The 144,179-nt window shown below is 37.8% G+C and overlaps 6 protein-coding genes and 2 long non-coding RNA genes across 9 annotated transcripts; 4 read left to right on the forward strand and 4 right to left on the reverse strand.

Annotated features, from left to right (window-relative positions):
* Nucleotides 1-9,570: 9,570 nt before the first annotated feature.
* Nucleotides 9,571-12,303, forward strand: igfals (insulin-like growth factor binding protein, acid labile subunit). Its single transcript, XM_084408921.1, has 2 exons — nucleotides 9,571-9,679; nucleotides 9,912-12,303. The coding sequence occupies exon 2, from the start codon at nucleotides 9,917-9,919 to the stop codon at nucleotides 11,768-11,770; it is 1,854 nt and encodes a 617-aa protein (XP_084265047.1). The 5' UTR covers nucleotides 9,571-9,679; nucleotides 9,912-9,916; the 3' UTR covers nucleotides 11,771-12,303.
* A 1,766-nt stretch (nucleotides 12,304-14,069) lies between these two features.
* Nucleotides 14,070-17,769, forward strand: LOC311290451. The gene is made up of 3 exons (XR_014627385.1): nucleotides 14,070-15,493; nucleotides 16,233-16,334; nucleotides 16,928-17,769. It is a non-coding gene; the product is annotated as an uncharacterized lncRNA (long non-coding RNA).
* Nucleotides 17,770-19,310: 1,541 nt separating this feature from the next.
* LOC311289170 lies at nucleotides 19,311-22,628 on the reverse strand. The gene is made up of 5 exons (XR_014627070.1): nucleotides 22,512-22,628; nucleotides 21,703-21,772; nucleotides 20,926-21,048; nucleotides 20,656-20,771; nucleotides 19,311-19,732 (listed from the first exon to the last, which is right to left on the reverse strand). It is a non-coding gene; the product is annotated as an uncharacterized lncRNA (long non-coding RNA).
* A 1,927-nt stretch (nucleotides 22,629-24,555) lies between these two features.
* LOC311289154 (dynein axonemal assembly factor 8) lies at nucleotides 24,556-38,904 on the forward strand (the record flags this gene model as incomplete). Its single annotated transcript, XM_084406923.1, has 28 exons — nucleotides 24,556-24,789; nucleotides 24,942-25,130; nucleotides 25,203-25,293; nucleotides 25,365-25,500; nucleotides 26,080-26,286; nucleotides 26,401-26,667; nucleotides 26,751-26,862; nucleotides 26,944-27,135; nucleotides 27,215-27,367; nucleotides 27,569-27,763; nucleotides 27,844-27,957; nucleotides 28,039-28,183; nucleotides 28,259-28,517; nucleotides 29,680-29,765; nucleotides 29,863-30,017; nucleotides 30,138-30,264; nucleotides 30,368-30,493; nucleotides 30,574-30,741; nucleotides 31,050-31,343; nucleotides 31,437-31,493; nucleotides 31,581-31,619; nucleotides 31,706-31,875; nucleotides 32,290-32,476; nucleotides 32,555-32,649; nucleotides 32,723-32,825; nucleotides 32,983-33,271; nucleotides 33,374-33,443; nucleotides 36,108-38,904. 28 exons carry the CDS (start codon nucleotides 24,556-24,558, stop codon nucleotides 36,168-36,170), a joined length of 4,323 nt encoding a protein of 1,440 aa, XP_084263049.1. The 3' UTR covers nucleotides 36,171-38,904.
* unkl (unk like zinc finger) lies at nucleotides 36,495-61,565 on the reverse strand. Of its 2 annotated transcripts, XM_084406936.1 has the most exons (16): nucleotides 61,415-61,565; nucleotides 60,302-60,511; nucleotides 54,909-55,085; nucleotides 52,569-52,702; nucleotides 52,291-52,426; nucleotides 50,111-50,228; nucleotides 49,914-49,998; nucleotides 48,780-48,946; nucleotides 48,233-48,421; nucleotides 47,574-47,636; nucleotides 46,354-46,531; nucleotides 45,732-45,824; nucleotides 45,409-45,642; nucleotides 43,155-43,351; nucleotides 41,809-42,066; nucleotides 36,495-41,585 (listed from the first exon to the last, which is right to left on the reverse strand). In XM_084406936.1, exons 1-16 carry the CDS (start codon nucleotides 61,477-61,479, stop codon nucleotides 41,430-41,432), a joined length of 2,460 nt encoding a protein of 819 aa, XP_084263062.1. In that variant the 5' UTR covers nucleotides 61,480-61,565; the 3' UTR covers nucleotides 36,495-41,429. The 2 variants fall into 2 exon arrangements, with proteins under 2 accessions (XP_084263062.1, XP_084263063.1); XM_084406937.1 differs by lacking the exon at nucleotides 48,233-48,421.
* Nucleotides 61,566-62,188: 623 nt separating this feature from the next.
* On the forward strand, nucleotides 62,189-64,004 carry h3f3a (H3 histone, family 3A). The gene is made up of 4 exons (XM_084435614.1): nucleotides 62,189-62,239; nucleotides 63,114-63,254; nucleotides 63,374-63,527; nucleotides 63,611-64,004. Exons 2-4 carry the CDS (start codon nucleotides 63,127-63,129, stop codon nucleotides 63,737-63,739), a joined length of 411 nt encoding a protein of 136 aa, XP_084291740.1. The 5' UTR covers nucleotides 62,189-62,239; nucleotides 63,114-63,126; the 3' UTR covers nucleotides 63,740-64,004.
* A 4,758-nt stretch (nucleotides 64,005-68,762) lies between these two features.
* Nucleotides 68,763-74,101, reverse strand: gper1 (G protein-coupled estrogen receptor 1). Its single transcript, XM_084407874.1, has 2 exons — nucleotides 73,936-74,101; nucleotides 68,763-70,532 (listed from the first exon to the last, which is right to left on the reverse strand). The coding sequence occupies exon 2, from the start codon at nucleotides 70,124-70,126 to the stop codon at nucleotides 69,065-69,067; it is 1,062 nt and encodes a 353-aa protein (XP_084264000.1). The 5' UTR covers nucleotides 70,127-70,532; nucleotides 73,936-74,101; the 3' UTR covers nucleotides 68,763-69,064.
* A 16,564-nt stretch (nucleotides 74,102-90,665) lies between these two features.
* On the reverse strand, nucleotides 90,666-101,878 carry gpr146 (G protein-coupled receptor 146). Its single transcript, XM_084424394.1, has 2 exons — nucleotides 101,647-101,878; nucleotides 90,666-93,410 (listed from the first exon to the last, which is right to left on the reverse strand). The coding sequence occupies exon 2, from the start codon at nucleotides 93,365-93,367 to the stop codon at nucleotides 92,366-92,368; it is 1,002 nt and encodes a 333-aa protein (XP_084280520.1). The 5' UTR covers nucleotides 93,368-93,410; nucleotides 101,647-101,878; the 3' UTR covers nucleotides 90,666-92,365.
* Between the last annotated feature and the right edge of the window lie 42,301 nt (nucleotides 101,879-144,179).

Consider the following 144,179-nt stretch of genomic DNA (forward strand, 5'->3'; position numbering starts at 1 on the left):
CATTCATGAACTTCCTTTCTGCCCTGAGATGACCGCAAAGGTCAACCTGGAACATCTCTGTGCTCTGTATTCCAGTTCCGCCAGACCTGCCCTGGGGATCTTCTGCTCCGCTGTGGTGGTCTTCGGCCCCGCCAACTCTGTTGTGGTGGTCACCAGCTCCACCTGCTCCACCGTGGTGGTCTCCAGCTATGCAGTGGGGATCTTCAGTCCTGTCTGTTCGGCTGTGGTGGTCATTTGATCCGCTGTTGGGGTCTTCAGTCCCATCCACGCTGCTTTGTTGGTCATCTGCTCCACCATTGGGATCTACAGCCCCGTCTGCTATGGTGTGGTGGTCTTCTGCTCTGCCGCGGGGATCGTCCGTTTTCAGGCCTTCCCGATTAGGTCTCTCCAGCGCTGGAAAGCTTTTCTAATATTAACGCGAGTCCTAAAGCTCTTGCCTGATCATAACCCTTCTTTTTCCAGTCATTTTCCTCTGATCTTTTTTCTTTTGTAATGTCTCTCTCAGTCTCAGTTCACGTGTAGTATAGCTTTATTTTACAGTGTTACTGTTACATATGTTATATATAGTTACTATAGTAATAACTATAAATTATGCATAATTACATGCAACTAACCCTAAACCAAACCAATAGTAAGTACATGTAGTTACTTAAAAAGTACTTAAATGCAGAATTACAGTGTAGCAAAGACACCTTTAATTAAAGTGTAACTGTAAAGTGTCCATCGAATGCACACTTCATAATTTCGCCGGATGTAGTAGGTCATCCAGGTACTTTTTGCATACCCTTTTATGAGAACTGTGAATTCGGACATACTTCTGTTGTCACATACTGTTTTTCGCCTAATACTGTATATAGTAGGGGAGAATGCGATTTCAAATGCAGTCACTGTGAGTGTTTCTCATTTCTAATCTGTGCATCATTGTTTCCTTTCTTCTCGTCTCAGCAATGAGGAGGCATCCATTTGAGTATTGAGAAGCACTCTATGTGCCATATTTTCAATAGCCATTGACTTTCAGTAAAAAGTATTTCTTCATAAGACTTGGAAAATAGTGTGTGTGTGTGTGTGTGTGTCATTTTCTATGCTTGACACTACAAACTGTCAGCGTGGAAAACAGCTGTGTGAAGATTCTTGTTGCATAAGAAAAAAGCTTGACATGAGGTAATTAAAGATTTACGTAATTAATGTTATGTTATGTTGAAAAAAATTATTGAGAAAACTATCCACCCAAACTAATTTAAAGAGCAGCATAACTGTTTTTTTTTTTCCTCCTCCAAAAGCAACATCACAGGCTTGTTTTCTTCTTTGACAACTGTGATCTCGAATTCATGATGCAAAGTACAGGGACCTTTTTTTTTCCTTTAAGAAACAACTGCCAAACAGTCTTATTTACAAGACAGCTGCTTGAGCTTGAGTTAAATGGTCAGCACTTTTCTTCAGTCAGCAAAACACATTCAAAAATAAATTCACATCAAATATGGAGTGCTGATAAAAGTCAACTCCTATAATTGGAAACACGAGGCCAAATTGTTCTAACAAGTACAAGGCGATAATAGTGATAATGAACCACTCTAAACTTTCCATATTTGAGAGCAATATAACTGATCATTCTTGAAGCAGTTTTCCTTTGGATAAAGTGTTATTTTAGCACTGTTTCTATTTTCATCTAAATGAAAGGTCTTTAAAAAGTTAGCGGATCTCTATAGACAGCACCTTCTGAAAGTATCTGAACAGAATCATCTGAGAAGTATCCAGAGGGAAGAAGATGGTGAGGTGTATTAATAGGACCTGTGCTGTGCTGTAGGACTGTCAGAAGGACTGAGCTGATCATCAACAGATCATCTTTCTAAACCTCCCTGTGGAATGAAGCAGGCAGCTCCATGAACGCCCAAAGTTTCGCTCAGAAAATGGACTGTTTTCCTCAGAATTGTATTTCTCTTTCCATTTGTGGAAAGAATTACCTTGAGAACTGAGCATACAATGAAAATGAGATTTTTATGATGCACATAAACTTCTGAAAATGTAAAAATTGTTCAAAGATGAAATGCAAAATGAGGAAACCAGAGGGGGACTCAGCTGCTGCTGCTCTTTAAACATTGGAATTGAAAGGACCTCTGGACTACCCCGAAGTCTCAGAGTTTATCAAAAAGTTTTACTGAGGGGATTGCTTTCCCAGATCTGTCTAAGCTGATTTAACATCAGCATCTATTTAGGTGCATTTTGGTGGTGCAAACAATAGCAAACCAAAATTTGCTTGAGGATGAAGCAGGATTCCCAATGGCTGAGTTGTCCATGCTATTCAATGATTTTGTTTTAGTGAAACCAATCTAGCTGTATGTCTTTACTTCCCTCAACACCAGTGTACTGTTTATCTTTGCATGTAAAGCAGGCTATAAAACAGACTCAGTATTAAGATATTGCCTTACATTAGGGAATACGGCCTTATTAGTAGTCAAGAGAAACAGTGCATGTCATTGCTGACAATATTATTGAGCAAGAGAACAGACACATCAGAGGTTTGTTCCATAAAATATGCTAAGCAAAGCGGGGATTAAACTCCAAATCCCGACTTAAATAAACCTAAGAAATAAGTTGGGGCTAAAGCGGTTTCATAAAAGGTCATTCATGCAATCCCACTAATTTGATCCAGGTTTATCTAATCTAGATAACTGTGTGTGCATGCGTTTCTTAAGCAGCCCTGGAGGTCGATCATAGATCAAATCGATCCACCCGTCAAACAGCGTATATTTTGTGCTATTTTATTCGTTTGAGACATGGTGTTTGCAAAACTTACATTTCACAGGAATATTCTCCATCTGTAAATCTTAGAAAGGCATGCAAATATTTCCATTTTGCTGCTAAACTTCACGTTGAACGAGCGCAATAATTCTGACCAATATACATTTTGCTTGGAAAATTAATAGGCTATGCGATATTTTATAACACCAGAAATATCTTCTAATTATAATAATTTATCTTTAGGATGTTGGATAAGTTGCAGTGAACTTATAGCTCATTACACTCATATATTTTATACTTAAAATAATAAAAAAATAATGATTTTTTTAAGAAACCAAATATAATAAAGATACAAAATATAGTTTTGGGTTTAGGACCTAAGCTACTTAGCAAAGATGATTTATGCTTATTTAGAATGCTGAGAATTACAGCTTTTAAAGCAATACTTTTTTTTTTGGAGAAAGCAAGAATGTTTGGTTAGATTTTAGATAACGTGAAATTAAGAGCAGAAGTATACATTCTGAAAAGATATGTGCAACTCTAAAATGAAAGAATATTCCATAAAATAAAGGAATAGCCTACATATTAGCCTACATTAACTAAATTGAAAGACATAATAAAGTACATTATTTATATATAATAAAGAAATGTATTCATAAATCTTTAAAACTATCTAATTAAATCTTGGCCACAAAACAAAAATAAAACCTGGATACTATATATACATACATACATATATATATATATATATATTATTCCATGTGTCCAGAGGGTTGTTCCATAAAACAAGATTAGAATACAAGCCAGGCTTATTTTGGTTAGTCAGACTTATTGTCAGTTGATTCTGTTTCATAAAGCAAACTTAAAATAGTTCGAACTCAGTTACTCTGGCAACTTATGCTGAGAAACTAGCCTGGTCCAGGGCAGGCTAACTGTCAGGCTAAGCCTCAGTTGTTACACAGATCCTCTAACACTGACCAATAGGAACACAATGACTGACACTCTCTCATACCATTATTTGACTTTATTAACCATTATCAGTCCAAAAATAAATATACAGAAAGAAAATCAACTTAAATAAGGCTACAATGAGACAATATAGACCTACAAAAGTGTTACATTGTATGTGAAATGTTTGTTAATGTTGTTATATATATTATTTTTATTTTTTTACATAAACAATTGATAGTATACAATATAATTTAACACGTTTGTAGGTCTAGTGTCTCACTTATCATTGTAGCCTATATATATATATATATATATACTGTATATATATATTTAGAGCCAGAGAACATTCCATTCCATAACATTTAATGTACTTTTTTTTTTTTTATGTATCCAAAGCAGTTTATGGCACAGTAAGTCACCCTCAGGTGCCATGGTGACTGAGCATCTCATTAATTGTCCAGTTTGTGGATAACCTCTTTAAGTCCAAAACTTCCGAAATAGATTTTGGACAGGCTTCTGAGGCAGAATAACAATCTAATAATTCCATTAGGCAGAAATCGCGATCCCTTTCACCTGGAAACGCATTCTCGCGATCCCGTCCGGTGAGGGCTGATGCCAGGCAGCAAATCCCCATATTGTCACAAACACAGGAGGAGACAGACAGGTTTAGGTTCACACAGTGTTTATTAAAAGCATAGTGAACCAGATGATGGTGACTTGTAGAATGATGATGGTGACTTAGCTGGCGATGACTGAAGTGGATTCTCTGTGCAGGTGAAAAGTGAACACGAAGACAGGCGATCTGGATCAGGATGACGAACAGGAGACTGGATACAGGACGAGACGATCTCAGGTGAGTAAGATAGGTAAGGAGTCTGACATGAAGCAGTGTATACTTCAACGAGACAAGACAAGGAGTGAAAAGTGAACGGGGCATGAAAAGGGTGTGTTGATGAGGGAGTGCTGATGCAGCGAGTCCAACGCTATCTCACGACCAATTAGTACGAATTCATACGAGTAAGTAAAACGTGACTGATTCGAATGAATTCGTACGACCTCGCTCGTACGATTTGTCTAAACCCCGTACGAATCATTCGTCATTCGTATGAATTCATACAAATTGGGCAACTAGTAAAATATGTACGATTTAGCAAAAATCGTTCAAATTCGTACGAGTGTGGTCGAATTTGTACGAATTAGCCACCTCGTAAAATTCGAATTGGCGTGAGATCGGGCTGGCGAGTCAGTACTCTGGTGATTGTGAACGAGTGGGCGGGTCCTAGTGATTGAGTGATGATTGGGGCTGTGACGGTGTGACTGACCCACATATCATTATCGCACAATGTTTATGTTTCAGCAGAAATTCCTGATGCATGATTCTACATTGCATGTAAAACTTGAATCCAATATGCAGTGGTTTGACTTACTCAAAGAACAACAGTCCGGGCCAGCTTAATTGAAATTCCTTACAGTTATTTTTAGTTTGCAAATAGGGTAACAGCACATGGCAGTTTTTCCTCCTGACTTCCTACGTTTGGAATGACCCAGTCATGAGACTTAAGCCCCTTTCACACAGAGATTCCGGAAAATACACGGATAAAGTGACCCGGGATTTGACCCGGGTTCATTTGATTTTGGTTCATTCACACTGCCGGTGATTTTCCGGTATCAGAGAGCGCGTTCACACACAACCCGTGTATGTCCCGGAAAGACACGTGACATCGATGTGACTTGTAATGTCTCAGCGTCTTCAGTTTGCTTATGAGCTGCGATTTCTCTCTCGAGAAACCACGCTTGTGCATTTATTTCTCTGATTCGATCATAAAATTGCGCATTTCGTACCGTTTCACAGCTGGCGAACGATCCCGGCTTCAGCGTCATCACTGCGACACGGCATTATTACGGCTTTTGTTCACACAGCGCGCGTCCCGGGACTGAACACGGCAATGTTACTAGGTCCCCAACCCGGCATCGATCCCGGCATTAAACCCGGGTCGTGTTTGCGTTCACACAGAAGGCGTTCCGGCAATTTGCCGGCAATTTCCCGGGTTCAATGCGCTGTGTGAAAGGGGCTTTACAGATCCTATCTGTTTTGTTCCCTGCACACTACTCAACATTTTAATCAGTGCAGGCTTATTAAAATTATTCACCTCAAGTCTCTCGTGTTTCACATGGACATCAGCATAAACAGGGATTTCTTTTTCCAGAGGTGTACAGACAGACTTATCAATCAGAGTCAGGCTTGACATGCTGTATAACAGACATTAACCATCAGTGTTGGATGGGAAAACCTAAACATGACAACTGAGAACAGTCCCGAAAAGTCAATTTGACTCATTTTCTAAAGACACTTCCCATTGCTTGTGCCTAAAAATAAGATGTGATATTAAAAATCATCACCCTGTGAAGTCTAAATCCCTTGACTATTAGGCCTACGTGTGCTGTGGTGTGAGGGCAAAATCGCTATTCTTCTCACTGCAGAATAAATCACACTGCTTTTATTAGCAGCTCCACCACACTGCTTTCAAATAGGCACAGTTTTTATGAACATTAGGCTATTACTAGGAGATCATGTGGGGCTTCACAGTACAAAGAAAGAGCTGCCTGAAATTAAACACATTTCAACCAGAAAGCAGGTCCATTGGTTCACCAGCCATGTAATTAATGAAAAGGGAAAACAAACAGAAGAGAAATTCTTATAAGGCTGACTTACTATGATGCAGAATAACCACCATTGTTGTTGGATATACAGAGGCACCATATAACGTTTAAGGCACCAAGAGAAAAAGACTTGCAGATAAACTATTCATGTAAATAGCACTGATTGAAGTAATTACTCTGTCCCCTTGTGAAGGTCTAAGAAGTGGTCACAGGTCAGAACAGTTATAAATGGTTAAACACTATTGAAAATAGCCTTAGATGCTGACATGACATTAAATCTATCTATCTATCTATCTATCTATCTATCTATCTATCTATCTATCTAAACAGTATTCATAGAGATAATGAAGGGAACAATTTGAATGTATCATCGAGTAGGTTTGCAACAAAGCTGCTGTTATGTGCAGAGGAACAAACTGTTTGTTCCACAGCATGTAATGTTTAAGCATACAATGAAAAAACAGGCAGGTAATACAACATATATATTTTGTTTCATGTTCATCTGTCAATGTTTACAATAAATTATTTAATTTTATTTAACTCAAGTTTCTTTTGACTGACAAGTAAAAAATTGGCTTACACTTTATGTTGAGTCCACTAAGTAACTTTGCAACAACATGTCAATTAACTCTCATTAGACTGTTAGTAGACTGGTAGGGTTCAGGTTAGTAGAATAATGTAGTTGCAGAGTTACTTATAGTCAGAATGTCTGTTGAGGAGCATACCGTGTTAAGAGATATTAAGCAGACAGTCTACTAATATTCTAATGAGAGTTAGTTGACATGTTGTTGCAAAGTTACTGATAGTTAGTAGAATGTCTGAAGTGGACTACCGAAATGAAGTGTTTCCAAAAATGATGTGGACTTTAAATCAACTTCTATGTACATAATGTTCAGTGTAAAGTTTTAGAGCGCATGTCCTCTAAAGATTAAGAGCTCTTTACCTCATTTTGCCTCACAACTCATCTAACATGTCTTTTGAATTGTATTCTATCTTGCTCTGCACTTTTTCATCAAACGCTTAGCAAAGTCTTGTAACACATAATCCCATTACAGCCTTGTACATTTACTAAAGTATCATTTCAATGTCTGGGCAGAGGATTTTGCTCTTGCTCAAAGCTAGTATCCTTGTATATTTCAATAGTTATGCAACAGTTTTTTTTGTCTCAATTTTATACATGTTATCTCTCAACACAGGAATTTCAATCCAGAGAGTACAGCATGGTAAAGATTACCACATATTGAAAAAGGCAGCTAGCATTCTTGTTAATGCTTTAATTCTAGCTGTGTATCATGTGTGCAATTCATAAGAAGAGAAAAGCAATGCAATGCAAAGAATCTTCCTGAGGGGAAGTGGATTCCCTGACGGAGATAGAGGGAAGACCACAGAAAGAACTGAACTTCAGCATCACACGTATTTCCCCTCTAACTCAATCTGACACCATGTCCTTTAGGCCTTCTTACCTCACCTCCGCAGTGCTGAAGAAGCACTATAACGGCCAGTGCTAGTTTGCTCAGCCGTTTGACGTGAGAGGCCGTTTGTGAAGCGTGCTGGCAGCACAGCTCTGAACAGGCTGAGTGTGTTTGAGCAGCTGGCACTGTCATTCATCCTGACACCGCTTGTGCTCATTGTGAGCCACAGCCAAATGACAAAGCTCCAAACCTTTGTATATCATTGACTGTAAGAGAATGAGTCAATTAGAGCTGTTTGTCAGTGCAGAAGTAATCAATAAAAGCCAGTGGCAGATTACCCTCTAGTACTGACTGCCTTCCATACCTGAGCTGTTCCTTTGCATATTCTTCATGAATATGTAAGCACTCTCTGTTTTTGAGAAGGAACTTTTTTTTGTTTTTTGCTGTCGGGTAGGCCTACCTTACTTTGTCCTCAGTAGATGCACTATCTCACATATAGAAAGAACATCACAACAGACAGTGGAAAGTGGTGGAAAACAGACCTGAGGCAAGGTGAACTTGATGAGGAGGCTTTCAACATGGAAGTAAACAGTCAAAATAGTCATTTTCAAAAAGAAAAAGAAAATTTTATGTTATTTTAAAATGTTAATTTTGTGTGTGTGTCATTTAGATGACTATAATTGATAATACAGCAGAAAATATAGAATTCTTGGAGGTACTTAATCTGACTTAGAAAAGACTTAGCAAAAGACTGTACTTCCCTCTACTGGTGATTTTGTGTCTTAAAATACCAATCTTTTTCCCTCAACACTGTAACATCGAGCCTAAACATTAACATATGTGGTCACACGTGTTGCTTCTGTGAATATTTGACTACAGAAAATCTGTTGAACATTTCCACCAGGATTGCCCTGGGGGAAAAAAAGAGAAAGTTTATTGAACATCTATTCATCTTTTGTGAACCCTTGAGACGACCAGTCACAGTCTGTTTGAGCATATCTCTGGGTCAACAAGTTCAATAACCCTATGACAGACAAGAACCTGCATTTAAAAATTACACTATGTGAATGAGATGCCTGAATTGATTTGTGTATGAGGGCAGGGAACTGCAGTGTTTGCCAGAGCAGGGGTCCTATCTCTGTTTGCCTTTACAATAGTTACCACTTCCTAACATTCTTTGAATGCCACTGAGTATTGACTCACATGATGTCTAGTTCTTCAAAGAAATACTAACATTTAACAGAAAACTTCTTTCTTTAACAGTGTTATCATTGCTCTCTTTGCAACTTATGTTTCAGTCTAAAATCGGAAAACAGACAATATGATTTTCAGTCAGGCCTTGTTATAGATTGTTTAACCCGGATTCACTTTTTAGAGTTGGATGTCTTCCAACAGATAACCACAAGTGGAGCAAGTACCATCTGTTAAATGTCACTGATGGCTCAGTAGATTTACATGAACTTTGGAACACCGTTCAGAGAAATTCAAAGGATTTTCATCTAAAATGTGTGGGAGTATTAGACAGAAAATTCTGTGGAAATGCATTGACAATTAAAATTAGAGTACTAATTTTGTACAAAATATATAAAAAGGAGTTACATTAACATAATGGCAATATTTTAACATCTCCGCTTACTCACTTTTCTACAATAAAAATATATTGAAATCGTCAAGGACAGTAAATATTTATTATAAAATAGTGACTATAACAAGTTTTGCTAGGCTTAATTTAATATTCAACCGGTAAAACAGTAGCAACCGCAGAAAATGAAACCAGCAGAAATGAAGAGGTTAATTCTGTCTAGAACACTGTGTGGGTTTGTCTAGGTGATATATGGGGCAGAGGTGGTTCAGATCTGTCATACACATGCCCCTCTTCTAGTGATCGCCTGCTGGACTGCTGTCACAATAAAACGGTAGAGCCAAAACTCTAAATTTCTCAAATCTATTGTTTTTTAAATGTATTCTTTTTTTTTTTTTTCATTGATGTTCAGTGAATGCTTGAGAATATAATCATGTGATGGTGTAAATGTATTGCAGCTGAACTAATTTCCTAAATCTGACAGATGTTGAAAAAGTATATAGATAGGCAGGTGCTTTGTTACCTTGCAAGTTTTTGATGTTGGCATTTCGATAATTGTCTCTTAGTTGGGATGAACCCCTTTGTACTGCTATTGTTGTACACACTGGGGACATCAGTGGTGCTGGCAGACCCCAACAAAGACGAATCAAGACCCTCAGAGGATCCGGGGCCCTCGGTAGATCCAAAGCCCTCAGAGGAACCCACTGCCCAAAAAAGTGAGCCCTGCTCAAAGAAATGTACCTGTCTTCAAGATGACTACAGTTTAGAGCTCAACGTCTACTGCAGCACACGCAACCTCACACAGGTTCCCTCCGACATCCCTCTGTCTACACGCTCGCTATGGCTGGATGGAAACCTGTTTGCTAACTTACCAGCGGCTGCTTTCGAAAAGCTGTCCAATCTGGAGTTCCTAAACTTACAGAGCAGCCTGCTGGTATCCCTCGATGCCCATGTCTTTAAAGGTCTGAATTCCCTTGCTCATCTGCACCTTGAGAGGAACAATATTCGTTCATTACCTGGCATAGTCTTTCAGGGCACACCCAACCTTGCGTCCCTCAGTCTCAACAATAATCAGCTGTCTCGAATAGATGACAAGTTGTTTGCTGGACTCAGCCACATGTGGCTGTTGAACCTAGGATGGAATTCACTGTCTGTCCTGCCTGAGACGGGGTTTCAAGACCTACATGGATTACGAGAGTTAGTTCTTACTGGGAATCGTCTGGCGTATCTCCAACCGCAGCTATTTCAGGGTCTTACTGAGCTCAAAGAATTGGACCTAACTGGAAACAATCTAAAAGTTATCAAGGCAACTGTGTTTGTGAAACTGCCAAAACTGCAGAAGCTTTATCTGGCCCAAAACCAGATCGTGACCGTGGCACCTAGGGCATTTGTGAGCATGAAATCTTTGAGATGGTTGGATCTCAGCAGGAATCGTCTATCTGTACTTCACGATGAAACTTTCCTCGGTCTACACAGCATGCACGTGCTTCGCCTGTCAAATAACTCGATTAGTAGTCTAAGACCTGGGACTTTCCGTGATTTGCAGTATCTTGAGGAACTCTGCCTTTGTCACAACCAGATACGAGCCTTGGGAGTGAAAGTTTTTGAAGGGCTGGGCCATCTAGAGGTGCTGAACTTGGAGAACAACCGGCTACAAGAGGCACGCATGGGCACATTTATGGGCCTGAATCACCTTGCTGTGATAAAACTTACAGGCAGTTGTTTCCACAGCCTACCAGATCAAGTTTTCAAGGGTTTGTCAAAGCTCCACAGTATTCACCTTGATAGAAGCTGTTTGGCAAAAGTCTCAGCCCAAAGTTTTGCTGGTCTTACAGGTCTTCGTCGCCTTTTCCTACAACACAACAACATCTCTACAGTGGAGCGTCAGAGTTTTGTGGAACTACAAGGTCTGCAACAGCTTGATCTAAGATTCAACCAGTTAACATCCATCACCTCCCACACATTTTATGGCCTGAAGAATCTTGAGTACCTTCTACTGTCAGGCAACTTACTTCGCAATCTTCCTGCTGAGGCCTTACTGCCACTGCAACACCTGTCTTGGCTGGATCTCTCTGGAAACAGGTTGGAGCTCATACGTAATGCGACTATATACATGCTGCCACGCTTGCGTTACTTGAACCTGAAAGACAATGTACTGGTCAACCTTCCAGCTTCTATACCTGATCGCCTGGATCAGCTCTGGCTCTCAGGTAACAACTGGAAATGTGACTGTAGTGCCAAACCCTTTCGAGATTTCGTTCTAAAGAAGCCACAGGTAGTTCCACTGCAGGTTGAAATGCTTGGGGAAGGTGAGGAGCCCCATACACTTGTCACAATATACAATAACATCACATGTGCCAGCCCATTAAGTGCTTCTGGACTTGACCTGCGGAACATCGGCAGTGAACATTTCAGGAACTGTTAAATTTAACAATAATATTAATTCTACAAAACACAGATTACGTTTTCTATTCAGACATTATAATTCAGAGCTTCCAATCATGACTTTTATTTATCTCAAAAATATCTTCTTTTGTGAAAAGATCTTAAGAAGATCCTTAATTTTGTTTGTTTGTGGTCTCTATATAAGCACGGAAAAGGACATTGCGCAAAAGCTTGTTCTGATAAATCAAACCCAAATATGGTGATATGTACACAATATTGATCCATGCTCTAAGTCCAAAGGCCTGCCTTCAGGTTTAAACATGGTCAATTCCCCATTTGTCTTCTTCAGCAACATTCTAAAACAATCGATTAAAATAACAATTACAATAATAAAAAAAAATTAATGTAACTTTATTAATACCCCTAGTAGAGTTTGCTAATAAAGCAGTTAATATGGGCAACTCAGAATACATATGGTTTCCAGTTGCATGACAGGTCAGTTTTTTCAGACCACAAGTTTTACATTCATATGTTTACTATGGGACTTTTATAAAATAAAAGAGTTTCACTAGATTCTGACTGGTTTATTGAATTTGTCCACAAACAAAGACATGGATTTTTTACACAAAAATTAACACAATAACAGCGTGAAATGGCACAATACAAAAAGACCATTATTTTCACAAGTAATATTTATTTAGTTTTTGTCACATCATTTTCAGCTCAATCTCACATTTTTCATATTTTGTCTCATATTTCAGCTCAGTCTCCTCACTGACACTGCTGTTTTCATAGTTTTGAAAATGTTGGATCTTCATAACAAAAAACAAACAAAAACAATAGGCTATTTGTTCAATTTTAATAAACCCAACACGTGAGACATAAACCTATATCCTCCTTTTTTCATGTCATTACATTGTTTAGAGTATTAGAAAAAAAAAAAAGGAAAACATTTGGAACAAATTATATTTTATTCAAATGTTATGCTAGGCTATATGTCCTCTGTAGTGGACACCAGGACACAAAATGATATAACAATGGGATTTTTTTTTTTTTTTCATCAATTTTTAGGTTTCAGGATTGTTTTAACCACACATTGTTTAAAGATGACTAATGAAAGATATAGCAACAGAATGAATTGATAATATAATTTTACTTAATGCAATATGTGGGTAAAATTGCCATAAATGGGTAGTCTCATTCAATACAAATGTATTTATACACTGTATCTAATTTGCATATTAATGTATTTCTGGGGCAAAGTCATGAAACAGAAGTGTAATAATGGGAGTAATAATTGGCAACATTTTCATAATAATATCTAATATTTCGTAGGAATATTGATATATAATTCATTTCCCTATTTTCACTTGTTTTGTCTCCCAAAATGCCTGACAAACAAGGATGTCCTCTACAGTGGACATGTAGGCCTATGAAATCATGCCCTGTTTTGTAACAGAACGTTTTATTTTTTTTATGAGAAACCCCATAACATTTTGAAAATTAATCCGATTTAAATTATTACAAAATAAATATGATCATTTTCCACAAGAGTGCTAAATTGGATCACTAAATTAATGTCAGTCATTTTTAAAGCATCCAGCGTAAAACGGTGACATGTATGATGTCAGAGACATTTATTAAATATAATGTTCACTACAGTGGACAAAGAAAACCGTTACAGCTGTTCCTAAGAGCTGGATTAGCAAGTTTCGCGCCAAAACATCTACGTGACAGTGAAGACATGCAAATAGCACTGTCAACAAAACTATGTCTACAGCAGGGACCAGGCCAGAAATGTTCATGGGGGTGGGCGTGAAAACTGCACGCCAAATTGCCAAGAAAAATATAACGCAACAGTTTCAAGTTCAAAGTCTTAAAACAGCAAACAACAACAACCTATATAAAATAAAATAAAATAACCTATAAAAAGGTCACTTATTCAACTTAAAACTTACGTTCTGTTGCTGCTTTGCATACTCGAATTGGCTGTAGCTACAAGTCATTTAAACATATTAAAATTGTATATTTAAAATTGACTTAAAAAATTAAGTTGAATCTCGAGTAACTTGCTGAAATTGCTTAAATATATATATCTTTTTTTAAGTAATCTAAAAACATTGACTTGAATGACCGATCATAATCATTTGTGCCTGACAAACATAATAAAATGGCTCATGCAGCCTATATGATTTAATGTTTATAATTTATAAACATTGAGCAAATGTTTGTACTTACCTTTGCACGTCCTCCTCCTGCAATATTAATCTGAAACGACGGAAGTTCTGGTTAAAAGTGGAGATGAACCAAAACATTCATAAGTGTCTCTGTCAGTTAGCGTTAAAGCAACCTGGTCTCACAGGATTCCGTGAAATGTCCACGGGCCCTTAACTCAAAATCCGTGGAGCCATCACGGAATCGCCCCAAATTCCGTGATGCTGCCACGGATATTACTCCAATGCAAGTCAATGACACTGACCTTCCGTGGTCCACACACGGATACCCGTTTCAATGACGGAGTACAGATCTCACTCAACGGACGTGCTTTCTCATTTGGAAACGCAACATTTGAAGTATTTGTTTCTTTTCCAACATTAAATGCCATAATGACGTTAACCTGACTGTTATTGTAGCTATTGCATTGTCCTGTCATCATAAAATTTCGGTTTGTTTCAGTTAGCCTAATCAAAGTCCCGTGATGACACAACGGACCTCAACAACCTGACCTCACTCATGGACGTTGTAATGTTGCTGGCTTGTTTAGGAATTTATAAGCTTTAGGTCGACTGTGTTGCAATGGCATATAATTAACTTGACATATTGTCTCGTCCTGTCATCATAAAATCCAGTTTGATGGCGTTTTACACCTATTGCTCGCTTGGCTATAGTCAGATCTAAAATCTGTGACAGGAGCACGGAGTGAGTCTGTGGTGAGACCACGGATAACTCCAACGCGCAAGTCAATGACACTCATCTTCCGTGGTCCACACACGGATACCCGTTTCAATGACAGAGAACCTCACTCAACGGACGTGCTTTCTCATTTGGAAACACAACATTTTAAGTATTTATTTCTTTTCCAACACCAAATACCATAAAGACTTTAACCTCTCTGTTATTGTAGCTATATTGCATTGTCCTGCCATCATACAAATTCAGTCTGATTTTGTTAGCCTAACTGAAGTCCCGTGATGGCACCACGGACCTCAACAACCTGACCTCACTCACTGGATGTTGTAATGTTGCTCACTTGTTTAGACACTTGAAAGCTTTATGTCGACTGTGTTGCAATTTTGTCTTGTCCTGTCATCATAAAATCCAGTTTGATGGCGTTTTACACCTATTGCTTGCTTGGCTATAGTCAGATCTAAAATCTGTGATAGGAGCACGGATTGAGTCTGTGGTGAGACCACGGATAACTCCAACGTTCGTGATATGGTCACGTAATTTAATCTATTGATTCGTGCCACGGACACGTTTATTTCGTTATTTTTCGTCTTTCGTGATCACAGCTCGATTCTTTCTGCCTGTCGGCTGCAGGAGAGAAGCTGTTTAATCAACATTTATTCACGAGATCTTATCGTGGTTTATTTTTTTATTTTTTCATGTTATTATTTCGGTCTTATTGCCAGGGAAGCTGGATTGCTTTGCTGTTTATTTTTATTTTTTAAAATGATATTTTATCAGTAGGAAATCGCGCTGAAGAAGTCTCGTTCCGAACACATCGCGATATTTGGCATCAGTTCACGTGTGTCAGCTGTTGGTAAGTAGCCTAGTAAATACATACCTAAATACGCTGTCCTAATAATGTGTGATATAATGTCTTTTCTGTTTGTCGATATTAATCTGCCATTATATCTGCCATTTCCACGGAGACTTTGCTTCATTGCTTTCTAATTCAAAATAGGGTGATTAAACACTGCCTGTCACGTGACGTGCTATAGGCCTAGAATATCAGATTAAAAATAGTACAATTAGTTCCAAAGTTGTATTTGTAGTAGAAGCACAGTAAAAACAACACTTACCATGCTTTTACCACAGTAACATTAGTTTTGCTGTGATAAGTGTAGTAAAAAGACAGTAATCACAAAACTTACCATGCTTTTACCACACTATTGGTAGTTTTAATGTGATACTTATTGTAAATGCACAGTAACTACAACACTTACCATGCTTTTACCACAGTAACCCTAGTTTTACTGTGATAGGGTGTGGTAAAAGGACAGTAACCACAAAACTTACCATGCTTTAAACCTCAGTAACCTTAGTTTTACTGTGATTGGTGTAGTAAAGGACAGTAATCACAAAATTTACCATGCTTTTACCTCTGTATTGATAGTTTTAAAGTGATATTTGTTGTAAATGCATATTAACCACAACACTTGCCATGCTTTTAATGCTTTATAATGTAACATCCAATATGTGTAAGGTAAATCAGTACTTTTTCCTTTAAATAATCCTATATATTATACATAATGATATTTTCTTTTCTCTTTTTACAGCTGAAAAGACCAAAAGGGCCTTTCGGACTCAGTCAGCCCATTATTGTTTGAGGAGAAGTAAACGGAGGAGACGGAAAGCTGCAAAGGCAAATATTCACAATGGTATACGTGTTGGTTTTAACCCTAAATCAAACATTTTATCAAGCATTTGTTGTTTCTTAAAACTTTTCTCACAAAACCCATAGCCCAACCAGTACAAACATAGTCTGCAAGTTTTAATAATTTACGAGATTTAACAAGTTGTCAAATTCGTATGATACTCGATTGTACGAGTATACAAATATGTATATTTGTATACTCGTACAATCCTGCAGCTTTTACTCCTAGTGCTGTCATTGGCTACTGCCTCAATTCCTGTACATATTTATCGCGATATTTGTAAATCAGTTGCCCCACTTCTTGGAAAGTTGTCGGATGTCCCACAGTCCCACACACTGTCAGAAAGTTTATATTAATTGCAAATTGGTCCCCGTCTGTTTATGTTCCAGTGATACATGATACTTCAGATACTAGATTATTTTGTCATAATCAGATCAGTTACACTGCTGATAACTGTCCCGTTTGCATGTAAATCATGTTCATATGATTATTGCTTGCTATTAAAGACATACTTTTATTCATAGAAATGCCCACATATCAGTGAACTTATAACATAAAAATGCTTTTGACATTTAATTATGCAACACTCTTTACAGAAAACATATCCCACAGTTATGGATAAACTCACAACGTCATCATCAAGTCCTGTGCTGGGCACATTGGGCAACAAGTGTCCTCCGGCTCCAACGTATTCGATCCGTGGCCAAGTTCTTCACATCTTCCCATGGGACTCTGACATTCTTCAGATCTTCGTGAAACATCTGTCTCCGTGTCGTCCTTGGTCTTCCCTGTCTCCTGCATCCTCCTGGTGGTGTCCACTTCATCACTGTGTTTGGGTGTTGTTGTTTGGGCATGTGTAGGATGTGTCCAGCGAGGTGCACCCTTTGCTCTGTCACAGTTTCTGAAAGTCCTCATGTGGAGTCCCACTCCTCCTCAGGATCTCTTTGATATATGCAGAACCAATATTGAATATAGTGATTTATCTTTTTCCATATTGTTAAAGCATTTTGTTTTCTCTTTTCAGCTTCATAAACTGTACTTGATTTCTGCCTAATGCCTTTATAAAAAAGGGTCAGTGCACATCAGGTGTTTTGCTAAAGGACATATTCATTGCATAGTTACAATAAAAGTGACCAATAATCACAAGGATATAGAATGAAAGTTGAGAATGTAAAATGTTGCGCTTATGTTTTTGCCTATTTGTTCTTTAAAGCGACGAAACAAATGTATTTTCACATAACAAAGTTGAATCTCATCTTTTGGTTTGTAAATATATAACTTCATCATAGCAATTTTTTTAACGTTAATGTATGTGTCACTATAATAGATTGCCCCTGTATCTGGATATTTTTAATTAACTGATTTTTATACTGTTGTGCAGTAGTTTTGGCACTACATTTGTCTTTAAACAGTTTGACATTAAATATTGGAATAAGCTTTCAAAATTGTGTCCATTCATTGTGCTTTTGTTAAATTTATTTGAATATAATTTATATATCTTTGACTATACATACACTGTAAATGTTAGAAGCACTTTAGTAGGCCTACATGCAATTATCTTTAATTAAAATACTGCAAAACTACCCTGCTGTAGGACATTGCTTAGAAAAAAGTTTATCTTTCAAATGTTTTTATGCATCAGTCTAATCAAATGAGCAAATTTGTGTCATTGATCATGTGACCTCGTTTTTGGATGGTTACCACACAAAGGAGTCTTTTGTTTTTAAATATGAGCTTTATAATTTAATTAGAAATAATACATGTTTAACAGCCTAAATATTACATATTTATCTATCCCTGCAGCCAGAACCAGAAGAGATCTGTCATCATTTGCCATAAATGGGCATGTAAGTGTGACGCATCTGTTCAGCTGGGTTGTTATTGGCTGTGACTTTATCGCAGAACTCGCTGTGATTGGACAATCGTTTAACCCATATAAACTGGCGCTTCATTTTACAAAGTATGGTTTGGTGTTATTATTACATTAGTTATACATTAAGCTAACTATAAAGTGTCTCTATAATGTGAGAAATTACTCCTTTACCGAGATCCTAACCCTAACCCTAAGCATGTCTGCACATTTCAATGAACTACAGGACAGTTTTTCCTGTTCCATTGATAGAATGACAGAGATATGTGGGTAATGTAGTATAAAACGTTTAGTAATAAAACAATAAATGTTAAATAAATAATATATTTAATGGACAACTGGATATCTTCATTGTGCAAACCTTTATGACATATATGAGGGACAGGCTAAAATTTGATATTTTACTGTGAGCACTTTAAAAATAACCTTTATGCCAGCTTTCCATATATATCTGAAAACTGTGGCCAACATTATTTATTATACATAGCATAAGCAGTCGTCCTGCCGATTTTCTCTTTGATACACTAACCGGACTTTGAGTTACAGCCATTTGAAATGTGCATTTGTTTGCTCTTCTGGGGGCCATTGCTGGGCCATACAATCTACACAGATCTACACACACTATTACTATTACACAAGGGTAATGCACCATTCAGTAAAACAACAAAAAAACAGTGCCAACATTTCCTTTTCACCCCCTCTGATTGCTGCTTATATGCCTGACATCAGTGATATATGCTTTCATTCGAAAAGCAGTAGATGTACTAGAATGATCAACATGGATCATCTTCAATTAAGCGTTAAGTATTTATAGCAAGATAGCCACTGTAGCCTCTTGTTATTCACATAGCTTCCTTTTATTTCACTGCAAACTGGCATACATGCAAGTATGTGCAACTTTTGTTGCATTGTTGTCCCAGATATCATTAACCAGATCTAAAAAAAATTATGTCCCAAGTAAAAGAATCATGGTCATTAATTATATGTAGTAATTTATAAGTTATTAATTATATGTAGGCCTAGTTATTTTTTAATTAATTAAACTAAAGAAATAAGAAATTACAATTTCTCAAATAAAAATGTCTATTTACTGTACCAAACACCACTTTCAATACACAATAGTCACCATACTTTATTAAACAACACTTTATTGGAGGACAAAGCATAAAGTTAATAAAGTAGCATAAAGGCAAATGAGATTCAAGATAAATAAAAATGTGTCTTCAAAAAAACATTAACATCATAATAGTCCATTCACAGCTACTGAAGCCATAAAATTAATGCCAGAGAATCATATTTAGTCACCTACAGAAAACAGATTTGATATTGTGTTGGAAAATAATGATTCATTATCACAGCTAAACTGGTTTCTTGTTCTTCCCTGTACATGCCTCTATCGTGTTCGTGTTCGTGTTCTAAACAGTTTGTTCAGTTGAAGAACAGAAGATGTGATCACTGATGTGGTGTAGCTTTTTCTCAGCCAGAGGAAGAAGTCTCAACATCCCATTGCCAGGCGTTCTCCAGTCCTGGTCTGAAAGTAAAACAGAAAACAGAAACCATTCAAATGAAGTTGTTTAATGGATAGTCAGATCAGCTTATGTTCTGCATGATTTAAAGCAGTGATGGTTTACTCTGGCCCTCAGCGTCCACTGTCCTGCAGATTTAGCTCCGACCACAAACCCTCCTGCCTATTGTCTAGAAATAAACCTGAAGACTTTGGTTAAAATTTTCAGATGTGCTCGATTAGGGTTGGAGGTTAACTCTTAATTAACCTCAAAAAGTAGAATGCAAAGGGCCAGAGTTGCCTGTTCCTTACATAAATTTACAAAGCAGCAGTCAGTACATTATATAATATACACATTGAAGTATTATATATATATATATATATATATATATATATAATGTAGCGACTGAAAAATGCTGTGCAGCTGTCAATCAGCTGTGTGTAACCCCGGGCGCGCTGTTGGTTGGCAGCCTGGAGAGAGGGGCGGACGCCCGGGGGGTTATAGTTTTTGAGGGGAGGGAGTTCTTGTCTTTCTGTTCTGGGCGATTCACGCCTGCTGTGTTCTAATGCCGGCACGTTGTGCTTTTGGTGAATAAACAAGTGAACTGAACTCTGGCTTCTTTGAGAGATGTTACAATATATATATATATATATATATATATATATAAAATATAATATTGGAGCACATAATATAAGCTAAGTACTGAACAAAAACAGTTTTACCCATATCAACAGCAACATATTTTAAAAGATTTTTAAGAAAGGCATGGTCTCTTTTGAGCCTTTGCCAGTGATGCTTGATTTCTTTCCAGACAACATACTCTACTGTCAATTGTTTCAAGAGCTTCACTTGGTCAAAAACCTTTGGTAGTGATAACCTGTACAATGTAAAATTGTCAACATCAAATTATGTACTATATATTACAGCATTGTTTCAATACAAGACATACCAATGGACTCGCGCAGCTTTCTGTCTTCTTTGGGCGCCAGCTGTTCCTTCCTCACCCGAAACAAAGGACTTATTCGATTAGCTTGCGTTGATATAAGGACTGGTCTTCCTTCTCGGCTGTAAAACAAGAAAGTCTCGACTTACTCTATGTGCAATTACTATTGTTCCTGAAACATAAATTAAGACAGTATTAAATAAGTTAATTTACCATATGATTCAGGAGAGAACATTTGATGAGTAAATACTGATTGCAATATTCTAGAAACTTCACCTGGGAAGGGCTGATCACGGCAAGATTCGCTGCGACTCACTAGTAGCTCTTGTAATGGTTGGCTCTTAAAAGAGCTGTTGAGTTTGATATTGGTAGAGCTTTTTTAAAAAGGACTAAGTAATCCTGCAAAACAGAAAGGAAGGTCATTTTAATACATTACTTGGAAATAGTCAGTTTATAACTGTAGGATATGTTTTCTGTAAAGAGTGTTGCATAATTAAATGTTAAAAGCATTTTTATGTTATAAGTTCACTGATATGTGGGCATTTCTATGAATAAAAGCATGTCTTTAATAGCAAGCAATAATCATATGAAAATGATTTACATGCAAACGGGACAGTTATCAGCAGTGTAACTGATCTGATTATGACAAAATAACCGAGTATCTGATGTCATGTGACAAGTCAGATAAGCTTTTCCACTCTTGCAAACAGAGGTACAGTAGGTTATGAGGTGTGGAGAGACATCATGTATCACTGGAACATAAACAGACGGGGAAACTTTCCAAGAAGGGGCGCAACTGATTTACAAATATCGCGATAAATATGTACAGGAATTGAGGCAGTAGCCAATGACAGCACTAGGAGTAAAAGCTGCAGGATTGTGTACGAGTATACAAATATGTACGAGTATCATACGAATTTGACAACTTGTTAAATCTTGTGAATTATTAAGACTTTCAGACTATGTTTGTACTGACTGGGCTATGGGTTTTTTAAGAAACAACAAATGCTTGATAAAATGTTTGATTTAGGGTTAAAACCAACACATACATACCATTGTGAATATTTGCCTTTGCAGCTTTCCGTCTCCTCCGTTTACTTCCAGGTCCTTTTGGTCTTTTCAGCTGAAAAAAGAGAAAATAAAATATCATTATGTATAATATATAGGATTATTTAAAGGAAAAAGTACTGATTTACCTTACAAATATTGGATGTTACATTATAAAGCATTAAAAGCATGGCAAGTGTTGTGGTTAATATGCATTTACAACAAATATCACTTTAAAACTATCAATACAGAGATAAAAGCATGGTAAATTTTGTTATTACTGTCCTTTACTACACCAATCACAGTAAAACTAAGGTTACTGAGGTTTAAAGCATGGTAAGTTTTGTGGTTACTGTCCTTTTACCACACCCTATCACAGTAAAACTAGGGTTACTGTGGTAAAAGCATGGTAAGTGTTGTGGTTACTGTGCATTTACAATAAGTATCACATTAAAACTACCAATAGTGTGGTAAAAGCATGGTAAGTTTTGTGATTACTGTCTTTTTACTACACTTATCACAGCAAAACTAATGTTACTGTGGTAAAAGCATGGTAAGTGTTGTTTTTACTGTGCTTCTACTACAAATACAACTTTGGAACTAATTGTACTATTTTTAATCTGATATTCTAGGCCTATAGCACGTCACGTGACAGGCAGTGTTTAATCACCCTATTTTGAATTAGAAAGCAATGAAGCAAAGTCTCCGTGGAAATGGCAGATATAATGGCAGATTAATATCGACAAACAGAAAAGACATTATATCACACATTATTAGGACAGCGTATTTAGGTATGTATTTACTAGGCTACTTACCAACAGCTGACACACGTGAACTGATGCCAAATATCGCGATGTGTTCGGAACGAGACTTCTTCAGCGCGATTTCCTACTGATAAAATATCATTTTAAAAAATAAAAATAAACAGCAAAGCAATCCAGCTTCCCTGGCAATAAGACCGAAATAATAACATGAAAAAATAAAAAAATAAACCACGATAAGATCTCGTGAATAAATGTTGATTAAACAGCTTCTCTCCTGCAGCCGACAGGCAGAAAGAATCGAGCTGTGATCACGAAAGACGAAAAATAACGAAATAAACGTGTCCGTGGCACGAATCAATAGATTAAATTACGTGACCATATCACGAACGTTGGAGTTATCCGTGGTCTCACCACAGACTCAATCCGTGCTCCTATCACAGATTTTAGATCTGACTATAGCCAAGCAAGCAATAGGTGTAAAACGCCATCAAACTGGATTTTATGATGACAGGACAAGACAAAATTGCAACACAGTCGACATAAAGCTTTCAAGTGTCTAAACAAGTGAGCAACATTACAACATCCAGTGAGTGAGGTCAGGTTGTTGAGGTCCGTGGTGCCATCACGGGACTTCAGTTAGGCTAACAAAATCAGACTGAATTTGTATGATGGCAGGACAATGCAATATAGCTACAATAACAGAGAGGTTAAAGTCTTTATGGTATTTGGTGTTGGAAAAGAAATAAATACTTAAAATGTTGTGTTTCCAAATGAGAAAGCACGTCCGTTGAGTGAGGTTCTCTGTCATTGAAACGGGTATCCGTGTGTGGACCACGGAAGATGAGTGTCATTGACTTGCGCGTTGGAGTTATCCGTGGTCTCACCACAGACTCACTCCGTGCTCCTGTCACAGATTTTAGATCTGACTATAGCCAAGCGAGCAATAGGTGTAAAACGCCATCAAACTGGATTTTATGATGACAGGACGAGACAAAATGTCAAGTTAATTATATGCCATTGCAACACAGTCGACCTAAAGCTTATAAATTCCTAAACAAGCCAGCAACATTACAACGTCCATGAGTGAGGTCAGGTTGTTGAGGTCCGTTGTGTCATCACGGGACTTTGATTAGGCTAACTGAAACAAACCGAAATTTTATGATGACAGGACAATGCAATAGCTACAATAACAGTCAGGTTAACGTCATTATGGCATTTAATGTTGGAAAAGAAACAAATACTTCAAATGTTGCGTTTCCAAATGAGAAAGCACGTCCGTTGAGTGAGATCTGTACTCCGTCATTGAAACGGGTATCCGTGTGTGGACCACGGAAGGTCAGTGTCATTGACTTGCATTGGAGTAATATCCGTGGCAGCATCACGGAATTTGGGGCGATTCCGTGATGGCTCCACGGATTTTGAGTTAAGGGCCCGTGGACATTTCACGGAATCCTGTTAAAGGATTCGCCCGGATTCATTGCTAGATTGGTTTCTTGCAGCAGTACAATTGGACATCCAGTTTAGGCTTTTTTTAAAGGATCTTGATATTCACCATTTGCAAATTCAACCCCACAAACGCGCAAAATAATGGTTTGAAATTTAATGTCTAACGTTAAGCCAACTTTACCGCCGTTACTATTACAACAACCTTGTGTCATAAAGATAACTTTGTGGACGACACTAACAGAAACTGACGAATCACATTCAACGTTTCTTTTTGACAAGCATATGTGATATGCATCTCATAAACCAGGCCAACTCGTAGCTTCGCCACTGGTCTGCAGCGCGTGCGTTCACCATGACAACTAATAACGTTACAGTTTAGTTCGTTGGCGTCTGGATGTCAGACCGCATTCAGAGTCAACAGCAGCTGCTGTTTACTACAGTATTTTGAATGAAAAACTACGCACCTGCCCAGCCAAATACAAGAAATGCAGAGGAATTCGCATTTAGACGACCTTATATCCAAGCTACCATCCCTTGACTCTGACCTGTCATCAGTAAGTTCAAGCTAACGTTATGTGTTCTCTGATGATATTTTTTCACATGTGACTTTTTTTTTTAATCGTTATATTACCAGTGTTTATGATTTGTAATGATTATTTCTGACCAAGTCAATGAGGTCCAGATGAATTGTGATCCTAAATCTCACAAGCTTTACAATCAAGGTAGACTATCTGAAATAAACACAAACACAACTGAACATTTCACACTGCAGTCGGACGATGAAGAAGAGATATCTGTCCTTCAGAGACCACCAGGGATTCACTTGCTGAAAGGGACCAGGATGAACCTGGAGTGTGCTTCACCGAAAGAGCCAGAAGTCGAGGTGTGTGTGTGTCTGTGTGAGTGAGTGAGTGTGTGTGAGAGAGAGAGAGAGAGAGAGAGAGAGAGAGAGAGAGAGAGAGAACCATCTCTAATAATTTCTCAGATCATTTTGTCTTACATAAAGCATGCATCTAAACAAATCTGTAATCACAGCTATTCACTTCCGGGACTGATGATGACCAGAAAGGTGACTCTAATCCTCAGCTTCCTGTGGGTCACAAAACAGAAGGATCACTGAATGAAAGAGTGGCACATAAAACAGAAAACAATGTGCCATTGCAACAGAAAGCAAACAAGACTGGATGGATAGAGACCCCGTTCTGCCCTGTTTTATCATTGACAGTAAGTTGCATATAATCAGATTATTAGACCAGAGCTAACTACAAAGTATGTAACACATTATTATCTCAACAGCCTCCTGATACCTGGGATCTCGACCAAGTCCTTCAGACAATAAAACAACACAAACCTCTTATCGAACCAATTCAACCCAATACACACAAAGGTTGGATTGCAGACTGTTTTTATCCATTTAGACTAAGATGAACAAGAGAAAAACATAATTTTTTGTTGCAGGCGACGACAGTGAAACGCATGAAAATGATTTAATGAAACAGCTGGTTGCTTTTTGTGAGAAGAAAGTAAATGAGATGGAAATAAAGACACATGTTTCATCTTCGAAAACCCATAATATGCAAGAATCATCCCTCAGGTAGAGTCATGTCATCTCTATTGCTATTATGACATTACACTACTGTTCAAAAGTTTGTGCTCAGTATGTTTTAACAAAATATATAAATTTGATTCAGCAATGATGTATTAAATCGATCAAAAGCGACAGTAAAGATATTTATAATGTTACAAAAGATTTCAAATAAATGCTGTTCCTTACTAAATCCCAAGAAAATGTATCAAGTTTCCACACCGTTTTCAACATTGATAATAATCATAAATGTTTCTTGAGCATCAAATCAGCATATTAGAATTATTTCTTAAGGATCATGTGACCCTGAAGACTGGAGTAATGATGTTGAAAATTCAGCTTAATCATCACTGGAATACATTAAATTTCAGTACATCGAAATAGAAAACAGTTATTTTAAAGTGTAATATTTCACAATATAACCATTTTCACTGTATTTTTGATCACATAAATGCAGCCCTGGTGAGCTTCTTTCAAAAACATTAAACCGACCATAAACATTTGAACAATAGTGTATATTCATGTTCCAAGATCTGAATTTCTGTACTGCAGGTTAAATGTGTCTGTGACTTTTCCCTGATGAACTAGGCGACCGATGAAGGACTTCAAAGAGACCTCAAAATTACAACTCAATCAAGACTCTCCCACCATATATATTGACTTGCACAACAACAAATTTCAAACAGAGCAATCAGCTATTTGCCAGAGTAACAGTGGCATAAGTCCTGTAAACATGAACAAGAAAATAAGCTCCATTAAGACTAACACAAATGCAAAAGCAAATGGGCAGAAAAAGTAAGAGATCACATAAACCTTATAATTCATTATATTTCAGGTAATGAATGACTGTAGAGTTAAAGATACTCCCACTACGTCTTATTACAATGCATGTTTATTTTTCATTTCTAGAGAATTTGCTGGGAAGAGTTTATTACTCCAAAACACCAGACAGTCAAAACAAAGTGTGGTAGAGATATCTGGGAGAGATTTTGCTGAGGCTAGGCAGAAAACCCCCTCAGGGAAAATCATAAAGGAAAACCAGCTTTGTGATTTTGAAACTAGCTGCAGTGAACCTGGTATTCAGCAGGTCAATGTCTGCTGTTCTACTGCAAAATGTGACCAACATAAACAACATTCTCAATCTTCTCACGTTCCAGCTGCTCAAAACAAACAAAGGTACGAAGTATTCTTACGTTTTCTTCACTCTCGGGAATATGCATAACTTAATGTAATAACTGTATGACCATGCACTAACACAGCCATAAAGTCAGATGGCAGAAGGATCTGAAGTTCTTGCAAACATTCAGACCTCAACGTTCTGTTAACAACACGGAGGAAGCCGCTGAGAGGACTGATATTCTTTATGACCCTGTGAGTTATTGGCAGTTTTTCTATCAAATAATAATTGATAATTGATGATAAAAATAACACTGCTGTACTCACTTCATTTAGGAAGCATCCTACCTTCCCACTGTGAATACCCTGCCTGCAGATCTAGAGATGAGGGAGTGTTTGCTGTTGACTGTGTCCTTATCCAGTCTTGGGGTGGTGGCTGGAAGAATGCAGAGAAAAGCACAGACAGTGGATTCAGTCTTCATCAAATCACATGTTTACAATGCACTCATAGCATGGTTCTTGTCTTTGGTATGTCTTATTTACAAAAAATAATAACAATAATTTGGCAGTGAAAAAACATTTCATCTGTTACCTGTTCTTGTGATAGACTGATCCCAAAAACTGCAATAGAAAAGGTAACAAGCTCGATGCCCCTTTCTGGGTGGCTGGGCTGCAGCAGTTTTATAAGGAAGATGGCTTGGCCATGTACATCTGTGCCATGTCTCTTGAGGATGGTCAAACCGGCTGTAGGAAATCCACGGTGAGTTCTAAACATAATCCTCAGCATATTTGTTTATTAAATATTTGGCTCATTTTACAATGCTTTCTGCAATTTCCCACTTACGTACACAAACACTACAACAGATTCTGTGTGGGGGGCCAAACATTATTTAAAAATAATGTCTTTATTGACTATTATTCAAGTTTATATTGGAATCTGATTTTTTTTTCTCTCTCATAGATAAAGGAGGTCAAAAAGAACGAGAGCATGTTTTACAAGCGAGTTTGCAAGTTTTTTGCTCAGACGTCATTGAAGACTGTTGCATTCTGGGTACCTCAGCTTAATAATTTGCTGGAGGAACAGGCTTATCCTACACATGTCCACATGCCCCCATCTTACCTGGACTGCTTCATCTCTGTCAACCCAAATATAGAGGTTGTCTATAATTTATGTTTCCATTTTCTTTTCTGTTATTTAGACATTATTTTCTAAATCCTTACTGCGCTTTGTTTCAGGCCGTTGAAAAGGCCTTTAGTGTGATCCCAGGATTCTACTGGCAAACTCTGGAAACCGAAGATCAAAAATGTCAAAGGGCAGAAGCCACAAATTCTCAAGAGTGTCATACTGAGGTGAAGGAGTCTTTAGAAAATGCCATTTTGTCTTTCAGCGGACATAATATAGTATCTTATTGTATGTTTTTTTACTTTTAGACGGCACTTGTTCTGATAGGCAGGGCACTGTTGCTTAACCCACTGGCAATGCATCACACACTTGAGCTTATTTGCAGATCAAGTCTAGATGTATGTGGTATCCGTTTCCTCTACCCACCCCTAGAGCTACTGAAAAACTTTGCAGGTACAAATCATCTCCCACCATAATTACGCGAAATGTACACAAATTGCATGAGTTAATGCATATCCTGTCTTCTAGTCAGCAAGTCACTTATGCATAGCGAGGGACAGCCAGTACTTATCATGGCTTTCCGGGGTCCTCACGCTAACTCAGTGTGGCAGGAGATCACAGGGCCATCAGACCCCCAGCTGGCAAGGCGGACAGATCCAGCATCCATCAACGCTCTTTACCATCATAGTCAAGACCAGCCCCTGCTCTACTCACCCCGTCTTGCCAATCGTGTGCATCTGGGGCTCTGCTTGTGGTTTGGTGGTAGAATAGCAAAAAACACCCCAATGTTAGTATCTTACAGTGTTAGATTTACTAACAGCTTGCGGCAGTGCAAACACTCTTTTGGCGTTAAAAAAACTACTGTTAGGATTTACTAAAGACATTTGAACATTCAAAATTTGCACTGAAAAGGCGTGAACAGAGTTCTTTTTGCGACTGACCTTATTGCATATGCATTTGTTGCAGTTTCTAAATGAATCATGCAAGATGATTTACTAAGGTTTGCACTAATCAATTTACTGGATTTGTGCCATTATTTACCACCCAAAAAAAAGCATGTCTTAAACCAGACACTAATTTGCACTGCTCTTGGTAGATTGCATTGGTCATTATGGAAATGATCCGGCTGCGTCTGTTCTTTAATAATGCTTTCCACTCCCATCAACGCTTTTATGGGATTCACGCTAATTTGCTCTGTTTAGTATATCTGTCCCTTAGTATCTTAATACATTTAGTAATACATACATATAGTTTTCATTTTCTTTCATCATTTAATTGTCTTTCTTATGTGAAACACAAAGATATTTCAAGAACCTGTCAGCTGCTTTTGTCCATATTATGAAAGTCAATGGGAGCCAAAACCATCAAACTCTAAAGGATATGAAATTAACGTCAAATTAATCCATATGATTTAGCGGATATGTTAAGTCTTTTGAAGCAATAATCACTTTGTATGATGAACAGACCGAAATTTAAGCCTTTATTCACTCTCAAATCAAAACTTTACTCAACAGATTACATTGAATATGGTGACACAAACCTAAAACATGACATTTGGTGATTATGAGACAATTGATATTTGATGTAGTCTATATGTGTGTTGGCTGATTTTGATTTAAATTGAGTGAATAAAGACTTTATATCTTTAAGAAATTAAATTTCATCATATAACATGAGCATCTGGCTTCAAAAGTCCAATTTGTATAGATTCATTTCACTCTATCATTGTACTTTTTGGAGCTTGATAGTTCTGGGTTCTGTTGACTTACATAATATGGACAAAAACAGATAGAAAGATTCTTCAAAATTTTCATTCTATCTTGCGTTTCGTAGAAGAAAGAAAATTCATACACGTTTGGAATGATATGATTAAATGATGACTGAATTTACATGTTTGGGCAAACTATTCCTTTGAACTACCTGCTGACTCTGATTATCGCTCTTAACAGGATTCAGGACTCAGAGGAGGGTGACAGAGGAGATAGATCCCACATTCTCACCTCTTCTCCAGCAACTTTATGTGCCACTGTTGAAGGTGACTATAAAATAAAATAAAAACTCTTGTCATTGTAACAGTGTCTTACATCTTATATGTCAAACTTTCTACCCCTTTTCCCTTTATCCCCATACAGCAGACATATGCCTTATTGTGTCTCCTGTGGTTGGACCATGCTGTTACAGCTATATACTATCTGCTTGTGCAAAGACAGGGTTCAGTCTGTTGGGACTTCAAAGGGCACTGATAACCAGGAAACAAGCTCAATCTCTGGGTCTCACCACCAAGCAGGTGAATAAACCCAACAGTGAGCCTGTACTAGTACAGAGATATATTGAAAGTGAGAGTGGGACACTACCATGACATTGATGCTGATTGCATTTGTCTGGAAACGCTGTATGTCTCCGTTAGGTTGCAGCGTTCTGTCACGCTCCCACAGTGTTGCTGGATGGAGAACAGGTTGAGCTGTCCTCTAATTGTCTTGTGCTGCTCATGAGGAGAGAAAGTGCAGTTCGACACTGTTCCAGACTGCCGATAGGTAGAGCATCCGGATAGCACATATCGTGCTAGCTATTGACTGTATGTGAAGCTGTACAGAGATGCTCCAAGAATGAAATGTCCTGTTTCTTTGCCTGATGAAGGTTGTATGAATGAGCTTGCTGCCCAAGGCCTTATTGGATCAATCCGTGCAAGATTCACAGATGTTGTTGATCCACACATCTGCTTTCACACTGTACCCTACTCTAAAAACCATCAAAATGTTCTGGGTACATACATTACAATGCATTTTCATAAATTACTCAATTACCGCCCAATAGTATTTTTTCATTTATATGATATCCTACAGGTGGGCCCATGTGGGCAGAACCAAAGTGTAGCCACATCGTCCTGTCCAAACACACCTATCCCTCTTGGCCAGATGTAGAGCAGGTGGTGATTCTCACATTGACTGGTCAAAACATCATGAAGAATGAAATGGGCTTTCTTCATAAAGTTCTCAGGGGAGATGCAGCAGGTACACGGACTCTACCTAAAACACAAGTTCCAATCCTGCTCACGGAGGGCCACCTTCCAGCAGAGTTTAACTCCAATCCTAATTAAAAACACCTGGACCAGCTAATCAAGATCTTTGGTATCACTAGAAACATCCAGGCAGGTGTGTTAGAGCCAAACTTTGCAGGAAACTGGACCTCCAGAAGCAGGACTGGACATCCCTGACCTAAAACTATCCTTCACAAATGTACCTGTGTACTTGTTTGAGTAATTTATAGTAAGGACGTTTCTGCCTCTGGCTACTGAATCTACTTTCTCTTGTACATGCAGGACTAGATGGATTCGAGTTGTTGGCATTGAAGTGGGTGTCCAAGCTGTCTAAGTGGCAGGCACAAGAGTTGAGTCCTTTTGAGATCGGGGACAGAGAGTGGCAGAGCAGTGTGCATAGCTTGACATCCACTCCTGCCCTGGTCTTGGCTCTGAGGAGGGTGAGGGCATTCATCACCCTACGTAGACTTTTACCACAGAATTACCCAGGAAACCTGCACGTATTGATGTCCCCTACTCCCGAGACAGCTTTCAGACAGACCTGCCTCTTCTTCTCCGAGGCAGAATTGGTCCCTGGTGAGGATTCGACTAGATAATAGTTTGGTAGGGATGATCTTTTTACTTTTGTGCCAAAAGCAGTTTGCTGAACTTAAGCTTCTTCATCTTCAGATCACAGCAGTCGTCCATCACTGAAATTTCTACCACTTCATCACATTGACACTCCTGGTATGTACAGAAACAGAACCGAGCCAAAATCTATTTTACCCTCCCATGTACTCTGGGAACTGACTGTCAATCTCCGACAACCCTCAGGTCTCAGAAGTCAGTCACTTTACAGTTACATGACAGTGGGTAAGTGATGTCTTCTCAGAACATGTCCTTTTAGAAGCTGTCTTTCATGGCTTTTTCTTTCAGCTGCCTCCCTCTGTACTCTACAGGCCCAGAGCCACTTTTGACACTTGCTCTGTTCAAGCCTGGAGCCTGGAGACACAGCTTTGGTAAAATTCTCACCATAATCAAACAGAATGGATATACTCTAGTGGGCTTGCGCGTGCTTCTGCTGGACTCAAACATGGCAAATGCACTGATACATCCGCCGGAGCAACAGGTCACTCTGTTCTCTTCTTCCTAAATATCCTAAAAAGAGCAAATAATCACATTTATTCTAGACCATTGTGAAATAGTACACTTTAGCATACTTTTTAAATTAGTAATTAGTACTCGAGTGCAAACTGAACGTAATGCTTATACACTTAATAGCATATTAATTGCAAGTAAATAAAAATTTAGTTTAAATGTATTTTAAATACAGTTAGCTTTACTTTAGAGAGATTTTTTGACCCACTTAAGTAGGACTTCATAAATAGAATTTTTATAATTACCTGTAATGTTTTTGAAATAAGTGTCTTGCCAAATTTACTGACAAGCATTTATGGTTAACCAAAATATACTGATGGATACTCTCTGTAAAAACTTGTATTTGTCAACAAAATAAATTTACTCATGTTTATTTGATGTCCAGGATCCCACCGAGGAGCTGGAGTACTTGAGATCCGGCCCCTCGCTGGCTTTGGGTTTACTGAGAGTGAATGCGGTAATGAGGCTGTTGGAGCTGATGGGTCCTGAGGACCCCGTTGAAGCCCGCACTATAGATCAGACACAATGGAGGGCACAGTATGGCTCTGACAGACTGCATAATGGCATCTATGGTCAGCACTCTGACAAAAATAACCAGACGTTAAAGTCCGGTCAAAGCTTACTAACACTATTTGTACATTCTTGTACAGGATCTCCATCTTATCGGAAGGCTGTAGAAGACATAAAACTGGTATTTCCAGAGGGGGTGTGCTGCACTGAAACTTCATTTATGAAACACGAGAAGGTATTGTAACCGTTTTTTCCTTGCCACAAGTATATTGGTGCTCTAGTTAAACATCTCTTCTGTCTTATTTCAGATATCCTGTTTGCGTTCAGATCCTGACGCTAGTTTGGACCGTGAACAGTTGAACACCCTTAGAACCGCTGTCAAGAACACATTTTCATCAGGATTTGGTCAAGGCAAGGCATTCTTCCTCTTCCTCACCCCTCTAACAACACATCAGAATACAGAGTCAATGACACAAATACAAAACCTGTAGATGTTTTACTAGCTGCGATTGACCTTTGTAATGAGGATGGGAATGGTTGTTGTTTATTTGTGTTTTGGTGCCAGTAGGGCCTTTGGTCTGCAGTGCTCTTTGTCAGACCACCTGCTTGCTGATACCTTCCAACCTCCTGCAACAGAGTCAGCCTCCTCTGTACTCGGAGCTACTGCATTGGCTGCTAAGGACAGGCTGCCACCTGGTGGCTGGAAAGCTCTGCACACCAGATGAAAAACAAAGGCAGCACATGTCTGAGTTACTGAGGTCCTCTGCTGGTGGAGCACTTCTACTTGAGGGTCCCTGCCTTATCATTGCTTTGCAGGCAGACAATGCTGTCACATGCTTTGATATCATTCTTGAGAGGTACAATCAAAGCTGAAAAAAAAAAAATGTAAAAGGTTACAGCAGACTGTAATACAAATCATATGTAATTCAACACAATTATGTATTTTCCTTCTGCTGTAGCGTTTGTAGGGCGAGACCAGACTTTAGAAGAGTTTCCATGAAACTTCTTTACCCAAACTCTGAAAGTGGGGTGAGTCTACAGTAACATTTATCTTACACTCTTAAACACAAAGGTTCCAAAATGTTTTTTGCAGCAATGCCAATGAAGAACCATTTTTGGTTCCCCAAAGAACATTTCAATAGGGCCTTTCGCACCAGAGGAAAGTTTTCATAGCTCCTGTAACTATTGGTGGAAGAAGTACACGCTTTTTGACGTGTTCGCACGTGTACGTTGATTGGCCGAACGCATGCCATACGAAACACCGGTCTGGTGAAGAGATGAGTCCCAGCTTAGGACCCAAGCAATCCGATTGTTTCAAAGCTCATTTTATGGGTAATCGCTTTAGTGCCTGGTTACAAATCAGATATCACTTTATAATATAAGTCGTTTGAAGTACGTTATAACAACCATTAATGTCTTTTAACTTATATGTTTCATATTCTAGTATATAACCAAAGCTATAGATTATGAAATTAAACATTTCTCGTTCTTAGTGTTTTTGTTTTGTTTTTGTAGTTAGCTTAGATAGTAGCATAGCATACAGCTATCGGAAATGATTAGAGATGACGTTTTTTTCACCATCTATGATATTTTGAGAAAAAAAACTTTAAGAATTATGACATGACCTGCTTGTAATTAAAAAAATATATACAGTACCAGTCAAAAGTTTGGAAACACTACTATTTTAAATGCTTTTGAAAGAAGTCTCTTATGCTCATCAAGCCTGCAGTTAAAAAAAAAAAAACAAAAAAAAAAAAAACAGTAATATTATGAAATATTATTACAATTTAAAATAATGGTTCTCTTTTTTAATATACTTTAAAATGTAATTTATTTTTGTGATGCAAAGCTGAATTTTCATCAGCAAGTACTCCAGTCTTTGGTGTCTTATGATCCTTCAGAAATCATTCTAATATGATGATTTATGATCAATGTTGGAAACAGTTGTGCTGCTTAATATTTTTTTATAACCTGAGATACTTTTTTCAGGATTATTTGATGAATAAAAAGTTTAAAAGAACTGTATTTATTTAGAATAGAAATCTTTTGTAACAATATACACTACCGTTCAAAAGTTTGGGAACAATAACTATTTTTTTTTAAAGAAATTAGTTCTTTAATTCAACAAGGATGCGTTAAATTGATAAAAGGTGATGGTAACGATTTATATTGTTAGAAATGTTTTTATTTTGAATAAATGCTGTTTTTATGAATAAATGCTCTTAACGTTTTACTCATCAATGAATCCTGAAAAAAGTATTCCAAAAAAATATATTAAACAGCACAACTGTTTCCATCATTGATAATAACTGAGTATCAAATCATCATATTAGAATGATTTCTGAAGGATCATAAGACACCAAAGACTGGAGTACTTGCTGATGAAAATTCAGCTTTGCATCACAAAAATAAATTACATTTTAAAGTATATTAAAAAAGAGAACCATTATTTTAAATTGTAATAATATTTCATAATATTACTTTTTTTTTTTTTTTTTTTTTTACTGCAGGCTTGATGAGCATAAGAGACTTCTTGCAAAAGCATTAAAAATAGTAGTGTTTCCAAACTTTTGACTGGTACTGTATATTATGCTTTATTGCTTAATAACAATTAACAATGTCGCAAAACATACCTAAAAATGCAATTACTTTCACTTAAACTATATAAATAATGAGGATAAAAATAAAAGATTATTACATGAATTAAAGTTTGATTGATTACATTAAGAATCGCGAGAACAGCTTTTGATCAGGCATACTACTGGGGTCCTAAGCTGGGATTCATCTCTTCTCATCTCCACACCGACACCCGCCATTATTAAATACATACTCCACAAACATGGAAAAAAGTGACGATGGGCTGACGTCAAAGTTCAGGCACTTCTCAACCTTTACGCTATGGTCGCGCTTAAATTAGCTGTCAGCCGGGTTACGTCACTTCAGAGTTCCTACTGGTGGTGCGAATGTAACCAGGAAAATGGCCCTTGAAAAGTTAGTTCTCGGGGGACCTTCCTGGTGGCTAGTTCCTATAACTACCTGGTGCCAAAGCCTCGAATGAAGATTTTAATAATCTAAAGAACTATTTTCCACTATAAGGAAGCTACTGTGTAATAGAAAGATTCCACTGATGTTGAAGTTTGTTCATTGAATCATATATGCCAATAAAGTACTAATATTTTTAAAGGGTAACTCTCGCCAAATTGCAACCTAGGCTATTTTTGTTAATCTACCCGAGTCAAACATTCGTGTAAAAGCATAATTAGAATGGAAACGCCACTTTTAAGATTGACCGTATTTTCGTTTTTGGTCAAAATGCCTTTTGTCGTACAAAACCTTTCTTTTTAGTAAACTTTGTGTAGACAAACAATGTTCTCAATGCTCTAGTTCATGTGTAGAGCCCCTGGTGATACTTCAAGCAGTTTCATGTTGTGTCAAGCCTCCTTAGTGTTTTAAAAATAGCGATTTTGATGCTATCATTGAAGTGCCCCAAGCACTCCCATTCAAAAGGCATTTTGAACGAAAATAGGGTCAATCTTAAAAGTGGCGTTTCCATTCTAATTATGCTTTTACACAAATGTTTGACTCGGGTAGATGAACAAAAATAGCCTAGGTTGCAATTTGGCGAGAGTTACCCTTCAAGAGTACTTTTAACTGTTTCCCCATTTGATTTCCCTGAACCTTTTCTGTGTGCAGGCAGTGAAATTGCTGCGTTACCTGTTTGATGATCACTGTCTTGAGTCAGTCTTCACCGCATAGCACCACAATAACCAGGATTTATTCCATAATATGTACCTAGTGGTGAATATTTAATTTTCTATAATCCACATCAATGTGATTTACTGACATTCATGTTTTTTTTTTTTTTTACATTGTTAAAGAAATGAAACGATTGTTTTAATCTTACTTGTGCACAAAACACTTAATGTTCCTAAATTGCATATTAAGTCAAGAGTAGTCATATTGTAACCCTTAAATTGATTCCAACTCCACACTAGAACAAAATAAAGAAGTTATCAGTCTACTCAGCAACTGATGATTCAGAAGCACATGAGGGGAATAAGACAACACACTCGAGCCAAGTTAAAGATGAAAAATTATTTAATTCCCATGATGACAAAAATAATTCCATGAATTCTGTAAACCATTGCATAACTGCTGTAGTGTAGACAAGTGTTAACAATTTTAAATGATACACTACAAGAGAAAGATTATGCATTATAAATAATACCATCTTAAGTAATTCTAGTGAAGAGAAACCTCTCTGGCCTTATACGGCATCAAAACGTACAACTATTCCATAAAGAAACCTCCATAACTTAAACACATAACTCCCAGTAAATGTTTTAAGGTCTTGTGTTGACAACACATACACAAACATATTATATTGACAGCAAATTGTATAGTATTTCAACACTAATTAGAATATAAGCTGTTCTATATATTGATGCATACTGTACCAAAATAAGGGATATGTTTCTTCCTCGCAATATAAATGTTTTCCTCATTTTGACTTTTGAGCTAATAAATCTGTGAGTTGCAGTTTCCTTTGAAAATTGGACATCTCTCTCTATTCTACAGTTCTCCTGTAAAACCCTGAGAAAAATACATCTCATAATTCCATCAAATTGTTACACGGATAAATACACAAACTTGAAAACTGCAATTGTTTAACTTATAAATTTATTTGTAATGTATCGCAATTCACAAAACTAGTGCTACATCATTATAGATTAACTGTTCTCCAAGTTATTCCAGTGACCCATTTTATATCTAATTTGAATGGTACATTCAATATTCAGGGATTTAATGTTCGATTATCCATAACATTAATTATAGGGAACAGTGGTTCCAAAAAAAGAAATCTGTAATTTTTTTATTTTTTTATTATTATTTTAGCCTCTTATAAAAGTTTACTATTGTAATAGGTTTTTCCCCCTGGCTGGCTAGTTTGCTAAATTTAACCAGTTTCATATGTAATATGTATATACAAGATTGCATAAAACCTTAGGTTCAATAAATCACACTACTGATAGAGAACAAAATTAGAAAAAACAAACAAATGAACAAAAGAAATCCACAAGAATGCAAAAAGAAACAAAGAAATTATTATTTCCACTGCAGAGCATTATGGTAAATGTCCAATACATTAATTTACACATTGCTAAACAAGAGTCCTTGGTGCTTCTTTAATTACAGATGTCTGGTCTTACATCAATGTTAAATGGTCATTTTAGATTACAGTTGGTATTAAAATGGCTGATGCAGACAGAGGTGTTTCATGTGTGTGAAATCAAAACCTTTCATGCTGTGGTTTAGATTCATTTGACTAAAAGATTCATATCTGCCATAATTATAGATTGTGTACAAAAACTCACTGTAAAGCAAACCAGTAACACAGAAAAATAATTTGGAAGCCCAAACTCACAAACTCACGACTAGTTTTTGCAACAATTCCACTTTAATTTTGTCATGCTTCATAAACTGTTCAGACGAGCTGCTACTTTTAACACACCCTTGGTAGAGAATACAATCACAAAACACCTTAACTGTTCATTTGACAGCAGACACTGTACATGCTGACTTTCAACATCAATAAATATTTCTCTTTCAGAATCACTTATTACTCAAAGTGAAACGTTCAAAGGCATGGCAGAGTAATTATGCATTATTTTAATACACTGGTCTTTAGAAAGTCTGTGCATTGAGAAATACAGATTAAAATGTCCCAAGGCACTAAAATTCAGCTCATTTCGTAAGCTGGGCTAACCCATTTGTTCAATGAAAAATACTTTCAATGTGGTTTTATTAAAGGCACAAATTTGATCCTTCCAAGATTTAACAATTATTATCAAGCAGAATGACTGATTGTGAATCAGACATTTAAGTGCAGGTCTATATTTTTTTACTTGTTCAATACTATAACAGGCAAACGTATCTAGGCCAAAAAGTGAGGTTTAAGGCTAGGAAATGTAGATATTTTAACAGTTTTCATAAATGTAACCCAATGTCTGTCTCAGCCATTTCAACTAGCATGAGCAAGGGACCCATTTTACGTCACAATCAAATTAGACAACATTTGACAATACAATAATAGACTTCAAGATTAAAAAAAAATAATAATAATAATAATAAGTTAAAAGATTTCTTATTTCATATCCAAATTCTGAAGAACAGACAGAAAAAACAAACACCAGTCAAATGGAAACTAAAGAAAGCACCTTACGAGATACTCTTTTAAATTCCTGACAGCATACAAGTAGTGCACAACAACTAAATGTTTCAAAACCGATTTCAGAATTTTACGAGTATTATTTGTATAAAAAGAAATAATATATACTTTCAAATAAGCACTAATCCATATGGCCACTTAAGAATATCAACACAAATATTCATTCATTACTATGACATTCCTTCACTGTAGATTACAGCCAATTCAATACTATGTTATCGTTTCTACTGAGAAAAAAAAAAAAAAAAAAAAAAAACACAATCTTTTTATTTAGTTAATAAAGAATTGTGATTCATTAGGATTTTTTTGAATGCACATATAATGTAAATAAGGTACTAGGTTCGGTCATTTTTCTAACTATTTACTCAAAATGTTCAAATGAAAATGCAGTTATAAAATTGAAGTGAGAACAAAGAATAGTAAAGGTCTTTGGTAGAAACTACAAAAAAATGGGCATTTAGTCCATTAATATTGTCAGCAAAAGTAGTTGGCATAGTTGTCCTGTCAAATTAAACATTGAAAAACTGACATAGTAATTGTACACCACTTCAATTGAACTCTGAAACAAGTATAAACTACAATACCACTTTGGTTCGTTTGAGTAAAGTCCACACTCTGATTTGACCGCACTCTTAATTTGAGAAATAAATGTGTGAAATCCCACACATTTCAACCACATTTTATAGTTTAACAAAACCCTATGCTATGGTCCAATAACCAAATAATGGAACTAATCACTCAACAAAGTGACACGTCTGCAAAGCTCATGAACACTTGGAGAAAAATCACACCCAGAGCTGCTTTGATCCATTTCAACCTATCTACGCCAACCGTTGTACGAACGAGAACATGTCTTTGCTAATCGAACTAGAAAAGAGAAGCACATAGTCAATGCATCTGAAGCACTGCACAAAAATATTTCTGAATACTTTGAGCGATCGACTGCGATGCCAGACCGAACGACGGAATAAGTCTGCTCAATACATTTGGCAGTGTGATCTAGAGCTTCAGCTGGTTAACAAAAGTTACACACTGACACATGCAGTGACAAATCAGTCCAAATGTTAAGAAAATGAGCTACATACAGACCTTGTGGATTTAGATACAATGCAAGAAAGAAAGCATAGAAATCATATATACACTGTCTTTGCCTCGCGAAGCTGAACGAAAAAAAAAAGAGGGTCTGGACAATTAGATCCTCAATAACCATCCCTTTTGAAGTAAACTGTTTATCCCGATTTCAAAAGACAAAAGAAACTTGCACCTTTGTGTACCTGACAATTTACCGCACAAACTCGTTGCTGTAAATATGAAAGGAACAAAAAAAAAAAAAAAAAAAAAGAGTTTCAGATAACACAGTAGCAGGTCATTTCAATTAGATTACCTAAGCACATTACACTGTCGAATTTGGGTACGAAAAAACACCAATGATGTCCCTCTGTAAACACTACAGAGCACTACAATTCTACACATTTCAATAAACAGAAATGTACTAAGCCAGTTTAGTTTTTGCACTCAAAGAAACACACATTTCCTGATTTGAATATCCCTACACATTTAAATTAAGGATGATTCAACATTTCTAACGATACTGAAGCTGTACTCAAAAAGCACCATCGTTAATGAAGAAGAGGGAACGATTCTTTAGCCTGAACCTCAAGAGCTCAGGCACCGACCAGGGTGAAGTCTCGCGGAAATACGTCAGTACTGAATTAGGCCGGTAAATCCTCTCTGATAAAATGGTACTGCTGAAAGATGCATACTTTGCACAAGCGGATGAGATTTGTACTACAATCCTAAACTCTTCACAGATGCTTCGAATGTTTTTAAGGCAAGGCACTTAAGAGGGAGTGGCCAGGAATCAGATATATGTTCTAACATATCTGAAAGGCTAAAGTCCAAAAAAATAAAAAATTTAAATAATAATTACTGTGTCGCTGAGGACTTCAGAACACGTGTGCTCATCTAACAACTACATAATGTATATCTAAATAGTTACTATAAGACGGAGAAATCGATTTACTAAATGCCTTAGCATACAGTATGTGCCTTACTGATATTACAGCTGCTGGTTATGCCTAAAATGCATTCAAAGTTCGCACTTATTTGATTGAAAAATTTAAGTAACAATAAATGTAATATTAACTAGTACTAATTTATATGAAAACTAACAAGTTATATACACACACTATACCATGATTTAACAGTAAGAAAAAAATGAAATATTCTATTAATGTTTCACAGTACACACAAAAGCTTCATACTTTAGCATATTTGGGGAAAATAAAATATATAAATCTAAGAAAATTAAACAAAAAAAACCTACAAAGCAGCTTAAAGCAAAATGTCTAAAAAAAACAAAATAAAAAATACCCTCAGACAAATTTCCAAGTCAACAAAGTGCTTTTAACAAGAAACCTCAAAGAAATCCTCTTCACACAGCTAGTAGCAGTATTGGCGTCGGGCCGATGATTTTTGTTGCTAACAGTCAAATCAGGGCCAACTGACTATAAATGCCTAAAGCAGTTATTAAGGGGAAATTGTTTAATGCTTTATGAAAATGGATAATCTAGCTTGTACAAAACAGGTATTGCATTTAAGTAATTGATTTGTATCAGTCAAACACCACTTAAGATTCCAATAAAACAATCAATTGAATCACTATATGAAATACTGAAACACAAAAAAAGAATGCTATTTAGAAACTGTAAGCATAATAATAATATTATGTATTAGTAGTTCTTCAAAGGGCTAAATCATTAAATAGTACCTTGGATAGCTGTACATCACCACTTCAATATTTTCGTCTTACAGTAAGGACATTCCGTTTTACCAGACGCACAGTTCTGACAAAGTACATAATGTTGGCAAGGCTGCAGGACAATGGAACGATCATGCTTTTGGCAAACTATACATTTCTTTGACTGAAGCTGATATATTACCTGTGTTGAGAAAAAGAAGAGTTAACATCAGTCACACTCTGACAGATTCAATGCGGTGCGTCATGCATGACTGACTCATGTGGATGTTAAACCGCGTTGCCCACTCTTCCCCCGTAAGCCACGCTTACGTCTACTTGACGAGAAGAGTACAACGGTCTTACTTAGAGTGTGTGTGTAAATGTGACATGGTGACTTATGTGTGTTGGGACCTGGTCCTTCTTACCCCGTCTATGAGGTCTAGGTCAGAGCGCAGCTGGCTCTGGATGGAGCGCAGCTTTGGTAGAGGGAGCTGGTCCAGCTCACCGTAGCTGCGCAGAAGAGGCGTGTTGGGGGAGCGACACAAAACGTCAAAGTCTCCTTGCAGTTCCTTCAGTTTGTGCTCGGTGTCCTCCCGCTTCTGCTCCGCCAGCTGGCGCTCTGCCTCTGCCGATTTAGCTTGTTCTTTCGCTTCGTGAGCGTCTTTCTGCCACGCTTCACAGGCCTGTGAGAAGTGCGTTTTAATGAGACGTTCCATCTGATAAGAATGACTAAATTGATTCTACACCTTTTCAAGCTGCCAAGCTAAAGGAGTGCTGCAGGTATGACACATATCTATAGGTCAAAACGTGGAAACGAGTTCACTTCCGGTCCCATTGCCCCCAAAGTCAAGGGTTTTTTTGGTCAAATGCCTGAAATAAGGTCTGTGGTGAACACAAGCTCTAAATATTTTCAGGTTTACAAATGCATACTTTGTGATTTTGTTTTTAAAGCTTTAACGGATGTCGGGGACATTAAACATCATCAGACCGAACAGGTAAACTCATCTTACCCACTGGTCTGCTTTTACAGCCTTACTGTGTTTATAATCATGCTCTTGGCAACTATTCTAACTCAGGGGAAATGTTTTTAAATAAAGACTGAAAGATTTGTCAGAAGCTTAAATGGTTAATTCACCCAAAATGGAATATTATCCCATAATTTACTCAACCTCAAGCCATCCTATGTGTGTATGACTTTCTTCTTTCAGCCAAACAACATCGGAGTTATAAATATGGATGTTTTTCTTGCAAAAACCCATCGGCTTTAGGGTGAGTAAATTATGGGATGATTTTCCATTTTTGGGTGAACTAACCCTTATATGGCGGTGATGTTGAAGCCATGCGACTATTTCGTTTATAGTCTACGTTTAGCTTTTTACTTCCGGCTATTGTATTTAGGCGTCACAATTCAAAAAAGTGGCGTTCGTTTGTGAAGATTATCGTGATGAACAAAACAGGTAAGAATCATAAACTGTTGGTCACAGAGCTTATTTTCTGTAATAATCGAGCCAATGGAAAAATCCTGTTGGGTTTTTGTAGAGGGAACCAGGGCCTACAAAAATACATCATCACTGCAGCACTCAGTAGCTTGAGGTGTCACTGTAAGATAATGGGCATCACAAAGCAAAGTAAAGCAGTGTCAGACTTTATTTTCTACAATAAAACTAGGCATGAATCTCTACAGGAGAATCTAAATGGCTGCTAGACAAAAACATTTGTTTTAAGCATCACCCATCTCATAAGGCCCACAAAAAAGCAAGCACATCTTTACCTGTTTGACTTGGTGCCAGGCATCCTCCCATTGCTTTATCTTGCGCTTGGCTTCATCCAGTTCTCGAAGGAGCCGGCCGATGTCTGCGCTGCTGGAGCCGACCGTGCTGGAAGTAAGGCTGCTGAACACTGGAGATGGGCTGGGAGAGAAGCTGCCACTCATGAAGTCCCATATACTCCCTGCTCCGCCATTCAGACCTAGGCCAACACATTATTACATAAACTCAAATATTCATGAGACTGTGATCATACTTAAAAGTTTAGGAAAGTAATAGCCTTAGTCTCAGATGGCACGCCCACGGACCACCTGATGCATAGTGCACACAAATAAATGGTTTATCTGTTTCGCTGGCTGCTACACAACTTACACATTTTTATTATTCTGTTGGGTAACAACAGAGATTTATTGTTGGGTTTGCCAATGTTTTGTTTAAAGCAGTTAGTTTTATGTAATTTAGATGAACAGTATTTTCCCACTTTGTTTTTTGAATGCCCATGAATACTTTACTTGAGGACAGGCTGACCACAAAGTCAGTAACAAAATGCATTTCCTCAAAGTTGTAGTAAAAACAATTTCTGGTTTATTAATGTGGTATCATCAGATATTTTGTGATTTCCCCTCCCTTATAATGCATAATGGCATGCGAAAATTAAGAAATTATATTTTTAAATTATTTTATTCAAGAAGGAATAAAGGTATAAATTGATCAGAAGTGACAGTAAACACATTCATGTTTTATATAGATTTCTATTTAAAAAAAAAAAGTTCTTTTGAACTTTCTATTCATCAAAGAATTTTGATGTTTCCACAAATATATTAAGCCGCAGAACTGTTTTCACACTGATAATAAAAATAATCAACAATGTGAAGCAAATCATCATATTAGAATGATTTCTGAAGGATCATGTGACACTGAAGACTGGAGTAATGATGCTGAAAATTCAGCTTTGATCACAGGAATAAATTACATTTTAAAGTATATTAAAAAAGAAAATAGTTATTATATATATTTATACACATACAGTACCAGTCAAAAGATTGGAACCATTACCATTTTTAATGTTTTTTTAAATAAGTCTCTCATGCTCATCAAGCCTGCATTTATTTGATAAAAAATACAGTGAAATATTATTACAATTTAAAATAATGTTTTTCTATTTTAATATCATTTAAAATGTAATGTACTCCTGTGATGGTAAAGCTGAATTTTCAGCATCATTACTTCAGTCTTCAGTGTCACATGATCCTTCAGAAATCATTCTAATATGATGATTTATTATCAATGTAGGAAACTGTTGTGCTGCTTAATATTTTTTTGATTATTTTTTTTTTTGATTATTTGATGAATAAAATGTTAAAAAGAACAGCATTAATTTAAAATAGAAATATTTTGTAACAATATACACTACCGTTACTGGGGTCAGTCATTTTTATGAAAACGAAATATATAAAACTAAATAAATATATACAAGTGTCCTAAGAGCAAGGAAAGTGGTGGGATTCAATATTTTTGCAAAGTGGATATAAAAAAGCAGCTGCTAACAGAGACAATATTGTGTAGTATATCTCTTTATGGCAGATTAATTCACTATTCAGCTAATAATCTTCTGTAGTAATAATAATAATAATAATTTGTTACATTTATATAGCGCTTTTTCTGAGACCTCAAAGCGCTTCACATATGGAAGGGGCAATCTCCTCAACCACCACCAATGTGCAGCATCCACTTGGATGATGCGACGGCAGCCATATTGCGCCAGAACGCCCACCACACACCAGCTTACTGGTGGAGAGGAGACAGTGATGAAGCCAATCAGTGTATGAGGATGATTAGGAGGCCATTAAGGACAGAGGCCAAGGGGCAGATTTAGCCAGGATGCCGGGGTTACACCCCTACTCTTTTTCGAAGGACATCCTGGGATTTTTTAATGACCACAGAGAGTCAGGACCTCGGTTTTACGTCTCATCCGAAGGACGGTGCTCTTTTGGCAGTATCGTGTCCCCGTCACTATACTGGGGCATTAGGACCCACACAGACCACAGGGTGAGCACCCCCTGCTGGCCTCGCTAACACCTCTTCCAGCAGCAACCTAGTTTTCCCAGGAGGTCTCCCATCCAGGTACTAACCAGGCTCAGCCCTGCTTAGCTTCAGTGGGCAACCAGTCTTGGGCTACAGGGTGATATGGCTGCTGGCTAGTAGTTTGTGTCCCTTTTCATCCTGAATGTGACAATCTCCAAACCGTACAGTGCTTACCTAAGGAGTTCTGTGTAGACGTTGGTGTTCCTAGAAGGCCGTGTTCAGGTTTAACAGGTGGTGCCTGTGGCTGGCTCTGCTGGGAGGCCATTCCAGTGAGGAGAGACTGGGACAGGGATTGAGACAGCGAGCTGAGCGGGGAGGCAGATAGAGACGACGAGGAATGCAGAGAGGAAGACCGAGCCAGAGAGCCAGGAATATTGACAGGAGCAGAGCCTCCTAATAACCTCTGACCTACGGTGAAAAAAAAAAAAAGTGTTTAAATATTAACTGCATCATGTACCTAGTACAAGCTAAAACTAACAACAACAATAAAGTCTTACTTGTTAAACCAAGGCCATTGTTGTCTTGGTCCTCTAGCTCTTTGTCGAGGGAGGCAACATTGATGTCACTAAAATTTAGATCAAGTGCAGATCCTAAGAGCAAGGAAAGTGGTGCGATTCAATATTATTGCAAAGTGGATATAAAAAATAGAGACACTATTTTATGAAGCTATTAATGATGTTTTATGTTTTCTAAAATAGAAAAACAAAGTGATAAAAGGCATGATCATTTAGTTATCCATCCCGCAATACGACTCATTTCAGTTCATATCCAATCACAGTGAGCAATAACATGCATCAAAAGCATGTTCGGGTAACCGTCTTATATCTAACTTGAATTAGCTAAAAGGAAAAGGCAGACGTAAAGGCAAAAGCACTTACCATCCACTGAGCTCTGTGCTGCCGAGTCATTGCTGCTTATGCTAGAGATCTTTAGTGGACTCACTGAATTATGGCTAAATGTAACGCATTGCCACAAATACACTTCCTTCGACTTCACTAAACACTCTGCATTTATCTGCACTGCCTTATCAGGGCTGAGTCTGTCTCATGTACTTTTTCTCTTGGATGTAGCACTTGGCTAGACGGCTCTAAGTCGAAAGAGTGCCGCAATGGACCTTACCTATTACTGACTCCACAGTATTGCTGCCTGGATAGAAAGGCGTGGCTTTTGCATTCATGGTTGATAAAGTGGTGGGTGACGAACTATCAGATCCGATACTGGAGGCCAAGCTGGACGTGATGCTTGATGTTATGCTGGACGCTAGTGGGTTCACCACCGAGAACACGCCACCGTGAGCCTGTGAAAGGAAGCAATATAATCATTTTAAAAATGTAAATTGATCATAATCAACAATGTGAACATTAATGTTGATATCTTTATTAATACTATTATTATTCTCATCATAATTTCACCCAAAACAATACTTTGTCTTTAAAAAAAAAAAAGTACATTTGCCTTTTTGTATATTATGTTGTTTAAGAGTTGTTTACAGTTTCTGGTTGTATTACTCTGTGTTGTTTTTCTTTTGTTTTCTCTAGTTTTTAGGCCTAATAACATCTGGCAAAGGGACTACCAATGAAAACTAGCCTTCTGGCTAATTTGGGAACATTTACATTCATGAATATTCATTAATGTTTAGGAGAGATCCCCTGATATGATTGTACAGCGCTTTGGGTGTACAGTAGTACATATGAAAGCACTATATAAATGCCTCATTCATTGATTCATTCATTCATTCATAATGTACACTGTCCCTTTAAAAAGAAAATATGCATAATTACAAGCACCTAACCCTAAAACAACCCCTAATTATGTAGAAAGTACTGAATACTCAGTATTCTCAGTATTTACAAGTATAATTACACTGTAAAAAGTGTAAGTTTAGTATTATAGTTTTAGTGATATATAATATAAGTCTATTTAGCTTCCATTTATTTATATTTCTGTTTTAGTACTTTTAGAACTTAAACTTGTTTATTTCAGTTTATTGCCAACAACATTTCTAATTTTCATTCAAGTTTTTTTAAAGCGTTTCATCTAATATTTATAGTTTATTTTATTTCAGATTCATTTCAATTATCGAAAATGATTTAAGTATTAGTTAGTGATAACACTGTTTTAAACATTGTCATATAAAAAAAAAAAAACATGCAAATACAATTTTTTTTTTTTTTTTATGTCAGATGATATCTAATGCTATATGGTATTTATATCTTGTAAATGAGGATGAAAACATAGATGATAACCTGATCCACTGCTCTAAACACTTTATGTCTTTGATTGCAATCTTTGCTTGTAAGTTTGTAAAATGAGTGAATATGAGGACTAGGTTGCTTTACCTGTTTGTCATGGTCCATTAACTTTTGATTATGCTCCCCAGACTGGCTCTTCTGGTTCTTAGCCTGAAATCAGATAATACATCCTATCATGTGACCTGATGTTGTTAAGGCAACCAGGAGTGGTATTATGTAGGGAATTGCTACCTGCTCAGGAAAAGACAAAAAAAAAGAAAAGAAAATTTGTTTACCCGCCCTTCTGTGGTTTAAAGATGTTTGTTACAGTATACCATTACAACGTGCTTCGTTTTGATATTTTATGATGACCACAACATGGTTATGTGGCTTCTGGGTGTCGTTCTCGGATTGCTACAGCATTTAAATGATTATTTTAGACATCAGAACATGAACGATAAATGAACAATATAAACAAGTTCATGTGGCATTTCAAAGCCAAAGTATTAATACCTGCGCACACAATGACACCACACCCTCAATCTCAAAGACTGACGTGAAAGTTTCAACAACAACAACTGAATAATGACAACTAAAGACAAGTGATTTTCATTTGACAACAAATCGCTAAAAAACAAAAGAGAAAAGTGGTGAAATGAAAATGACCCAGGGGCAAATAAATCAAAGTGAAGCTTGCAGTGTGTGTCATGCCTGCAGTCTCGCAGGAGATCCCTTTAGAAAGGGCTAGAGAAAACGGTCATGTGTACCTGATCCTCCCGTTCAAAACCCGGAGCTTTGGGATAGTTAGACGTCGGAGAGGAAACACTGGACGTGGTGGACTCTGAACATAAGCTACCATTAGTAAAGCATTTTGGTCTGCCGATGGGTCCAATTGGGGACAAAGAACTGTGGCTCCCTGAGCTTGGTGTTACAGTCGGACTATTAGAGCATGATACCTGAAGGAGAAAAGCACAAATGAGCTTAAAAAATGTGGTTTTGGAGCCAGCCAAATAGGTGGATGCAGATGTGAGAGGATTTCGCTCACAATAATAGAAAAGTAGCTCAATCAGGTCTAATTTTTGGTGTAATGCATTTGAATAGAAAGCTCTGATGTGAATTTGAGGTATTCTCGCTTTCCAACACAGACTGCAATAAGTAGAAATGGATGCAAAGAAAACTAAATGAAACACTGAGGAAATGAAAAGAAAAACAGTAGCTCTAACAACGAAACAATCAACTGCTTCCTCCTAAGTTAAGGACCTTTTCTCTACCATTAGATGCAAGACAGGTGTGAGAAGGTGAATGCAAACATACGTTTCCTGCCTGTCCGTTGTTACTCGCGCTGCTGGTGAGGGAATTCATGTTGGCGCTCCACTCGCTGATTGGACACTCTGGATATTGCTGGGAGCCCAGCTTGGACTGAGAACCCGACTGCATTGCTGTGAGAAATGTGCTCATGGTCTCCTCTGTGGAAGGAATTCCTTCAGACACACAGACAAATATTCCTTAGAGTCATCAACTTAGGGCTGCACAATAAAAAAAAAAAAAAAAAAAAAAAAACGTATATATATATAAATTTTTTTATTTTATTTTTTTTTTCTCATAAAAACATTGATTGTGATTTAAAATGAGACTTGAAAATTGTATTTTTGGTTTGCATGCTTCTTTTTGTAGGGCTGCACAATTTGGCCAAAATGTGTGATTATATATCAATATCACTATAAAATAAAATAAAATACTATTTTAATATTTCCCTTTAGAATAAAAGAAGAGTTTAAGAAAAATATAATAATATTAATAATTTTTATTTTACATTCTGCAAAATTTCTTAATTTCTTAATTTTCAAACATTAAACCACTCATGTTTTATTTTTGCGCAAATCCCCAAAAGCTGGTTTATCAGCGCTTATCATTACAAGTTTTTTTTGGCGCATTTCACGTTCCCAAATGCATGTTATAAGTGATGCAAACCGAGCCGCTCCGAGACAAAGAAAACACTGGATCGTGAGCTGTTCGCATGTAAAAGAACACAGTGCTGCGCTTCACTCTGAAACATGCAGAACACAGAATTATAGGGTACACTTTATTTTAAGGTGTCCTTGTTATAGTGTAATTATACATTTAAATACTGAGTAACATTAACTAACAACAAGTATTTACTATAGGGTTAGGGATAAGATTAGCTTTTGGTTTACGGTTAGTTGCATGTCATTATGCATAATTTACTAGAGCAAGTACATGTAACAAGGACACTTGTCTTTTAGCTAATTATTTAATTGAATCACAGTCTATGCAATTTGATAATCACACTACGCCATTTCATTTTCACTTCTGCAATCCTGCAGTTGCAGCCATAACTGAACTAAATCAAATCACTGCCTTTCAGGCGTTTAATGACTACAACACACAAACACATTGCAAACAGTCATTCTTTATAATCATGCTTACTTTCCACATGTGCAAAAGCACAGAATGGTCCCCTTGGACAGTATCCAGTTTGCCTCATGTCGTTGCATTTAGTAGATTTATAAATCTTGAAACAGAGGAACATAGAAGTTGGTGAGATAAAAAAAAAAAAAATGTAAATCAAATAAACTCCAGTCAATCAGTCAAGTTCAGTGTTGTAAAAGGTGTGTCAGTCTCACCTCTGGGTGGAACTGCTGTTCGGTGCGAGAGTGGCAATACTGACAGCTGTCCCCACTCTCACACTTGGAGGGTTCGCCCCATTCATCGCCGTGCTTCACACTTGGGCAGGGTGTCGACCTGCCAAGAGGGATTCAGTTTATGTTGAATTCAACAAAGATTGAGTGTTATGTTAATTAAAAATAGTGATAAACAAAAATACTTTTTTCATTTTTTTCCTGAAACCAAAATTAAAAGTTTTTAAATAAACTAGCCATAGTAAAGTTCTCCTCTTGATATTGCAGCCAAACTATACTAGCCAATTATACATATCGCTACTCTAACATAATGTCTGGTCACAGTGAAGTGTGTGGACTATAACATTAGTGGACTAGAGGAGGCTTAATCAGCCAACACTGTATTAGTCAGTTAGTCACGGAAAAATAGACAGAAATGTGTGGTAATTACAGTATGTCAGGCAGGAAATCCAAACCTTCGCCAATCCATTGACCTCAAATATGGCTTATCATTTGAAACATATAAGTAGCAACTTTACGTGGATGCTTGCTCTAAAGTTAACCTAGATAAATCGATAAACCTATTATTAGGCGAATATCCAAGTGTTTGTGTGGAGTGTGGAAGCTTAAGTATTAGCGCGCTTACTGCATGTCATGGAGGCGCCGGCGCGATCACCTGCATTTTTTCTGACAACAGCGGAAACAGCTTAAAATACTCTGTCATTTTTGGTCTTACAGATAAGAGTAATACATCATTCCAAACAGGTCTAAAAGGGTCTACTTTTATTTGTGTAAACTCACAATAAAATCAAAACATTGTGCTTTTGTAAAATAAAGAAAACAAACAGGATGCGCTTTCTCCGTGAACTGGAGTGTGTCATAAAAAACTCTGCTTATTCTTACCTCACAGACATGAGAAATATATATATGTGTGTGTGTATATGTATGTGTATCTATATATATATATATATATATATATATATATATATATATAGTGCTGTCAACGTTAACGCGTTAACGCATGCGATTAATTTTTGTCTGGTTTAACGTGTTAAAATATTTAACGCAATTAACGCAGCATCCGTCTTTTCTGCCATCCGTTGGCTAGCTTTACATTATATGATCACGCTCTTATTCATTTAAATGCTTTTAAACATTTCAAGCGCGGCAAGACAAAAGAGAATGCGCTGTCTGTGAATGTCCTTATGTGACACACACACACACACACACACACACACACACACACACACAGACAGGGCGCCAGAATCCAGTTCTCTTTCGCGCTTGAACTAACAATAACAATAACAATCATTTTGTCGATTATCCTCATAAGAGCAGTCTTAAATGATTTATATAAAGTCTAAAATGAACAAAGAGTTGCGAGAGAATGAGGCGCGTGTGAGATCCATAGACAGTATATAAACGGTGAGCTCCGCGTGTGTGTGTGTGTGTGTGTGTGTCTGCTCTTAAAGGGACAGCAGCCAATAAAGCTTCCTGTCAGTAAAGTTAAAGAACAAAGGGAACAGAGAAAATGACTCACTGCTGTTGACTAAATAACTTTTGTAGCTTTAATAAGGATTAACTATTTAATTTATAGTTTATGCAGTGCAGACTGCATATAACTTTGATAACTTTATTAAATTTCTGTATATTTCCTAACTGTTAAGACAGGAAGGGCACGAATAAATATGACATTTATTATGGGTTTATGTTAGCATTGTTTTAAGTTCACTTAAATTAAAAACTGTTATATTTTTGAAGCCTAATAAATGTGAAAAAAAAAAAATCAGTAGCTGTATTAATATCAGTAATACTGGCCTTCATTCATAAAAAGATGCCATTAAACAATTATTTAAAATATACTGTCTTTATGTTGTTTCTACATTAATTTGATTAACTGTGAAATTATTACATTATAAAATATATTAAAAACGTCCAAAAACATTTCTTTTTTTATTGCGATTAATCACAGAAAAAATGTGTGATTAATCTAGTTAAAAATTTTAATCGATTGACAGCACTAATATATATATATATATATATATATATAGAAAAGGAAAAAAAGCTACAAAAGCAAATATTCCTTAGCGTCACTTCTACTCTCGGATGTGTTTTAGGTGACAGTGTCTCGACTTCTGTTTTGTTTGGAAATATTTTGCTTTTGCAATTTCTTTGCAATATCTCACCTGTATTTGAACTTTCTGGGATTTCTTCTCCTATCTCTGCTGTTGTGATAGTGGGGACAGGCATAGCCTTGCCTGCATAGACGTGGAGGCTTGGTGCACTGCTCGGTTTTGTAGTTGGCCAAAACAAAATTGGTGTCTGCAAAAAAGGGGAAAAGAAACTGAATATGAGTGACCTGATTGAATACAGTGTAATTTTGTACCCACTGCCACTGAAATCTGTAAACATCCCCACTGAGATTAGTTTTTATTTATTTTTCTGTGGGAAGGTTTTGTGTCACCTTGCCAGCGTGGGTCCTCATTTAGGGTCTTCTCAATCATGGCCTGGCTGGCCAGCACACCCGGCTGCAGGTCAGGAATTCCCTCCCCGGATCCCAACTGGCCGTTCTGCAGAGCTTCCTGTGCCTGGATCTCTCTGTGAACATGATTATACAAGTCAGCCCGCCCATTCAGACGCAACACCAAAAAAATCCCCCCAAGTTTGGTCTTGATGCAACAGCTATTTCCACAAACGCGTTGCTAGGCAACTGCTGAGATGGCATATTTCTTGTTATTTAATCACTGGTAAGCCACATTTCCAGGCCAGTATCTAACCATTTGTGGCTATGCTGTGCAGACTGCATGGCAATGCAAGTGTAAGCTAATTAATGTAAATTGCAAAACAACGAATAAGGTACATTTTTGCTAATTAGATTAAGCACCCTACTCTGACTGCTCGCTAATGCATTGAATACATATGCAAATACCTGCTAATCAACTGAAAATGTGTGCAGCCAACGGCAGCTTTTAGCAACTGAAAGCAATTGTCATAACAAAACAATGTCTAGCACAAACTGTGCTGTTATTTGGGGATTCACAGCTTTTGCGTTAGTTGGGGGTTGGGATTCCTGGCAGAAAAACAGGAATCTGAGTGCCACACGGTAAAGAACTTCCTCCTGCCCTTTAGTGTGATGATTCCTTGTTCTCTAAAGGTTCTCTGTTCACACCAAGACGAATGTTCGGTGTGAAAATTCGGTGCAATAAACATTATCATTTGAATGAACGGTTGTTAATGAGTCTATTCAGACTGACACAAACATCCGCATGTGACAGATCTCTTCTCCATCGCACTACGAATAACACTGGCAGACCAATCAGATTTACGCTATTGGTCACATGCACTGAGCCACTAGCTATGTTTCGATTAAAAGTTGCAAATTTAACTTGTGCACAAAACTGGAATGTCGCATAGAATATCTGCAAAAAAAAAGAAGAGAACAAAATTGAAGCCACAGTGGCTCCATCATAAATGACTCACGTCTAACAAACAAAGACAAAGACAAAACGCAATAAACGCTGTCAGGTTATCTTGCGTTCGGAGGTACAGGAATGCAATCGTGTAAAACGCTTCTGTAAGGGAATTAAACCAAGACTTTGGCTCAGGCATTTCAGAATGATCAAACACACCACTTTAGATGCTGTGCAATAAAAATTGGTTCACTGCTTAGTCCAGTTATCCAATCGCATCCACAGTTGAGGCTAAGTCATGTGAGCTTTATGTTGCACATCGAGGTATTTATTCCAGCTGCTGGTATTGTGTATTCTATGGAATATGAGTAATGGAAGCGTTTAAGATATTTCAGTCTGATTGTATCGAAAAATTTATATATTTGACAACACTTCATTCAACTTAGTTTATTATTTCAGATGCCTTTTCAAAAGACTTCAGTTGAAAAATGTATATTCTATATAAAATTCAATCCGGCAAAATGGCTAGTAGGAGTGTCTGCGCTATACGCCACTGCTGAAATCCACCCGCATTTGGCGGTTGTTAAAGGGTTAGTTCACCCAAAAATGAAAATTCTGTCAGTAATTACTCCCACATGTTGTTCCAACCCCGTAAGACTTTCGTTCATCTTCAGAACACAAATTAAGATAGTTTTTCATAAATCTGAGAGCTGTCTCACTCCTTCATAGGCTGCTAGGTAATCGATATCTGCCATCCCAGAAAAGTTAGTAAAGACATCGTTAAAATAGTCCAAGTGACTACAGTGGCTCAATCTTAAGTTTATCAAGTGACTATAATACTTTTTGTGTGCAAAACCCCCCCAAAAATAACGACTTTATTCAACTATTCATTTTCTTCTGTGTGGGCCTCTGAGTGAGTTCACGAGAGCGCCACGACGCATGCACGAGAACTGAGAAGATGACGCTCACGATCATTTGATGGGAAAGTGTGAAAGGTAAGCTGATTCTCGTGAACTCACTCAGAGGCCCACACAGAAGAAAATGAATAGTTGAATAAAGTCGTTATTTTTGTGTGTTTTTTTGCGCACAAAAAGTATTCTCGTCGCTTGATAAACTTAAGGTTGAGCCACTGTAGTCACTTGGACTATATTTTAACGATGTCTTTACAAATTTTTTTTGGGCTGGCAGATGCAAATACCCAGCAGCCTATGAAGGAGTGAGAGAGATCTTAGATTTCATCAAAAATATCTTAATTTGTGTTCCGAAGATGAACGAAAGTCTTACGGGGTTGGAACAACATGAGGGCGAGTAATTACTGACAGAATGTTCATTTTTGGGTGAACTATCCCTTTAATATGCACCTTTGCTGAGGGCACAAAGGAAAAAAATTATACCTGATATCATAAACTGGTGGCCGCAGGTCATGTGGTCCATGAGCGAAGGCGCAGTGGAGGCCGTTCTTCACACAATGTCCACGGGCATCTGTCTCATGGATGCAGGTGCCGGTCTTGTAGTAGCGTAAATGGTACTTGCGCTCTGTGTCACCGGTGGTCCGGTGTAAGTACGGGCAACTGAGGAGAAAAACACCAGCTTCATCAGTATAAATGCTGATACTTTAAACAATAATAATAATAAGTAATCTAAAACGATAATAAAATAGAGAGGTTGGAAACATTATTATATTTTGTTGTTACAAAATAACTATATGATTGTGTTGAACTTACCTGCCCTACAACTATTTCTAACATACCACAATGTGACTGAGAAAAAGAGTGAGATATAAACAGACGGCCACACTTTAGATCAGGGTCCAGTTCTCACTATTAACTATGACCTTTGCCTCAAACTCCTAATTACTGCTTATTAATAGTTAATAATGTAGTTGTTAAGTTTGGGCATTGGGTATGATTAAGGGATGTAGAATATGGTCATGCAGAATAGGGCATTAATATATGCTTTATATAAGTTCTAATAAACAACATATATTTTAGTAATAAGCATGCTAATAAGCAACTAACAACTAATAAGCAATAACTCCCTTTTATTCCCAGCACTGCAACTGAAAACTACACTATAAATAGTACTAAATCTACTATTTCCAGGGCTAACATGAGTTTGATTAGAGTAAAGGAAGTACATTTGCTGTCGCTGTTAAAATGTGTAGTTAAATAACTGCTTGTTTTAATAAGGTTGTGTCTTGCTTCCACACGGGAACATATGCACACTGTTTTAAAATAATTACTGTGACTATATTATCAATAATTATAGCTAGGCATATTTGAATTATTTATTAAATTCATCAACAAATATATATTTTTTGTCACTTAAATATGTTAAATGTACCATGTAATATAAAGAGACATGAAGAGCAACAAGCACTAATGTCACTGCAAACCTCTTTCACAACTTTAAAACAGTCAAACACTTGTGAAATACTTCCCGGCTGAAAGTTGTTTTGCAAGATTAGTCGAAAAGTACAGTGGATGTACATTACATTACATAACATTATGAAATGTAGGCCTATGTGTATTTTTGGTGCTGTTCGCATGTGCTATTTAGTTTTAAAATTGACTGAAACTGTACAATAGGAGTAATGCATATTACTGATACATGACAAGATTAGATCAGGAGAACCAGATATGTATAAGAAATCTGCATTTAATGTTTAAGACAGGATTTAAGGCACACAGAAAATGGGGCTGTGACAATCCAAACAGCAGCCTGGAGGAGAGCAGATTTATCCTGAAAATGCTACATACCCAATAATCTTCTCAAATATAGCAACTGCATCTTGTTCAGGTAGCAACAGTAACTATGGCAACGGCAATGATGTCACCATAGGACTGCTGCTACTGGATGAATGAATGTGTGACCTATGCATTCACAAACTATGTGACATACATTTCAATTTGGCAGACAGGGGACAAATTATTTTTGTAATTATTTAACCATTTACATAAGAGCTTCATTTTAGCAAGTCAGTCAGAGCACAAAGTGTGTCAAAAGACAAATAATAATAATAATAATAATCCAATAACCTTCAGTTCAGGTGTAAGCAAAGAAAAAAAATATGCTTGCACACTAGCACTGGTGGCTATCATTATTTTCATGTTATGGTGAAAATAGCCTAAATAGCTTTTTGTAAATATCAAAGAAATGTTGTAATGTAAATGCAGTAGGCATCACAACATTGTTATGAAATATATGAATAAATACAAAATTTGAAGTGAATGAGAAAATTCCTATAAATGCCGTGGCTCCTCTATTAATCTTCGGCTATGTTCAAACTGCAGGCAAATCAGACTGTCCGCACTATTAATTGAAAGTGATCAAATATGATTTGTGGGTCCAGACATATCACCTGTCTGCATGGTTTGCTTTGGTAACAACGTAGGCAAGGTTTTCAAAACGCAGGAGAAATGGAGATTACATTAAATTAAAATGTTATTATTCATTTTGATTATATTTATTACATTATGGCCTGGTTTCACAGACAGGGCTTAGATTAAGCCAGGATTAGGTCATAGTTCAATTAGGCGTTTAAGTAATTTTTATAAACATGCCTTAGAAAAAGGCATTACTGGTGTGCATCTTAAGACAAAACAAATGCACTGACATGTCTTAAGATCAGTCAGTGCAAGTTTCTTTCAGTTGAAATAGCTCAGATTTACATTTTACTAGGACTAGACTTAAGCCTTGTCTGTGAAACCAGGGGAATGTGTTTTTTATGTATTTTGTATGCATTTCAAATTTGAAAGTAAGGAATCACAATATTTATTTATGTTATATCACTTTTTTGATGACGTTGTTGCAGGGTGTTTCAAATGACAGATTTCAAATTATTGAAATTTGAACTTCAATGGATATCCCGTGCTCAGGGAGTAGGGAACAGTGAACACTGCATAGGGAGGGATGCTGTCAACCGGAACGCACCTTAAGAGCGACTCTGTGCTGTAGTCACAGCCGTATATGTACAGCATTTGTGCCACCAGTTTTAACGTTATCATTGTGTCTCGCATTAAGAGTGACGCAAAAGACAATTTTAAATATGATTTGAGAAGCCAGTGTCCAGACTGAGACACATCTGTAAAAATCTGATTGGAATCGCATTTCAAATCACCTCAAGATATGGTTTGAATCAGATAAAAAAAAAAAATGTCATGTGTTGTTTGTTTTTGTTTTTTACTGTCCTTTCAAAAACCCAACGGGTTGAAGGTCCAAATTGCCGTTTCAGTGCAGCTTCAAACGGCTCTACACGATTTCCTCGGCTGGGATCGTGTAGAGCCCTTTGAAGCCGCATTGAAACTGCAATTTGGACCTTCAACCTGTTGGTTCCCACTATATGGAGAAAACTCCTGGAATGTTTTACTCAAAATCCTTAATTTCTTTTCGACAGAAGAAAGAAAGACATGAAAATCTTGTATGATATGGGGGTGAGTAAATTATCAGGAATTTTTTATTCTGGAGTGAACTACTCCTTTTAAGTCTCTAATATTGGCAGATAACCCACATGGTCCTTGTATATTGTGTAAAAACATGTTATGATTGAATCACTAAGGGTGTACAATCATTAGTAAAAAAATAACGTTAGGCTTAGTTACAGATATAATCTATAGTATATCAAAATGTTGACAATCTCACAGTGAGATCAGAAATACTATATCATTACAAAAATCTAAACAAAGTTGCCAATGCTGTTACAATACAAACTTAATCATGAAAAAAATTGACAAGAATCCACATGACACCTGACTAGCAGTAGCGTCCCGTGGACATTATACAGTAGTCAACATCTGAAGTGGATCAAAAGCTAAATCATCAAAGTTTAAGTTGTATGCATTTTGAACAATACCCGTTCTTGTCTTAGGACAACTTTGATTAACTTTTTTGATCCACTTCAAATGTTGACTACTGTAGTTATGATCTCATCATTTATAGAGCCTTTGAACTGTACTGTAGTACTACCTCAGCAAAGTTTAAAGGGATAGTTCACTTTGAAATTAATTTTTGATATGTTTTAGCTTACCTCAAGGGCATCCAAGATGTAGGTGTCTTTGTTTCCGCAGTAGTTTCAATTTTGATATTTTTAGGTCAAACCGTTCTTGTCTGTCAGTCATATAATGCAGGTCTATGGTCACTGTCTCAAAACACAAGCACAGAGTCCAAATTAAAACAATTCCCCACGTCCAAATGAAACAATTCCCCATCATAAGTACACATTGATGGCCTAAGACACGAAACGAGCGGTTTGTGTGAGAAAACGAACAGTATTTATATCGTTGTTATCTCTTGAACACAGCACACGTCCAAATGATCTGACGGCGCGGGCGGGTATAGATGTATACACTAGATGTCGCTTGGCTACGGTTTCGTTCCAAGGAACTACAGTAGCCAAGACGACATCTATTTATATATCTATACCCGCCCGCGCCGTCAGATCATTTGGACGTGTGCTGTGTTCAAGAGATAACAACGATATAAATACTGTTCGTTTTCTCACACAAACCGCTCGTTTCGTGTCTTAGGCCATCAATGTGTACTTATGATGGGGAATTGTTTCATTTGGACGTGGGGAATTGTTTTAATTTGGACTCTGTGCTTGTGTTTTGAGACAATGACCATCGACCTGCATTATATGACTGACAGACAAGAACGGTTTGACCTAAAAATATCAAAATTGAAACTACTGCGGAAAAAAAGACACCTACATCTTGGATGCCCTTGAGGTAAGCTAAAACATACCAAAATGTTATTTCAAAGTGAACTATCCCTTTAAATACAGTTTTAACGAGTAAATGAGAAACTAACACAAGATAAACCACAACCAAACCGCACAGATTTAAACAACCCACGATAATATTAATATATAAATATAGAACATAATTCCCCACAAGGGATCAGTAAATTATTTAGTGCACAATGTTTTCAGTTCAAACAAAATTAACTGAGAACAAAATATATAACTGTCTGGAATAAATTTAGACATAAGAGTCATTAAAGTCGGAGTTTAAATATCCTCCCAACAACGACTACAGCGTGCTTTGTAAACACATGAGTTTTTATGAAGAGGGAATAGTGAACGTTGTAACAACAATGAACCAAAAAAAAAAAAAGTACGTGCACGGGAGAGCCAATCACATACCAGAGAACAGGGGGCGTGTCTTTGGGTTCCCTAAGCTCAACAAACAAGGATGGCTACTAGAAACACTTCATTTCCAAACTGAATCTATACATTTCTGTTACACACAGGGCAAAGTGGGAACTGAGAGATGAGTCCTCAGTCAAAAGTGGAAGTGAGACTCGAGTAAATACACACACACACACACACATCAAACTGTACAGGAAAAAGCTATTAGGCAATACGGAGAGTAAAACATTAACATAAAGTAAACCACAGTGAATTTAACGTTAGAAGACAACGATCTGCTCAACTTCTTATTTCATGAAGAGGGCGTGTGCTTCTCGAAACAAGACGAGTCAAAAACTACAACATGCTCATGGTTAATGGAAAGCCCCAGTGTCTGACTGTAGTGTATTTACAATCGACAGATCTGATCCACAAAACGCATGCGTTCCCATCAACTGAAACCAGTGACGCGATTTATTACAAATATTCGAACAAAAGCGTTTCGTCTTCGTTTCGAGCAACCCAAGCACAAACCGTCACATCGTCCATGCAAAATAAACATGACTACAACGAGCATTGGCGCGCAATTTTATAACTATCTGCAAAATCATTTCTCAACTTCAGTATAGGCCTCCATAATAATAAAAACAAGTTACTTACTCGTCTCCGTCGGGGCATATTCCTGTTGTTTCATCATACTTCGTGCAATACACATCTGGGCTGTAATTAAAAGTCCCGTCTCTTCTCCGTATGGGTCTCCGTCTTCGCTGGTTTAGAAAATGCCAGTGGAAACAGGTAAAGGGTCTATGCTGTGTGCATTTGTGCTGCAAAAACAGTGGGCACTGCTCGGTCCTGAACTCCTTCAAATATCTAGAATTAAAATGGAAAGGCACGGTTAAAAGCGTCTTAAATTAACCACCTCCGCACCGAACACTACGCTTGACTGATGTAAACAAATCCGTATGGACACAGTAATGTCAAACTACGTTCAAAGTTTGGAGCTGTGGTGGCTGTTGTTGCACTGCGCAGTTTCTTATACGCGACAATTCCACAACAAAACCAGCCCTGGATAAATGTGTTACATGATAAACCACCTTTTCAGCAACTATAAACATATAATGTTCATTGTATGTGTTTATAAACCGCTAAATGGCAAAGGAATGTGTTTTATAGCGTACGAAAGCCACTGTGAGCCATTTATCAAGGCTCTCCACTACAACATTAGAAGCTTACGCCAAATACTCCGCGATTAGCGTTTAGAGTTACGTAGAATCTTCGACGTACGTTCCATTCAAACCAACGGTGCGTACGGAGGGAAAAGTGCGTAGAGTAAGAAACACGGGCCGAGGAAGGAGGCGGATGCAGCTAACAAACCAGCCTGCTAGCTACATCTAGCGAGCGTCTCGACTCGCTCGCTTTGCTGTTGTGCAGTTTACATGTCTTCAAGCATTTTCACACGAGCGGGCTCTGAGCAAATAAGCGAAGAGCACTTTCTCAAGTTTTAAATTGCACATAGCGCGACCGACACGTTAATAAGGAAATAAATGCGATGTTTAGCGGAGATGAGATTGTTGATTTGATCAACATTGAGATTTGAGAGGCGCGTGCATTCGGAGGAATTTACAAAAGGAAAAGCACCATTTTAAAACGCTCAAGAGGGAGAGGAAACAGTAAAGTTACGCGTTACAAAAACAAATCCGACAGTCGATTATCGAATAGTCACCACCTTCCACAGAAACGTATTTTCGTACATTTAATGTTTACTTTACTTACGTATAGTGGGTTGGTTTCTCGGTTTGAGGAGAAGCGCTCGCCGCCGTTTTCGAAACCGACGGCATTTTCAGTCAAAACAATAATAGCGCGTGCGCGGGGACCCTCTCGTCTACTCATGCTCTCGCGCGCCGCTGCAAGGCCAATATGAGCAACTGGCGGGACAAACAAATACTAGGAGACAATGACCATGCTGCATAGCAGCAGTGCCACAATGCAAAACAAGACTGCAACGTGGCGTCAAAATTATTTAGAAATATAACAAAACAATAAAATCACAAAATAACATATTGTTGATTATTTATCTAGTAGGCATTTATATTTCTTAAATCTTAGGAGTGCAGTGCTGATGTTTTTGATATTAACCGTTTTCTGATGTATGACTATTTCGCTGTAATTTCAGCTGCAATTAAAATACGCAATTAATATGTTTAGAAAAATACGTATACAAACCCCTAAATGGGGGTTTGGGAACGTCATAAGCAGCCTAATTCAAGTACATGTTAATCCAGTACCTGTTTTATCTATTGTAAATCAACTTTTTTTTTTACTCAAAATTATTTTTGTATGATTACATTATCAGCTGTGGGACAAACTGTATATTCAAAATTATATATATATAAAAAAAAGGTAAACATGTACGGTAAATAAAGCGAAACGACAAGAGGCGGGGTTTGGTTTAAGTTGAACCAATGAGAAACGAAAACGTCACATATGGGCGTGTCTACGCGCCAAGCCACAGAAATATATAAATAGAAGCCCAACCCTCTCTTTTTCAAATACGAGAAATACACCGTGGGAGAAAGATCGTGGGTCAACGAGATTTGTGTGAGTAAACTTTAAATTATTTGGTAGATATTTCGACTGTAATCATAATATTTCCACTAGTGCTAGTTTAAAACAAATCAATAAGACGTTTACAGAGTTGATCGGGTTTTCAGTTTCTCGTGCTTATTGATGGACCATTCTCTGGCTAGTTTGTTAGTTTGGATTTAATATTTCAAACACTCTTGTCCTTGAACATAGTTCACTTAAACATGATGTGGCGTTTTTATACACGTTAAATTCGTCGTCTTGGCGGGCTTTGGAAGTAGAAGTGACATCTGATAATTATGTGCTGGTTTGTCGATCTACCTTTTTGCCCGCCATTTTGGACAATGGTTTGTTCAGCTTGTTCTTGAAGAGGTCGAGGCGAGTAACCGGTTGTTCAACAATGCTGCATTAAATTAACTTTACCCCGTGCCTCTGAACATTTTCCCGCTCTTTCTACATGACGCAGTTGATGTAGTATTAGTTGAAAGTGAGTTTCGCGGTGAGCTGCTGTTTAATCTGCTGTGAACCGGGTCCTGCTTCAGATGGAGGCTGATGTACCGGGCGGCTGTTTAACAACAACAGCATCTCCTGCCGTCTAATGCAAATGTTCGTCTGCGATGCTCGCTTGGCTGTGTTCACGCATTACAAATTACGCGTGGGTTTTAGCTGGTTTGTTTAGATTCCCATATTTGTTGGCACTTAACGTTGTACATCTTTATAAAACGAGACATTTTTAGATAAAGTAGCTGCAGCTCTTGAGCGGAAGTGCTCAAAGCAAACCACAGGACCCGGATGAAACCGCCATTTTAAGTTACCGCTCGGATTTTTTTTTTTAAACGGGAAGAATTAAGTATTTAACTTTTGTTTAATTATTTATGTTTTATCCTAGACATTGAGAGAAAATGGCTCGTACCAAGCAGACCGCGCGTAAATCCACTGGAGGAAAGGCGCCAAGAAAACAGCTGGCGACTAAAGCCGCGAGGAAGAGCGCGCCCTCTACTGGTGGCGTCAAGAAGCCCCACAGATACAGGTGGGTCTGAGAGAGAGACTGCTGTTGTTTTTTTGTTTGTTTTTTTAACTGAACAACACGCATGCTTAATGCAGTTTATTATAACTGGTAAATCATGTTGTTTTTCTTCCTCACTTTAGGCCTGGAACTGTTGCTCTGAGAGAGATTCGTCGTTATCAGAAGTCAACAGAGTTGCTGATCCGCAAGTTGCCATTTCAGCGTCTGGTCAGGGAGATCGCACAGGACTTCAAAACCGACCTGAGGTTCCAGAGTGCAGCCATTGGTGCACTTCAGGTGCGTAACTTATTATCATTATTACTTTTTTAATATACTTTAAACTTTATATCCAATATTAACTTGTGCTTGTCTGCTTACAGGAAGCAAGTGAGGCCTACCTTGTCGGCCTGTTTGAGGACACTAACTTGTGCGCCATTCATGCCAAGAGAGTCACAATCATGCCCAAGGATATCCAGCTTGCAAGGCGAATCCGAGGAGAGAGGGCCTAATTTTTTATTTTATTTTTTTACATTTTATTATCGTTTTATTTTATTTTTAATTTTTATTGTGAAACACTCAAAGTAAAAGCAATGGATTTGTACATTGGAGTCATTTTGTAAAGCATTCCTTACAGACTCAGGTTTTTAAAGCGAGTGTGTCTAGATTAACCATTGTAGAGCTCATTGTGAAGCAGCTTTAGTTGCATGCGTAAAATATTTATCACATCTTTTACATTGATCATTGGGTTGTAAATAAAATTACTCTACCTCAAAATTGTGCTGGTTATTCTGTGTTTTTTTTTGTTTGTTTTTTAATGGATTTTGATTGGAAGGCTTAAATTATACTATGACCACTACTGAAGACTTATAAGACAGTGTTAAGTGTTTCTAGTTTTATTAGTTGAAAGCTGCCTGATTTATGGCATGTAGACTCATCTTTCCTCCACAAGAGGGCAGGATCGTGTCGTTTTTGTGCACTTGGAATCCTTTCCATCAAATTGTTTAGTTTTTGTATTTTGGTTGTTAGGGATGGTCTTGCCATTTATACGTTATGCATATAGTTCACCATATTTGATAGCAATTGCAAATGAGCTTTATACACAAAAGGAATAAAAATGTGATGCCAGGATTAAAGCTGCAATGTGTTTACGACCTCGATGTAGCATAGGCTAGTCAAATTATTCAAGTAGTTTACTTTGGCGTGTGTAGTCTGCTTGTTTCACTTGAAGAATAACATGCACAGCCTGGCTGTCAAAACTAACTGACCCCGCTTTGTTTATACGTCAAACGTGCTGCGTTAACTCATCAAAATAAGTTTGATCATTTTTCAGCTTAAGGTTTACAAGATTCAAGACATGTTAAGGCAGTTTTATGTTATTTAAAGTGAAATGTACTTTAAGGCAACAACTTTTTTTTTTTAAACAAAATTTCACATTTAGCCTACACTGAACGAAGCTGATTCATAGGCTGTTACTCGACAATACTGAACATTTCACCCGGTTTAACTCGTCCAAAACGCTGAGGTGCCATTACGTTCCGTATTTTATAAAATGCCATTACTCTGCTCTGCACCTGCAAACATTTCTCCTCATTCTTCTCGGACTGGATTATCTTCCTGAACGTGCTCGTATTTGGCGCCCTCTCGTGGCCAGTGATGAGTTTGCGCTTCTATGTTTTTTTTTTAGTATCTTAATGTTCTGGTTTAGCCTATCATGTTATGTAGGTTTTTACTTATGGTATTTATTTTGAGGCATTATAAGAGCTACACTTCTGAACTGAAACACTTGTGCAATGCTCTAATAGAACCTCATGATGTTACCTAAGTTATCTCTGTTTTTTTTTTTTGAGAAGATTATAATATGTAAATGTAATTGTGAATCAGATCTTTTATTCAAACTCATATTCCCTAAGCATATGCATTAATTCTCACTACTTTAATTACCTGACCAAAGGCAGTCGCACTTCGGTGTTGTAAGTCTTGTGTTTTATAAGCTTTCAGCGTATCATTCTCCTCCAAGCCACAATCTTTTTGTGAAAATTATTTGGATCAATTCGAATATGAAGAACTCTTTTTGTGTGCTCAAATGTATTGAGGTTTAAATTGTTTGTGTGTGAATATAAGCATTGAAAACCATAAGACGGCATGAGTTTGATAAACAGATTCATTTAACCGCATCAAAAGAGAAATCTCACAGACAAATAGGACGCAATGACGTCAGATCCTTCAACCCTGAGCCCTACTCCGGTCCCAGCTGCAGACACACACTCTTCTCACAGTCTCTGTCCGTCACCTCTTGCTCTGTGTCTTTCTCAGAGTCGTCCCGTGTCTATTTATTTGTATTTATACAGATATGAAATTAACTATGTCTCGCTTTGGCTCTTTCCCAAGGGATCGACTGTGGGGATCCGGGTTTCGTCTCTGTTGTCTAATGAGCCTGTCTATCGTTATTTCACTTTTCTGTATCTTTCTGGGATGCTCACATCCTAAGGCTGTTCTCATCATGGATTCTCAAATCTCTGTTAGAAGCACACAACCTTACCCATGCCCTATAGGTCTGTCTGAGACATACGTTTCCTCAAGTCACTTTAGTTCATGTTTTAATGTGTGGATTTTTTTATTATATTTTGCCATACAATAGTAAATTATACTGTGATGATGTCTATACAAATTCATGAATAGTTATTCAAACAATGCTTACATATTTTTCCCAGGCTGGGCTGTCACAGCTGGAAAAACATTTCTTGGTTTTGCCAGGCTGTATCTCTCTAACACTCCATATACTGAAAGATGCTGGAAACATGCAGTCATTGCATTTTATCAACTATAAACCATCTCAACAAATAGATTTGACAATATTTTGAATGAACTTTTTTATATATTTCAAGCTTTCATTATACTTTTATTTTAAGTTTTAAGAATTTGGTAACACTGTATTTTGATAGTCCACTTTAGACATTCTAGTAAGTAATTTTGCAACTACGTCAACTTATTCTACTAACACAAACCCTACCAGTCGACTAACACAATGAGAGTTAGTTGGCATGTAGTTGCAAAGTTATTTTAGTACTTCAGCTTATTTTATTTCAGTAAGTTGCCATGGCATTGCTATATTTTAAAGCACATTTTTCATCTAATATTTATATGGCTTAAAGGTGCTCTAAGCGATGTTGGGTGACGTCACTTCTTATTGACGTTCGAAGTATTGTCAAACAAAACGGAGGCTAGCTCGACCCTCCTTCCTCCTTCCTCCTCATCCCGTCCCCTCCCCCGATATAAATTCGGGACTTTGTGCGTTCCTTCTCCTTTTCCCTCTTCTTTGCTATTTGTTCATCGGAACGTCGTCTCTTTGTGTGTCGGCCATATCAAAATTCAAGAGAGTCTAATTCTAATGTTACTCGTTGTCTAGACTCTAGGACATCTCTCCTCTAGCTAACTTCCCTCTTCATGCTTCTCGCACTAACCCCCCAACCCCCACCCCCAAATCATTCTTGTCGGTTATTGGCTGGAACACTGTTTATGTTTTGTGGTCCAGGCTGGGCCAGTTTGTTTTTGTTGCCGTTTGTGGAGCCTGGGCTGTCTACAGAGACCGTGGTTTTGTACAGTGTGTTCAGGGGACAGGCAGCTATAGCGGACAGTGAAGAGATGTTTGCTGTATGAGACGAAAAACGCTGTTTTGGCCTGAAAAACAGGTGACATCGCTTAGAGCACCTTTAACTGACTGACTCAAAATAGTCTGTGACCAAAACTGCAGGACACCCTGAGAAGTGAGAAGTGTGAAGTGATTTTTAAATTTCAAAATGAAACAATACAAAAAATTTCTTAAATTAAAATGTAAAAAAAAAAAGAAGTTTTTATTTGTTATTTTTTTAAGATAGTGACATTATTTTCATGACCAAAAATCACTGAAATTCATTACCATAAGTAGTCCAGTCATGTTACTTTGGAAGTTTTTTTTATTTTTTAGAATTCCCATTAGTCTCATGATTCTCACGAGATTCTCATTATAATTAAATGAGAATAAAAACAAAATCACAGCAGCTTGTCTCCAGACAGGAGACATAAACAATATGCACTTTTATTGGCCAAAATGTGTCTAATTACGAAATATGTCTACTTTTTCATAATATGATAGGCACTAAAATGTTCCCTATATTAAATTATGGTCTTATTTGCTGTTTGTGCAGGCCAGTCAATTTCCTGTGGTATCTGCCATAGATAATAAACAGTAAGTGATTTGCCTGTGGTATTTGCCATAGATAATAAACAGTAAGTGATTTACCTGTGGAGTAAAACCAACCCTATATTTTATTGTACTGTACTGCAGTACAGTATTTTCAATCTAAGAAGGGAATACATCAATTATGCATCAATATTGCTTCGCCTTTCTATAGTGTAGCAGACAGCTTTCTAGTAGTGAAAACCTAAATATGACAAAATAAGATCATTTTATTACTTTAATGTGAAAATGGGGTTATTCAACCATTCATGAAATCAACTCTTTCAGGCTCGAATGCATTACATCATGCTTCACCCAGACCGTTGTATTGATTAAACATCATTCTGTGTGATGCACTGCTCAACTGGACTGATAAAAATCCCCCAGAGACCAACCTTGGGATTATTTTTTTTAAATCTTCATTTTCCTTTTATTTGTTTATCTTTGTTCTATTTTACTTGGGAAGGAGCCCTCAGACTGCCACTGTGTTTATGATTAATTCGAGTCATATATTGTTTTAGCCCGTGGCATGAGAGGGCTCTCTCTAGGGGAGAACATCAGCTTCCTGTTGTCAAGACCGACACTCTTGTTATCATTTCGTAATAATTTCTGTATACAAAAGTATTCAAGTGATACTCAAATCATCTTAACACATTCTTGACAAACAGTGAATCCAAATAATTTCACGTCTTACTGTGTATCAATACAGTCTCGACAATGAACAGTTTGATTCCAAATAAATTACTTCACACAGTTCAAAGCGATTTACTGCAAGCGTCCTTGTTTTTGCTAAAGGAATGGGAAAGCAATGGATAGCAGTCTGGATCAAATAAACAGCAGCGTTGGACACCGCACATCTGAAGTCTTGGATAATATGTTTATATCCCGCTCTGCACACCACCTGCCCACTGACTCCAACTTCAGGGAAACAGGAGCCAACACCTGGGTTTAGTGCCGCTAACACTTGTCCAAATGAGCAGTAATCCACCAACTATGTGTGCATTGAGCTGAATTTACTTTAATGTTTCCCTAATGATGTTTTTCATGTAAACCTTGTACATGAACTTCACCTTGTCAAACATCATTACTGTTTATCACTGTTTACGGAATCCCTAAAAGTGGCTGGAAGTAAATCTCACACTTGAAATTGTCTAAATTCTCACATTTTCAGAATCCCCTAGTGAAGAACTCCTACAAAATATGCATTTATTCAGTCTTGAAGCAGAACAGACCAAGTCGTTGATTGCATCGGTTTCAGCAACGTCAATATATGAACAGGAGAATATATTTCGCAATGACTCAGACAGGAAATGGGTCGCAGGCACTTCGATGACTTTATTTGTTACTTTAGAATGGGCTCACAGAGAATATGGTCCTATAAAAGTCTTTGTTTTTGACATGCCATCTCTATTTATTTAAATTATCTGTAAAGGCCAAGCTCTGCATCCGTGCCTTGTAATCCACTTCATCAGCAAATAATCCTTATTTCACCCAGCTGACTTAAACATGAAGCAGTGTTCGTTACGTCAACCCACATGTCACTTCTTGATCAAGTTCTGGAAAGCAAGACAAGGCAGATGACAACTTCCGGTGGGTGATTCAGGCTGCCGAACCCGCGCTACACTTCGGACTCGCCCCTGACAGGGATGTGCAAGTCCAGAGTGTGATTACAGAAGCGGTAGACCACGGACCAGCTGGCCTTCCGCTTGATGAAGAGCCGTAGCTTGTCCCTGAAAGTCTCCCCGAGGAAGCTGTATATGATAGGGTTCAGGCAGCTGTTGGAGAACGCAGCCAGGTTGACGATGTGCCCGGTCAACGGGTAGTCGTGCCACAGCATGGTGTCGCTACGTTTCGATGGGTCGGCCGTGCCCTGGAGCAGCTGGATGCTAATGAAGACATTCTCGGGCAGCCAGCAAATAAAGAACACCAGCACGACCACCACGATCATGCGCAGGGCCTTCTGCCGGCGAGGCCACAGTCCCTTGTGCTTCTGGGCACGCATGAGGATGCGGACGATTAGGGAGTAGCACAGGCCAATGATTGAGAAGGGCACCAGAAATCCAATCGTCACCTCCAGCCACTGGATCTCGATGACGTTGGCGAAGCAGAAGTGCACCTCGCCGGTGTGCTGCGTCTGCACGATGGTGAAGGGAAGCAGAGTCGCCAAGATGGAGGCCATCCAGATGAGGCTGCAGCTGAGTTTGGCGTGCTGCATAGTTCGCAGCGGACTGCTGCTAATGGAGCTGGCGAGAGCGACATAGCGGTCGAAACTCATCCATGTCAGGAAGAAGATGCTGCTGTACATGTTCACCTGGAGGAAAAGCGACATGAAGGTACAGAGGACGGCATAGTCGTAGTACTTCTCGTTGAGATTGAAGACCTCAATGAGCGAATCCGCCACTAGAATAAGGTCCGCCACGGCCAGGTTGACGAAGTACAGGTCAGGGATGGTCATCTTGTCCCTGTGGTTGAGGTTGACCACCAAAATGAGGATGTTCCCGATGAAGCCGATGGGGAACAGGAATATGGTGTACAGGCAGGAGAGGAACAGGCCGATGACGTAAAACTCATAGGTGTCTATGCTTTCCTTCACATCGGTTAGGTTGAACTCATACGAAGCATTGAACTGCTCAGTGCCATTCACGTAAATCGTTATCACAGTGGTAGTCTGCTCTTCCATACTGGCCAAGTCTCTGTTTTAGATGCTTTGAATGGTGCTACATACTTCATTTGTGTCAGTGCCCAGTTCACTTTGTAGAGAGGATCCTTCATGCTGCATTTGCATTCTGATGACAACCTGTGCTTAACACGTGGACGCGGCTCAAAGTTTGGTAGATGCCATCCAGAAAGAGATGCAGCCAGGGTAGAAGACCTCCATTTTTCAGGGCAGTCTCTCAGCTATGGAGGCTGCCTGGACTTGTGTGATCCATTGCACCAACACCAAGAGTCTCTCCTTAGGGATTGTGCTTCTTTTTTTTCTTTAGCACACTTTCCTCTTTACACGTGTTTGATCCAGTGCAGTCTGCTCTCCTCCAGTCCGTAAGCATGATTTTTTTAGTCCACCAATGACACCACCACTTTGACACCTGATCGAGAGAGAGAGAGAGAAAGAAGGAAAATAATATCTGAAGACTAATGTTTATTTTGTGGCATCACCTGTTTCATTGACATAATTAATTGAACTATTACATGGATAGTCCACCACAAAAAAAGACAAATTCTGTCATCATTTACTCATCCTCAGCTCATTCCAAACTTGAGGAACACAAGAACTTATTTTGAAAAAAATCTTTTAATCGTTTTTTTGCACACACTGAAAGTCTATGGGGTATAAATATCTGATAGAAAGTCATACAGTCTGCTTCGGATGGTAAGTCATACCATCCCTTTAATGAGAATATCATGTTAAATATCTGCTTTTGCACTTGATGGCAGCTCTCATAACAGTTTTTAATCGATTCTCCTTAAGGATTGAGTGTCTACAAGTTTATTAAAATGCAAAGCGATGTCTTAAACAGATGCATTGAAGCACCCTGAGCTGTCAGACCCATTTGCTAAACTCACAATTATTAAACAGCAAAAAGACGAGCTGTACAACTGCTTCATAGGAATAGATACGGTCCAAGTAGATTTTCTTCACGGGAGGCTAACTGGACTACATAACATCATGTTCATAACTGATTTTGACTACACTAATGTATTGCGATTTTGGAGAGATAAACTCTCCAAGGTAGTAAACTGTGATATTTTTTTCCCAGACACAGAGTTAATGGGTGTCAAAAGAACATTGAATCTCATTATATTAGTAATTTTAGATTAATATGCCATAGGACCATGTATATCATGAATAATGATGTGTAAAGATAAAGCTAATATTCCATGCTATTTAAAATACCCAATTACCATATATTTGAAACGGAAATGTAGATATTTAGATATAGGATCTGTATTAATCCAAATTAATTTGGTAAACAAATCATATGCAAGAAGTATCTTAATGAGAACTAAAATTAGGTACGGCAGAAAACATTGAACTTCAGTGGCCAATCAGGGCATATCAGACTTTTCAATTCCTACATAGATAATTGCAACAAAGGCTACATCAATTTTGTAACGAAATAAACATGATAAACATGATTTTTATGAGGTATATGTGCTGTCACATCCATGACACTAGCATTTAAGCATTTAACATGATGTAAAGTGCTCGTATCCGAGTGAGACGCAAATAAATGTCATTTACTTCGATAAAACACCTGTGTATGAGGTCTATGTGACTATGAGGTCTGGACTCGGAATACGTCAACTTTTAAAAGAATCGACCCGGATTAAACCCCAAAAGAAATGGGTCAGCATGCAGCAGAAACGTTTACAAAGTACAGCCATCTATCCAAAATTAGACCACTTATTTTCAGCCTTATGCAGATGGCTTTTTTTTTTTTTTTTTTTTTTTTTAAGAGCATAAAGGTTTGGATATTTGGACAATTCCAAGCGCAGTGCAAGCAAATGCAGCCTTTACTTTGATTGACAGTTTGCAATATCTGTCTCAATAAAAATAGAGAAAAATGTACTTAGAAGTAACTTTAAAGTTTTCTTGGATATATAATCACAGTGCACATTAGAGGCCATTAAGCTACTACTATAAACTAATACAAAATTTGCTTTCATTTCAGAATTACCATAACAAACAAAACTGTGAAAATTTGAATCTGATCCTATAATTGTAATTCATTCTCAACAGCAGACCCATTCAGAGTTCCTCACTGCATAATAGATAAAGGAACATTTGTTACTGCCTAAAATTACATCTTCTTCAAAATACCCAGGACAATATAATCCTTGCCCAAATTTACTCACAGCTGCAAGATGACATGAACAATTTATCAGGATATTAGTGATGGAGTAACACAAGACAAGCACACAAGCACCAAGATAATTGAAAGGCTCATTTGGAGAGACAGAGAGAAGAATGACTGAGCTGCTTCATCAATTATTTGAAATCTCTGTGCATCTGTGAAATTAAGCTGCAATAGAAGACTTTGAAAAGACCATATTACACTAGCATGAATTTCCATGATGTTCCAGGCTGGTTTATGCTGGTTCATGATGCTTTGGTGCTGGTCTAACAGGTGCAAAAACAAAGCCAAGCTCACTCTAAAAAAAAAAAAAAAAAACATGCTCGGTTGTTTCCACCCAAGTTTGAGTCGAATATGGACAAACCCAATTTTTTATATTACATTTTAAACCCAGTGGTTGGGTTTATCCATATTTGACCCAAACTTGGGTTGAAACAACCCAGCATTTTTAGAGTGTGTCCAACAAAACTATAGACAGGGGAAGACAGTCCACCAGCATAGTCTTTAGGGAAGCTGGTTGACCTAAATAGTCTGGCTGGTTAAGATATTAACCCTCCTGTTCCATAGACATTTCAATAGTAGAAAAAACAACATATTAACATTCAATTATCAGGTCATTTTGGATGACTTTCATAATCAAATATTAGAGAAATTATTAATAAAGTAATTTTAATAATGATAATAAAAATTATATATATACATCAGGGAAATTCATGCTAGTGTAATATGGTCTTTTCAACAGGGGGAAAAAAATCTGAAGTCTTCCATTGCAACAATATATATATATATATATATATATATATATATATATATATATATATATATATATATATATATATATATATATATATATATATATATATACACATTACTTATGTCTGGGGACTCATAGACCCCAGATATAATATTGCGTATTGAGTTTTCATTTGAATTTTACTTTAAATATTATTTCAATTTTGTTATATGCATGTGCCATTTTATAGTATTTATTAATATTTTGAATTGGACTTCATTTTACTTTAAGTTTAAGTAATTTTAGAACTTACAACTTATTTTAAATGCAGCATTTCTTGTTTTTCTTAATTTCTTCTCTTATTTAAGTTGATGTTTATCATCTAATATTCATGTATTAATTTTAGCTTTATTTCAATGAATGAAAATAATCTGATATAGTTTTAGTTAACAATATCAACCCTGACACACAGTAGAGGTACATTCAAGTTTACATTGATTTATTTTGTCTTTTCTTCTAATGTGTTTTTGAAGTGGTCAAACAGAAACAAATGTATTAGTAAAACAGTCATTTGTGAATGTATTTATTTTTACAGACAAGGTACGTTTCCATTTAAACATGTTAAAGGAAAATGAAAGATTAATTTCAAAATTACCACTATATTTTTTCCCCCCGTACAACAAAGGGTTATCTGGGACATTACGAATGTAAAGTCTATATCGTCACACTTGCATCCAAAACAAAATTTGATGCTCACCAGCCGTTGGGTCTTTTCAACTGCGTTTGTCTTACAGATTAGCTTAATTTCGGTTGTAATTCAACTATGATGCAATATATTATTACTTAATGAAATTTGTGAGTCCCATGCAGTGAAAATAATAGAGTCAAAAAGTCACTTACTTTATTCACGAGGGCTTGTGATGCAGTCAGTGGAGAGTTTCTGCAGTTTTGTAATCCCTTTACCAAGACAAGATCCACCGTCTGCCCCACCTACTGTTGTAAGACAACTCGCTTCTGTCAGTGAGACGGTCCAGAGAAGAATATCACTACAGCTTCCTTCTTTTCTGGCCACTTGTTCACTAGCCACCCCTCTACCTCCTCCTCTCTCTCTCTCTCTCTCTGACTTCCCCCAGCACGGCCACACGCACGTGGACAGCATAAATAGCCACCAACGACAGTTACTTAGCACAGGACATATGGCTGCTGTCACATCCATGACACTAGCACTCATTTAGTTCAAAGAACGATGGAGAAATAACGCCATACAGGATGTTTTAAATGCTCTAGACATGGACGAGACGTCCCTGATCCATGACTTCGTCAAGGACTCTGATGATGAATAATCGAGTATATTTAATACACTTGGTCAGGCTTTAAGCATTTAACGTGATGTAAAGTGCTCGTATCCGAGTGAGATGCAAATAAATGTCATTTACTTTAATACAACACTTGTTCAAATAATGGCCGCGCTAAACATACGCTCCCATTGTAAAAGTGCCTTTCTCTAAGTGGCTGGAATAATCTGTATTGTTCAGTGCCAAATTTGAAGAGATGGTTTCACTACTGTGTATGTTAAAATATCTCTGAGAACATTGAGAGAATGCAAAATATGCATAATAAGATCATAAGTGAGATGTTAATCATTTAGTGGTGCAGTACAATGTTGGATGGAGAACCAATATGACCCTTTAGTTGTAGAATGAGGGGTAGCTAAGCTTTTGTCGGCCAAGGGATTACTGAGCCACAAACTATTATGCTTGTAATTCGATTTTCTGAACATGGATGGATTCTGTTCACCTTATCAGTCCCTCTGTGTCAGGACAGGTTTACAGAAAGCTTGAGGGCTCTTTTATGTGCGTCTACAAAGAGGTTTGTGTAGAACATCCTGAAGTCAGTGGTTCGGTGAGAATCCCTGTCAGACTGTGATGCATCCTCTTTGCTATTACAGAAAGAACATTTCAGACTAGAAAATCAACAAATACAGAATTATAGAAACTTATAAAAGTGATTTAGATACAGAACAGCTTATACTGTTTAATTCATAACTTAATATAAGATAATAAAATAAGTAATTAATAATTATTATAATAATAAATATACAAAACTAAGTCTGTCTGTCTGTATATCTATCTATCTATCTATCTATCTATCTATCTATCTATCTATATATATATATATATATATATATATATATATATATATATATATATATACACACACAGTGGGTACGGAAAGTATTCAGACCCCCTTAAATTCTTCACTCTTTGTTATATTGCAGCCATTTGCTAAAATCATTTAAGTTAATTTTTTTCCTCATTATTGTACACACAGCACCCCATATTGACAGAAAAACACAGAATTGTTGACATTTTTGCACATTTATTAAAAAAGAAAAACTGAAATATCACATGGTCCTTAGTATTCAGACCCCTTGCTGTGACACTCATATATTTAACTCAGGTGCTGTCCATTTCTTCTGATCATCCTTGAGATGGTTCTACACCTTCATTTGAGTCCAGCTGTGTTTGATTATACTGATTGGACTTGATTAGGAAAGCCACACACCTGTCTATATAAGACCTTACAGCTCACAGTGCATGTCAGAGCAAATGAGAATCATGAGGTCAAAGGAACTGCCTGAAGAGCTCAGAGACAGAATTGTGGCAAGGCACAGATCTGGCCAAGGTTACAAAAAAAAATCTGCTGCACTTAAGGTTCCTAAGAGCACAGTGGCCTCCATAATCCTTAAATGGAAGACGTTTGGGACGACCAGAACCCTTCCTAGAGCTGGCCGTCCGGCCAAACTGAGCTATCGGGGGAGAAGAGCCTTGGTGAGAGAGGTAAAGAAGAACCCTAAGATCACTGTGGCTCAGCTCCAGAGATGCAGTCGGGAGATGGGAGAAAGTTGTAGTAAGTCAACCATCACTGCAGCCATCCACCAGTCGGGCTTTATGGCAGAGTGGCCCGACGGAAGCCTCTCCTCAGTGCAAGACACATGAAAGCACACCTGAAGGACTCCAAGATGGTGATAAATAAGATTCTCTGGTCTGATGAGACCAAGATAGAACTTTTTGGCCTTAATTCTAAGCGGTATGTGTGGAGAAAACCAGGCACTGCTCATCACCTGTCCAATACAGTCTCAACAGTGAAGCATGGTGGTGGCAGCATCATGCTGTGGGGGTGTTTTTCAGCTGCAGGGACAGGACGACTGGCTGCAATCGAGGGAAAGATGAATGCGGCCAAGTACAGGGATATCCTGGACGAAAACCTTCTCCAGAGTGCTCTGGACCTCAGACTGGGCCGAAGGTTCACCTTCCAACAAGACAATGACCCTAAGCACACAGCTAAAATAACGAAGGAGTGGCTTCACAACAACTCCGTGACTGTTCTTGAATGGCCCAGCCAGAGCCCTGACTTAAACCCAACTGAGCATCTCTGGAGAGAGCTGAAAATGGCTGTCCACCAATGTTTACCATCCAACCTGACAGAACTGGAGAGGATCTGCAAGGAGGAATGGCAGAGGATACCCAAATCTAGGTGTGAAAAACTTGTTGCATCTTTCCCAAAAAGACTCATGGCTGTATTAGATCAAAAGGGTGCTTCTTCTAAATACTGAGCAAATAAAGGGTCTGAATACTTAGGACCATGTGATATTTCAGTTTTTCTTTTTTAATAAATGTGCAAAAATGTCAACAATTCTGTGTTTTTCTGTCAATATGGGGTGCTGTGTGTACAATAATGAGGAAAAAAAATGAACTTAAGTGATTTTAGCAAATGGCTGCAATATAACAAAGAGTGAAATGTATCCATCCAAAGCTTTTGTCGGCCACCCATCCACCCACCCATCCATCCACCCAACCACACCATACATCCATACATCCCCTCCATCCATCCATCCACCCACCCATTCATCCATCCATCCATCCATCCCCTCCATCCATCCAATTTGTCTGTATGTCTATCCAGCTATCTGCCTTTCAGTGAAATTACCCAGCACTAGTGTTTACAGATGACATCTGTATCTAAAAGGAGTTTTGCATCTTGTATTGTCAGAGTGCATTATCTTTATGAATGCACTTTTTTCTTGAGGGAACTTGTTCATTGTCCTAACTATTTTTAAGTGCTGAGTGCTTTAAGTGCCAGCAGAGCTCCATTAAAAAAACAGCGAAACAGTCATTTTTGTAATGCCAACTGACAGATTACTGGCACATAAATTACAGTTTTTCTCAATCATTTTAACAATCTCTAAACTGCAAGTTCAATTGTCACAACTGTTTGCTGGAACATCAGAACTATATTGCAGGTCTGCAAAATGGTGTTACTCACCCAAAACATTTAATTCATGCTTTAAAACCTAGTTATTGTGTCAGTAAATTGGCCAATGTCACCAAAAATAAAAAGTGTTTCTGTCATCATGTGAGCCACGCTGGTCAAAATGTTTAGGTGTTTTTTCACCATGGAAGATGGTGATGGTGATTCAGTAGTTTTGTCTTGTTCCACACACTGCTTTTTAGATACAGATTTCAGCACTAGGAAACTAATTTACTTGGAAAAGTCAACACTGTAGTACACAAAAAGAACATGGACATTTGGTCACATTTTATATTAGGTGTCCTTACCTACTATGTACTTGCATCAAAAAAATAAGTACATTATACTTATTGTCTTCAAGTTGTATTGCAAAACACTTGTGCTGCTATTGAGGTGGAATGTGGGTAAGGTTAGGGACAGGTTTGGTGTTGTGAGTAAGTTTAAGGGTGGTTTAAGGGGTATGGGAAGGGTCAACAGTGTAATTATATATTTACTGTAATTACAACTGTAACTGCAAGCAGGATTTTCTTTTATAATATAAGTACAATGTAAAAACATGTATGTACACAATATGTGCATTGTCTCAAATGATTCATTTAAATGTTAGTAGTTAAAGACACCTAATATAAAGTGGTACCGAACATTTTTATTAATACAGCACATTTTTGAAGAAATTTTACATGTTAACTGAAAATTCACAGACGCTTGTTCATTTGACCTTTTCTATGTCTTCCCCTAGAACCACACATTCTTACATATCTTGCTCTTCCAAGACAAGCAACTGTGTATTTTCAGTTTATATGTAACACATTACCACAAAAATAAACTGCTGTTGCTGTTTAGGGATTTTGGCGTTCCTCCGAGTTCAGAAATGGTATAATTGTGCTGGGCAAACTCCATATAGCCTACTTTAAGCTTCATGAAGGCTCAAAGAATGTTTAGAAGTTGTAAAAAGTTTGACAGTTTTACTGAGAATCAACTCATCAGTTTTGATCAACAAGCCATGTCATTCTGTAAATTGTAGACAATTCTACATACTCTTTTGCACACGTGCCAAAACACATGCAATTTGCTTAAATCAATAAGAAATTAAAATCTGACGTGAACAAGAAACTCAGAGATCAGAGATCTGAAATTATTGTTTTGGGAACAAAATCTCATTCGAGAATTGAGCCAAAGCGATTGAGAAAAACTATTACAGATATTATTGTGTATTACTGTATTGATCAAAATAACTGCACCTTATATTTGTGTTACCCTTTATAATTTTTGCAGTTCCATTAATGATTTTGTGCTTTGTCATTTTTTAAGTTTAAATTACCTGAAAAACCATTTAACATTTAAAACGTTAACATTGTCTATGATAGTGTGACAACATGCCCCTAGAGCACGTTTTCACAAAAGATCAGTTAAATGCACTTGTAAATGTGAATTGAAAGAACAAACAACAAGGTTGAACATTTAGCCTAAATTATACTGTCACTAAAAAGGGGCTAGTTAGTTAGTTAGGTAGTGGGTTAAATGATTCAGCTTAATAAATACACTACAATTCACGAGTTCACATGTTAATGAAATCTGATGTAGTATTGTAATGCGTATTTGGCTTGCTGTCCGTGGGTTGGGCTCCGAGCTCGGAATTCGGCCCGACCCCAGAGTACTCCCCCCTATGAATGTATAGATCATAGGTATCTATGAGCAGACCCAGCCGAAGTGAGGTGATGGGGTGGTGGCGGGATGCTGAGAAATTTGTCATGAGACAGGAGGTAAGGGAAGGCTTTATTTATACTGGCTTCTTCTTGTGCTGATTGGATGATTACCTGAACATGCTCCTCCCGAACTTTGTACATAAAACTTCATTTTGTGTAAAAAATGAGAAAATGTCTTCTTGCCATGTTGGAGAAATGAGCACATTTGAAATTATGTCACTTCCTGGGAGTCACAATTTTATGTAACACTGCATTCTTTTTAGGGGTAAATAATCGATATAGGGTATAAAAAAATAATTATGATATGATCAATAAGTCATGACAACATATGTTTTTACATTACTTTAACTCATCAAAATAAGTTAAAGGTAGGGTAGGTAATCCTGTTCAGAAACACTTTTTTTTATACTGGGTGAAATGGTCCTTCCATCCTGATAGTAGTCAATACATTATGTGTTTAGAAAAAGGAATGAAAAAAATCAGACCTCTGTAGCAGCTGCAGGACAGTAAAAACTCTGACCAATCACTGCCATTCGGTGCGAATGTAAAGAACCAATCAGATGCCTTCATGTCTCGTGCTCGAGCCCCACTGCGCGCGCTGCCCTGCGTGCACTCATCACATGTCACCGTTCCCGGAAATATTCAGCTCAAAGCACCTGCATATGCAGTCAGCGAAGGCAAACAAGGCAAAAACTACTTCCTCGGACCCTGCCCGCACTCTTGAACGACCTCCTCTGCTTCGCCCTCAACCCCGGACCTGTCCTCGAAACGACGATGCGGTACTTGTCTCCGGACTCGGAGTGTACGTTAGTCTTCATTAGAGTCAACAATGTTTTCATCATGGAAACTCTTACATGCAAAACACCGTATATGTTATGAATCTTACACGAAATTCACCTTCATCACAGTGTAACTGATGGTAATGGAAAAACGTGTATCAATGCAACCTGTTTTTAGTTTTGCCTTATAAATATAGCTCGTTACCGAATGAAACTTTACCATTATCGATATGCTAGCTTGATAGTGAGTACTAAAAGAAATCTTATTTGTTTATATTCATAGTGATAAAGACATGATGTCACTGTATGTACTGCGCTCCTTCCTCTCCACTCGTCTCAGGTAATAAATGCGTATTCCAGCTGAGCCTGAGCGTTTGGCGTCGCGCGTTCATGTGTTTTGGGGGCGTGGCTTTGGAAGGAGCTCAGAAGGGAGGGGGTGGGAGTGAATGGAAATAATGAGCTGTGTTTATTGCAGATTAAAAGGTCTACAGTCACTCGATTTTTATATTTTCTTTTTCAGAGTACTTACATTTTAATTATGTATTGGTATATAAAGACAGTTTAAACAAATTTGGAATGTTTTTTTTTTAGAAAAAGGATTACCTACCCTACCTTTAAGGAATTTTCAACTTTTTATTATACAAGATTCAACTATTTTTTAAGTCAGTTCAATATAATTTAAGTTGAAATGAGATATACAGTCACGTCAAGTAAAGTCCTTAGTTTTGTTTGTATTCTGTTTTATTTTTTGCTTACTAAAAGTCTTTATTTCAGTTATTAGTTTTTCATTTAATAATTCTATTTAATAAATTTCAATTACCGAAAACTATTTCCAAGTTTTAGTTAACAATAACAACACTGATATTTACAGATGTTTGATGGGTTTGAATTTTTATGCTGCTAATTTATATTGAATAAAATGTTAACAGATCTGATAGTCCTCATAGAACATGGGATTTGTGTTTTGTGTTATTGCACTTTTAAAAATTTTTTTAAAGGGAGCATGACACCAATTTGCATCCTATCCATGAAAAGTGCCATGCACCTGCCAATCCCGAAGAATGAAAACGTTATGCTTTTAATTACAGTCGTCTCCACCTACTCCCAAGTATCATTTTCCCAGAGGTATTGCTCTTAAATAGGGAAGCTGTTGTTTGTCTCCCTCTATTAAACTCTCTATCAATACGATTTTCACAGAGACTCGTAGAACAATCTGGAGGGAACAGATTAATTATGATGCCGGGAACAACTGATGAGTTACAGACAGCATGAAACATGCTTTTCTCACTTTACATGCCTAACCGTGTCCCTCTGCAGGGATGTAATTACATGTGGTGGAAACATGATGCTCTACAACCTTCATGTGTTAGTGTTAAATGCAAACTGAGTGGCACGATCTTCCTAACACAGTTATGCCTTAATGGCGTGGCGTGACGTTCTAGGAAATGTGCTCTTTCTGAAAACACTGTTAGTGTGAGCTCTGAAGATCCATAAAATGAGTTGATACACTTATCTTTTCGGAGACAGAACACTAATGAATCGTGTCATTTGGGCTCACAAATTGACTTAAAGGAGAGTTTGATGACAAATTAACATTTTAGAACCGAAAGGACCCCTATTATCTAACATCTTGGAATCTCACAAGAGTGAGCTAGTGACTTACAATCCAGAAGAGCGCTACAAAATTCTTAGACTAAACTTGTCTGTCTTATAAGAATCACCATAGCAACACAGCAAAGGTAAGTTAAGGGATCACAGATTTGACTGGAAAACATGACAGCTACTCTGTTGTGTACATGACATTCCCAGTTGAAATGAACATAACTGGCAGTAAAACACCAACAAACTTTATTACTGTTCACTCAAATTATAATTCTAGATGGTGATTATCGATTAATAGACTTATTTTCAAACTGTGTCTTGCACAATATTATGTTATGACCTCAAAACATTTTTACCATCGTGCATGATTTGTAAACTAATACATTTTGATGCAATATGCATGTTTTAAGTAGTAAACTAGCAAAGGTTCACATGGTACAGCATGCATTACACTATGAAAACCTCAAACACTTCTAGAAACAATCTAAAATGGCATGGTTGCCTCAGAAAATGTGTTTTTATCCCATGTTCGCTTTTGTTAACAACACTAGGTTTACATTTAATTTCCGAACTGCTGCAATACCTACAACAGCCAACGTAATAAATCGTTGGCAGATTCACCACATACCTGTTTGAACGCTATTTTAGCCCCACACTGGATATTTCACTTAGAAAGTGTCGCGAAACATGCAAGAAGTAATAGCCTACCATTTTGCAGAATGTCTCCACACGTTTTTCCAATGAGGTTTGGCTGAAACCTACAGAAAGACCAATACAGACAAACAGACTAAAAAGCAATTTTTATGAATACCAACAGCACTGTTGCCTGAGTGATTTTGCTTGTATAGCCTACAGCAGTTCAATAAACAAGAAGTTATTATTGAGTAACCATACATTTACACACACACAGTAGCCTATTGCCACTTATTATGTCTATTTTTGATCCAGTGAATATAACACCAAACGAAGTCAAAACGAATCAACTGCTGCGTTTCCGAGTAAATAAAAAAATGGTGGTGTTTCCTTCCTGGGTTAGCATCTTTGAATCATTCGGTTGAGTGAATGATTTGATGATCACAGACAGTCGTTACCACCTAACAGTGTAACGTGCGGAAGGAGTCACTGAAAAATAATTCACAGCGTTGTCTTAAATATTCATACAAAACTGCGATTCATTCAATTAACTAATCATGAAATCAATAAGATACAATTTTCAGTTTACTGGCTTAATCAATGGACAGCCCTGCACTCAGAATCTATCTATCATGTCAGTTTATGCTGCATGTAAGGACAGTGTGATGGTATCTAGTCCCAGGACGAAATTAATTCATAACACAGGAAACATGGCTAACACAAAGATTAAAGCAATGCGTCAACATGCATACAAAGCTCTGTCTAGTAGGCTATAAGACAGCTTCAGCCAGGGCCGGCCCTGACCAATTTGCTGCCCTAGGCAAGATTTTACCTGGCGCCCCATGCATCACAGCCCATTTCACCCTGTCATTGTGTTCATGATTTAGCATATATATATATATATATATATATATATATATATATATATATATATATATATATATATATACACATATATATATATATATATACATATATATATACACTCACACACACACACACACACACACACACACTACAGCAGAACTGTTTCCAACACTCATAATAAATCATCATATTAGAATGATTTCTAAAGGATCATGTGATAGACCGGATGTCACATGTGACACTGAAGAATGGAGTAATGATGCTGAAAATTCAGCTTTGCATCACAGAAATAAATGATAATTTAAAGTATAATAAATTGAAAACAAATTATTTTAAATTGTATTAATATCACAATATTAAAAAAAAAATCTGTATTTTTTATCAAATAAATGCAGGCTTGATGAGCAGAAGAAACTTCTTTCAAAAACATTAAAAATAGTAACGTTTCCAAACTTTTGGCCTGTACTGTATCCCCCAAAAACTGCACAACTGTAGAGTAAAACATTAATAAAAAAGTGATAATAAAAAATGCGTCTTAAAACTGACATGATTGTACAAAATCACAGTCTGGGGACTCAGAACTCAGAACAACTGCTAACATTAAGTTTAAGGTAAAAATAACTGCCATGAAATTATAGTATCTTACTCCTATGCAATAAATTGTTCATTCACTACATCTCTTTACCTCTGTCTTTATCCTCTTCTCTTCTTTTTGGCACTGTATCTATCGCAGACTATGCTCATTTATAATGTGTCATGTAAATTCGGCCTTCCGTCACAATCAGGAAACTTTCACCGAGTCTAGAACTGGCGCGAGCTGCCAGGCCCGTTTCTACGAGCTGTGTGTTAACAAAAGCAGTGCTGTCTACATTGGATGCGGCGTCGGGCACGCTACACAACAAATTACCAACAACTGATCGCGCCCGCGCTCTGTTTCTGACGCACTTCAAGCACTCGATGGGCGGGGGAAGATTGAAGAGCCGGATTTTTTTTTATTATTATTATTTTTTTTTGCTTTATTTGGTAGTATTTCGAATTAATGGTTTTAAAATAGTAGCCTATTATATAAAAAAAAAAAAGTTAAAAAAAAAAAAAAAATCACTCGTTCACTCATTCTGGCGCCCCTATGGATGAGTGGCGCCCTTAGCATTTGCCTATACCGCCTATGCCGCGGGCCAGCCCTGGCTTCAGCCACAGGACGACATTGACAATGTCCAGAACACGCATTTTACACGCAGTGAGTTCCTCTGCTAATGTAGCCTGTGTAAGAGTTAAGTCAGGAAATGAGAGTCAGCATGGGAAGTGCACAAAGATTTAATGTTCATTGTGACCCTTCCATATTCGTGCTTCTGCTGATGAATTCAGAAAAGAAACTTTTTAATCTCTGAATGTCCATTTAACAGAGTGGGTCCTGTTGCACTATTCTTTTTGAACACAGGGTGGAGTCAAAGTGTAAATTATGGATTTCGTTTCTTCTCACAAAAGCTTTTTATGTTTTCTAAATGTTTATTTTTATTTTATTTTATATGTTGGTGAGAGCAATTCCCTGGGAATGCAGCTGTAACATTATATACCATCAAATGCTTTGTTGAATGGTTTGGTGAAATGCTATTTTCAGTGGTCAAGACAAGAGAGCAGCAGCTTTCTCAAAGGCGGGCATGTTAGAGGTCAGTGGCCTTGAGTGAGTCAGTGCAGTGATTGTTGTGACAGTCTAGATTCCTGCACCTGTGGGAATGAGCCGAGGGGTGAGCACATTATGCTCCAGCTGTCTGCTCAATAACAAGCAGCAAAACACAACGCATGACACCCCGCTGCCTCAGCCGACCGCAACACCCCTGGGATGTGGGTGACAAGTAAAAACCTTTTGTGACCTCTTCCGCTTTGCTCAAGTGAAAGCTGCATGTTTTTGATGATACATGCATTTATTTATTTATTTATTGCGCATTTCTAAAGCTCAGTGTTCACTGCTGTCTAGCTTTATAGCTTGATAATTCACTGCTACTCCTTTGACTATAGTAAAGAAAGAGAACACAAGAGGTGTATGCATACATAGAGGAACATGCCTTTCACTTTGAATGCTTTTCTTGAAATCAATGACTCACTGTCCAACAAAATGTGATGCAATCTAACTTGTTGCATAGTGTGATAACGTGTCAAAATGATGTCTAAAATTCTGAGACCACTGGTGAAAATACTATATAACAAAGATTATATTATCAGCACAACAATTAGCATGGAAATGAAAAGTACAGAATGTCTTAGTATTTAGTCTTGTTCTCCGGCATGATTCGAGATGATCCAAAGAGATTCTTCTGCTTCAATGGAAGACAACCATCTGACTGTCTGTACAAAGAGTCACATGATCAATGTGAATAATGCCCTAGAAATAGTACAGAATCAGATTGTTCTTAGTCATTTTGCTTCATAACATTGTTTAAAATGTTACTAAAACTGTCTGGTTGTTTCCAGGTTTAAATTAGATTTTGACTGTGAAAATAGATTTTGGACCTTTGACTGTGAAAATAGATTTTGGACCCCATCGAACGTCACATTGATTCTCATAAAAGAGAAAGTAGTTCATTTAATCAGACAGTGTTAATGCATTACTAGAGATACATGTAACTCTTGACAAATATCTGTTCGTCAATGTGTATGCCGGTCAATATGGCTATTTTCAGGGTTGGATGAATGGAAAAACATCATGAAACATGTAAACATTCAGGTCATTTTTTATTGATCCATAAGTATGAGTTATAAGGGGAAAACAAACAGCAGTTTTTGTTGTTGTTGTTGTTTTTGGCTGAATATGGGTAGGTGATGGAGTGATGAATCGCAATGAAGCACACGTCGCATTGGTGATTCTCCAGAGCGTTGTCTTCGAAAATCTGCTGCGAAAATAATAAATGCATCTCTAGTGAAGCATAGAGGAAGAGTGCCGTTGTGTGGGGAGCACACAACGACTGGTATTGTTGCTGGTATTGGTGAGATACTTCACTGTCAAAAGTCATTTAATGCTTTGGGGTTCAGGAGAATATTGCAGAATGGCTTGCTTCCCTCAAATGAAAAGTTGTTATCAGGCTCATGTTTTGGCTGGTCAAAGTGCGGATTTGAACCCTATAGTGAATCTTTGATCTTACATTAAACTGAAACGAACTGGGAGACATTTTTCAACTACTTATGAACTGTTTGAAGCCATTAACATTGAGTGGAACACATCTTCCTGTAAAAAACTGTCTGCAAGTTGCTATTCCCTGTTTTATCGGTTACTTTATCTACAGTATTTCTGCAATTCTTGCTAATTTCCTGACCAGTGATTTGCGGCTTTTTTTTCTTGTCCAGGACTGTATGTTAAAATGTTTTGGAAACCACATAAGGATAATTGGTTGTAGAGCTCCATGCCTGTGGTCTGGTGGAGACACACTTGTCTCAGTGAGTAAAGACACTAGTGACTTTCTCACTTTAATAGTCACACTCTCCCAAGACTTCCAACCCACACAACCACAGCGTCAAACACCGCCAACCTGGTCACTCACTCCTGTGTGGTTCCCATGGTCCAATTCTCAGATGTTCTGCTGACACCAGGATTTCATTGTTGTTGTATTTCCAAATCTCTGGTACATTTGCAAAGAGGAAAAATACCATGCCGGTCTGGCAGGATCTTAGAGGATTGGGTTTCAGCCATCTGCTGTAGTCTGGGCCTCTCCAGCAAGGCTGGACTGTCTTTCCCCATCGGGTCTGATTTATCAAAGCATTCAGTTCATGCCAGATCATTCCGGTGGTGCAAAAAGAGGAAGGGAGCGTGTAATCGCCTAAGGCATTCGATGTGACCATAGATATTTCTGGTGAAAAAATGATAACATTATCTAAAGAGTAGTAAATCTGGGTCCCATGACTGAATTGCCCCATCCCATTTCCCTGCGCTTATCGGGGTTAGAATAGAGGTGGGTTGGGTAAACCAGACATGTAAATACAAAGCTCCTGACCCATTTTTATAATGTCATACAGATAGAAAAATGGGTCAAACTTCAGACATTTGACAGTTTTAAACCAGGTTAAGCCATTGGATAGAAAAATGTTCACTTTTATTCTGGCTGTGATTGTATTTTTTATGTATAAATATATTATTTTACTCTGTTGTTTTTACTGTGGATCAGCTGATTCAGTTGCATTGCCTGCTGTGACCCTGAACCTCTAAAAGGAATTGTTGTCCTAATTTATACGAGAGATCTGGATGAACGCCAAGTCAAACAGCAAAAACTTTAAGAGACAAACCAAATGTGCAACCTTGGTGGTCTAGTGTGGCCGATTTAAGCCGGTCTCTACGAAACAATTACTTTTTAAGCTCAACCCAAGTTTACTTTGAAACAAGACCAGAGAACATTAGAGACCCCGGCTTCTTGGGGGTAAATTGAGCTTGTGTCCGGAGTTGAGGCATTATTCGGGATGTGTTACCCAATATGTGGGATTTAAAACCTGTTGTGCGAACCTCTAGTTTGTTTGCCATTGGATTTCCAGTGAATTATTTAGAGTCTCTCAGATTAAGGAGGCTGTGAAATCATTTCTTGAGGCCACTGGGATGGTCAGAGGTGCCATTAAGAGATTAAACATGCCGTGTTTTGATATTACTAAAACACGCTTGCCTTCTGTTTTGGTGGGACATACCAACAGGATGTTGAACTTTCAGGTGTGGATTTCTGAGAGTGGGGTGATGCTTCAGTAATTTAGTGGGGGAGGTGACTTAAATGCCTCATCCACCAGTCTCTAGAAAGCATGTAATGTTGGGCGATTCAAAGCTTTTAACTTCATCGGATGCAATATGCAATATGTATGGGATAATATACATTTTCACTACAGTCGATATTACAATTGATAACTGAGACAAAAGACGTCAGCTGTCAGTAGCATTGATAAAACAAAAGGGTGCGAGTCTGCGGTTAGATATGAAAGATGTGAAAGTAACATTGCTATGGACATCTTTGAATATTACGAAATATCCGACTACTGAATGCCACGATTGACCAATCAGAATAAAGTATTCTAGAGAGATGTGTAATAAAGTGAAGTAGATAGCAGTGAATTATTGATGCAAAAAAAAAAAAAGAAAAAACAGTGAATAGATTATGACTCGTGCTTGTGAGGAAAACATTAAGATCTGATTTGCCCTTCATGAAATATTAATGGAGAAAGGCATTTATGTCATCCATTATTTTATACAGTCCATATGTACTTTACTCTATACAGATGTAAAAAACAAAAACAAAAAAACAAACAGCTGAGTGCTTTGACAGTTCTGGATTTTGCAGACCCAAAATATCTGTTTGTGTACAATACACAAAACAATTTCTGCATGCTTTGGCAAAAAAAGTTTGAACATGCATATGTGAACAAAAGGCATGCAGAGGCAGTGAAATAATTATGAAGGGTTCCATTCAAAGTAGATTAAAGGGCTGTCCTTAATGCAATGGTGTCTCCATTTGGTTAAGATCAAATTTCATATCCTCTAAAGTAGGCTAATTACAAATGTGACCAGTCAAGAACAGTTTGACTGACGAATCTATAAAAAAAAAGAAAAGAAAAAGACTACAACTGCACAATATGTCTGTAAAGTACGAAAGCCCTGGACCACAACGTAAAAAATAAAAATATGTAAAACATTTTTTTCTTCTTCTAAAATTACGAGAATAAAGTCGAAATATTTCGAGATTAATACACAAATAATTTCTACGAAAGACTGTATTCTCGTAATTTTTACTTAATTATCAAAATATTACGACGTTATTCTCGTAATGTTTCGACTTTAATCTCGAAATGCTAGAATATATATATATAATTATTATTATTATTGTTTCTTTTCTTTTTTACGTTGCGGTTCAGGGCTTCCGTAGTACAGCTTTTTGCTAGACATTTTGCACATTTACAGGTGTTTCTTTAGGACTTTTAGCCCTGTGAACTTTTAGTGAATAAACCTTAGAAAATAAACTTTATTAAAACTTCATGACTTTTCAGACAGCAGTGGACATCCATCCATCACAGTTTTATTCACCAATACTTTTTATCATTTTAAATTAATACTGATAACAGTACTGGACATTACAGTTTAAACATGTTTTGAAATAAAATGGTCAATTCCTTCATCTTGCTTAAGCTAATAGCATTTTAGGTAAATATAAATAATTTAAAGTGAAAAAATATGTGTGAACTGCATCATTTCCAATCAGACTGTAATTTTATATTTAATTAAGTGTGTATTTATATACATATTATTTATATTTTTTTTATGATTGATTTTATATATTAAGATTGAAAGTCTGGGACAAGTGTAAAACAATAAAATTTCTTCATTGAAAAAAAAACAAACAAACAATGAAAGCATGGTAAAATGTTTCCAAACCTTCCTAAAAAGTAGTGTGACTTTCTAACAAAAAGAAAACAGTGCCTGTAAGAAATACTCTTACAATCAGTTTTGGAAGTATTACTCCAAACAACATGGCAATTATCTTGCTTCTTCATTGGTTCCTTGTCTAACTTTCCGACACTCACCCTGGCTCCATTGTTCCATATCGGACAATGTTGTTCTTGTGTTGTGACAGGCGGATATGTTGTGCTGGGGGTGTTCAGAAGCCAAAACAATTCTCAGAACGCCTAGAATGTTCCTCTTTCACAGGGGTTTTGTGGCTTGGTTTGGGGACGCCACAGGCACTTCGGAGAGACTGCACACAGTGCTGAGGCCTGAACGGGGCCCCTCGGTCTACTCCCACTCTGGCCGAGCTCGCTCCATTCCAGACGTACACACACACACACACATACTGCTGACTCTGTTGACTGAAGGTGCCCCCACTGCGAGTCAGTATATAACAAAACCCAGGTGAATTCTTATTCTGCGAGCGGCAACACTACAGCGTTTTGTGAATCATTCAGTAATGCTTATTTAAAATAGTCGACACTGGACTGAGTCTCTCTAGTTCAACTTACTCCACAAACATTGAGGTGGTTACTGTGTATTCCTGTTTAAACGGCAAACATAATCGCAATAAAATAATGTCCTTTTCTTGATAGGTTGTGCCTTCTATCTCAGTCAACTATAAGATTTCCCAAAATGTGTAACACTGGCAATTTTCAAAACATTGCGCTGTTTGTTTAAGCTTCCTGACCAGCCAGACAACAGCAATATTGATTTAACAAATGGCGTGAGTTTGGGGCAGGGCTATCTGTTTTTTCGACCAATGGCGGTTGGAGATTGTTTGATATTAACAATCATTGTTTCTGCAATGCAGTTTCCATTTGAGATTTGAACTTAGACAAACTCAAACTCTTCAGTAAAACCTCTTAGTGAAGTTGCAAAGTGTTTAATATGCCACAAAAATGTGTTTTTATTAAATTAAGACAGCTGCCAAATGAAGAACAAGCTGAATGTGTCTTTCACCATACTAATGTCTGTGGTGGTTGCTGCTCTGCAGATGGGCAACTGAACAAAATGATTCTGCCAAAGAACATTTCAGTGTGGTTTGTGCTCCTGGGGCCTGGCACTATTCTGAGGCTCGCACCAAGCAAGAAAAATATGTTTTGGCATCTGTTACATAAACCATATTTATTTTATTTTCTTTGGTATGTGCGAGTGTAGTCATCCATACCTGTTTTGTTGATGCAAACCAAAACAAGCTTCATCATTTTTCATTTGGAACGCTGTGATGTTCTTTGATGTCGTGAGTCAATGAAAAGCCGAGCAGGATTATATTCATGTTAGTTTATTGAACAAGTCTTTGACTCAGTATGGGACAGAGGATGACTGACACTTTTATAATAATACTGTACTCTAAAATGGCACGTCTGCCTTTTTTCCAGTAAATCTCTGAAGTACAATATATACACATTCTTAATATGATACATACTGGCATTAGCAAACTAACAACAGCCATTACATTGCGATTTGATGCTGTTTAATCGTTTATGATTGAGGGTTAACTGATTTGAATCCCCTTCATGACTTTAAATACATTCTTTCCCTTGCATACAAAAGTGGATATAAATGACACATCTCCACTCTTCCATTCACAAACAGTGCTTTTTCTCCAAAATATACTAATTTTGCATCCACTGACTTAAGAAAAAAAAAAGAGTAAAGACATTTTCGATAACAACATACCATTTACTAGCTTAAACTGTACTATTTCTCATCCTGCCAGTATTATTTCCTGGAAATGTCTACGATCTTCTCCCAGTCTTGAGAGCATTGATGCATATTTCTCTATATATGCATACAATGAAATTATTCATGCAACTAATCTCAATAAAAGCAATTTCTTTTGGATATACACATCAGACAGAAAAAGTTTCCCCAATCTGATTCACTGTTTAGAAGCAATAAAGTCAGATCAATACTTCTGAAAATCATTAACTGTATGTTCCAGAAAAAAATCTGAGCAGGTTTCTTCTTGAGCGTAAAATCTGTTAAAAGAAATCAAATATGTTTGATTGTATTGACAGAGCTTGTGCAGCTTGTATTCACATCTCAAACATGTGAATTGTTAACCACTTCCTTATGGAGCATGGATAATAATTACAGTAGTAACAGACTAATGATTGAAAAAGTATTTAATAAAGAAGATTAAATTTCTAACTAGCTGACCTTAAAACTGTGATCCATTGTCTAGTAGATCATTTCTATAGCTTCGTCTCAGTAAGCTATACACAGTTGACTGGATTTAATATGGCTGAGCAGCTGTGCAGTTATGATGCACATCACCTTAGCAGCAAGCACTCGAGAACACACAACCAACCGCACACAACGACACACACAAACACATCTTTCCCGCTCCCTGATATCAGTCTCACTGAGTTATTTCTGGGTGCTGTAAAAGTTGTAATGTAATGCCCGTTGGTGTGTGAAATTGAGGTAATTATATTGCGTTTACTAGCGTCTACCAGGAGGTTTTATAGAAAGTGTGACCAGAAAACTCAATCTAGACTGAAGAGCTTATGCTGTTGTGGATCACAACACAGAGAGTCTGGGGCAAAATGTGAACTTGAGCTAAAACGGAATAGGTTGGCCAAAAAGCATCACATTAGAAGGCTATGCCACATATCCTGTAACAGATTACACATGTTCAACCGTTTCCCCCTCCACCGAAAGGACCATCAGATGGGTTGAGATTTCCCCAGGCTCAAAAACCCAAAGAATAGACATAGCTTACACAAAAACAGCACTTAGTGGTTTCTTCTTGGTCGCCCACTCACCACAGAGATGGACAAATAAAGTTAAGTGTTACAGAGGTTCCAAAATTTCACAGAGACACACCTTGTGGTGAGCTTCCTTTCTGCTCACAATATATATATATATATATATATATACCCAGGTTCATGTGCTGGCTCTACTTCTGTGGATTCGGAGTAAGTGCTAGTGAGGGAGAAGCATGTCCGATCGGACACAAGCCCTCATGTGACCACCTGCTGTACTGTTGAGCGTTCGTGAGGACATGATTGGTCCCCGCAGTGCAGCCTCTTTAGGAGCCGCTGGAGTTTATGCGAAAAGTTCTTGTTCATTTGCCTGTACATGAGGGGAATGACAAAGCTGCTGCAGAAGGCGAGCAGCACGGATAAACATCTCAGGAAGAAGTACGTGGTAAGGTGGTGCCTGTTGGAATAGCTCCCAGGAGCTCCAGCCACTGTGTGCACCAGTAAGGTCATGTAGTATGGAGTCCATAGAAGAAACTGCATGCACACAGAGGCCAGCAGCAACCTGTGGATGGAAGGATCGAGCCTCCCAGAGTCCTGGTCCAAAGGCGTAGACTCCTTCCTGATTCGGAGGATCAGCACGAACGCGTAAAGCACGGCAACCGCCGGCACCACATACCCAATGAACATCATGATGGCGTCAGCCGCCTCTTTGTTTTGCATCTTGGAGCACTCGATGATCTTAGTGGAGACGTGATTGCACACATAGAAGAGCAGCGAAGAGAAGCTAGTGAGTACGGCACCGCCCCAGATAAAGCCGCAAACATGCTTGGTGTTGTAGACGCTGGACATGTAGGTGCGAGGAAGAGCCCGCTCAATATAATAGTCCAGACTGAGCAAGGTAGTGGAGTACATGATGACCAGAGAGGAGATGTTGAAGAGAATGAGGAGGGTGATGTAGATCTCATTGTTGTATTCCCACATGGGCCAGCGTGTAAAACTGGGGCCCAGCAACTCTACTGGAGCCACCAAGTTGAGCACCAGACCAGCAATGGCTATGTTCACAAAGTAGACATCAGGCATGGTCATGGTGACCTTGTTGGAAAGGTTGACCACCACCAGAAGGGCATTGTAGCAAAGCCCCACTGGAAAGCAGACAATGAGGTACACCAGAGAGAAGACGGACAGAATGAGTCCGAAGTCCTGGCAGAGCCGGAGGTCCACGTTGTCGTCCGTCTCATTGTAAACCATGCAACTCCACATTGCTAGACTTTCCAAAGGTGTCTGCTCCGTCTTTCTGAATCAGCTGTAAGAAAGAACATGAGCAGAATGTTAATGCATTGGTTTGTTTTCAAAATTATAAAACGCTTTTATTACCCGACAAGATCCGGGGTGTCCAATCCTGCTCTTTGAGGGCCGCTTTCCTTCAGAGTTCAGCTCCAATACACTGCCTGGGAGTTTCTAGTGATCCTAAAATCAGGAGCGTTTCATTCAATGATGAAGCTAAACTCCAAGAGCAGGATTGGACGCCCTTGAACATGGGTATGGATAGCTGACAAATGCACTGATCATTTCTCTAGGTTTACAACTTTATGTAAGTGGGAAATAATTAGTGCACCTGTAATGCTACATTTTTGAAATTTCTTCATTACTTTCTAGGTGTTTCCTGATTTGCAAAAACCTTCTTGCTGTTGTTACCACCACATAGAGAAGAAAACTGAAACCATACATAAACAGCACAGTCAATACACAAGCATTAGATCTGAAGAAACACCATTATTTCCACTTCCCTGCATCTTACAGACCGAATTAAACTCAGCACAATATGTTGCACTGGAGAGCAAAACCCTAAACACAAGGACTTCATTTCAGTCACCACGTGCCATTAAGGATCATGTTGTACAAAAAAGAGGAGGGACACCATTATATGACATCAGATGTTTCTTTCCATAACAATAGGTTCCACCTCTCCAGCTCAGCACCTTGGCTCGTTGGGCGGTGACAATGCACGTGCTGTGACCAAAGGACGGCATATTTCAGCTCTACGGCTGTGAGTCAGGCAGATTTATGGCATGAGATGTGACATGTCAGGGGAGCAGTGGATGCACAGTGTGAAGTTTGAGTTCAGGATGAGGTCACAGCGCGGACACATGCAGAGAGCTGTTCTGCAGTCCACTCATTAAAACATAATGACATAACGCTCTCAGTGAGCTCTCACAATGTGAACAACACTTTTGTATGATTACACACAGGCTACATTATTGCTTTTTTAAATTGAATTAGCTTCCTGTCTTCTTTTATGTAAACAGTTGGTAAAGAGAGCAAAGTTAAGGAGGAAAGAGGGCAAACAAGCCAAATTTGAACCTGGTTTCCCATGTTAATAAACGTGTGCTAGCCAAAGTTATTTGTCCCTTCTATCTTAATTTGGAATAATCGTAATCATCGTGCACTTCCCATTCACACATACTCCAATCTTAATTAATTTAAAGTGACTATAGAATATGTTAAGTGAATATATTCATAATAACAACATAATAACCAACAACAATTCAATTAAATCATTACTCACAATTATTTGCATGACAATTGTCAAAAAAAATATAAAAAAATTGTGACTGCCCAAGTCATATATATAATGTCTTAAGAACATATTTTGCAGATCAAACTTTCTGACACAAGGCCTCTGGCTTTTGTGTGCATGTCACCATGTATTTGGTCGTAGAGTTGGAGTCTTCCCAGACAACGCTGAGCACATCTGAGCAGATATAATGACTGTTGAGTGCATGTTCCTATGTCTGCTTACATAACACAGTCACAGATCGGCTGTTTTGGCCTGGAGACAGGCAGCCATGGATTGTTCCACTATGACTCTCGCCAGAGGGTGGGGAAACTCATGTACTCTTTTCACCTTGCAGTCACACACCTATGGTGAACCAGCATGTTTTCTGCATCAACAGCTCTGTATGCACTGCAGCACTTTATGTTGCGGTCTAACCGGTATGTAACTACCAGTAAATACCTTCAATGCAACACTTAAAAGGGTTAAACTCTGGTTTAGAGGAAAAACTTGTAAATAGGGATGTACGTTATATCGGCCACCATATCGGTATCGGCCGATAAGTGTATTTGTAATGTTACCGTTATCGGCCCGATAAGAAAATTTGGCCAATATATTAAAGCCGATAAATAATGGATTATTTCCTTCAGCTGAGGCACTTCAGGTGTGCACTGTTTGTCATGATGGTTTTGAATTGCTTGAAATATGATTGGAATCACTTCAAAAAGGAAAATTCGGTTAAGTGCAACTCAAGTCTGTCATATAGGCTACATACAATTAAAATGAGAACATTATAATTGTGTGCTTGGGACAAAAAAATTTGGATTTAGATTTATCGGCCAATATATCAGTTATTGGCTTTCAAATATAAAGAATTATAGGTATCGGCCACAATCTTCATATCGGTGCATCTCTACTTGTAAAGACTAAATTGTTTTCCTCACTGGCATGAGGCTCGGTCCTGTTGGGAACAGGAGAAAAGAGTTGCCGTGGGAAAACAATATGTGATGACATGGTTTCTAAAGGGCAGGTGTAAAAGTCTGATTCCATAATGGCCATGCCGGCTTTTCTGCATGAATTACTTTCAAAAGAAACAGAATATCTTGCAAATGGACTTTGCTGCTAGCAAACACAATGGAACAGCCAAGACTAGTCACTACCTGTGTCCCTATCTCTCACTTAAAAACAGTCATCATCCTGTTCCCTTCTTCCTCTTCCTGTGACCATGGCAACCAATTGTACAAATGAGGGCAGTACTGCTGAGTTTTAGTTGCAAAATGTTAAAATCATCCGGATAAATAGGAAGTTAAAAAGAACAGCATTTATTTGAAATAGAAATCTTGAGTAACATTATAAATGTCTTTACTGTCACTTTTTAACAATGCATTTTTGCTGTATAAAAGTAAAATCTTACCGGTCCCAAACCTTTTTAACGGTACACAGGTGACTATTCAACCATCCTGCACATCCTTGCTTTTCAAACTTGCAACCAGCATCTTGTCTGCCTCAAGAGACCATGACCAAACAGTGTCTATGCTGGAAGACTGAAGCATTCTTGAGTGGGTGCAAAAGGTAGCTGACATCACCGCTTACTATAAAAGCATGTCATTTTGAGAATAGTTCTTCTAACGCCTTCAGCTCACGGCTCACATACATGAGCAAGCACGACTGTAACGGTTAAGTGTCCATCACTGTGTACCTCTCAATGTGCCCTGTTATTAACTGTACCTCCCTCAAACAAACAAACAAGAAATCTTGGCTGACCATGCATCTGGATGAAGAGTGCTGTGGGAGTCGAACTAAATGCACTTGACACTTTCAGAGAAGTAGTCAACCCTCCGCCCGGCAGATGAAAAGAGGGCTGCTCCACACCCCTCGTATCCCCACTGGAATGTACAGCAAATTCTCAGAATCGGCTGAGTGATGTCACATGATTGCATTTTCTGAGCTTTGTGTGTGTGTGCGTGCTGCAAGGGTTTAGGTAACGAATAGTAAACGAAGATGAGGACTGAGCGGTCTGCAGTCAAATCATGTTGTGCTACAATACATTTTTTACTTATGTGTTTCAGCTGCAGGGATTTAGGAAATAGAAAGCAGACTAAGAGGAAGAAGACCTATTTGGAGTCAGGCAAAAGTGACGTAAATAAAAATGACACACAAAAAAAAAAGTCTACAAAATCTAAAACATGATTACAATGGAAGTCTTTTCAAATTTTTGCCAAAATGTATTCATCTTTCGCAGAAGTGCGTCACACAGGTTTCTTGTTTTTTGCCATTTTTACAGAAAACTGTTATGCTACAGTAAAAACCTGTTAATTAACTAAGTTACCATGTACATAACCAACTGTAAATTGTTATATTTAATTATTATATGTAATTTTACTGTAAAAGACTGCAAATGTTTAAAAAAATGAAAGTAGTAAAGTAAAGAAGTAAAAAAATATGAATCACCATATATTTTATGGTTAAAAACTGACTGTATAAAAACGATGGACTGCGTGTCTCCACTTCCACTATAAAAAAAATTGTAGCTAAAATATCCCAGAAATAACCGTTGGAATCTTGTGCCGATTACGTCATTTGGAGCCCGAGTCTGCACACGTAATGATCCTGAGGTGGAGCCGCGGTATCAACGTCCCACACATAGGCTACTCCCGCTCCCGACTCAATCGCAAGAACAGCTGGCGTTACACCAGGTTTTTATAGCATCTAATAACTAACTAAAACCAAACTTATTGGAGAAATCAACACTTGAACATATGTCAGCATGATAAGAACTACTTAAAATGACAGAAACCATCTTTGGGAAAAAAATTGTAATTGGATTTTTTATTTCGATTACATGAAGAGGGCGGGGTTTATGACCTATACTGCAGCCGGCCACAGGGAGGCGATCAACATGTTCTGTCTTCACCTTTCAGGACATGTGCGGCACACTTGGGCTGTGTCCGAAATTGCATACTTCACTACTATATAGGCTAGTAGGTGAAAAACAAGATGACAAAAGGCGACAAAAGAAGTATGTTTGAATTCACAGTTACTCATAAAAGAGTAGGCAAAAAGTCCCCGGATGACCTACTATTTCCAGCGTGATACTGAAGTGTGCACTGCATACGATGGACACTTTACTATCCAATGAGGCCACGGGAGAGGATTTGTCAACGGCAGTGAAGCGACGCTGGTACGTCACATGATAATGACAGCATGGCGAATGTAGTACGGCCGGATTAGATTCATACTACACACACTCATACTATTTAGAACATACTTTTTTAGCACTTGCAAAGTAGGCTACTTATTCAAAATAAGTACACTCAAGATAGTATGCGATTCTCAGAACATTCTCAGAAGTCCCAGTGTGACATACATTTCTTCTATTTTTGTTATCAGTAATGGTTATAGTTACATTTTATGCTATTTAGTTTATTTTTATTGCATAATTTTAGTGTCATGTGTGTTGATGATCAATATGTCATTCCCATAATGCCAGAAACATTGTCACTGTTTTCAGGGTTGCCAGGTCAAATCAATCAAAAATAGCCCAGAACAAGCCAATTGACCCTATCCTAAATATCAAACCTCAAACCACTCCTGAACCTAAAATACACATTTTACGGTCATTGTTATGCGTTATACACAATTAAAGGAGAACTCGGTAACTCTAGCGAACTCTACTCACTTCTTCGCTGATTTTCCCTTTTGTTGTCGCATGTTTTCCCCACGAGCTCCCCCTACAGCTGTGGGGGGGGCGTATATTTCACAACACGGTCGTAAAAAACTCACTTGCGGCGGCCTCCTCCCCCTCTCTACCGCTGCTCATGTGCGTTTGTTTTGATCGGAGCAAGCCAACTGTATCGTGTGGAGCTATGTCTACCGAGGTGGGTAATCTGGTAATACATCATACATGCGTGTTTGTTTATGTCGAATTGCCGTAAAGCAATTTGTGTTTCGCGCTCGTTCTCATTCTCGTTCTCGCTTCTCACGAGACTTCCAATTTCTATCTTGCCGGGACGGTAGTCCCCAAGTTGCAAGGTTGGTTTTCCGCCAACCTTTCCGTTGGTTGAACGCTGGGGGGAGCGGGGAAAGTCACCAATATCACCAGAACAGGTTGTTTAACCATCCAAATGATTTCTAGACAGTTTTATTACGTTAAAAAGGTTACCAAGTTCTCCTTTAATTCAACTTTAAAATCACTATATAGTAGTAATCATATACATCATAATGTATTCAAAATCTTAATGTACTCATAAAGGAGCACACATGAGCTCAAACGCAGTTCCCCTCACTCATCATAGCACATTGGTGTAATATAAAATGACCAAAATATTCAATAGAGAAATGCAATTTATGCAATATATCAAACCTTTAATCCACGCCAACTATTTAAAAGTAGCCCAATTCTGCTGGAAAATCAAGTACTTGGCAACCCTGCTGTATTTATTTACAGTGAATTTCTGGCAACCACAGCTGCCAGTTTTTTACTGTAAATTTAACAAAGCATTTTTTACATAGTGAAACAACACGAAGGTCAGTATGTATGAAATCAATGTATGGTGTTTTTACCCAACAACCCTCTTCCTAAACTAACCTTGCAACAGGCAGAAATAGTAGTAGTGGTCATCTTGGTATAGAGATCAAAGTGTGCCTTCATAAATATTCAAATAAAAATATTTAATATTCAGCTGAAAATGTAAAATAAATGGATCCTCAGCCATGTGAGCTCAAAGTTAAAATGTGTCTGGTTTGAAAGTATGGGTGTTGCAGAGGGATCTTTCGCGTTTTGCATCTACAAGTAACTTTATTCAACACCGACTCGACCCGTTTCAATCTCTCGTCCTCCAACAGCGCCATTCATTCTCACATGCTCTTCATCACCTACACGCAGCCGGGGCTCTGATGACCAGGACATTTTTCTAAGGCTTACAATACTTTCATGAAGCTGTGAAACACAAACAAACGTCTCAATTAAACCTCTTGCACATATCCGTGTTAGTCGTCCTGACACCGCCACAGCTGTGTTGACCCCTGGGACGGCATGTTCTCTCAGCGCTTCTTTGTAAAGTTATCAGCAGGAGACATCACTCTGGGTGTTTGAGTACCGCGTGCATGGTTTAATCGCTAGGCAGTCTTGAACCGAGAAAAACAAATCCATTGCAGGATCGTTCCTAGTTATACAAAGCGATTCACGTATGATTTGCCTAGCATAATTTGTTTACTGGAGGACATTATATTTTGGTGTGTACGTCATGTCTTAGCATTGTGGGTTGTTGGGGTCACTTATATAAAAATATCTCCACATTTGGAATGAAATATATGGACTGAAGAAAATATGAGGGATCAAAGTTGACAACTGTATGAGAAAATTGGATAACAGGTTATGTAATCCTCTCATGTCCAGCTGGACAGTCCAGACCATGTTGGAGAGTAAAGCGCTCGCCAATGTCTTTAGGCAAAGATGCATGCTTCTCTCAGCTGTCTCATATGAGGTCTGCGATCTTCAACAGAACTCATAGAGGCACATTGCCATCCTCTTACAAGTCCTACATGGACCTGATCCAACAGTAACGTAGCCTCTCTGGGGTTTTTGGTTGTTTAGGCAATCAAAAGAAGTCAGTGTCACTTCCCTTGCAGCAACATCATTTGTACACATTGCGAAATAAACTAATGTGTCAGTGCGAAACTAAATTGCAGGCAAATAAAAACAACATGGCAACGCTTTTCCATATATATATTTTTTTCTCCTCAACATAAAATTAATGGAATTAATGTTTGCAAACCTCAACATGTGCTACTCTTTCCAAAACCAAACACATACAACACAAAATGTGGTGTAAAATGCAAATAAAAGGCATTTTGATTGTAAATATTACACTCCAAAACAGTAGTTTTCTTCTCCAAGGTCACTGGTCATTAATAAGTCAATGAGAATAAGCAACTTACAATCACCATTATTTTGCCAAGTCATGTTCCTGGATCAACATATTTTGCTGATCCTGCACAAAATTCCTGTCCGATACTAATCCTAAACCTAAATCAGAGGGAAATGATGATGAATAAGACTGATGTAGAAGCACCTAACCCTGGTTGTAAGTCTAAACTTGACATTAAAAAGGTGTCCCTTAAATCTGATTGGTTGATTAAAACGTTGTTTCAGGATCAATAAAGATGTTGATCCAGGAACATGTTGTACTTGGTGAAAACAGCAACTTACAAATCGCCTTACATCAAGCTTAAAACCAATTAAACACCTGTAATTTGTATTTGTTCAATACTTAGCTGATACCCCTGTTTTTTTTTTTTTTTTTTTATATTTATTCAAAATAAAAAAGTTAAAATTGATCAGCTATACAGAGTGTTTAAATGTAGACAACAGTGTGTTCCTTACACGGTCTGTTGATGCTTACAGGATGTTCAAAGCCCATCCAGGCACCTTCATGGAAAATATAACCGAAAATACTAGGCTAAATGTACAAACCCCTTATAGCCTATAGCCTACTTTTTTTCTGCGCATAATCTCAAAAACAACTCGTACGAAATTTTTATTGTAGTAAAAGTGTATTAACCATGTTTTTTTGACAGACGGATTTGTATAACCACAACCATTGTTAATTTGTGGTGACCAAGGTTTTTTTTTTTTTTTTTTTTTTTTGTAGTAAAACCATGGTTAATTGTCTTTTAGTAAACATACAGCGGGGGAAAAAATCTTCACAATGACTAAAAAGATGCGTATGTTTGACTGAGCAGTGAATATCATTGGTTTGTTTTTCATCCGGGCATTACACGTTTGAGTTTAACCTGTCTGATGTTGCTGTTAACTGTCACATATATGCCACACTTCGAGCGGTGAACTGTTATAAAGTGTCTAACGTGCGTGAGACTGATGTAGTGAGCTCTCTCATCACTGCTGACTAGATACAGCGGTTTAAATGCTACTTTAAAAACAACTTTTAACTCAATCCAGGGAGGTATTGGCTAACCTACTCACCAGAGGACCAGTTCTTGGCACTGAGAGACAGCTCTCTACGGAGGCATCGGGTTCTGCTGTATTTCCATTGACATTTCTCCTCGGATACTTTGACAAAAGCTCCCAAATCGGTAGCTAGACTTCGTATTAAAAAAAAAAAGTAAGTAAAAATGCGATAGATTAAGTCGCCAATATGTGGCGTAAACACAGTTGCATATGGTACATTCGTCTCTGGTCCGTCAAAGCTTGTTCTGGAAAGGGGAGGACGCTGATGATCTTACTACGAATCGAGTGGTGCTGAACTCTACTGTGTGTACACACGTCACGTGACCCTCCCCCACAGTCCTCTTCAAGAGGCCCGACTGCAAAGTTATGAAATCTACTACGGTAAACCTTAGTTGTTAATATTCATAACACAAACTGTCGCTATTGGACTATCAAAACAAAGGCCCTCTTAGCTAATTAATATTCATTAGGCAGGCGTTTCGCTATTGGAAGGTTACCGAACAACGCCTGCGTAGGGTAATTAATATGCATGAACCTAGCCTTTGCCATTGGAAGGTTACCAGGCAACGTGAGCGCGACCTTATTAATATTCATAAGCGTAGCCTTAACCATAGTAGCATTCGTAATTTCGCTTAGCTCGCAGTCAATGGACGAGTGTAGTGGAGGGAGGGAGGGATACAGCAACTTTCAACAGCACACTCACTCACTATCGCGTTTAAAACCTGCCAGAGAAGCGGCTTTGAGTCTGCAGGTCAGAGGATTACCGATCCCGCAGCATTATTTTAGACCTTTTTACACCGTTAGTCTAGATGAGGAAACTAACCTACTTGCATTTGATGTTGTTTTTATAGACGATACACTTTTGTTTGATACAAATGCCTGAAGAAAACAGAATATAGTGACATAGAGTATGATTTTAAATGTATTTAGTTTAGTTAAGTTAGGCAATAAAAAGAAGTCAATGTCACTTCCCATGATGCTGCAACATCATTTGTACACATGTAGGCTTACATTGCGAAATAATCTAATGTGTCATAGTGCGAGACAGAATTTCAGGCAAAAAAACAACAACATGGTTGCTGAACAATAAATTAATGGGATTAATTTTTGAAAACCTCAACATGTGCAACTCTTTCCAAAACCAAACACATACAACACAAAACGTGGTGTAAAATGCAAATAAAAGACATTTTGATTATATTTAGCAAATATTAGAATATGATTTTAAATGCATTTAGTTTAGTAAAGTTTTATAATACCGTAATATTCAAAATATTGATTAGATGTGGATTTTCAATAGCTGATTTTTAAAGGTGCACTCTGTTGCAAAGGTGCAAAATGTTTTGCAAACAAACAAAAATGCAGAGAAAATTAAAGCAATTTTATAAAATAGACTCAGGATAAGAAGCGGTTTTATTATACAAATGCAGTGCGTCCGAAATTGCGTATAGGCTACTGTCGTGAGTATAGGCTACTACAATTGAATTTGAACTTAATGGCCGTTAAAAAAGTATGTTGTATATAGTATGAATGTGTGTAGTATAAATGTAATTTGGACGTACTACATCCGTCATGTTGTCATTATCACATTACTAGCGTCAACTGCGTCACTTCACTGCCATTCATAAATCCTCTCCTGTGGCTTCATGGGAAAGTAAAGTGTCCATCGTATGCACACTTCAGTATCTCGCCTGAAGTAGTAGGTCATCCAGGTATTTTAATACTGATTATAATAATACTATGGCTGTGTCCGAAACCGCATTCTTTCGGAGTAGGAACTTCTCATGGCTGTTTAAAAAAGTATGGCTGCTTCCGAAATCGCATACTTCCCTACAATATACTATAGGCAAAAAACAGTATGTGACAAAAGAAGCAGCACTCATAGAAGAGTAGACAAAAAGTCCCAGAATGACCTACTGTTTCCGGTGAGATTCTGAAGTGCGCCAGAGAATGTCTAATATGGCGAGAAGTTTCACTCTCACTACACTTCCGGCTTCTGAACTGGTTGCAGTTCCACTCTGATTCCATATGAGGGCGCTCACAGGACGAGTGCAGAATGAATGGAGGTCAATGGCGGTATCCCCCTCAAAATCCACTTTTCTCAGGATATAATTTTTTGTATTCATTTAATTTGAATGTTGTATTCGAAAGGAGATGCAAAGAAATTACACATTGCTGGGTGTTAGATTTTTTAGAGTCACTTATTTGCTTTAAAAAAGTCTTTCAAAATGTCAATGACGTCAGAATGCTGACGTCATTAGCAGAATGCTAGCGTGTTATGGGCAACAACAACTCAACCTGTAAGAAATCAAAACGACATAAGTACTCGTTCATTCAACTTTCGACCTAAAACCCATGTTGAACTTGCAAAATCTACAATCACATCTGAGATTTCTCAACGGCAATCGGGTGAAAGAGACACATTTAGCCGTCTAGCCCCATTGACTCCCATTCATTTTGCACTCATGGCGAGCGCCCCCAGTGGAACTCTGGTGGTACTACAACCAAAATTCGGTACAATAGGGCTTAATAGGGAGTGGACAGGCTCTCCGTAGACGGGCTCTGAGTGCGCATTCGATGGACCCTTTCCTATGAGGCCACGAGAGAGGATTTATGAATGGCAGTGAAGTGATGCTGGTAGGTCACATGATAATGACAACATATGTCCGGATTACATTCATACTACACACACTATATACACTGTAAAAAGTGAACAGTTGGATCAACTTAAAAAAATTATCACATTTTATCGTGAAAACCGTGATAATTTAAGTTGAGAAAACTTCATTTCTTTAGGTGTTACCAATTGAAGTAATTTTTTTTAAGTTGATCCAACTGTTCACTTTTTACAGTGTACAACATACTTTTTTAGTCGTCGTGAAGTAATTACTTATTCAAAATAAGTACCTACTCAAGAAAATTTGCGATCTCGGATGCAGCCTTTGTTCTTTCAAATGTATAAATGCAATCCGGTACTGCATGCGTCATGATGTCATTGTCATGTCACTGCCATTCACCAATCCTCTCGCTTCACGGGATAGTAAAGTGTTCACTGGATACACACTTCAGAATCACGGCAGAAGTAGTAGGTCATCCAGGGTACTTTTCAGCTACGTTTTTGCAACATTCAGCTTTTTTCATGTACAGTTTTTTGCCTGTTATCCACCTTATTTTTAACATAAGAGCGGATACGGATGTTACTTGAATGTGCAAAGGCTTCTGTCATTCGCTTCCAATTGTTTTAACTGTACAAAAACAGTCTGTTATGCTGCTCGATATCGCAAACTGGTATTTGCTATCATACTATTTTAATAAATTATATTAATCATAAACAAACTGGTTTGTAGCGCAAATCGTTTTACCGTTTACTGCTCTTTGTTATTCTTAGTTATTTCCGCTGCTAATGAAATGGACGTCTCAAATGTTCAAAGAAAATAGCTTACTTCTGCTTTGCAAATAAGGTGGATAGGGAAGTATGCATATTCAAATGCAGCCAAAGTTTACTTTATAGCACTTCCAGCCAGTGCTCAAATCGTTCCTAACTTATAACTTTACCAGACCCAACAACAGAGCTCGAGTCAATAATCCAGAGTGATAGCATAGCATGTGTCCGTTCACCCGTTCCAAGTCCAAATTAGCATAAGACTATTAGAATAAAACACAGTGACCCATAACTCGAGGACAAACACAAACATAACTTTATGAGTGTATCTTTAAAGGTTTAACCTTTGACAATGGCCACCAAGACATGCTCTAATCAGCATATTCATTTATGCGTTCATTATCATGTATTAGACCTGTTTCCTCTTTCACCTAATTTTCAGGAAACTGGAGGGAAGTCTTTTGCGGTTCTGTTTTCCAGGACATTTCGTAGTTAGTCTCTCTCATAATATGACTAGTTTGTAAAGAAGCTTAAAAGACTGTGAAAAGCAAGACCCACTCTAAGCACAACCCTGTTTATGACCCACATTTTGAAATTCTGACCCACAGAGCGCCAGAAAGACGTTTTATAACAGCCTGTAATTACCCTAATGTTTGTTCTAGTTGGAACACAGCTACTTTATTTTTAGACTACAAACTTCCATGTTTATAGCGTTTACTTATCAACCAATTCCCTGCTTATGAATACTTAGCGTGTTGTCAACACTGACAGTTACCACATTCCTAGCAATGCCCAGTTTTAAATGTTGAGCATTTTCTTTACACTTATAACAAGTTAAGACACTGCAGATTAAGGAGAAATCTGCAGGATAAGTGCATTTTTTTTTATTGCTTTGGGTTGTATGAATGAAAGCTCTTAAAGACAGCCAATCCTTGGACTCAGCAGCTCTGTGGAGCCTCTGGGAAGAGATTATCCTGCGGGCTGAGCGTTGTGGTTATGCGATGACCACTGTTAACTACGTCCGTGTCCACTAATGGCGACCACTTTATCCTCTTCTCGAAACCACGTGGACTTCTGGGTCCTCCCCTTGTTGCTATCAGAGTAGTAGTTGTATTTGCGGCGTTATGAATGCAGATAAAGAATGAAGCATGGCTGTGTATTCAATTTTAAAAATGTGTAGAGACATGCCAACATTTTTGTTTGCAGTACTTACTTCAAACCCTTGTGCAGCAGAAATATTAGAGGTCTGTGCCCCTGTTTTCTCCGAACAATTGGCCTAATCTCTTTTAATATGACCTGAATTTGGTTCAATACATTTTGATGTGGATTTTTATAATAGTGATTTGCAAATCACATGGGTCGTAATCCTGGCTGCCTTTGCTGAACTGTGCTGAATTCACGTTTATCCAAAGTAATAGATGAAACCCGTAGTTTCATTCGAGCTGCCGGTGAGGTATTAAAGAATTAATATTTTATGATTAATCCTCAGTGGGTGCATACTGGCGGGACAGGGACTGCAGCGTGTGTGATGAGATGAGAATCATTCATGATTACATAGGGCCTTATGCAGAGAGGAAGATGATAAACAGCACATTTCTTTAAAAAGACAATGGGCCACTTTGAAATGAGCAGTGTTGGCGAATGTTAGGCTAACACTGTAGAAATCACTTTTTTAATCAGAAATCTCTAAACTTGAGAACAAACTCAATAACTCGTTTTAAAGGCCCTTTGTGGTGAAAATGTCTATGTGGTGTTCAGATTCATCAGTCAACACCATTGCTGAGTATTTTCTCCTTAAAACTGCAGTGAACCAAAGACAGTCTCAAAAACGCCCCTGTTTCCTACATCACAAACATGTAACCAATCCCGTCAATGTGGGGGGCGGGGCTTTTTTTTCCACTGACTTTCTATGATGTTCAAAGCGTTTCTAAGGATGCCGATTGTCAGAAGGCAGTTGGCTGACTGAGATATTGGTGTATTAATAACACATTATTAGCTGTTTGATAACGTAGTCAAGCCAAAGGCTAATAATATTAATTACTATCCGACATTGTAAAGAGCGATACATAAAACGTATTACCATTCTTCTGATATATTCTTCTGAATGAGTTTCTGGTTGAAACAATTAAACCAATATTTCCACTTGCCATTGTGTGACATTCAATGAAAACTATGAAAATTGACATTAGAAAAACATATTTCTTTTCTGCAAGTCACTCTCTATCTCTCTCTTTTTTTCATTTAATAATATGCCTTTGAAGACAAAAAAGAGACTTGCTGAAAAGAAATATGCCTATGTTTTTCTAATGCTCATGAACTGAACTACACTTTTCATGGTATTCACTGGACTTCTAATTATATTTTTTTCATCAGGCATCAGTTCATTTCTGGGAAACTGACTCATATGTTTACAGGTATTCTGCATTTTGCTTTACCTTATAAGGACATGATGATTTTATCTGATCTGAGATGGTGGGTGTAGATAGCTAAATGCATGGACTATAAGCCTTCTACAGTAGTCAGTGACTCACGCGTGAAAGAAGTCTCTTATGCTTATGAAGGCCTGCTATATGATCAGGAATTCGGTAAAAATATGAATATTTTATAATGTAACAGATTGTGTTTTAAAACCAGTTTTCTATTGTAATATATTTAAAAATGTAATTTATTCCTGTGATGTCAAAGCTGAATTTTCAGCATTGTTACTCCAGTCTTCTTAAGTGTCACATGATCCTTCAGAAATCATTCTAATATGGTGATTTTATGCTTAAGAAACATTTCCTATAGTCAGTTTTCAGTGTCTACGATTTTAGTTTGAAAAGTTTTAAAATGTGTTATCTATATATATATTTTTTGCCAGTTTTATTGTTCACCAGGTAAAAAAAATAATAATCTGCAACACAATTTGAGGTATCATTCATATCTGTAACACAAATAGTTGAGTTGCACACAGAAGTTTAATAATAAGTTTGAATGAATGACCAATAATAAGCAAGAATAAAATAACTGTTTTGTAAGGAAATGTTTTGAAAATAAGTGTGGAAGCATGTAAGGGTATAGATACGTTAATCTTTTGGTATTACTCTGGCCTGCAAATGTCCTATAGATTTATTGGATTATACCAAAGTTCAGTAACTTTACAGTATTTCCTGCTATGGACTGTATGTTTGAGATGGTGAGGTCAGTGTTTGTTTTCTGTGAGCTATAGTGTGATTACAGATCAGTGATAGTCACAGTCACATCTGATGTCAGATGTGGGTTAGTCGGTGCATGTGTGCTCTGCAGTTTTGTTGAGTAGTTTTTTCTTTGTGCAGGTACTTTGTAAATGCTAAGACCTAAATCTTTTTTATAGCACTTGACAGACACTAATGAGAGAAAAGGGGAGAATACAGGGACAAGACTAAATCACTTTTTATCCCCAAGCTCTCAAATCTCTCCCCTTCCTAGAAGTCGTAGGACAGTGCAGTGAAGTTTTGACCTGCTGTCACCTACTTCTAAAGGAATTAGACTTCACCAAGACATATGGCCAGATTAATTAATGAAAGTCCCTGTTATCACAGCAACAGGCACTCACTTGTTCATGTTGGAGTGATTTTGTGTGTGTGTGTGTGTGTGCGTGCATGCGTGCGTGTGTGTGTGTGTGTGTGTGTGTGTGTGTGTGTGTGCGTGCATGCATACATGCGTGCGCGTGTGTGTGTGTTCATGTTTTTCTATCCCGGTGGGGACCTCAACCTGAATGCACATGGGGACTCGTGTCACTGTGGGGACCTGCATTCCCCATGAGGAAACAAGCTTATAAATCATACAGAATGTGTGTTTTGTTTTGTTTTGTTTCTTTTAAATGTAAAAATGCAGAAAGTTTTGTGTGATGGATAGGTTTAGGGGTAGGGTTAGTGTAAGGGGATTGAATACTGTTACAGTATAAAAACCATTATGTCCATGGAGTCTATGGAGAGATAGTAAACCAGACGCGTGTGTGTGTGTGTGTGTGTGTGTGTGTGTGTGTGTGTGTGTGTGTGTGTGTGTGTGTCTGATTCTTAGAATTGAGAAGCAACATTATAGACATATAAAACATTGGAGTAAGCTATATAAAAATGTAAGCAATTCAAGATATATTTATGCAAAAGAGATACCATCTTACACAGTATTGCTTGTGTAAGGATGTATAGATATTGTTACTGAAAGCTCAATATTTGACTAGATTTTTTTCTTTCTGCAGCGTAGAGAACAAGTGTAATACAATCCTTGGACAGGGAAATTTAACCACCGTTCATTGGACACAACCTCTGTGCTACAGAAATTCTGGCTAAAATAAATGGTGTGAAAGGGAATTGAGCATTCGGGAATAAAGTGCTAAGATTTTAGCAGTTAGGAAGTACTCCTAGAAGACATTTCATATTAAACATTGCAACTGTAATTTTTAAAGTAGGGTAAATGATATCTATCTATATAAATATGTAACGATATTTATTGTAGTGTATTATATTTAAAAATGAAATTTATTCCTGTGATCAAAGCTGAAATTTCATCATCATTACTCCAGTCTTCAGTGTCACATGATCTTGTAATATGATGATTTGATCCAAAAGAAACATTGTAGAACAATGTTGAAAGCGGTTTCTTTTTTTTAGGATTATTTAAACAGGAAGTTCAAAAAAACAGCGTTTATTTGAAATATAAATCTTTTGTAACACTATAAATGACTTTACTTTTGATCAATTTAATGCATCCTTGCTGTATAAAAGTAAAGATATTACTGACCACAACATTTTTCAGTAGTGTGCATCACATTTATATTTATTCACAGTACATTTCATCGTGATGTTTCACAACATGCAAGGCGGACAAACTAATTCTGTCAAGTGAAGTGGACAGGGAGCAGTGGACACTGCGTAGGGACCCTGCATGTGGATCTGAACGCAGCTCTGCTTCTTCCCACGGTAAGACCGATGTTTCCTTGGTATTTCCTGAGGAGAGAGATCAAACATAACTGTGCCTTTGATGCTCTCTGCTTGTCGTCCTGTTTGGGCGAAGTTGCCATGGTCTGTGTATGCAGCTATATTTGTGCACCCAAGTGAGAAACGGTGTAGATTAAAATCATCAAGCTCATCTTTTACAATGTCTTTTCTGGGATGGAAGTTGCCCCTGTTGCTCCACAAACACTTCTGTCCACACCCAGCGACGAGGCACCATCTGATCGCTCTTAACATGCCTTTAAGCTCTTAGGCTGTGTATTCCTCTGTAAACCCATTATGCTGTGGTACAGATTAGGTTCACGGACAGCTTGACTCTTCCTCACCCCGACACACGATGAACCGCCCTCCCCCTTCTCTTCTGGATTTTATCAGGCTTTAGTCGGATATACTGTAGACTGTCAGTCCAAGATTTATTTATATATATCTTATGCTGTGGTGAGCATAAGAGACTTTTTTCAAAATCATTAAAAAGTCTTACTGACCCCAAACTTATGAAAGGTAGTGTAATTCAGCAAATATATTGAAATATAAAATGCTTTATGAAGTTGTATGTTATTGGTAATTTAGTAGCTTTTCAGAAATATTGAAACAGTAAAACAGTTATAAAGCACAAACCAATTTATAAAACTGCAAAAACTGAAAACGCACAGTACAAAAAATTATAATTGTTGTAGCCAACAGAACTTTTAAAATGACAACTTTCAGCCCTTTAAATACATGTCATGGCGTACTACAAATATGGATGTTTTAACTTTTGCGAACGATTTTTACATTTACTGAAGAAAATATGAGTGGATGTTTCTAAGATCTTGCCCAGAAGTTGCTATACGCATTTTTCACTATTCAGTAGGTTGGTTGCCCAAATCAAAAGTCCACCCACAGTTCTGTTCACCAAATATGACATTAAAGTCTGATCACTTATCATTGAAATAATGCGACCACAAGCTGCATGATTTGAGGAATCGTTTATGTAGCACAAACCACGTAGGATGAAATTTAATACGTAGGGGTTTGTTCAGATCCCGAACACTAATTATAAGTGACAGTAAAAGTGACGCTTGCCTTAGCAAACACCTCTAATGAGAGTAACACAATAAAGCACACATGTGGAGACATTGTGTGGTTATTTTAGGCTGGCGTCATGCTGAGGCCTGTCATCCTGTCAGATAATTCTGGGAAACATCAGCCTGAGGGACCCACATGATGCAGGTCCTGTCTGCCCGTCTCAGGCTGCAGGTGTGTCCTGATCCTCTGTGTCTGCTTCTATTTCTGCCTTTGCCTGAGACAACTGATGCATAAAAAAAATGTAATTACATTTCTAATTCAAAAACTTTATTGTCTATCAACAACAACCAGTGATAGAAAATTGTCTTAGGGAAAAAGGCTCACATCACATAAATCAAACAAATACACAATTGTTCTTAAGCAAACACCTTTAGAAAAAAAAAGAAAAAAAAAAAGATAATGATCAACATTAACTTAACCTAACTTTTTAAAAATAATTAATTAGCTGAATTTTCAGCATCCTCACATCAGTCTTCAGTGTCACATGATCCTTCAGAAAGCTTTATCATATGCAGATTTGCTGTATGATGTTTAAATTTGATGAATATGACGTTAAAAACAGTTGTACTGCTTAATGTGTTTTTTTTAGAAAACGTTATTTTATAAATTTTCAGGATTCTTTGAGGAATAGAAAGTTCAAATTTGTTTTAAATATCAATCTTTTGCAACATTCTAAATGTCTTAACTGTCACCTTTGATCAATTTATTCAGTGCATCCCCATCCGAAAATGTAGTCCTAACCCTATCCCTATCCCTACCCCTACCCCTAAACCTAACCCTATCCATAACTCATAAAATCAGAGGGAAATGATAGTGAATAACACTGATGTAGAAACACCTAACCCTGGTTGTAAGCCTAAATCTGACATTAACTGTAAACTTATCCCTCAAATCTGACTGGTTGATTGAAATGTTGTTTCAGGATCAACAAAGATGTTGATCAAGGAACATGTTCTACTTGGTAAAATCACATTTACCATAATAATAATATATATATATATACATATGCTGGTCACTATGCAGGTTGTGAGCTATATTCAAATTGCATGGAAACATGGAGCCACTGTATGCAGTTATTCAACATTTCCCCTTTTCAGTTCCATGAAAGGAAGGATATGTTTGGAACGAAAAGGGTGTGTAAATGGGTGAGAACAGTTTTGACGGGGGTATTTTTTGGCTGTGGAAATCAAATATTGAGCCAAAAGCCTACATTTGGCTTTTTTTCCCATCATGGCCTACCCCAGCCCATATAGGTTTCTTCAATAGGAACCAGCAAACCTTTGATTCCCTGTAAATGATGTAATCACCGGTGGCGATTCCCGTTGGTGCGTTATTTACCCTCAGATGAGGTGTGTGGCGAGCCAGAAGTCTCCTGATAAGCATCTGTGCCTCCCCGCGCTGAATGAATAATCTCCTCTCTTGGAGGGTGTATCCTCGATTCAGTCTTCTTGGCTCTGAGATCTAAATAAACTAGAAGGGACAGAACAGCCGCTGTTTGTCAGATGGAACTCAAGCACAAAGATAAAAGCTGTAATTGCCGGATTACTCTAGTGTAAAAAACATCCAGCCTAGCCAAAACGTGGATTTTGTATTGCATCAAGAGGTATTCATTCACACAGACACTCGAGTGGAAGCACGTATACAGCACTCCAATACACACAAACACAAATATGCATGAATGGCTCGATTCCACATGCGCGTCACACCCCTGTGTTCCTCAGAGGCTTGCAACGCTCAGAGACATTCCTCATGTCAGTGAACCTGACCGACCCTGGCACGCGTATTCAAATTGAGATCCAGGGGTTGCGGTATCTTTTGACTCAGAAGAATTAAGCCACACACACATTTTGGCAGCTGTGTGTATCTGCTGTTCTTGTTTCCTGTCAGAGTCACAGCCTCTCATAGGCCTGCCGTGTATTATGTGTAGAAGTGTAGAAGGCTGACCTGAAGTCAACCCCGTAATATAGCCATTTCAATAACATCCCCTTCTGCCATCATTCTTTAACTGTGTTTTTTATGGCCCATATTATATTTTCCTATATGGCCCCACGAGGGTTTCTGGTGCACATTCCCTACGGTCATAAAATAGGTGGAGTTCCAGCACCGTGGTCTAAGAATAACATCCTGTTTTTAAGTGCGAGGGATTCCTGTCACTCCTTTGTTGTGGCCACCATTCGGTCAGAGCGCTTCCTGTCTGATAAAAACACCAGGCGGGAACGCATTGTTCTCTGGTCCGCTCCCAGTCTGCTGATCTGCAGCGGCCGGCGTGAACCTTTCCCTGCAACATCATCATCATGGGTTTACTCACATAAATCATTCAAAACACTTTTTTCAACGTTTGCACTTTTTGTGAGAGCCGCTAAAGCAGCACATACCACTATAATCCACTCTCACCCAGTCCACTTAAAAATATATTGGATTTAAGGCTGTTTTATTGTATAAGTGAAAACCTCTGGTATTGCTGATCCCTGCTGTTCACATACTATTATGTCTCGTGTTCATTATTATTCTCGCTTCTTTCAAATGATTATGTACTGTAATATGGTAAAGGTGAAGTTTGTGTTTTTTTGGATGTTTATATATGTTCTCCTATCATTGTGTAATAAGTAAGAGATGACTAAAATGCCTAAAACATACTAAGCTTAGCACAGTGGTGTAATTTTGAACTGAACTGGCCACACCCCACATTAATGACTTCCTCACAATTAATTGGAATATCTCGCTCGATGGAGAGCAGCAGTAAGTCAGAGGTCATTACAAATGAAAAGAGTTGATGATACTATTAGAATGCATAAAACATCAAACAAAAATAGGGAAATGATGATAATATTACTAAATATTATTTACTTTACCAAACAAAACAGTGAGCATCAAGAAGGTAATTATGAGGAATTCATATTTAGTTTTGTTGATGTTGTAAATGTTATGTATGTATTCATGAAAGTGTTAGCTATAATGAGATCAGTAACACTTTACAATAAGGTTTTATTAGTTAAATTTGTTAACATGAACTAATAATGAACTGCTCTTCTACTGCATTTATTAATCTTAGTTAATATTAATTTAAGCATTTACTAAAACATTATTAAAATCAAAAGTTGTATTTGTTAACAATAGTTAATCCACTGACTGTGACATAACATGAACAAACAATTAACATTTGTATTATTATTAACTAAGATTAACAAGTAACAAATGTGTTGCTCATGGTTAGTTCATGTTAGTTAATAAATCAAATGAATAACAAACAAATTAACCTTATTGTAAAGTGTTACTATGAAATCAAAGATATAAATTCCTTACAATCTAGAGGTGGACATGGACTTAAAGGTATAGCAGAGGATTTTTTACTTCCGGGTGGATCACCTATACCAGCCATTCCCAAACTGTGGTCCGCGGACCACTAGTGGTCCGTGAGGGTACTGCAAGTGGTCCGTGGAAAGTAGAAAATATAAAATAATATTTTTTTTACCTTCATTTTACCAGGAAATTCCCATAAAATAAAAAAAAAGTAAAAAGAATATGTAGGCCTATAATTGATATAACATTTTAATTAAATTGTCAAGTTATTGTGTGATTACTAAAATAGCCTAGTGGTGTTCGGCCGTGACATTCAAGTTCAGTGCCGTTAGAACCACAACATTGGTTCGGTGGATAGCAACAGGTTCTCTGAAGAGAAAAGGGCAGAGGCAAATATGTTCTCATTATCACATCACACGCATAGCCTTTAATGGTGCACACCGGACGAAATTTCGCTTCAAACATTTGTTTTTACGCCCGTCAATTTCGCTCTTGATGCGCGAATTGATACAAAGTGGTCAAGCGTATCACTATACGCGGCAGGCGCGAATTTGACATATGATCCCTTTTTGAATTTGACGCGCTATTCGCGTCCGGTGTGAACGCACAGTTAGGCATAGGCAGTTTATATGAAACGAAATGTTTATAAATGGAATGAATAAGGCCTGTTATTTTCATTTCCAGTTAGTTTCTTGATCTCACGTTTCTGAAATGTTTTGCGGATGTGCTGTTAAGTGGACAAACTCAAGCCTAGGTACTTTTTGAGGACTTGTAAAACTCTGAAGATTAATAATCCCCTAAAATCGCCAAAGGTTTTGAAATGTTGACTATATTCCAGTGTTCTTATTACTGTATAGATTTCATACTCCATTGCTATGGAAATAAGCCTGTTGTTCAAATGAACCTGATTATGCCCTCGGGCGCTTGAGTAAATAAATAAATTAAATATGTGGCAGCCGTTGTGTGCAGTAAACTTTCTTTTAACAAGCCTGTTGTACTGATGTGATGACCAATGATAGTTTTAGAGCTAGTAAGCCTATTTAGAGGTGCAGATTAATTCAGGTAGGACTCTGTGTAGACATATTTTATTGTGTGTATTATGAGGTGGTCCGCGAAAATTCTTGATTACAAAATAGTGGTCCACACACACAAAAAGTTTGAAAACCCCTGACCTATACTATTGGTCCTCCTAATTGTCAATCATTCTGGTGAATCAATCATACTTATTCAAAAAGTGGAGAGGGCGGGTCTTATCTAAAATTCGGAAAGATCCTCCGCTATACCTTTAAGATTTCAATTCACTAGATGTATTTCCCCAAGCTAATAACACTTGCTATGGCCTTGAATAAAAACGAATGACATTGTCAGACTCAGAATGCGGCTGACATCGAGTTATATTTTTATTATAGTTAAGCATAACTCACATGCTGCCACAACTTTTACAATAGCATGGTTGGATGAATGTAACTTTTCCGTATTAGCTTAACGTTACCTGCTGCTCGTGTAGTTTGAAGACTCGCGGCGAACTGCTGTAGTGCTGCAAAGGATTATGTATTATTTACATTAATCAGAGAGGGGCACAATATATTTTGAGACAAAAGGGGCAGGGGCTTGAGCAAACGCAAATGCTGAATATGAAAAGGCATTCTAAATATGAGACTGAATGGCGTACAGACCCTGCTAGCTATGCAAGCTCAAGCATAAGGAAGTGGAAAAATCATTCATTTTGGCCCACCAAATGGAATTGCAAAAATACACTTGTCACCTTTAAGAGAAATGTCCTTCAAAGCATTATATTAGTAATATTTCCTGTTTCCTCTGAGATAAAAGGTCTTCAAACTGAATAGAATATAACAGAAATACAGTTGCCAGGGTGACCATAACCACATGTCCTGATTAAAAGGTCAGTGTTCGACTGAGACATATTAAAAGACCAGGGAGATCCAGTCCTGTTTCATCTGACACAGCTGAAATCCTTCCAGCTGAACATTTGATTAACATTCAATTACACAGCGAATGTCAGCCTTAAAACGGCTTAATGCAATTATCTAAAATCTGAGTTCACAGAACAACTGCATACCTGCATCTTCACATTATCAACTCATTGTGCTTCTATATAAATGCATTAGTTTTGAAAGTGAGGGTGTTTTTGCACTTCAACGTACTGTGTGCAGCTTGAATGTACTGTATGGTAAAAGCATCTACCTAATGCATAAATGTACACATAAGTGGTTTGATATGTGTACACACTTCATGCTGAATTCATGCTCAGAATTCAGGTCTAAAACTCCCAGCATTGTTATAAAAATACAGAGAACAAGAAGGCAGCACTGTGGAGATTCTCCAAAGCAAATATAAAGCGGGAGTGGAAGAACGTCTCTGAACTTGATGCAAATAGCTGCCATATGTTTTATGCGCATGTAAAAAGAAAGGGTGAGAGAGATCAACATAAGTGAGAAAGAGAGATCAGTAAAACCAAGGATGTGTGTTTGTCTTGCATATGCGTGTCTGGTATGCGTGGTATGAATGCAGGTACTAAAAAATCAACTTCCTGGAATAGAATGGAGATTTTCACTGAATCCATGTGTCCTTGGATATTAAATGATTTGTTATTCATATCATGCTCCGCGGAGCTGCTGATTGCATGCAGCTGTCTCAAAGCGAGGTTTGCGTGCACGTTCAAATTTTAATCTTTCCTGAGCGCATAACTCCAAGAGTGCCAAAAATGAGACCATGGCCCACTCGTGCACTAATAAAGCAGCATGCACCTGGGAAAGACACTAGGTCCCTCAGCAAGAGTAATCTCATTAGTGTGCATGAGCTCCTGTGAGGCGTGTCGCCACTACAGTAAAGGGACGGTTGAATTCATCACATGAGGCCATTGTTTAATTTCCCCCACCGGGGTTGAACTGATCTTCTCATCACACCTCCGCTCCTCCCCCCTTTCTCCCTGCAGCGAGACAGAGGCGGCCGTCAGACCCGCGTCTGGGCCCCTGACCCGTGCCTCTCGCAGCGTCAGCCAAAATTATTCTGCTGTTTGGTTCCACCAGATGTAGCAGCGCCACGGATGGGTTCCGTCTGGCCTGGGCGGCAAGTATGTAAGGGGATTAGCGGGTTGCCGTGACACGACAGTGGGATACTGTCCAGAAACAGCTGTGTGTCTCCATGTTTCATAACGTCCTGTTCTCCTCTTCTAACCCCACCCCAAGCCAAGCCTTTTGAGGAAATCTGACTCTCCCTGAAGTACCCTTGGTGGTGCTCTCCCTGCAGAGAAATGGAGCTCTAATGAAATCCCTGGAAGCAGATGTTCTGGATTGCGCACCAGGCCATCCAAGACGAGGGGGCATCTGTTTGTGGCATGTTTGTTAATTAATTCATGACGCAACCAAACCCCCAAATCAAAGAGGTCTGAGTGGATGTGCGGAATTTAGAATGTCACTCGCAATCTGAGCTCTGCGGTGATGTGACAAGTGTTACATACTACTTTGTTCTTACAATTATAGTGTCCAAATTGAAACTAAAAACATATATTGGAGTATGATCGTTGCGGGTGTTAGCATGGCTGAACAAGCAACCCTTGTTCTGGCACCATCAGAGGGTGAGAACTAATGTCATGTCATGCTTCCATCAGCTCCTGGAAACTGAGTCCCTCCAACAGAAAATAAATCATGATTCATGGTATTATTTAAGGCAGCCTTGGTTGAGTAATTCCAGTAATTTCGTGAAAGACAGTTAATAGTTTGATGTACTAGTGTCGCACCCTTTTATATGGTATAAGGTCTGTTCACACCAAGAGGGAAGTTCGGTGGGAAAATTTGGTGCGATAAACATTGTAATTCGAATGAGAGTTAATGCGTCTGTTCAGACAGATGTGAACATTTGCATGCTGCCGATGCGACATAATTTTTATGGAGAGGTGTTACGTATCTCTTTTCCATCACACTGCGAATAATGCTAGCGAATAATGCTAGATTTGCGACTGCTGATACATAAAACGACTTGAAGCAGCGCTGCACAGACCAATTGGTGTATGGCATCAAAGTAACGCAAGAGCGATTCAAAAACATACGGAGCTGTCTGCCCTCTAATCGTTCTCGCGGTACTTTGATGTAATACACCGATCGGTCTGCGCAGCGCCACTTTAAGTCGAACGCACCTAATGACCTAAGCCGGGTGCACACTGTGCAATTTATAATAGTCCTTTTTTAGACCAGTTTTTCCTTGTCAGAATGTGCGTACATGATCCTCGCTGTAAGCCATATCACACTGCAAGATCTCAGTTGTCATTAATGTCAGACTCATTACAAATGGACGAACGCAAGAAAACTCATCTGGAGTTTTACATAATCAATCAGTGACAGTGAGGTGTATTACACGCGGGATTGAAATGGTGCCTACAAAGATACACCAAACGTTCATTTTTTGTCATGGCGTCTTGAAAAACAAAGACAATTTGACGGTCGTCATAGCAGAGGTCACACTGCAGGACTGTCCGTGAAATCTTTCAGGTAAAGGAGCTCAAATTAGATTGCAACGGTCATTAATCGGCTGTCGGTTAACATGTCAAACTAGCGATCAAAGACGGCCAAATCGTGGCCAAAATCGCACAGTTTGAACCCGGCTTTAGCGGCGCTCAAGAACAAACCATTTTGATAAGTGACAGTGAACAGCTGAAAAGTTGCACAGTGCTTTGAGTACCAGGGCAACTATGGTATTTCTGCTTTTCTAAAAGCACCACCTACTGTCAGAGAGTGAATTCACATTTTCATTCAGCCTGTCTGCCATTTTTTACACATTGATCTGAACCCAGCAAGCAATAGCAGTCATTTCACCTTCTCAGTTAACTACAGACCCGATATAGTCCGGCTATGAGTAACCCACTTCTAGCCAAAATAAGCTTGAATTTGGTTACATGTCATTTTTGTTAAAATAATTTGCGAGATGTATGATATTCCATTATGTAAGCAAAGTCAACAGTGATTACAAGGTGTTTGATTTCATTTCTTTGACATGTTCTATGCATAGCCTGTGTTCTTGGGCTATGGTTAGACGTCTGTTAAATTTTCACTGACAGGACAAATTTTGCCATGTCAGGGCTGTGTTTAGGCGGCAATTAAACGCAAAATTGCTTGCTGGGAACAGACAAATCAAATTTGAAAATCATACAGAATTTTCATACCCAATATTCGTGTTGGTGTGAACAGCCCTTTATTTTGGTATATGTCATTTCTGTCTCGTACTTGCAATTCCTTTATTTTTTTTTTCATTAAAAAAGTAATACAAAAATCCATGTTGTTACCTTGGTTACCAAAGTCGCAATGGTAAGCCTAATGATAGATATGCTATATATCAGACAATAGATTATGTCTGCATGTAACTTGCAATGTTATGTTTGAACCAAAGAATCAGAATTCTATAGTGTACAATATTTAAAAAACATTTTTTTTTTTTTTTTAATGCCTGCTCAGCTGTTATTGCATATAGCTAGGCCTATATTCTGGTGTGTTGTGCTCTGGTCTGGGTCTCATTAAAGATATTTAGTATTGTGCGGTTACTCTGGCATGCGGCCCACTCCCTGTGGCCCGCTATCCACAGAAGAGTTTGCCAAAGGGTGTGTGCGCTTGTGTTTGTATCTATAATGTGCATAGAGCTGGAGAAAATAAAAGTTATAAGCTTCAAATTTCAAACAATTACTGTTTATAATCTGTTGTGGCTTTCTGAAATGTTTTCAGTGCATCTAGATATAGGACACTGTCTGAGCTCAGTTCAGTCAGCTGATAGAAGTGCAGGCGCGCTAAAGCCAAGCAGAGCAGTGATTTTCTAAATGCATGATCATGCCGATTAACTCCTCACAAGACTGTCCTGTGATGGTAGGCTCACCTCAGGAAACTGTACGCACTGAACGTGTCTATTGTTTGTTTTGTTGATGGCTTGTGGGCATTGATATCACACGTCAAAATGTACTGTAAACAGATATAGCGCCATATCTGGGAACTGCGAATGAGTCGCATGACTCTGCTTTTTCTGATAATCTTTAGATACACATCAGGAAGATTTTGGCAAAATTTCACGTGCAAAAAACGTCCATTGTCTATTGTCAATAGTCTACCGATGTATGGAGCCTCTGCAAGAACCAACGAGGTTAATTCTCGTGTTACGCAGCACGTTTGAGCTTCTGCAAGAACCAATGAGGTTCATTCTCGTATTACGCAGCACGTTTGAGCTTCTGCAAGAACCAATGAGGTTCATTCTCGTGTTACGCAGCACGTTTGAGCTTCTGCAAGAACCAATGAGGTTCATTCTCGTGTTACGCAGCACGTTTGAGCTTCTGCAAGAACCAATGAGGTTCATTCTCGTGTTACGCAGCACGTTTGAGCTTCTGCAAGAACCAATGAGGTTCATTCTCGTGTTACGCAACACGTTTGAGCTTCAGCAAGAACCAATGAGGTTCATTCTCGTGTTACGCAGCACGTTTGAGCTTCTGCAAGAACCAATGAGGTTCATTCTCGTGTTACGCAGCACGTTTGAGCTTTCGCAAGAACTAATGAGGTGTGTTATAGCGTGTCAAGATGGTTTGGTTTAAGCTTTTGTTTATGTTCTCTGATCAATGTTTATATGTGAATAAAAGTCTAAATACAATTCTCATTTTTGGGTAAACTAACCACATCCTTCTGAAGAAACCATTGCAGAATTGTTGCACGGAAAAAAGGAACTTTGCACATCATAGTTGGTACCTTGAAAACAGCCTTGAAGGTCTTTTTTCCTCAAACAAAGACTCCTTGGTAAGGCATATGAGACACTGAAACAGTCAATGCCTTTGGCTGCCTGGGCGCAGCCTGTAAAAAAAGAAAGAAAAAAAAACTAGTGAAGTTAAGTGAATTCGATCCATGAGCTTTGACTAGAGAGCCATTTACTTTCAGTGTGCTTGTGGTGATTTATCTTGGTAAATTGGAGGCTTGGTTGGTTGCTGTGAGAAAGGGGACTCTTAACAGGAGTAACAGGTACTCCATATTGATTTTCTCAGCGGCCTCTGAAATCATGATACTTTGAAATCTAAAAACATGAGCAACAAGAGGGCAAATATAGTCAGGGAGAGAAAAAGAAAAAAACTCAAAGCGTAGTCCTCACAGCTTATTTTTACCTAAACATGGAATACAGGAATATCAGGAACTTTTTATGGAGCGTGATATCAACCAGGGGAAGCAACAATCTGAAAAGTGTGGGACCTCATCAGCCAAGAGCAGTGAGAGTCTTTTGTTTGATTAACATTTTACGGACAGAAGCAGGTATATCAGACTGCTGTCACTTCCAATCCAATATACTGTTACACACGCACTTTCTTTCTCAACTGTTTACTCTACTTAAGACATAACTGACTGTGTTTATGTGAATTAGATGGGCATTATCTCACTTAGATGGGCAATTTGACATAAAATTGTGTGTATTTGGCCATTTAAGCTGCTGAAGAGAACTGGATTTGGGATCAAGTGCTGTCAGGGAGGCGCGTTCATGTGCGCGTGAGTACTTCAATAATTGCATTACATAACATTAAGCATGTCACACGTATGTAACAGTCATGTGTCCAGTCTGTTCTCTGCTGTCTGTAGTCTTTTGGAGTATTAAAATCATGTCATTATCGCAAGCCATTGCAATATGCATATCGTGATATCAAATTTTTTGCAATATTTCAATCATTTTGATATATTGTGCTGCCCTACTACCATGGTATTACCATGTTTTGCTTGATCTTTAAACATGCTAAAAGGATATCATATATATTTTTTATATAACTTGATTCAATATTCAATACCATTGCACCATGATATTATCATTTCCTACAATCACTATACCATGGTACCACCAGTTCCTATTTGTATGGGATAAAAGCACAATTCTGCATGTATAAATGTTGTTTCATTTAGCTGTTAGGTTCCCATATGGAGGAAAGGAGTGGTGCACCAGTCATGTGCAACTGGCTGTGTCGGCTGTAAAGGGAACATAAATTTACTGGTTATGGTCTCTGCTGTGCATTTGCTCATTCTCTGGAGTGTGTTCACAGACAGATCAGTGGTATTATGATGTCACGGGGTGCTTAGGGCTGAAGTGAACCAACACTGTGAAAACATTCGCATGCTCCTTTGTTCTTTTGCCTGAGAAGGTTCATTGCATAACCCCAAAAGACTTTAGGCTTCAGAGTGCTTGTGTTCTGGCTTTAAGTAGAAATGGATTTCATTTCCAAGCCCTACCACTGTACATATCCAGTTTTAGCCGCCATTAGCTTTAAATGCATGTCTCTGTTAGGCCTGAACTCATCCACCGGTAATGGAAGAGCCACCCTGGCATGGTATAAAAGACATCGGTAACTTTGCTCTCACCCCTTTTCCCCCGAACTCCCACCAGACTGAATCACTTTCCTTTGTGACACTGCCCCATTTGTGTTCACTCCTGCTGCTATCATACCTTTAGTCTGCATCCAGTATAAAGATATTATAGATTGTCATTGTTTTAGTTTGCCATTGATCTGAACCGCCGTCTAAGTGTACTTGGGTATCCGAGTCTCATGCGTGTTTGTGTTGCACTGGGTGATCCGAGATGAAAGGCTCTTAAAAGCTGTTTGGAAGTGAAGCCCCCTCACTGCGGAGTGGCATAGGGCCTCCTGCATGCAATCTTAATGGAGCAGAAATTGAACCCCTCCTTCCCGCCCGGCTCCACAAGCTAAACCGGCCCCGAGCTGGCCTGGGGCCCCTCGATCAGATAACACTAACACTGTTCTGCTCACTGGCCCAAACCGCACTGAAGGCAACCTTTGGCTCCAGCACGGCACACAGGCGTTTGAGCATCTGTGTGCTGTACACCGTCTAAACAGATTTTTAAGGCGTAATGTTTATCTTAATATTCCACCCACAGCATCTATCAGATAAGACTGTATTACGTGTCTCTGACACGCATTGTTTTTCATGTCTGCCCACAAAAACGCTTCCAGACCACACGCCACCTGGCCATCCATTCAAAGGTGTTGCTCTCTGAAATGTCAACGCAACACATTTTTCCTAAGTACCAGTTACAGTCGGACTTCCCAAGAATAACCTCTGTCCTTAATTTCCTAGATTCGTTTTCGCTTTATTATAGAAACGCATGCGTCACATAGATTGTTGAATTTCCCTATCGTTTACCATACTTTATTTATACACAGATTGCCATCATTACTGCCCTCAATTTTCCCTGCGTCTCACCAGATCTAACGCATCAGTGGTTTATTTTTATTTTTATGTGGGACTTGCTTCTGTATTAACTTGCTTGCAGATTGCGGTGCACCAAAAAGAGTGCAGTGAAATAACCAACATTTTATTACCCATTATCATGGTACCCGAAAGCAGGGGAACTTTCACATGCTTCAGTCTTCTCACATATCATGTTTGGCTATACAAAATGTGTTTACATAGTCTAGCTCAAAGCCATTAGTGTGATGTGGGTCAATGCAAAACTCAGAGGAAGTAGACATGCTGGAAAAACTGCAAACAAGTCACCTTTGATACAGCCTCGTCTGGTTTTGGATGTTGAATTTTTGTTTTTCTGCAAATATATATGGATATAAATAATACATTATTTTAAGTACTTACACATGAATCTGAGTTTGAAAAAAGGAGGAACAGTGAGACTTTGAAGATACTGTGGCCATAAATATTTTTTGGTGCCGCGATCAGGGTTTTCTGTGGTTCTGCATAAACCAGGTACACATCAGAACACAAGGCGCTCTCTGTTTGGAAGCTGCTGCTTTGAAGAATCCAGGCAGAACTGGAGGAAAATGCCTCATCATAAATTCAGTGGCTGTCTTCTGGCATCCGCTCTGTTGCTTGCTCAAGGCCGCTCTGACTTTTTTGGATTGACCTGTACTTTTTGTATAACTAAACTCTGTTGTCAGATGGCATTCTTCAACAGATATTTAAAAAAGTGAGAAAGTTTTTTTTGTTGGAGTTTAAAGATTAAAGTGAGCAGCCCAAAAAAAACAACAACAAGATATTTAAGAAAGTATTCTGGACCTTATATTCACGTGTTGTTAAAAATTGCTAATTGCTTTCACAGCATACAGTACCTTACAAAAGATTAGGATCAGGAAACAGTCTCTTATGCTCGCGAAGGCTGCATTTATTTGAACAAAAATACAGTAAAAATAGTCATATTGTGAAATAATATTGCCATTTAAAAGAAGTTTTATATTGTAATATATTTGATCAAATTTAATTCATTCCTGTGATGTAAAGCTGAATTTTCAGCATCATTACTCCAGTCTTCAGTGTCACATGATCCTTCAGAAATCATTTTTGCTCAAGAAACATTTATTATTATTATCAACGTTGAAAACATTTGTGCCGCTTAATATTTTTGTAGATGTAATTTATGTCACTTTTATTCAATTAAATCTTAAATATGCAATAGTAAAAAAAAAAAAAAAAAAATCAATTCATGTCACTTTTTATATCATCTGGACTTAAGTAAAACATATCTAAAGGAATTATTTTAAATATTTCATATAGTTTGGATTTTGTGAGATGTATCTCCCAGGATATGTATACGTTGCCCTATAAGGGTATGAAAAAAAACCGGAGTGTCTATCTACACTGAGTGCAAATTGCCTGCCTTGTTGGCAGAGGCTATTTACACTAACTCCGCCCACTGACGTCTGGTTGGGCCAGACAAAATTACGGAAGACGCTAGATTATCAACAGTAGCAAAAGTGTAGGGGTGAGGCTCACGGCAGAAAGTTTTGGCTCAATCGACTCCTGTTCGAATACGCCTTTTGCCAAACTCACTCCACTCCCTTTTCCCATCATATATCAGATCGGAGAGGTATTTATTTTCAATAAAAAAAATTGGTTTGGTTAGATTTTTCAGGTGTGTTTGATCAGGGTTGGAGCTAAACTCTGCAGGATGGTAGCCCTCCAGCAGCAGGACTGCACACCCCTGTTATACCATGAAATGAGCTGTATAAAACCCTAAGAAAATATCAAGTTAAATTACAAAAATGTTGTTAACTAAGCGTAATATTATCAGTTTTACATGTGGATATTAACATTTGCACAATATTTTAACTCATAATGCATTGATTGAGAAGGGGGACTGTGTACAGAGGACCCCGAGGCCAGGAGGGCCTATAAGGATCTTCTCTAAGGATCCCCCGGCCATGAAACAAGATTTCTACTGCAATAACCTGTACAGGGGGCCAGTTTAGCTTGAGACACCATTCATTGTCAATACTGTGGATAATCCTTTTTTCTTACTCTAATCTGACAACGTGTCTCAGGTGATACAGACTTTTCAAACTGCGGTAAATAACAGAATGAGCACTAAATTACTTAATTTTCTTTTTCAACATCTTAAAACAAAGTTCACAGTTAATATTAGCGTTATAGTGTTTTGCTTTTTGTTAAAACATTTTTTGGCTGAGGAAAAATAAGATTATGCCTACTTTCCACAAAGTCAGAATGTCTAAAACCATAGCATGGACGTGTTGGCTTTAGTTCAAGCACAGCAAATTTGAACCAAGTCATGTGACCCACATTCTCCAAACAAACTCAGCTATGATGCTGATAACAGAATTGGATAAACAATTATTTATCATGCCTCCTACAAGATATTAAATAGTGTGTACTCCCAGGACTCCATGGAAGAAGAGATTTATTTTTATCTCAATGGGACCTTCCTGAAAAATTAAGGATAAATGATGTATCCTGTGGTGCACATTGAATGGTTAAAGGTTAAGTTATATTTTTGGGCACTTTTGCCTTTATTGGAAAGGACTGTCAATTAGAGACAGGATCTGTGATATGGGAGAGTTCGATCAATTTAATGTATCCTTGCTGATTAAAAGTTTCAGTATTTAGGCCTGTTTGGATTATATGCTTTTGTAGTATAAAGGTATTATATATATATTTTACATATTTATACAAATGAGACTTAAAGTAGGGCTATGTAATTAATTCATTTATTTATTTTAAAAAAATGTGTATTGTAATGTAGTGTTACCGTGGAGAGCTCACTCCACTTTATTCTTTTAATGACCATCAAAATAAGATTTTCATTTATTTATTTATTTATTTATTTAGTTAGTTAGTTAGTTAGTTAGTTAGTTAGTTAGTTAGTTAGTTAGTTAGTTCAGGAATTTAGTTATTAACATGACAGGAAGCTGAGTTGGTGAAGAGTGAAAAACAATCACTTAACAATCTTTGAGTCAGTAAATAATTGAGGGCACTGATCTCTGGTAAAAAGGATTGTCAGACTTATTTCATAGCCGCTTTCTGATGCAATTCATCATTTCAGAGATATTTACTTCCTGCACAGAACTTGCAGCTATAGCGATAGGGACCTGAGCGGTCACAAGGAGAATCACACCAGGCATCCGTTTAAAGATTGTTCCAAAAGAAATGTAATGCTTTAAAGGCCAGGAAGTGTAAAAGGTCCATACAACAGATAAGAGCAAAATTAAAAACAAAGGTAGCTCCAACTTCTCTCACTAACTATTGGAGACCGAAGATTCTCATACTCAAGCAGCATTAAGATCCATACTCTGTTCCCCATGCCTCACTTCTGATCACCCTTAAATGCATAATTTTCCCGCCTTTAGTTAATTGGAACATACTATTTTCTGTAAAACTAACTCTTGTCTCTCTATACATTTCAGCAAGTACCCTCAATGATAGTTATAACAAAGAGTTTAAAAACAATCGATAAATAAAACATACATGCAAGAGAAAAACAAATAGTCATTTGCACAACTGATATTTCCTAAATTAGTAAAAATGTGGCCCTGGTCATAAGTCGCACAGGTATATTTGTGGCAATTGTACATTGTATGGGTCAAAATTATCCATTTTATTTTATGCCAAAGATCATTAGGATATTAAGTACACTGTAAAAAATTTCTAACCCTCCCAAATCAAAAATTTCAAGTGACCGATAACATCTAAATTTTTCAATTGGCCCAAGTAAAATTCTGTAAATTATAAAATTAAATGTACAGATTTTCACTTGGGCCAATTGAAATTTACAGAATTTTACTTGGGCCAATTGAAAAATTTAGATGTTATCGGTCACTTGAAATTTTTGATTTGGGAGGGTTAGAAATTTTTTACAGTGTAAAGATTATGTTCCATGAAGATATTTTGTAAATTTTCAATTTCAAAAAATTGACCCTTGTGACTGGTTATGTGTTCCAGGGTCACAAATGAGCATTTCCCCACCTCCCAGGGTGTGCACATACCTAGAGTTTAGGCCCACTCTTCTAACAACAGGAAATAAAACAGTGAAAACCCACATGAACAATTACTACATGCATGATACAAAAAACAACAACAAAAAAAAAAAACAGTAAAGACACAATTTTGAGGGCTGGAGAAGCAACACTGGATCTCCATCACACACACACATGTATATGAGTCATATGGACAGCTTTTTGGGTGATTTTCTAGTTTTTGTCTTTTTCTTTTTTTTTGGTCCTTTATTAACTTTATTGGATAGAAAATTGGTCAATTGGACAATTTGCAGAGAAATAACATAATACAGGTTTAGAACAACATGAGGATGAGCAAATGAGTCCATTTTAAGTGAACTGTCCCTTTAAGTATCCTCTATAGGGGTTTCTGTTAGAATCTGCTAGAATTGCTCCATAGAACATCATGTGAATCTGGAACTTGTATCAAATTTCTACAATATTTTCAAAGAGGCACTTTTCAAATATAGTAGTTTGATTTTCAACCTGTTGTACAAAGACAGGTCACACCTAAGATCTTGCCTTATTCTAACTTAATCCTGCAGAAGTTCGACAGTTTGGTCAGACGTTTGTTTTGTGATCAGGTTGTCTTCCTGCTGTGTGGCCTGTATGTGCTGAATCCCTTGCATGGGCCTCTTCTAGACTGAAGTCCTGCTAATCTCTTTTGTTATTTTGGTGGGTGTGTTCAAAGAGAGCTGTCAATATCAGTAGAGCTTGGCTCTGCCTCTACCCCAAACCCTCACACACACACCTACACACACATTTACTTAGCTAGGTACTTATGGACATAGACTTCCATTGTTTAAATATAAAGCACAAAATAATTAGTACAGATTAACCCTAAAGCTTAAACTGGTTTACTTTTCAGAAATGAAAATGAAAATACATTGTAGATTTCTATTTCAAATAAATGCTGTTTTTTTGAACTTGCTATTCATAAAAAAAAAAAAAAAAAAACTGAAAAATTACAGTTTTCACAAAAGTATTAAGCAGCACCTGTACAACATTGTTAATATCAGAAATGTTTTTTGAGATTTAGATCATATTAGAATGATTTCTGAAGGATCATGTGACACTGAAGACTGGAGTAATGATGCTGAAAATTCAGCTTTGATATTACAGGAATAAATGACATATAATAAATCGTTTTTACTGTATTTTTGATGTAATAAATGCAGCCTTGGTGAGCAAAGGAGACTTCTTTCAAAAACAAATGTTTTTAACCAACTTCAAACTTTTGAACAGTATTGTGTGTGCTGTAAGATAGTGTGGAGTTTTCATAGATGTGAATAATACAAATATTATTGGAGTACGCGTTCTACTTCAAAATTTCACGTTTAATTCAATGTGTTACTTGTCGTTTCTTTGTGACGAATTGTGAAATTTACAAGTAATTTTGAGTAAAAAAAAAAATCTCCAGATGTTCCTGTCAGATTTGGATCACTTCTGTGGACTATTTTATTCAAGTATATCTAAGTAAACCCACATACAGCTTTTCACACAAACACAATTGTGACAAACAAGACTATATGACATCTCATGAGCAAATACACACAACCCAGCTGCTTAATCACAGTTCACCTGCATAACACACACACACACACACACACGCATGTGCATCATACTCCCATCTGGATTATCCACTCGGCTTGTCCCTCAGGAACAAACAAACTAGCAGATGGCCTAACCCTCAGTCCATAAAAGAGTTTTGTTAGCGGTACGCTGTTCGCTCTCTGTAGAGATTAGTCCAAAACCTTGTCTTCTTTTTGGGAACCAGACTGATTTCGTGATGAGTTTGCAGAATTGGCTGCAGTCCATGTGCATGACATTTTTTTTTATAAAAGGAGGGTTGAAGCTCTGAATTACTGAGAGCTTTTTGAATTTGGACTAATGCCCAATCAGACCTTTACTTCCTCTGTATTGGTATTAGCCACAATAGTATTTCATGACAGACAGCAACAATATTTCCTGAGGTAAAGTTCATTAGTGCTGCTAGTCAAACATAATACACAATTGAACTAGATGTGCCGCATGGCGGTACAAAATATGACCGCCACTCAGGCCTGCACTGGCTTTCCACAAAAATAAATGACGTGGATTGGCTGTATTGCGTGTTTATGTATATACCTAAAAAAAGTAGTAGTATGTGCATGTCTGTCTGTGTGTGTGTGTGTGTATGTGTGTGTGTTTGTGTGTGCGCATGTGTGTTTGTGTGTGTGTGTCTGTGCATGTGGATTTGTATGTGTGTGTATGGGTGTGTGTCTGTGCGTGTGGATGTCAGTGTGTGTGCATGCTTGCGTTTGTTTGTATTCCTGCATGTGTGTGTGTGACAGTATCATCCTAAACCAGCAACCCTTCGCTCAACAGCACCATCTACAGGCCGATGAGTGTACAGTCACTAAATGTGCACATAAATGAATTTATTTTATACCCCCCCATGGATGAAATTCTACGAAACTTAGCATACCCCCAGAGGATGTCAAGTTAATCATACACATGAAATATGGTGCAGTTCTGAACATCTCCACTGAAGATAGGGGCGATTAAAGCAGAATAATATTGCATTTTCATTTTTTATGGGAGGGGCGCAAATCACAAATGAGTGATTATGGGCTAGGTTGATGTGGGCCCTTAAGATCAACATACCATACAAATTTCTTCATCCTCGGTTCCACGGTTCAAGTAGTTATTTAGGAAAAACTGCATTTTTTGGGTTTGGGGGGGCCCAGCGCGGGGGGGGGAGTGGCCCCCGGGGACCAAACGAAATTTTTCCGTAAAAGTCTAGTGGGGCTCCCTGGTATCGTTGACGGAAAATTCATTTAGATTGACAAAAAAAAAAAAAAAAAAAAAAACTTTGACAATCCCTATATGACCGCTTTCGCTAGCTACGCTAGCGGCGGTCATAATAAGACAGTAATTTTCAACAATCATGTTCTACATAATATGATATTGAAATATATTCTAAATCTAAAATATACTATCAAAGCAATTAGATGTAGCGGTGTTAGTTTCTCATACAAAAGGGGCAAACATGGAGCATGTAACATACCGCAGTGAATTCTAAACAGTAGAGAGTGTCTATTGTTTTGTAAAGACATTTTTTACAAAAGAAAACTGAGTATAGTGCAACCTGCTATTAGTGTCTTTTATCTCATTGTTTTATGAGTGAGCAAGTGTGTTTATTGGATGAAAACCTTTGCTAGTGTTATGGAAGAATGAGTTTATCTGAGAGATGAAGTGTTTTGGTATAGTTTTACTGCTTTTGAAAATGAAATTTCCTGAGTTGTCAATGTGAAAGATGGTAATGAGAACTGTGAAGAGTTTTGCGACCTAAGTATTGAGAAATGGGTTCTGGCAATAGTAAAAAAAAAAAACGCCTTGGCAACATCCTGACAACCACCCACAGAATCTATAGATATGAGTGTTTTCTGTAAGCTCCACCAAAAGATAGAGTCTACAGTGAAGTCATAGCTGAGGTGGGGCCCATATGAGGGAGAGGAGAGGATCATTAAGGGAGTCTCTGTTTTTCCCTCCGCTCATCGAGCGTTCCACCTCTGCCAAGAACGTTACTCGAGAATTGAGTTCTGCTTCTGTCCGCACTGTAACCTCTGGAGCAGGCAACGATGTCAGGACCTTCTGAGCTGCTAACAGTTTTAGTAGCTGCAACAACGAAGTGTCCCTTTGTTGGCCACTACTTAATATTACAGTTAAATTTTTTGCACTTTGCAGTCTTTATTGTCTCCCTGATTGCATGGTTCTGGGTTTGCGGCACTACAGATCTAAGAGTCATGTAAATGTTTTTTGTCATGTGTATCATGCATGTCACATGATGAGTGACGTCACTCAACTAGTTAAAGACACCTGTGATGGGGTGATATGTTGTATGCTGTTAAATGATTTTCACGACACAGTTTTCTACTAAAAAACTGAAAACTTTTTATGCGTTTTGGCATTTATTTACATGACATACATACATATCAAATGTGAATTTGTGAAACGGTGATGTCATGCGCATGTGTATAACGTGTTCAGTCTATAGGCGCGGAGTATTGTTTCTTTACAAAGTGACATCGCCAACTACTGGCCTGGCATGAATAATACAGCGTTATTAGTTGTTTTGTCGGATCCGTGTGAGCGGGGATAGTTTTGACAATGTTTTTCTCATTTTTAGTACAAACTTACCCTTACATTTTAGATGATGAACTTTATAAAGTCAAGTTCTTTGTATCTTTATAAATACAATTAGAGACAAATATTTGTTCATCTTCATTAAATATATATTTTATTTTATAGTTATATTAAATATATATCAAATTTAGCATGTATTTATATATTCTTTTTTTTATTTATATATATTTTTTTACCATTTCTAAATATATTTGACACGTACATACACACATATATAATTGTACATGTATAAAACATACAGGCGTAGGGGAGCGCGGGGCACAACGTAACACGGGGCTAGTTGTAACACACTTGTTTTAAATACTTCCACACATGCTAGCATGACGAAACTTGGTGTATTTACTAGTTGCCATATCAACACTATATAGAGAAAAAATTGCGCCAAAATTAAAAAACAAATTGGAAGATATCCATAGACATTTATTAAACCATAGCAAAAGTTAATTTCTTACTTAAGTGAATTTTTCATCTCTATTTTTTGTGTTTATTTAAAATTAGACAAATCTGATATTATTTTAATCTCCAATATGTTATTTAGCAGTTGAGATAGTTCTTTAATGCTTCGCTAACTAGCAGAAGACACTAGCCGGGTTTAAATCCCAGTTCTGCAGGCGGGGCATGTTGTCACACTGCGTTACAATGTGCCCCTATTAGAAATATGCTATTATAGTGTATACTTTTATTAATTCTATTGAGAAAACATGAGAAAAAGGTGAATAAAGACTGAGAGTCAATGTTCAGAAATTACTAATTATTTATTTGTTTTGAACTATGTTGTATAGCTGTGTTTTCCTGTGTTCGTAGTCAAAACGCAAAAATGAGTTTATATTTAATTATTAAAAATTGCCATTCTTTTATATGAAAAAGTTAATAATTGTATTTCATTTAGAAAATATTTTAGTTTGTCTTGTATATTTTTTTAATTAGATCAGATAACATTTTAAGCTGTCATATCGTCATGTTACAATGTGCCCCACACATGTTACAATGTACCCCACCTATGGGGCATGTTGTCACATTTCACTTCCATTCTTTCGGGGTATATCAAGAAAAAAGTATATACTGTATTAAGAAAACAAAACCACATAATTGTACTAGACATGTGGGAAATTAATGTGGGAAAAAAATAAATACTCTGAACCATAAGTAGATTTACACAAACTGAGAAAGTCAAAAAGTATTACTTTGTGCCCCGCTCTCCCCTACTATACATACATGCATACATACACTACCGCTGCCTTTCAAAAATTTAGGGTCAGGAGTTTTCCTCACCAAGGCTTCATTTATTTGATAAAAAATACAGTAACAATATTTTATAATATTAAAAATTTTCTATTTATTATTCAGAAATCATTCTAATATGCTGATTTGTTGCTTAGGAAACATTTCTTATTATTAATGTTGAAAACAGTTATGTTTTTTGTGAAAACTGTGAAACGTTTAATTTCAGGATTCTTTGATTAATAGAAAGAACATCAAAATTTATTTAATCTTTTAATCTTTTGTCACATTATAAATTACTGTCACCTGTCAATTGAATGAATCCTTGCTGAATAAAATTATTAATTTATTTAAAAAAAAACATTTAACTGAAGTGTATAATATCTATATTATACAGTATATAAGTGCAGTGTATTTTACAAGTGTTTACTCATGCGTTTTGAGACTTGCCATCAGTCTGGCTGTGTGTGATACTCTACCACTGTACAGTGAGGCAGCAGAGCGCACTCATCCCTGGAGCCAAACTGTCCCCTTTCAGCCCTGCAGTGTCAGCCTGTTTTAGAGCTGGAACAATGGCACGGCCTGAACCTCTTCTCACACCGCATCAGATAAGAACAAGCTCCGAAAACAGACACAGAGTAAGTTGAGCATTCCTCTCGGCCCTACACAAGGAGCTCTTTGTGTGCCCTGCCATATTTGTGGCCTACATGGGACAGCATTGCAGTGATGCCAGAGTGCAGGATGCATGCTGTTTATTAGATTGCAGAAGGCAGTGATCTCCTGCACCTAATTGGATCCTCTCAGGAAGGGGATTTGATTAAAGGCCACATATTCAGTCATTAATAGGAGTTTTCCCCCTGGGCAGGGAGGACCACCCACCAGGGACGCACTTGAACGGTGTTCTGGCAAGCACTGGCATAGCTGCCTTTCCCACAATCCCTATAGGCCACAGGCGAAATTTAAAGACGTTCATAAAAGACAGTGCCAGTGGTTGAAGAAGTATTCGCATGAGTCAAACATTATCTTGGTCATTATTTACTGGTTAACTTATTAAGACAGCTAGAGTGAAGCTGAACTATTTTCCCAGGTGAATCTTGGGAGAGTTTATGCCAGAGAAAATCTGATCAAAATAAAGGCTGGAATACACTACATGGCTTTTGCACAGATTTTCCCCCCACAATTTACAGTCTGGATGAGCTAATGCTAGTTGCTGAAGTGCAGTAACTGGTATGGCACTGAAAATTGCATAGCGTTTGATGGGTACAGACTTTTATTTTTTTTTAGCTTCAGACTTTTATTGAGTTTTTCAATTTATGTGTAAAATAAAGCCTGTGGTAAACATACCTCGACGAAACATTGACGCTTTGTTCTATGACGCAAATTACACTCACCCATAGCTGAAATGCAAATTATGTTCATTTTTGAGTGTAACTAGAAGAGACAGTTTGGGTGTGAGTGTGTGCAGAGTATGTCATAAAGTTCAACATCAGCCTACATGAATTTGTGAGCATCAGCTGAGCTGAATGTGTCAGAATAAACTTGAAGCACACGTGATTGTTGTCTTTGGTGAATCCGGCCAATGGTGAAACAGCTGTGTCGTCGTCAGAGCTCGTGCAGCCGATTTGGGGCAACTGCAGCAGAGATATTGGGAGATACGAAAGTCTGTGGCTCTACCATTGGACTAAGCATATGGCTAACTTGGATCTTGTGTTCCTTGATAACCAATCGCATTACAGCCTTGACGTCACTGAATTTCGTTTAGAGTTGTGCGACAGTCAATCATTGTTTGCTGATACCATAGGAATTAATGAGAAGTGCAGTACACTGAATCATACCTGTCACGCAATTGTCCATGACTTCTCTTATAAAACTGCGTTTTTTCAGTGTAAACTAAAAACAGATCAAACCAAAAAAAAATTTAAGAGCAAACATGTTTAAGATTAGCCGATGGGATGTCGATTTATTGAACGATACCCTATTTCCTCACAAAAGTGGTTTATTCAGCATAGTGAAGCATCCTCTCTATTAACAGCCATTAAAAAAACGGCCTCTTGGCTCCTTCTTTTTTCGGCTCACCTTTTGCGTCCGCATGGACCCTCCTGATGACAATAAGTACACCACGTACAGTGTGCGGATGGCCGAAGTACACTTTGGGATTAATCCAGCTTTAACACCAACATCTTAAACATTTAAAAACACTGTGAAATTTAAAACTGGAAACAAATTATTTTCGTCTTCTGTATAATGAAAACTTTCCCTTTAAAGAGGGACCTTGTCCTTCACTTTTTGTTTTGATACATGATGTTATGATCATTGAAACATTTGTTACAGACTCTCTTCAGTTGATCAGCATGAGGCAATGTCTCTGTTCTCCCAACAGGACTTGATGTCAACAGAGTTGGTAATAGTCCACAGAAGGGAGTACCATAGACACACATCATAACTACACAGCATTGATTGTGTTACTTGTTAGCAAAACTATTGCATCCACCCTGCTGTGTCTGTTTTCTATAAGAATGATGAAGCATTTTCAACAAACTTCCAAACATTTAGTCTTAGGTTAGGGTTCGGGTTAAAGCAGAATAAGCTGATATGTAGTTTCAAAGTTACTTATAGTCAGAATGTCGTTGTGGAGCATCAAAATAAAGTGTTAGCAGATATTAAAGGGATAGTTCACCCAAAAATGAAAATTCTGTCAGTAATTACTCACCCTCATGTTGTTCCAACCCCGTAAGACCTTCGTTCATCTTCGGAACACAAATTAAGATATTTTTGATTAAATATGAGAGCTGGATCACCTCTCCATATAGGCTTCTAAGGGATTGAAACTTGCCGGCCCAGAAAGGTTATTAAAGAGATCGTTAAAATAGTCCAAGTGACTACAGTGGCTCAATCTTAAGTTTATCAAGCGACGAGAATACTTTTTGTGCAAAAAAAACGACTTTATTCCACTATTCATTTCCTTCTCTCTGGGCCTCGAGTGAGTTCACGTAGTAAAACAGCGCAGCGCTTCTGTGTTGTACGTCACACGCATCACACACATGACCAGCGTCGCCCAATAGTCAGCCTACGTGTGACGTACAACACATTGTTTTTTTTGCGCACAAAAAGTATTCTCGTCGCTTGATATACTTAAGATTGAGCCTCTGTAGTCACTTGGACTATTTTAACGATCTCTTTAATAACTTTTCTGGGCCGGCAAGTTTCAATCCCTTAAAGGCCTATGGAGGAGTGATCCAGCTCTCAGATGTAATCAAAAATATCTTAATTTGTGTTCCGAAGATGAACAAAGGTCTTACGGGGTTGGAACAACATGAGGGTGAGTAATTACTGACAGAATTTTCATTTTTGGGTGAACTAACCCTTTAAGCAGACAGTCTAATAATACTCTAATGAGAGTTAGTTGACAAGTAGTTACAAAGTTACTTGTAGCTTGTAGAATGTCCGAAGTGGACCATCAAAATAAAGTTACCAAAGTTTATGTTAGCTTTTCATTGTTAATGTTCACACAATGATTTCTTTGTTAACTCTAACAGTGTTAATATTTAAATCCTAAATTAGTTTTTTTTTTTTTTTTCTCTCTGAGAAACAATGTTTTCTTCATAAGCCTTCAGAGTAAACACCCTTATTTAATTAAATGTGAACAAAAGGCAAGCTGTGAGGGATGTAAGAACAGTTGCTTCTATTTTTCATATTCAATCATTCCACAAATGAAACATTGACTGTACAATTTGTTTCCCCCTCAGGAAATTCCTTGAAAATGTTTTGTGGGCTGCATGATTGACATCCAAGTACACTATAACTAAGTATCGATTCGAACAGACCGTACTTCCACCATTTCTGTTTGTGTCATATTAAATGCTGTGTGCTCTGAAACCGCTCATATGAGTGTTGCATGCAATGTGGAACATAAAGTTCTGTTGTTGTCAACACAATTTTTCCTACAGTGAATGGCGGACGACAAACCTTCAAAGACATTTTGAAGTCTTAGCAAATTATTTTTCTCCATTGTGCTGAAAGCATGCTTTTTTTTCTTTTTCTTTTTTGTCTCTCTCTGCATTGTGAACATAATCCGAATGTGGACATCATTATTGTTTATGGCAAGCGGGGGGAAAATTAAATCATTTTGTTGAAAGATTCCTCGCCAAGTGATGCATAAGGTTTTGGCAGGGCTCACTGCTGGAACGCAGCCAGAGTTCACACAATAACTGCATGATTACATGTAATGAATACAGTCTTATAGCAGCTCTGAGTCATGTATGACCCTTGTTTATTGAATATTATCCGCTTCTCGTGCAAGACCAGACTGCATATTGTTTCAAGCAAAGTCGTTTTAGTACAAACCTCCAATTTTCTGGGAAAGTGTTGTCATATTTATGTACACTGAGCTAGCAGTATCTTTATGCTCATAATCTTCCTTAATGGCTCTCTCCTAAAATGGCTGCATGTTTAGGACAATTAAAAAGAAGCAGACGGGGTTGTGCAGTCAGCCAAAGCAGAATTTTTGCTTTTGCTTTCTCTTTGTGCTGTTGGCAGACATCAGCCACTAGCGAGTTTTACTTTGCCAAAGCAGAACTGATTAATGAGCAATACTGTGTGTCAGGGAAGTCGTCTGCTTATGTGCATTTGTGTGCGTATGAGACAGTTTGTGGTTGTAATCGGCTTTAAAGTATGTTAGAGATGTCATAGCACCTCTGCTTCAGGGAAAGCAAATAAACCATGGAGGCAGACCTTGGCACTTTTTTCCCTTCCCTGGAAAGCTTTTAGCCTGCGGCCTGCTTTTTCATGGAGTGATTCCACAGAAGCAGAGAATCTAAAGTGTTTTTCCGTAGCATTTCCCATTAAGTGAATCAGCCTTGCTGGGACTTCCTCATCTAAAAGTCCCCCATTGAGAAATAAAAACAGTTAATTACGCACTTTATTTTCCATTTATTTTTCCATTTAATTGTTTGATAAAAAGTTGTGTTTGGCATATTACACCATCAAATTTACAGTGGGGCCTAAAAATATGAGACCACTTTGAAAATCATGTCAGCTCACAACCAATACTGAAAATGTGAAATTAAATTAAATTAAATTAAATTAAATTAAAAATCGAATAAAACCATATATAATGAAAACATTTAGTTTAAATTAGAAAAAATTGAATTTCTATTTTTCCATTAGTGCTGCAGTCATTAATGCAAAATGGGGGACACATCAATAAATGCAAGATAAAATAAAACAAAATTTTAATGAAATGAAATAAATACAATAAAATAAAACTAAACTAAACTAAAAATGAAATAACACAATATAACAAAAAAATTAAATTAAATTATGAAATTGAAGAAATAAAATGCAATAAAAAAGTAAAATAAAATTAAACAATAATGTAAAATAAAAACAATAAAACAAAATAAAAATACATACTGAAAATGTAATAAGAAAATTATTTAAAAAAAAAAAAACATTTTTGAAAAATGTGCATTTCTACATTTTTACTGATGTCATACTTTTGCAAACATTGTTTGTTCCTCCAGCTGCATCGAATAATGTGTCTGGGTCATTAACAAAGTGTGCAGTAATGAAAGAATGGAATGGAACCAGGAGGAGCAGAGCAGGAAAAACAGGAGAGGGGGAAAAAAAGAAAGAGACCATTTGGCGGTTGTATCCAGACGTTGATGTGCCTCTTGACAGCTATAGAAGAGCAACGGGACAGTGCAGGCTGGTGTTATCAATTAACAGGCATCTGGATCTACTTGCTCTCCCGGCTGGGCTTCGTCTTCCGCAGGCCGTGCTCACCAAACAAACATCTCCCTTTTGATTAGAACCAAACCCGCACACATACACGATCATTTCATGTGTGCATGTCAGGATCCCAGGTTTAACAAATGTTACATCAGGAGTAGCCTCAGATGGAGTTGATAGATTCCTCTGAGACTCTCTCCCATTAGAGAAGCGGTATAAAAGGTATCTTTTCCATGTTAATTAGAGTTTTTGTCCTAACCAGCCGCGCCGGCGACACGCGATGATTCTATTTTAGAAACGGTTTCTATTTTTTCTATTGTTTTTGCGGCTGGAACAACAAACACAAAGTGTGGCAATGATAATCTCAGGTAGCCTACTTTTTATCTGCTTTATTTAATGTTAAAATCGTGTAATGTGACTGAATATCATTTAGTGTTCACAGCTTTATAGCTCTGTAAAAGCAACAATGGAATTCACCTCAGATCTTGAAATTAAACAAATGAGAACGTTCAAACTGTGAACAAAGTGTAGCCTATTCTTTGACAAAGATTGTTTTAGTAACTCAGCCTATGTATTTTTAATAATGTTTAAATTGTGTAATATTTGTGAATTTGATTATGTAGCCTACTTATACATTTTCTTGCAAGTGCCATAAAGATACTGTGCACTTGCCGCGAGACTCCGCCCACACGCTGTTCTGATTGGTTGTGGGTTTTGATTGATTTTGACGCATCTCGCAGTCGCGTCGCGTCTAGTGTGTACAGACAAATTATTTGTCGCTGGAATCTTATCGCATCGCGTCTGGTAAGGGCACTGTGTCAGCCTCAGAAGTTACGCTCACGGACCGCCCACACTCCGTTCGCCGAACGTCTGATGCATTTGGCACACAAAACTGGAAACAATTTCGCGAAGTTAAAAGTCTGAATCTGACTGGCTGACTGGAGCCATAGTGTGTGGCGATCTTTAACGGTCTGTCAGGAAACAAAGCCGCTTAAAAGTTCAGATATTGTAGCAATGAACGCTAACAAAAAAACAGTCTGTGAGGTCCACAGCATAGAAACTTAAAGACATAAAGCGTTTGGTTTGTGCCGCTCAATTGAATTTAAAAGAGATGAGTTTGCATGTTTACCAATGGGGGGGAAATGCTATTTTCCAAGCTTGAACAACCTTTCAGATTTCTAAGTGATCCCATTATAGTAGTTGTGTGTCCTTTACTGAGATGGAAATATCGGCGACATTTGCCAGTCCGACATATACACGCCTCTAAACATGATGTTGAACAAAACAAAACTACAATTTGGTCACTTTACATATCAGACAAACTGGTTCTGGTGTGTTTGATAGAGGGTTGTTGCTAAACTCTGCAAGATAGTGTATAGTACCCAGGGTTGAAGGTTGTGGATTTTAACCTCAGCTCTGTGGTTGCTGGATACTAAAAGTACATGAGAACAGAGCTGTTAGCATAACCTTGAGTGTGTCTGAACATGATGGATGGAGTGACAATGTAGATGAAATGTATTTGAATAATCTTGCCCAGTGAAATGTACCTGATCTGTATTTGCTATTAATGGTAGATTGCTCAAAGTTCTTGTGTTAATTTCACAGAGAGCTGCCTTTTTGACAAGGCTCCTGCTTTTGATAGATGGTGTTTTGTAAACAGGTCTATTAAAGAAAACTGTGTGCTAAAGCTCCTGATTGTCAGCAAGGGCACATTACAGGAGCGAAACAAGATCCCTTTAAGCATGCAATGAAAGTAAATGACAGAGCTTTGAGAGTTGAATGAGTCATAATTTTCTCTCCAGTTGTAAAGAGCATTTCCATACCAAAGCAGTGCCAGAAAGGGGGGTGAGCTTTGTGTAGGCAAGGGGGCTCATTTCTGTGTCTGTCACCAGGGCTTGACATTTACACCCTTCAAACGCGGGTGGATTTCAGTGGTGGCGTGTAGCGCAGTCACTCCTACTAGTCACATTGGCGGGTTGAATTTTATATAACAGGCCTATACATTTTACAATTGTAGTCTTTTAAAAGGCATCTGAAATAATAAACTAAGTGCAATCTAGTGTGAATCTAACGATTTTTCGATACATGTCGATACTGAAATGTCTGAAACTCTCCGGCAGGATACACAATACCAGCTGCAAGTTCTCACTCTCTAATCTCTCCAACAGCGAGTTGACACACAAACCCGCATCCCTTTACTCATGCGTTTCATTTGCTCCGGATGAATATTGTTGGTGTTACAGGGCTTGAATTTCGGCTAGGGATTGCGTGTATTGAGCAACATTTTACTCATTCCCGCAGATTTTGTCCTCGCACCCAAAATGTACGCACATAAAGACAAATATATTGGCTATAAAAAACAGTATAATGGTCATAATTACATTTAGTCACAGTATAATGGTGCGCCAGGTCTGAAAGTGACAGCAGCCTAATTTACCGGCTGCCAAATTATGAGATAATATAAAAAATATCTATAAAATATCTATATAGTTTTTAAGATTGTATTATCATTTCATCTGCATCCGTTGCATATCACGTCGTTTTTACTTCCTTTTTGGCTTATGCTTTTCCGGTTCAGTCCGTCTACCTTGGGTTGTTTCGCCAAGTGTATAAATGCAGATATCGGATATGGGTGTTTTTTAAAAGAAAATGTAAGCTGGTCGTCAAAAAAAATCGGATATATTCAACAAATCAGACCTGGATATCAAGACCTGCAGTGTAAATGAGGCCTTGAGTCTTGAATAAGAGCACTTACCCATCATGTTCTGAGTGATGGGAGGAGCATTAGAAGTAGATTGGGGGAGAGGAAATTAAAATGTGAGTGGTCTTTCCTCCAAAACTCACTGTCATGATGGTTGAGCACGTTGCTATACAGTTGCTAGAGGGCTCTGGGTGGCTTCTAAGAGGTTTCTCTGCCTAAGTCAAAGGAGCCCAGCCTCAAGCCTCCATGATATTCAGATCCCTACTTGGTCCTCAGCCATTTGTATACTGTCCACTTGTGTCGACACACGCCCCATGGAAGGAAGAGAGGGGTGGGGGTGAGCAGTTGCTCATTATCATTTAAAGACATGCACCGAAACGGATCGCTGTGAACAGAGCTGTTTTTGAGGAGGTAAAAAGGGTGTTGTTTTACACAACCATTGAGGAATTTTAACCAAAGTATGTTACAAACTTTACATGAAGACCCTAAAGAATCATACCAACTTGTGGAAAATGGGCATCCGATGACCCCTTTAAGAAGCTGCACTGTTTGAGGTCTCAGTTTTAATGTGGGATTAACTGCATGCCAAAGTTTAATATTTAGGATTAGGGGTTTTAGAAAATCCAATAGTAATGCTTGCTTTAACAAACATCACTACAAATTCATTTCATCCATTACATGCCATACTTAAGAAGGAACAATAAAGACATGAGAGTTAAAGAAAAAACAAAAAAACACATGTTCTCAGTCAAGTTCACAGGGGAGGAGGAACAGCTGAGACAGTGCTGCATGTTGTTGAAACATTGTTTCTGTGCATTACATTTTTTTTTTTTTTGAGATAACATTTTAACAGCTGCTCAGCACCCATCAAAACACTCCACTTGCTCACCTCCTGTAGTGGAGTGTATAGGCCACATTGCCTGCCTCAGGCTGTTTGCAGCCGATGGCAGCGGGTGTTTTAGGGGCCATTGTGTTTTTTGAATGGTGGTGAGGGTAACATGGACTTTATCTGTGCGTTTTCGACACACAGGGCCTGAGAGAGTTTCTGACGTCCTGACCAGCCCTTGTATACAAGAACACTGTTACCCACAAGCCCTCATGACCAGCAACCCTTGAGGAATTTGTGTTTCTCACACTCTAATGTCCCAAGTGGGAAGTCTCCCTACAAGCATTCCCACAGTTCCTCAGCAACTGGCTGACCAGGAGCTGTAGAGGTCAGAGGGAAAGAAGAAAGATGGCTTTTTTTTTCTTTCTTTTTTTGCCTGCGCCTCATACCAGGGGACATTTTATGGCACTTTTAATGAAGTCGTAGGATAGTAATTTCACCTGAAATTATTCAGACCTGATATTTTGTGTGTCCTTGACAAATATCCCAATAAATACAGCTTTAGCACTTTGATTTACAGGAGACATTCTGCCTAGACCGGTCTGCCTACTCTGGTCAACTCATTGTACTGTGTCTTTTCACTGAACGTGAAATCACTTTGAATGTGTGTGTTAGCTCTGGCCATCCATCCAGGATGTTTTCTTGCCCTTGGCCTGGGACCCTAAAAAGCACAAGTGGTTTGGGGAATGGATAGATAAGATGTGATATCACTCACATACACCTGCCTCTTTTCCAGTTAATACATGTTTATTTTATTATTATTATTATTATTATTTTTCATGATAACTATACATGTATTCGTTTATTAGTTAAATAAATAATCTTAATAAAAAATTATATTACATAATTAAAATTTAATAAATATTCAACAAATGATTTAATGAGGTCTGTCAAACAATTACATTTTTTTATCTAATTAATTACATGATGTGGCAATTAATTAATATAATTAATCACAAATTAATAGCACATCAAATTTGTCTGAGAATTTTTTTTTATTTAATTATTATTATTTAAAAATGTGTGAAGTTCCGTTTTTGCAATTATCATTGACATCATGGAACTTTTGTGTTGTTTAATTGCATCAGACCTCATAAATATAAGCCTCTATGTAACCCTGGGGGCTCTTCAGAACCTGAACAAGTTCACAAAAACTGTATTGTGTTGTGTATTGTAGTTCACAACAGGTTGGATAAGAAGATCAAAGCCATTATGCAGAATATCGCCACCGTCTGAGTCACATGTCATGATGAACCACATGTCCTTGTTCAGTTGTTTCACTGCCCCCAGGCTTCACTTTACAATATAGGTATTCAGCTGTTGTACTTTCAGTAGCACAAGGCCAAGTCTGATAATCAGTGTGAATGATTGAACAGAAGTTCATCCACTGTGCCCTTGAGCAAGGCAATAAGCCTCGGTGAGAAACTGTCTCTGTAATGAGTAAACCAAGTTGTTTGGTGTAAAACCATCAGCTCAATGGCAAATTTGAAATAATTTATTCATATAGGCCTGGAACTAATTATCTTGGTTTATTTGTCTGAATTATTCTATGATAAAGGTCTATCTTGCTTGTTATCAAGCTTTGAAGAAGCTTTAAAGGCTTTGAAACGCTAATGGTTTAAGTGTCTGTTCCTACAGCTTGATTGTATAAATTGAATGTGCCAAGTTGTGCATTAGCGGAACATTGAGAAGTTCCAGTGACCTCCAAATGAACCAAGAGACGGCATTCATGGCAACCAGGGTCATTCTTTTTCTTTCTCTGCTGGTGGTCATGGCTACCATGTTCTTTGTTACTTCACTGATCATGAAAGACATCAAAGGGAAGGAGCTGT

This window comes from Rutilus rutilus (assembly GCF_951802725.1).
Source record: "Rutilus rutilus genome assembly, chromosome: 1".
Taxonomy (NCBI): Eukaryota; Metazoa; Chordata; class Actinopteri; order Cypriniformes; family Leuciscidae; genus Rutilus; species Rutilus rutilus.

Coding starts and splice junctions, on each gene's coding strand:
- gpr146 (XM_084424394.1), bottom strand. CDS start 93,367: ATGTGGAGTTGCATGGTTTACAATGAGACGGACGACAACGTGGACCTC.
- igfals (XM_084408921.1), top strand. CDS start 9,917: ATGAACCCCTTTGTACTGCTATTGTTGTACACACTGGGGACATCAGTG.
- unkl (XM_084406936.1), bottom strand. CDS start 61,479: ATGCCGTCGGTTTCGAAAACGGCGGCGAGCGCTTCTCCTCAAACCGAG. Junction 47,637..48,232: donor GTTTTGAACGGGAGGATCAG/GTACACATGACC, acceptor ATCTGATTTCAG/GCTAAGAACCAGAAGAGCCA. Junction 46,532..47,573: donor TAATGGACCATGACAAACAG/GTAAAGCAACCT, acceptor TTCCTTTCACAG/GCTCACGGTGGCGTGTTCTC.
- h3f3a (XM_084435614.1), top strand. CDS start 63,127: ATGGCTCGTACCAAGCAGACCGCGCGTAAATCCACTGGAGGAAAGGCG. Junction 63,255..63,373: donor AAGAAGCCCCACAGATACAG/GTGGGTCTGAGA, acceptor TCCTCACTTTAG/GCCTGGAACTGTTGCTCTGA. Junction 63,528..63,610: donor CAGCCATTGGTGCACTTCAG/GTGCGTAACTTA, acceptor GTCTGCTTACAG/GAAGCAAGTGAGGCCTACCT.
- gper1 (XM_084407874.1), bottom strand. CDS start 70,126: ATGGAAGAGCAGACTACCACTGTGATAACGATTTACGTGAATGGCACT.